The following is a 142,135-nucleotide window of genomic DNA, read 5'->3' on the forward strand; positions in this document are numbered from 1 at the left end:
CTAGTCCTTCTATAGACTTGCCTACATCTCACACCACTCTTTTACCTTCTGTTTTACAGCCTCCTAAATTGGAATTAAACCCTCTTCCCAACCATTTGAAGTATGCATTTTTAGGTGAAGGGGATACCCTCCCGTGATCATCTCAAATAAACTTAGCAAATGGGAAAAGAAAGAGTTGATTGAAGTGTTAAAAGAATATAAAGGGGCTGTAGGATGGACAATTGCAGATATCAAAGGAATAAGCCCATCTACATGCATGGGGAAAAGTACACTAGAAGTGCCATAACTTGTGTACGGCGTTCACTTGAGTGCCATAACTTTCAAAACGTACACTTAAGTGTCATAACTTTCAAAAATCGTTCACTTGAGTGCTATGTCGGAGCAAAATCGTTCACTTAAGTGCTACAATAACTTTTCCGGCGTGCCATGTCGCCTTTCCGGCGTGCCACGTCAACTTTCCGGCGTCTACAGTAACTTTTCCGGCGTGCTACGGTAACTTTTTCGGCATCTACAGTAACTTTCCCGGCTGCTACGTCAACATGGCACTCAAGTGAACGATTTTTAAAAGTTATGGTACTTAAGTGAACGTTTTGAAAGTTATGACACTCAAGTGAACGCCGTACAAAAGTCATGGCACTTCTAGTGTACTTTTCCCACATGCATGCATAGAATCCTATTGGAAGAAAACAACAAGCCTATTAGGACGCTCAAAGGCGTTTGAATCCGCCTATGATGGAAGTTGTAAAGAAAGAAATTTTGAAATTGTTAGATGCTGGTACGATTTATCCGATTTCGAATAGCAAATGGGTAAGCCCGGTTCGGGTAGTACCCAAGAAAACAAGTATAACGGTGATTAAGAATACAGTTGGTGAGTTGGTGCCCACCCGAGTTCAAAACGAGTGGCGGGTATGTATAGATTATAGAAAATTAAATGCATCAACTAAAAAAGATCATTTTCCTCTTCCATTTATTGATCAAATGCTCAAACGGTTGGCTGGTAGAACTCATTATTGTTGTCTTGATGGATATTCGGGTTTCTACCAAATACCGGTTGCACCCGAAGATTAAGAAAAGACAACGTTCACCTGCTCGTTTGGAACTTTTGCTTGCTGGAGGATGCCATTTGAGCTTTGCAATGCCCTCACCACTTTCCAAAGGTGTATGGTTAGCATATTTTCTAATTATATTGAAAATTGCATAGTAGTATTTATGGATGATTTCATTGTTTATGGCAATTCTTTTGATGATTGCCCGGCTGATCTTACAAAAGTCTTGAAAAGGTGTTTGGAGTCTAATCTTGTGTTGAATTATGAAAAATGTCACTTTATGATTGATCAAGGGTTAATTTTGGGACATATTGTGTCTGCTAAAGGAATTGAAGTAGATAAAGCTAAAATAGATGTTATTAAATCCATGCCTTACCCCGCGCGTGTGCGGGAGATGCGTTCTTTTCTTGGACATGCAGGTTTTTATAGGTGCTTCATCAAGGATTTTTTCAAGATCACTTAACCCTTGTGTCAATTGTTGCAAAAAGATGTCCCATTTGAGTTCAATGAAGAGCGCAAGGTAGCTTTTGATACTCTTAAAGAGATGTTGGTTTTCGCACCAATTATCCAGCCGCCAAACTGGAATTGCCCTTTTGAGATCATGTGTGACGCAAGCAAACGAGCCGTGGGCGCTATTTTGGGACAGCGAATTGAGAAGAATCCACATGTCATGTACTATGCCTCAAGGACGCTGGATAGTGCTTAGTGCAATTACTCCACGACGGAAAAAGAACTTTTAGCTATTGTATTTGCTTTAGAAAAATTCCGTTCTTATTTATTGGGCACTAAAGTGATTGTTTATTCTGATCATGCAGCGTTGAAATTCTTACTCAAGAAGAAGGCAAAATCGAGGCTAACCGGATAGATTCTCTTGTTACAAGAATTTGATTTGGAGATAAGAGACAAAAAGGGGTCTGAAAATCTGGTTGTTGATCATCTTAGTCGATTACCTATCGCCGAAGAAGCACAGCCTTTACAAGATGACTTTCCCGATGAGTATTTATTTTCTGTGCAAAGTACAACTCCCTGGTGTGTTGATATTGTAAATTACCTAGTAGCTGGTACCTTCCCTAATGAATTAACCAGGTTTGAAAAGGATAAGATAACGAGGGATGCTAAGTATTATGTATGGGATGATCCTTATTTGTGGAAACATTGTTCTAACCAAGTTATTAGGCAATGTGTTTCCGAGGTAGAGGTTGAGTCAATTCTGAAATTTTGTCATTCTTATGCTTGTGGAGGTCATTTTGGACCCAAGAGAACAGCACACAAAGTATTAGAGTGTGGGCTGTATTGGCCTTCTTTATTTCGTGATGCTTATATGTTCCGTAAGTCCTGTGCTAATTGTCAAAGAATTGGTAGTTTAGGACATAAAGATCAAATGCCACTCACTCCTATACTTGTTTTTGAAATATTTGATGTATGGGGTATTGATTTTATGGGTCCTTTTCCACCTTCATTTGGTCATACTTATATTCCGCTTGCTGTAGATTATGTTTCTAAATGTGTGGAAGCCAAGGCTACACGAACCGACAATGCTAAGACTGTTGTCGATTTTGTCAAAACTCACATCTTTGCTAGGTTCGGAACGCCAAGAGCAATTAGCGGTGATAGAGGGACTCATTTATGCAATCGCATCATGGAAGCGCTCTTCGCCAAATATGTCGTAAGTCATCGCACCTCCACTGCCTACCATCCACCAACGAGTGGACAAGCCGAAGTGTCGAATAGAGAAATTAAATCCATACTTGAAAAGACAGTCAATCCAAATAGAAAACACTGAAGTTTACGGTTGGATAACGCACTATGGGCTTATCATATAGCATACAAGACCCCTATAGGCATGTCTCCATATCGTCTTGTTTTTGGTAAGCCTTCTCACCTCCCTGTGGAGTTAGAGCACCGCGCTTATTGGGCTATCAAGCATCGTAACATGAAGATGGATCGGGCTGGTGAACATAGGAAATTACAATTGCGGGAGTTGGAGGAGATTAGAATTGATGCATATGAGAGCTCCAGAATTTACAAGGAAAATACAAAGAAATTTCATGACCAAATAATTTCTAGAAAACAATTTTCAATTGGACAAAAAGTTCTACTTTATCATTCCTGTTTAAAATTATTTCCTGGAAAACTACGGTCTAAGTGGATTGGTCCTTTTATTGTTACTAATGTCTTTTCTCATGGTGCGGTGGAGATACATAGCCTAGAGACAAACAAAGTTTTTAAAGTGAATGGACATCGTCTCAAGCCATTTTATGAAGGGTTTCGGGCTCATAGGAAAGAGGAAATAACCCTAGACAGGGTTAATGAGGGAAAATGAAAATGCAAGTCGTCTAGCCTAGGACGTTAAACGAGGGCGCTTTAGGGAGGCAGCCCAAGTTTAAGGCGTACCCATGCCTTATTTCTAGTTCATTTTCAGTTCATTTTATTTTATTTATTGTCATCTTCTCCAATAATTTACCCTAATTTTTTGTTCTTTTATTTACCCTCATACATGTCTACTCGTGCTTCTCCATTGACACCACCACCTACCGCCCCCCAACGTAAAATCAGAGCCCGACTCAACAAGCAGAAGCGCTTCAAAGTACCCTACGATTTGAAGATACAACCCACCAGGCCAGGTATAATGCTCTTTAAAGATAGCCTATCGTGCCTTGTCCGATTTTCCCATAGGAACGGAGCACTACTCGAGCTCCCGACGAGGGCATGGTTTCCCCGTCCACTCCATGTTAGACTACCGTGATTCTATATCCTCCACCATTCACAGAAGTTAGACTCCTCTTTCTTTTCTATTTGTGCTTTTCTTTTTCCTACACATTGAGGACAACGTGTCTATTAAGTGTGGGGGAGATTTGATGAAGAAGATGCTTTATCTTGATTGGTTTTGTGTAAATATTTGGGTTTGATGTTGAATTTGGTATGATTGCTACTTGAGGAGAATTCTTTCTAATGTTGTGATGTTTTGGGAGAACCTTTTTGATTTTGATTGATTCTTTTTTGTGGAAAATTTGCTTATCACTTTGTTTGTCCTTGACCACAGCCTTTATCTAGTTAAATCATTAACTTCTAGTTTGAATTTGTGCAACTCTTCTTGTCTTGAATTGATAAAATATGCTAGATTATGTAATAAACTTAATATAACCAGATTTATTCTTAATTTTTCATGGAATAAATGGTTGATTTTGGTTGTTCTTCTTATCATAAAATATGAGGCTTGAATTAATGAAGTGAAATATGCTTAACTTGCTTGATTTGAAATATGCTTAACTTGCTTGATTTAAATCTACGTCATATGCATATGGAATTTTCATTAAACTTGTTTAGTCACATAATTATTCATATGTGAATGTGTGATGGAAATGAGGTTGCTGCAAAAGTTCGAAAAAAAAATGGAGAAAAGTATTATGTTTGATTATGTTTGCTCCGCTGTTCTGCTCTAGTTAAGTAACCGGGGGTCTTCATGCGTCCCATGTTGACACTCGGGCCAAAAAACTAGCAAAATATGAGCAGTGCTAGTAGCCACTTAGGGTTGTGATGGGTTGAGTGACCGGAGGTAACCACCAAAACCGGTCTACTTTCGCATCAAAAGGTCTATGACACCCTGGGTAAGCCTAAAAGTGTTGCAATAATTTAAAAGCACCTCAATGTCTTGTTTATTTGAATTTGTGTGAGGTTTGTGACTTGGCAGGTTAAGGAATGATTCTTTATGCATTGACTTAACTTATATGGAACTCATTTGTCTGAATATTCTAAAAATGTTCGAGCCTTGTGTTTTATGGTGACAAGAATTATTAAAATCAGTTTTTTATTGCTTGAGAAATTGGGACTTGTTGGTTATGTCGAGTTTATTATGTCTTTTAGTATGTTGAATCATGGATTAATGAGGGATTTGTGTGAATGATGGCTGGATGTTGTTGGTTGACAGATTTGGGTTATGCTCGAGGACAAGTATTGGATAAGTGTGGGGGAGTTTGATGATGTGTATATTTGACTTATATTTTGATTATATTTGATGGTATTTTGGACAAATATTCAAATAAAAAGAGTGGAATTTATTTGTTTTTATGCATTGTGGTTAGGTGATGGTGAATGATGCAATCGTGAAGATTTTGGACACTTTTGATATGTTTTCGAGTTGTTGGTTGGGATTTTGCATGTAAAAGATCCATTTTCTAGATTTTGTGCAAAGAGCCATGCCCACGGCTTAAGGTCGTGCGGATGCAAAGCTGGTGCAGAATTTGGGGACGTGATTTGGCTATTTATTTACATATTTTCCAGATCTAATGGTAGAGGATTTTTGTACTTAAATAGAACTCTTAATTAGGGATATTAGGGAGAAGTTTTTGCCTACTTTTTCTCTCTTTCCATGTTGGATAGAATTTCTTTTTTATTATTTAAGAGGTTGAACGCAAGAGGGGAGACAGACTTTACTCTAGAAAATTCAGAAGCGTATTATTTTTCTCTTTTGCCATGCGTAGCTAACTCCTCTTTAATCTAGCAAAGTTTATCAAGGTTCAAGTTCATTCAAGTTGTGAGATCTAAACTTAATTCTCCTTCTTAATTTTTGTAGTATTTATATATTCTCTATTTTATTGTTTACCATTGCTTTGTTAGTTGTTACAAAAAGAGCTCGTTATGCAATTGACAAGGTGATAGTTGCCAATTGAAATACCCAAATCCGTAATTGTTTAGGTGTTTTAATGATAGTGGCAGATAATATAACTTGATTAAAACCAGATTTTTAGGTTGTATTATGAGAATATATGGTCTAGCTTGAATATGTTACGCGTATGATTTATTGGCTAGGGTTGGGTTTTTCTCGTTTTTCATGCTATTAGCGAATTGAATCCTTGGCGCGTGTCGGGATTATTCATTAATAAGGGATTAATCATAGGCGAGTGTCCGGTTAATCTAATATTAAGCAAAGATTAGGTTGTTAGAAGCGTTTCAACAACCATAACCAGTCTATTGCAGTGTTTGAAATTATTCATTTGACTCAATGATCAACTTCCGAACTTGAATGAGATTACCTTTGCTAGATGTTGCATAATCTGATTTTTATTTATTTATTTCTGTTTGCTTATTTTATTTAAGTATATTATGCATAAACCCCCCTTTTTAATTTCACTTTTATTGTCTACTTAGTCTTCAAAGAATTAACAATTTGTCGGTCTCTGTGAATTCGACTCTGCTCACCCTAAGTACAATTTATTTGCAATTTGGAGAGTAGGAATTATATTTGGTGGATTCGACAAGCACCAAGCAGCCGGATATGAAGGCTAGAATTGCTTCCATAACCTTAGAACCCGTAGACTCCAAGTCCGGCCCACACTCGGACCGGGCCCAAAGGCCCAGCCCAACCCCCCTAGCTTCGAAAAATTTAAAATAAAAAAAAAAAAAAAAAAAGCAAAGTCCAAATTAAAAAAAGTAGAAAATTGGTTAGGAAAATGCCATTTCTTATTTTCTTAGTGTGATGCAGGCCCTTGCTTGGTTGATCGTTGGTTGAATTGTGTGCTCAAATCGAAGCGTTTAGTTGTCCTTATTCGTAGATATTTTTGATGATGGATTATATTTAATCTTGTTTAGCGATGCATGTCCTTCGGCGGTTAGCTTTAGATGGGGGATTAGAATTTAATTAGGGGTTAATGATGTTAAGCTACCGCTTTGTGAACACATGTGGGGGTTAATAATCGTTAACCTTAATCAATGAACCCCTAGTTTTGACTAGGAGGTGGTTGGGTTAATCGAAATGCATGGGCGATCCAATTCCACAAGGCAAACCCCGAGGCGATTGATTAGTGCTTCGTGAACTTTACTAATTGTGCGCTTTAACCGAATGCATGTTGTGAATGAGTTGAATGTTAGAGGCAAATTTGAGAGAGTTGGGTCGTATGGAATCACGACTCTTTATCGAAGAGAACATACGTTGGTCCGACTTGGTTCAAAAAGAGTGTTGACAGTTTACCGGTTCTATTAGACCGCCTAGAAACCGGACCGAGCTGGTCAGATCTGTCTCGAGTTTTGAAAATTGGGAACCGGGACCATCGTACCGGATCGGGATCCAAACACCCCTAGTTAGTATAGTGTTGCTAGGTGACCCCGACCTTGTTTCCATGACTGATGTAATGTATAATGTTTCTATTTGAACGGTTGTATCAATATAATGAAGACTAATATTACTGTAAAAGTGTGCGCAACAACAGTAGAGGCATATTTCTGTACTTAGAGTCTTGATTATGTATGGTAAAAAATAATTGTGTACATCAACTAAGGCTTAATTATTTATTCTTTGAAGGTGCAAGGTTCGTGTTATGACAAGTTAATCACAGTCGCTTGTCGGCATATGATTTTCGCCCTTGTGATAAATCCAGCCCTCATTTCCAACGATAAGACATAAAGGTGTTGGCCGTATAATTTCCTAAGAAGTATTAATTGACTCGCGCTAATGAGATCGCAATTACTCGAATAGCAAAATTAATGATTTAAAATGTGTGACATTACTAATCACCAACAAATTTCGTCATTTAATGAATAAGGTTTTGTAGGCATACTAGACTAAATCAATGGTAATCATCACTTCATATAAAGGGAATAATTTTTCCTTTTAAATTAGAACTCAAATGTGCGGATGAATAGATTTAGAAATCGATCAAGCCTTTCAGGGCGCGCATGACAACACTTATGCTCTAAAAAATCAATTTATATTTCTGAGCAGAAGTTAGATATTTTTTACTTCTTGAGAGAATTAAATTTTCTTTATTTTTTCGAGTGACTCCAAAACTACTTTCGAAGCAAAGAAATGCTCAAATAGAAAAAATGAAGTTACGTAATCAAATGGATTTCTGTTCCAAAAATTGCATTACCAAATAAATTTTTATTCAATAAGCACTTTTAAGGTAAAAACTCTACTCTCGAAGTATGGTTATGCGCTTTCTTAGTCTTAGTTTCACACTTTGAGTTAGACAATAGTAATTGACCAAAAAAAAAGTTAGACGACAGTTAGTACAAGGTCGTACAACTGTGCTGTAGACCTGGCCCGAAAGGGACAGCTTGAGACATTGTGCGAGCCAAAATTGACTTCCACCATGAACAATTTCTTGCACGACTAAGAACCAGAGGAAGTTGCATGGAAGGTGCATTGACGACTATAAAATTTGACTCATTCGTGCATTGATTAGTATAAAATTGACTTATTTCCTAGGTTTCCCACCGGTCAATGTCGATTTTCCATGGAAGAAGGATGCATTTATTTTATCAAAAAATGAATAATTTAGAAAATATTTTTCTATAAATATTCACTCATATCTTTTATAGAAATGAACGAGCGAAAAGTAAATTTAGATATAAATTGTTGTCTATAATGAAAATGATTTTTATTGGCTAATTATTTCAAGTGATACGATTGATATTTTTTTAAAATTCTTATCAAACCATTCATTTTCCGTGAAACAGATGGACTTGAAGTTAGGGTGGCAACTCCTCGTCAACATAGAAGAAAAACTAAAAATTCTTCGTATGTTAGCGAAGCATTGGTTGGTGATAAAATGGTCCCTATCAAGTCGCAAATTCGAGCCATGTCGTGAGCGAACCTTTGATCATCTTGTATCTTGGGCACTTGTTATATTGATATGGCTTTGGTGACAGACCTGTACACTTACATATATATTGAGCAATCATGACTCAAAAAGGAATATTTCATAGAGGGTGTAAGAGCCTCATGATAAAGCCCCAACGGAGATAGCTACGCTTATATATATAACCGAGGATGCGCACGGCCGCAACGGCTTACACCTGCGTCCTGCGACTATACCTCGAGGGGGACTAGCCCAAAGAACCCACCGTCGGGGCCCCCACTTAAATCACGAAACAGAGTTGAGAGTTTCGAACCTAGAATTTGACAAGGGAAAAGCTCGCTCTTACCATCCGAGCCATGCGTGGGTGGGTTAGCTACGCCAGTTGTTTATTTATATAAACAGTAAAGAATGAAATTTCCAGCTTATGAAATGGAGGCCCCTCTATTCAAATCTTACTAATAGAATGCAAATGGCTCTGGTTTAATGCCATACGTATGTGCCAAAGGCCGATACTTAACATGTTCATAGATCTTGCAAGGCATTTCACGAACCTGTAAGTAGCCAAATCTTTGTACTCGTGTCTCACGGTATTGAGATGATCGTTTTGATTTATTTGGTCCACATATGATCGTTTGGTGTTCAAATCGTGTGAGCAAGCGCTCTATGCCCCCACAACACGCTGTGTTTTAAAAACTGCGGTGGAGGCCAAATGCAATTGAACCAGTTCAACTGGTTGGACGGTGAAATGGGCAATCTGATAATTTTACGTACTTTTCGAAACTATATAGTAGAAATTGTGAAGATGTCTCGCACAGCTAAGTTGGCAAAGTCGTTTCGGCACATTTCAAACGGTGTGGGATTGAGAACGTTCGAACCTTTTTCAAAGTGCAAAAGAAGCCAAGGACAGCCTATTTAAACCGAAACACTTGGATCAATTAGCTCCATCTGACCGGTCTGATAATTTTTCATGCTTTACGATGCTAAAGTGAGTATCGGACGTTACTTTTTTTTCATTTCTGACGGATTTTTCCCTGGCGACCAAGTCACCAAATGCATGCATATGACTGCTGAACTATAGTTTTCCAAAGCATACAAAAGTGACGTGATTGCAGATCCGACAAAATCTGTCGAAGGCAAATTAAGGCGGAAAAGTAAGAGTCTTTGTCAAATTTTTTCCTTCTTGGATACCATTTGGGGATTGCAAAGTTGGACATTCGATTGCAGTCGACGTCAGGAATGTACAACAAAGAGCTGTCGGACACTTTCTTCACGGTGCGTGCCGTGGGAGCTCGGGCAGCAGAGGGATGTAGTTTCGAGGAAATTGATGAAACGATGTTTTATCTGGGGAAGTTCGAGAGAACTGCTATAGAAAAAAACAAAAAAAGTGCAAACTTTTGATTTTTTTTATGGAAGACTTTGTGAGGGTATTTGCAACCCCCCTTGACTTTTATACATTTTACAATTAAATCGTCAAATTCTTTTTTTTTTTTTTGGGTTCGGAATCGTTAAATTCTTCCAATAAAGTCCTTTACGACTGAATTTGAGTTTCATTGAAATTTATGCGTTCTAACTATTTTCTGGTGTGGCTCTCACGTGGTTTCGGTCGAGATTTGTTCGAACAGATCGAAAGTATGAACTTACTGGTTCATAAGACTTGCGAGCAATTTCATAGGCCTCCAAGCAGTCGGTACTTCTTAGCCGTGCTATTGGGTTACCAAAAGAAGAACCACGAACGCCAATTTCATTTCGTTAAAAAATCAATTTCATTTCCATCCTCTTCTATCCCGGTATTATTTTCGGAAAAGCCTTCCCGATAAGGGTTTGAAGTGGGATCACTTTTTTAAACAAAAGGGCGCAAAGTAGAAATTGTCTCTCAAAGAAGGGCCTAAAGCTGACTAACTTAACTTCAAAGAAGGATCTGAAATGGGTTTCGTCCGATACCGCTCGTGATGTTGATGCTTCAAATCAGACCGAGTCCTTTCCAGACGTAAAACGTAGCTCGGTGATATTGGCGCTCATATCATAATCCATCTTCGATGGTTACACATGCTCGTCGAGTTTTCAAAGGCTTCAATCCTTAGGTTACACATGTTTCAGACTAAGCCGGCCGCTTCGGACTTCTCATTTGAGATAAATTTCAATCTGAACACGATCCCATTTCAGACCTTTGTCTGAAATTTTCCCGAAAATCTAACTGCCAATTTGTCCTGCCGGACGAGCCGTTGGACTTTTCACGCAAAGTAATCTGGAAGAGTCTCCAATTACGGACCCGCCGTTCAGACGATGACCTCACAACTCACAAGCCTCGGCCAAATGTCCCGGATTTTGTTTTGCACTCTTTTTTTTTTTTTTGGTGGGGGGGGGTCATATTTTGTTTTCCACTTTTTTTTTTTTGGTCTAATTATTTTCCAACGAGTAGCAAAAAGGAGACTTTTGGTTTTTTTTTTAAGAAAAATTTCAAATAAGGGCTCGGAGTTCTCTTATTTTCTCAAATAAGGCCCCTAAATAAATCTTGTTTTAAATAAAGGCCTGAAATGCCTCCATTTTTCTCAAACATGGATATAAAATGAACGTTGTTTCAAATAAGGGCCTGAAGTGGCCACGAAATCTTAAAAAAAAGCTTGATTTCAAGGGCATTTTCGCCTTTTTCCTTATTTGATTTTTTTTCCCGTTTTTATTAGACTTTTCCTTTTTCTGTTTTCTTAAAAATTAACAAAACATTTTAAAATTTTTTAAAAAAAATACAACACACAGAGGCGGGAGGGACAACAAAGGCTAGCGGGGTCTTGGCGACCCCATTGACCTGAAGCGAGGGCCGGTAAACCCTCTTTTGCATCCGGGCAAGGGTCGCCCGGCCTTGGCCAGATCCGAGAGAGGACCTCTGGCCCTCGCTTCTAGTTGGCGAGGTCGCCGGCCGTCGTCGAGGTGTCGGCGACCCCGCCAGCCTTTGCCGACCCCGTCGGCCCCTCCGGCGATGGGCCGGCAGCCACTATGTGGTTGGTTTTTAATTTTTTTTATTTTTAAAAAATAGAAAAAGGAAAAAATAGAGAAAAAAATAAACAAAAAATCAAAATGGGAAATGATGGAAATGCCCTTTAGGTCATGTTTTTTTTTTTATAACTCTATGGCCATTTCAGGCCCTTTTTTGAAACATATTATGCCACTTCATGCTCTTATTTAAAAAAAAAAAAAGTTCATTTGAAGTCCTTATTTAAGAAAATGAGAGAATTTCGGATCCTCATTAGAAATTTTCTCTTATTTTTACCAACGAGCCCCTTCCTTTTATAGATTTAGGAGTTTCTTGGAAGTGATGTGACCCATGGGACATTTACTCCTTGGGATTGGAAAGGAAACTGCAGTTGTAAACGCAGTTGGTTGAATTCTGATTACGAATTTAATGGTTGGACTTTTGTCTCCAACTTTAACTCGTGTCCCACCTGATCTTCGAGGCGCGTGGAATACGTTGTACGTTCGAGATATTATTGTCCCAGGTGAACTTTCTCATCGTGGAGAAAAGTCATCTTATTAGACGGTGTACTGCGTGGCGCTTATACTGCTGAATAATGTGAATACGATAGAAACTTAATTTTTTTCTGTAAGAGATTCCTCTCGAAAAGTAATGCACAATAAAAGAAGATAAATATTTTCCTAATAGTACCGTCGGTGACGCTGCATTCTCAACCGTAGATCCACATATCATCACTTTGTGTTTTGGATAAATCACTTATTGATTGGGAAATCATGCAGCCATAAATAACCGACGATAATGTCAAACTATCAGGCTAGTAGCTTTCATAAAAAAAAATATGCTCGAAAAAGTTGCCCAAGCAATGAGATATGATATCGGAAAGTTTTGCGTTCTCAAACTTCTTGCAAGAGGAAGAAAAACATGAGACAAGCTCTAATAGTTTGATTCCTCCTATTTTCAAGAAACTAGTTTTTTACCGTAAGATTCCTTTCGAGAAGTTTGAGGAATAGGTGAAAAATAGGATAATCTTGGGTCAGGGAGTTTTGTTGTTTGATATATTTCAATGTAGGGCCCAAAGGCCGGTTGCCAAAGGCTTTTGGGATACCCGGTCGGTCTTATGAACTGTGCGGTCTTACATGAATCGACATGCTGCTTGGGAGACTTCAGCCTTCTTTCGTTTCGTGGAAAATGAATAAGTTTAGAAAATATTTTCCTAAAAGTGATTGCTTGTATTGCTTACCGAAATGAACGACCGAAGATAAATTTCATCATCCACGAAAATATTTAGACATGAATTATTGTCAATAATCGGGACATTTTATTTTGACTGGTTATTTCAAGCGAACCGATCGATCGATCGTGTTAAAAAAGATATCTCCCGCACAATTTATTCTCCGCAAAATAAACGGAGGTCTAGGGTCGAGTTCTCAATGGGTTTGACTATTCCCTATGAGTTCCAATCTGGAATCCCCCCTCGAGAGGACAGACCCAAATTGCACGAATCCTCTTGCAAGTACGGAAGCCTGAACTATAAAAGATTTCTAGTTTCCCACGTTGTTGGACCACCGGAAACTTTCCAGGAAACTGTCCAAATCTGATCCAAACACACGTTTCCCACATCCGCAAGTCACTACAGAAGTTCGTCGACCGGTTGGTTTCTTCTTCCGGATTCCATTTAGTTGTTAATGGTTGACCATTGACCCTTTTTTAAAAAACTTCTGGTGTGCAAAATGCTGCTTTTTGTTCGGTGAGGGAGCCAAAGACCTCCTAGGAAATTGCTTATAAAACCGTCGTAGTGGACGTCATTCTAGGAATGAAGTTCTTTCCTAGAGCATTTTCCTACTGATTTCCCACCTGCTCTGCCATTTGTCTGTGAAGAAAGAACCCGGAAACAATGACAGGAAGCTCCTATTCTCCTCTCGATTACCACTCCTTCCTCCTAGCCATCACCACCACCTCCTTCACCGCAGCCAAGAAGCGATGGCGCTTTGCCTGCTTTGTGATATACGCCCGCCGGGTCATGGTCTCCCTGGCCGAGGAGATCGTGGCCCGTAGGAACTGCACTGATTCCGACATCTCGTTCGGTCATCCCTACACTGCCCTCGACATTGGGTTGGTTGACCTGGATCACCCGGCGACGGGGATTGATACTGTTCCATTGGTCCCGAGTACTAATCACGCGAAGCTCGTTAAGTTGGTCAAGGACAAGGACCTCGCAACTCTTTGTCTGCTCAGCGGAGTCGAAGGCATCGCGGCCAGTCTTGACACGGAGATGCATAGGGGGATTAGTGGAGATGAGCACGGGGTGGCCACGCGGCGGGATATGTTCGGTTCAAACACTTATCGAAAGCCGCCTCCGAAAGGGCTATTGCATTTCGTGATAGATGCATTTAAAGACACCACGATCCTGATACTACTAGTTTGTGCGGGCCTTTCTCTTGGCTTCGGCATGAAAGAACAGGGGATACAAGAAGGGTGGTATGAAGGTGGAAGCATATTCGTTGCCGTCTTCCTGGTCATAGCCGTCTCCGCTCTCAGTAACTTCAGACAGGAGACGCAGTTTGACAAGCTATCCAAGATAAGCAACAACATAAAAGTCAATGTCGTGAGAGACGCCCGACCTCAAAAGATCTCCATTTTTGACGTGGTGGTCGGGGACGTTGTCTCACTAACTACTGGCGACCAGATCCCCGCAGACGGTTTATTCTTGGACGGCCATTCCTTGCAAGTCGATGAGTCGAGCATGACAGGAGAGAGCGACCACGTTGAAATCGATCCGGATCGGAATCCATTCTTATTTTCCGGCGCCAAGGTGGTCGATGGATACGCTCGGATGCTCGTGGTGTCCGTCGGCATGGACACTGCGTGGGGCGAGATGATGAGCTCCATCTCTGGAGATTCGAATGAAAGAACGCCATTGCAAGCTCGGTTAGATAAACTAACCTCTTCCATCGGAAAGGTAGGCCTCGCTGTAGCCTTTCTAGTCCTTGTTGTGCTGTTAGTCCGATATTTTACTGGGAACACTGAAGATAAGAACGGAGATAAGGAGTACAATGGTAGCAAAACTAGTACGGACGACATACTGAATGCGGTTGTCCGAATTGTTGCTGCTGCTGTCACGATAGTCGTGGTGGCAATTCCCGAAGGCTTGCCCCTGGCCGTAACGCTCACATTGGCATATTCCATGAAGAGGATGATGGCGGACCAGGCAATGGTCAGGAAGCTTTCTGCTTGCGAGACCATGGGGTCGGCCACCATAATTTGTACAGACAAGACCGGCACGCTAACGTTGAATCAGATGAAGGTAACCCAATTTTGGTTGGGGGAAGAATCCATTGGAGAAGATTACTACAACACAATTGCCCCTAATGTTGTTAAGCTATTCCATCAAGCTGTTGGACTAAACACCACAGGTAGCGTGTTTATTCCTTCATCAGGAGCTGAACCCGAAATTTCTGGTAGTCCTACTGAAAAAGCTATTCTTTCTTGGGCTTTCTATGCAATGAATATGCAAATGGAAGAAATCAAGAACAAATACACCATTCTTTATGTCGATACTTTCAACTCGGAAAAGAAACGCAGTGGTGTCCTCATAAATGAGAAGGGCGACGACACCGTGTATGTGCATTGGAAAGGAGCTGCCGAGATGATTTTAGCAATGTGCTCGGCTTACTGTCATATTGATGGTACCGTACAATGCATGGACGATGCCGCAAGAATTAATTTCGAGAAAATAATCCAAGGTATGGCCGCTAGTAGCCTCCGATGCATCGCTCTTGCTTACAAGCAAGGCGTAGACGGTGGATTCCAATACGATGAGAAGGACAAGAGAATGCTGCAGGAAGATGGCTTGACACTGCTAGGAATAGTTGGCATCAAGGATCCGTGCCGACCGGGGGTCAAGAAAGCTGTAGAAACTTGTGCATTAGCTGGAGTGGCCATCAAAATGATCACTGGAGATAATGCCTTCACAGCGAAAGCTATTGCGACGGAGTGCGGGATTCTTGGTCTGGATACTGGAAATGAAGGCATAGAGGTGGTGGAAGGTTCAGAGTTTCGAAACTACACCCACGAAGAGAGAATGCAAAGAGTCGATCAAATCCGTGTTATGGCTAGGTCCTCCCCTTTCGACAAGTTGCTGATGGTGCAGTGCTTGAAACAGAAGGGCCATGTGGTTGCGGTCACCGGCGACGGCACAAACGATGCACCGGCACTAAAAGAAGCGGATATTGGACTTTCCATGGGCATCCAAGGGACCGAGGTTGCCAAAGAGAGCTCCGACATCGTCATATTGGATGACAATTTCGCTTCTGTTGTGACGGTATTGAGATGGGGGCGATGCGTCTACAACAATATCCAGAAATTCATACAGTTCCAACTGACGGTAAACGTTGCTGCTTTGGTAATCAATTTCATTGCAGCAGTTTCAGCAGGTGAGGTTCCTTTAACCGCAGTACAATTACTGTGGGTGAATCTCATCATGGACACACTAGGTGCTCTTGCCCTTGCCACAGAGCAACCAAGCGATGAATTGATGGAGAAATCGCCAGTGGGTCGGACGGAACCACTCATAACCAATGTTATGTGGAGGAACCTACTAGCCCAAGCACTTTACCAGATAGCCGTCCTCCTGACCCTGCAATTCAGGGGTGAGTCCATATTCAATGTGAGTGCAGCGGTGAATGACACATTAATCTTCAACACTTTCGTGCTTTGCCAAGTTTTTAATGAGTTCAACTCAAGGAGCTTGGAGAAGCAGAATGTATTCAAAGGCATCCACAGGAATCACCTGTTTCTTGCGATTATCGGGATCACGATCGTGCTTCAAGTGATCATGGTGGAGTTCCTGAAGAAGTTTGCCGATACCGAGAGGCTAAACTGGGGGCAATGGGTGGCTTGCATACTGCTGGCGGCAGTGTCTTGGCCGATCGGTTGGGTGGTGAAGTTAGTACCCGTTTCGAGTAAGCCGTTCTTTAGTTACCTTAAAAAGTTGAAGCTGGGATTCGTCAGGCCTATCCAAAACATCTTCCGAAGAAAGCCGTCTCCCTCCATGCTCGGCATCCGCTGCGAGACTGCATAAGAACAGCTCTGCAGAAAACTTAGTTCAAGGTTGGTCTTCAAGTAGGTTCTTGACATAGCACCTTGGCTGCGCATGTCCGGGCGGAGGTCTCTTGAGTTTCTGTGACGTTCTAAGCATGGAGAAACGGGACTCTATCCAGTAAATAGCTTGCACAACCCTCGAGACTGCGTCTCGTGGCCTCTTGAGTCTAACTTAGGTAAGTGCCAAGGCTCGTTGTCATGAAGGTTATGCGGGCTATTCCGGACACAGTCCTCTTTCTCCATGCCTAGAACGGAGGATGATGCGGGTGTTGATGTTGTCTTGAATTTCAAACGAAGTGAAGGAAGGCTTGGAGATTGTCGCGACCTCGCCTTCGGCCTCCCGCGGAGGGTCCGGCGGGGTTTAGAGGTATTGCCATAGGTCAATGGCATGGACTCTCCCAAGTCCTACCTCGCGTGAGATTGGATTTCTTTTTACCGATTAGCAAATTAAAATGCTATTAAGAGTCGCCACTAGCCTATTGGGGTCGGTTAGAAACCAATCGAGACACGGGAGGGTTATCTCGATTCCTACGCAACCAGAGCTTTTAAGTTCGGGGACTTGTTTACGCTAATTAGAAAATTAACGCCCTTTCGGTACCTAACCGGTTGATATTTCCTAAGGTGACCACACATTCTGCATATCATTTTAAGCTCATCAAGTATCTAACCAGTACTAAATGATCATGCATAATGTTTTTTCGTCATTTCATGCAATTACCTATTTATCCTTAACCTAACATATAGGGAAAGCGATTAACGGACAATTTTTCAAAAGACAGTGTACATAAACACTCAATAAGATAAATATGTCAAATAAAGATCGGGATAAGCACATGCAGACCAAATCTATAATGGCGATATTTAAACAAACAATTTCGACGCGAAAGTCGAATTACAACAGTAATCCGACCGGATTGGACATCGGTCTTCAATCAACGCCAATTTCAGGCTTAAAAGTTCACATTAAGGGTAAAAAGGTCATGAAAATCATTTTTTTAATTTTCTGGAATTTTTCTGATTTTTTGAATTTTTTTTATTTATTTTTCAAATTTTTTATTATTATTAATTTTTTAATTAAAGGGAACCGGGCCCGGGTCGGGTTCTCGGACCCGGGCCTAGATCAGGCCGTCGGACCTGATCAGGCCCGAGTGAGAACCAAACCCGGGCCGGATGGACATAAAAGGGCTCAAGCCCGCTTTTCTTTTTTTTTTTCTTTTTCCCACGCCGGCCCGCTCGAATCAGCCCACACGAGCCCATTCTCCTCTCTTTGGAGCAGCCCACCAGCATCAACTTCCCTCTTATTTTCACGCCGGCCCACTTGAGAAACAACACAAACCAAGCCCAACTGATTTTCTTTGCTCTTTTTTCTTCACCAGCAGCCCACACAAAACAGCCCAATGTTCTTCATTTCACCAGCCCAGTCCTCTTGACAACTAAACCTACATGGGCCCAGCGTCCTTTATTCTCCACGCCAGCCCAACTCCTCTTCTTCTTTTATCTTTTTCATGCCAGGCCACTCCTCCTTCTTCTTTTATTTTTTTACGCTTGACCCACTCCTCCTATTCTTTATTCTCCAGCCCACACGAGCAAACTTTAGCCCCGCTCTTCTTCTTCTTCTTTTCATCAGCCCATGTGAGCAGTCCACAAGCCCAGAAACAACCAACAAAAAAAACGTGATTCGGTCCCCCCATTCTCACTGTTCATTGTCTTCTCACTTGCGCCTGCAACATGCACCGCGACACCGGCTTCGCCTACGGCCGTGACCAAGCCTGACGCCGCGGGTCCGGGTGTGAGCACCAACGTCGACTTCGTCGGCCGCGAAGCTTCCGCCTCGGTCCGGCCTGACCTCCTTCGTTCTCCTAAAAAAAACGTCGTTGCGCTCTTCGTCGGGCCATCTCCGTCACCACGTCGGACAGCCCCGAGCTTTGCATCACCTCGGTTCGGGCTCGTCGTCCCCCTGGTTGCCGTTGCACCAACTAAACCCGAGCTCGTCGATTCTTTTCACGGGACGGGGATGCTCATCGGTGGTCTCCCGATCGTCGCCCCAACGCCTAGCTCTTGAAACTCTCGCCCAACACGGGCCGCCGAACCGACACCGCCCTAGCTTCCGTCACCTGCGCTTATGGTTTGAACCTCCTCATGCGCCGGAATCTCGCCTGACCTTGAACCACTTAACCGGTCCCCTCCCCAAGCAACTCCTAAGTCTCACCATGAAACCCCGGAGAATCGACGACCACCAACAACGGGTTCAGTAGAGGTTCAAAACTACCATCGCTACTCCATTTCACACGGCTAAACCCCTCCGAATGGTCATCCACTCAAAAGACCGTCCATAGTTTGAAACCAAACAAAGACATTAAACTACCAACCAAAGCAAACAAGTGCAGCCAAGTGACGGACCGAGAAAAGGAGTCGAAAACTTGCGATCGGACATGGGTATTATAGTTAAAACAGACCAAGAACTCAATAGCAAGACCCGTAACGGCCGAAACAACACGGTGGCCTAAGGCTCGCCGGTCCTAGAAATGGAAACTCTCGGCCCGGCGAGCTGCGAGGATGAAATGGGGACCACCAAGATCGAGAGAGGGGGCCAACCTTTACAAACGAGGTCACGGGTTCGCGGGTGACTTCTCGGAGATCGGCAGCTGCGCTCTTGTTCTCCTTAAGCTTCCTTCGCACCCCTTCTTCCTCCCTATTTTTTTTTTCGACCGAACCCCTTTCTTCCGGGAGCCGAACCAACCAGCCGCCCGCCCTCTCTCCTTCCTTTTTTCTTATTGTTGACTCCTTCCCCAAGCTTGCTTGCGTGGACGAGCGCAAAATCCGGTTGATGGAGACGTAGGTTGGTGAAAAACCACATGAGATGTGCGGTGAAAATGAAAGTGACGTGAGTGTGTGCGGGTGAGTGATGTGAAGAGTGGGCTGGAGCAAGAAACACACGTGAGAAGGGCAAATAGCACAAGAAGAAATAAAAAGGAGAGGAAAGAAAAAGACTTGGGCCGAATGAATCAAGTGTGGGCCAGTAGACAAAGAGAAGAAAATGGAGTGACAAGAAGAATTGCCCAACCGGGCCGCACTATTCGGGTTTCGCCTTCGGGAGCCCGGATCCAACCGGCCCGATCTGATTTTTTTTTTTTTTAAAAAAACGAAATAAAATAATAAAATAAAATTTTATTTTTGATTTTTTTTTACTCTATAGTACAACAAGAAAATATGCATATTCAATAGCTTATCATTTCTTTTTTTTTTTTTAACAATAGTTATATATATTTTTTTATTTTTCTATTACGCAATAAGACGAAAATAAATTAGACGTGTTATTATTTAATAAATATATATAACACGGGGAACGCCAAAATTAGGTGTCAACAGAGATATGTCAAGATATTTCAAAAGATTTGGGGGATAATCACTAAAGATTTATTAGTTAGGTTTTAAAGCGATAAGATCTTTAGGGATACCAATATGATGATCTTTATTATTCAACACTTGTACCTTGTATCTTTTTATGCTCAGAAATAAGAAATCGTCTCTCTCCCGTGGACGTAGGCGGATTTTCGCCGAACCACGTAAATCTCTGCGTTCTTGATTATTCTTATTTTTCATCTTATCTAGTTAGAGAGCTCTTCCACACAACAATTGGTATCAGAGCAATCTAGGTTCTTCGTTCTTGTATTGCGACTTTTGACTAGATGGCTGGAAAAGGTTTGACTGTTCAATTCGATATCAAACAATTCACCGGGAAGAATCATTTTACACTATGGCGGAGAAGGATGAAGGATCTGTTGATTCAACATGGTTTATCAAAGGTTCTTACGGGAAGTTTGAACAAGCCGACCACCATAACCGATGATGACCGGGCCGGCATGGAGGAGAGGGCATGCAGCACGATCCAATTGAACCTATTGGACGAGGCCCTTTAATACGCAGCGAAAATCGATTCCTCTCCGGAGGTATGGCTCAAACTCGAAGCATCTACATGACAAAATCTCTTATGAACAAGTTATTCGTGAAGAATAGATTGTATTCGTTGCAGATGAGTAAAGAAGGAGATCTGTTGGAACACCTCAACGTGTTCAATCGGATGATCGGTGAACTTACAAGCTTGGAGGTAAAGTTTGAGGATAAAGATATAGCGCTTCTACTATTGGCGTCGTTGCCAGATTCGTTTGACCACTTGGTGACTACGCTCCTTTATGGCAAGGAAACCCCGGAGATTAGAGAGGTGACTGCTGCCCTAATTTCTAACGACACCCGAAAAAGGGCAAGTAGTTCAAAATCTTCGGGAGAGGGACTCTTTGGGAAGGAGAAAAGCAGTCAAGGAAGAGGAAGATCAACGGATCGAGGATCAAGCCGTAGGGGTCGATCAAAATCCAAGGGAAGGTTTAAAGAAAGATGCTACAGATGTAATGAGGAAGGGCATACCAAGAGATTCTGTCCAAATAAGAATGAGAAAAAGAAGAAGAGCTCGGATGAAGCAAGTATAGTCGACAGCACTAAGACTAATGATGGGGACGTCTTGTCCATATCGTCGGGGAAGGACACCTTCGAAGATTCGTGGATCTTGGACTCCGGATGCACTTATCATATGTGTCCTTATCGAGAAACCTTCGATGAGTACAAGGCATATGATGGTGGTTTAGTTCTCATGGGGAATGACACTTCGTGTAAGACTGTAGGAGTTGGAACCATGAAAATCGGGATGTTTGATGGCATGATCGGAACCCTAGCGGATGTGCATCACGTGCCAGGTCTAAGGAAGAATCTGATTTCGGTGGGAGCACTTGAATCCAATGGGTGTAAGTACTTGGCTCAAGATGGAGTATTGAAGGTGATAAAGGGAGCTCGGGTTGTTCTAAAGGGACAGATGCACAGTAACCTATATCGACTTATAGGAACCACGGTGCAAGGTGGAGCATCTATGTCCACGAATGCTAGCACGGAGACAGATAACACCTATCTATGGCATATGCGTCATGGGCATATGGGGGAAAGAGGATTGATGGAGCTTCACAAGAGGAATACACTCCAAGGTATGAAAACATGCAAATTAGATTTCTACAAATTTTGTGTTCTAGGAAAACAATGTAGAGTACGGTTTAAGGTTGCAACTCATATGAGCAAGGGCGTGCTCGAGTATGTACATACAAATGTATGGGGTCCTTCATGAGATACAAAAGTGAGGTCTGTGATAAGTTCAAAGAATGGAAAGCCAAAGTTGAGACTTCAACGGGGAAGAAGCTGAAGTGCTTGAGATCGGACAATGGTGGAGAGTACAAATTGATACCGTTCATAGAGTTTTGCAAGAATGAAAGGATTATACGTCACTTTACAGTTCCAGATACGTCCCAACAGAATGGCGTAGCGGAAAGGATAAACCGGACCTTACTAGAGAGAGCTTGGAGCATGAGGCTACATGCGAAATTGAGCAAGGAATTTTGGGCAGAAGCCGTTTGCATGGCGTGTTATCTTGTGAATCGGTCTCCATCAACTGCAATTGAATGCAAAATTCCGGAAGAGGTATGGACCGATAAAATTGTCGATTATTCTAATTTAAGAATATTCGGTTGTCCCGCTTTTGTACATGTGCAGAGTTCGAAGCGCTCGAAGTTGGACCCAAAGTCAAAATAGTGCATATTTCTCTGTTATGAGAAAGGAGTGAAAGGCTACAAATTATGGGATCCAAGTGAGAAGAAAGTTCTGACGAGCGGGGATGTTGTGTTCGATGAATCCGCAATGTTGAAGTCAAGCTACGTACCACACGTGGCTATTGAAGAGGAGAGTGATAAATCTATCGTTAAGGTGGAGTTTGAAGCCGGAGAATCTACAGAGAATGGCGAGTCATCCGATGAAGCTCCGGAAGTTAAAGAAACAGTAGAAATTCCTCATATTATTGTGACGGGTTGAGGAAGACGCACTCTCAAAGCACCGAAGAGGTACGGTTTTGAGGACATGGTTGCTTATGCTCTTATTGTAGGTCCGGCGATCCAAGCTCCTATTATGAAGCTTTGAAAAGTGATCACAAAGAAAAATGGATGACTGTTATGATGGAGGAGATGGAATCGTTACAAAAGAATGAAACGTAGCGACTTGTGAAGAAACCCTAGGATCGGAAAGTCATTGGCTGCAAATGGGTTCTTCAAAAAAAGGAAGTAGCGATAGATAAAGAGCAAGAGAGATACAAGGTTTGACTTATTGCTAAAGGCTATGCACGTAAAGAGGGGATCGATTATGATGAAATATTTTCCCTAGTTGTGAAACACATGTCAATTCGTGTTTTACTAGCTATTGTGGCCATATATGACTTGGAGCTTGAGCAGCTAGATGTGAAGACAGCATTCCTTCATGGAAACTTGGAGGAGAAAATTTACATGGAGCAGCCCAAAGGCTTCAAGGTGAAAGGGAAAGAGAATCATGTTTGTTTGCTGAAGAGATCACTTTACGATTTAGAGCAATCTCCGAGGCAATGGAATAAAAAGTTTGATTCTTTTATGCTTCGTATTGGCTACATGAGGAGTGTGCATGATCCTTGTGTCTATTACATAGTTTTGGATGATAAGTCACTTATTCTGTTGATGCTCTATGTTGATGATATGTTGATTGCTATAAGAAAAATGGGAGATATTATTTCACTAAAGTCTCGGTTAAGCAACGAGTTTGAAATGAAGGATTTTTGTGCTGCAAAAAAGATCCTTGGCATAGAAATCTTTCAAGATAGACATGCAAGTAAACTTTGGGTAAATCGGAAGAAGTACGTTGAGAAGGTCTTGGAGAGGTTCAACATGGGAAAAGCTAAATCGGTTTGTACACCTTTAGCAAATCACTTCAGATTATCCGAGAAACAATGGCCTAGTTCACATGAGGATGTGGCAAAGATGTCTCGAGTACCCTATGCCGGTGCAATAGGGAGCCTCATGTATGCTATGGTTTGTAACAGATCGGATTTGGCCATGCGGTGAGCCTTGTTAGCCGATACATAAGCAATCCGGGTAAGGAGCATTGGGAAGCTGTTAAGTAGATTTTTCGTTATTTGGATGGAACTACCGGAATGGGTTTGATGTTCGGTTCAAAGGAAGAATCGATCGATTTAGCAGGTTATGTCGATTCAGACTTCGTTGGTGATTTGGACAAGCGAAGGTCCATCACAGGATACATCTTTACTCTTGGAGGTGGAGCTATTTCGTGGAGAGCAATGCTTCGGTCTACTATAGCATTGTCTATAACCAAAGGCGAGTATATGGTAGCAAGCGAGGCTGCGAAGGAGGGAATATGGCTGATCGGCTTGGTCACAGAGTTGGGTTTAAAGCAGAAAAGTGTTACTCTATATTGTGATAGCCAAAGTACAATATGTCTCGCTAAGAATCAAGTGTTTCATTCCAGAACGAAACACATTGAAGTTTTTTTTTTTTTTTTGGTAAGTTAAGTATGTATAACTTTTCAAAGCACTAGGTAACAAGAGTAGCCGAACACAAAAACCTTGACCCAATTAGGACACAAGAATTTGTCCTAGAGGGGTCAAATGTTATGCGGCGCAAAAGACATGTGAGAGCAAGAAGGGGAAGATCCCCGGAGGCCATACAAGCGGCCTAACCATGTGGTGCTAACAAGAAGACCGCTAACCGGCGAAAGCACCGTCGAAGAGTCTACAAACTATACGGCGAAAACAGCAGCCAAAAAGGAGTAAATACTGCTAAACGACCTAAGGACGAGCCTCAAAGATGGCGGGGGAGAGACCCCAACTACTTTGTAACCGACGATTCCAAGGGGTATCGTTGACTGTTCCAAGAGAAATGGCTTTGTCCTTGACCACCTTAATGAGGTGTTTAATCATTTCCGGTACAAAAAGGGCCTTGCTCCGAAATAAGATGTCATTCCGCTTGGTCCATATAAGGTGACAAAGCGCACCATGGGAGAATCCGGCAAGTCGGTGAGAGAAAGACCGGCCACCTATGTACGTCATGGCCCAACGGATGTGTTCTTGCCAAGGACGGTTCCTCCATGTTAACCGACATTTGGCTGCCCAAAACAAGGCCAAGCTACCCGTAACCGAGCACCCAAAGAATAGATGATCCACGGAATCCGGTCTCCTTCGGCAGAAGGCACAAGTCCCATCGGTGATCCTGCGGTTTTGGATTAGTAAAGTGCGGGTAGGTATGCGGTTGAGAGTGACTAACCACATGAGAAAGGCGTGACGCGGAGTAATGTCCCGGTCCCACACAAAAGAGTGCCAAGGAGCAGCCCGACCTTTGGACTCGATGAAGTCCCAGGCCGACGCCACCGAGAAAGTACCCGACGGGTGGGCTTGCCAGGTGAGTATGTCATCTCCATTGTCGTTGAAAGAAGGTGCCGGCTCCGCCCACCCCAAAATGGTATTCCGTGAGTCCGACGGTGGCCAATCCGAGTCATAAAAGGAGCGCACTGTGGCTTCATGCGGTATCCTGGAACGGTAGATATCCCTACTAGAAAAGAGCCCGAAGAGGGGGCCTTTGTCGTGCCACCAATCGTACCAGAAAGCCGTCGTACGTCCATTTCTTAACTTCCATCGGAATTGTGAAGAGAAATCCACGCGGAGGTCGAGTATCTTCTTCCATGTCCATGAGCAGAATGTGGGTTTGGTAGCCACCCAAAAATTAGTGTTCTTCGGGAAAGTCGAGTGAATCCACTTGCACCACAAGGACTCTTTATCGGTGAATAGGGTCCATATATGTTTGAGGGTCATGGCCTTGTTGTAATCCACAAGCCTGCGAATCCCCAAGCCTCCCTCGTCTTTGGGAAGACATATGTCCGCCCGGGACACCTTGGCACCCCCAACACCAAGGTTAGGACCTTTCCAAAGAAAGCGTCGTAGAATACGCTCAATATCATGCAAGATGGACCTTGGGAGGGTGAAAATGCTAGCCCAGTAAACATGGATCGAATGTAAGACAGACTTGATGAGCTGTAGACGACCGGCATAAGACAAGAACCTTTGGGCCCAAGACCTTACTCTAGCCGTGATAGAGTCCACCAATACCTTGCAATGAGTCTTGCTTAGTCTAGATGCAATAATAGGTACCCCTAAGTAGCGGAATGGAAGAGTACCTTGTTGGAAGCCCAAGCACTCCCGGATTTGGTCATGAAGACTCGAAGTGCCACCAGAGAAGAAGATGTTGCTTTTGTTCCGGTTTGGCTTCAAACCCGACCACCCCGAGAATATATCCAACCCCTCTTTAAGCAACCGTACCGACCCGATGTGGGCCTCGGTGAATAAGAGGACATCATCGACAAAGAATAAATGCGATAGTCGGGAAGATTTGCATCTCCGGAAATATTTGAAGTCCGGAAGATTGGTCTTGGCACGGAGAATACCGGAGAAAACTTCCATAACCAAGGTGAATAAGTAAGGGGATAGGGGGTCACCTTGTCTAATGCCTGCATTCTTGGAGAAGAAGCCATGGAGCTCACCGTTAATAGCGACGGAAAACCGTGGCGAGGAGATGCATTCCATGATCAACCTAACAAGAAAGGAGGGGAACCGAAATGCTTGTAACACCATTTCAAGGAAAGACCAATCCATCGTATCATAGGCCTTCTGGAAGTCAACCTTGATTGCACATTTTGGAAGATATGGCTGATGATGAAAGTTCGCAAACAACTCTTGAGCGAGCAATATGTTATCACTAATCCTTCTTCCTTTGACAAAAGCCGTTTGAGATGAATTAACAATGGAGGGCAAGACACTAGCAATTCGGTTGGCTATGATCTTGGTTATACATTTGTAGACGGTGTTGCAACAAGCAATAGGCCGAAACTCACCCATAGCCGAGGCATTGGGTGTCTTGGGAACCAAGGAGAGGATAGTTGTGTTGGTCTCTTTGAGAAGACAACCCGTGGAAAAGAAATCCTTGACTGCCAATATTACCGACGGACCAACAGTTTCCCATGAAGTTGTGAAGAATTCCACATTGAAACCATCGGGGCCAGGAGCTTTACCTCTAGCAAGGGAGGAGAAGGTGCATCTGATCTCCTCGTCCGTGACATGTCGAGATAGGGAGTTGATTTGGTCGTCATCTAGAGTACGACCAATGTAGCCGCGTATATCTGAAATCCCAGTACAAGTAGAGGTCGAATCCCCATTGAGCAGCTGTTGAAAGTGTCCTACAATGTGTTCCCGCACCAGATTCGGTTCGGTCAAGACGACACCAGTGGAGTCTAAAACCGAGAGGATGCGGTTGCGGTGGTGTCTTTTGTTAACAAAATGGTGGAAGTATCTTGTGTTGTGATCCCCCTCTTTAAGCCACCGAATTCTTGACTTACGCTTGTAGAACGATTCCTCCCGAAGTCTAAGTTCCGAGAACGCACGAAGGTGTTCTAGCTCCCGGTCAACCAAGCTACGGTTCGTGGGATCCCGTTCTAGGGCATCCTGTATTGAAAAGAGGGCTAATCTTGCTTGTTCTGTCCGGTTGGAGATGTCCGAGAACGAGCTTGTATTTAGTTGTTTGAGACGTGCTTTGAGGAGCCCGAGCTTGCAACATACCTTGTACATAGGAGAACCGCCGACAGGTGTGCTCCAAGCACGTGTGACAATATCCTTGTAGGACGGATGAGACGTCCAGTAGTTAAAAAACTTAAAAGGTCTTTTGGATACCGGAGGGGGGACGATCTTGACAACCATAGGCGTGTGGTCCGAGATGCCAGGTGCCAAGAAAGCCGCCTCGGAGAAGGAGAAGACACGGCTCCAGTGTTCATTGATGAGGACTCGATCAATCTTACGTTGCTTGCGAGAATCTCCGGAAGAGGTAGCCCATGTGAACCTATGCCCAACATATCTGAGATCGTCAAGTCCAGCATGAGTTAGGCAATCTCCAAATTCATCGAAGGCGGGGATCCAAGCGTTTGAGCTACCCATCCTGTCGGTGTGATCCCGAATGGCATTGAAGTCCCCTGCTACCATCCACGGATCTTCACCTCCGCCGAGACGAATAAGGTCCGCCCAAAGGGCTCTCCGCGCCACAAAAGTGTGCTCACCATAGGCAACCGAAAGATAACAAGACTTGTTCATGGTAATATAATTAAGATGAACATGGATCAACCGAGCATGAGTCAATAGAACAAGAATATCAACGTCCCGAGGATTCCAACCAATCCATATCCTACCTCGAGACGAATAATCATAGTTGGAAGTCCACCGCCAACCCGATAGTAAACCACTGGATATGGATTCAAAACGAGATTGCTTCACCTTAGTCTCCAGAATTCCTATACAAGAAAGCCGGTTGATCCTTACAAGGGACCGGATTTCAGCTTGTTTAAGGGGGTTAACTAGGCCCCTAATATTCCAAAATGCAAGAAACATATATACAAGGGGGAGAGGGGAGGTTACCAGTATTTCTTCTTAGCCTTCTTCTTCTTAGACTTCAGGCCTGTCTTAGAAGAGGTAGGGCTGTCTTCCCTCCGAGGAATATCCGGCTCCTTAGGGGCTGCATTCGGTTGGATGATCAGATCGTGGTCCTCCGCAAGAGCACCACCCGTGGCCCGAGCTCTAGTAAAAGGAGGGGAGGGAGTGGAAATATCGTCTTTAGCATCGATGCCCTTATTTGTTCCAGTGTCACCACCATTTTCTGATGTGGAAGAGTGGGTAGAGGAGGCTCGGGGTGATTCAGCCGGTGGAAGAGGCTGCGATTCACCTTGCAGGTTTGAAGGCCTGCAGAGTCCGGGGACCGGTGAAGGAGCCCGAAGAGGAGGGTCCATATTGGCGGTCTTCAAACCGGGAGAGGTATGCCCTGTTTTTTCCGGATTCACATCGTGGTCCGAATCCAACCGTAGCTGAGCAAGTTGAGGGACGGAGGAATCATCCGGTAGGGGTAGTTTAGGTCCCGCATTTCGTCTTCCTTTCCTACCTTGAACTTGCTGCCAAGTGCCTTCGAGCTGGGGGCGAGGATCGGGAGCCGAAGGCTTATCGTTGGGGGGTCCATGTTCACTCGCACACGGGTATCCGGTTGCCCCCAATTTGTGCCCAAAGATGCCACAAGCGTCGCATGAGAGGGGGTTCCATTCGTACTCAACTCCAATAGTGATCAACTCATCATCCCATCGAAGTTTGATCACCTGCACCCGAGGTCGAGAAGCTTTGATCTCGATACATACCCGGGCAAAAGAAAGTCTCTTCATTTGCTCCGTTTGGACATCCACATAGAGAGGATTTCCAATCGCACTAGCAATGCGGCTTATACCTTGCGGTGACCATAGAGAGAGTGGGATATCTCTCATCCTAATCCACACCGGGAGGGTGTCATTTGCGGGTTTCTTGAGCTTTAGCTTTGGATGCCACGGTTGCAACATCATTGTGCTCCTAAGGATGGTGATAGGTCCCATATCTAAGACCTTCCTCCTAAATGTTTCATCCGGGATATGGGTGAAGTAGAAGCCATTCTCATGCATACGAACATCCATGACATGAGCCCCCCACGCCTTTTTAATGGCTTCCTCGGTGATCTTGAAGAAGATCTTCTTCCCCAAGAAGTATCCTACAATACTCTCCCTCAACATCGGGTTTTGATTGGCCACAATCTCCGGAGTGATGTCCACAATCGGCTCCCCATCCTCAATCAAAGGTGCCACATATGATAGGTTATAGCCTTTGGCCATAACTTTGGCGACACTAGCCCATGTTTGTGGTTGCATTTGCTGTTTACCTTGCATTGTAGACCTACTCCTGTTTCGGCCGACTTGTCTATCCGTCACCGGCCGCGAAGGGCCAGCAGGTACCCGCCCATTTTCACCTTCGTGTTGGACCAAAGGAGGCTTAGACTTCCTTCGAAGTGATCTCCCCCTACTACGGCTTCGTCTAGTATCACCAATACCAGACTTGGCCATTGCAGCAGAAGGTACCATAAGGACTGCATTGGCAACAGATTTGCCTTTCAACTACGAGGCCTTGGTGGGTTCAAGCTGAGAGCAAGTACCAATCACCGGCTGTGACGTTGGTTCAGGAAAGGTGGACGGTATGACCTCGTCAAGGGAAGCCATTTACGACACAGCACCAACCACCGGTCAAAGCACCACCAACCGGTTCAGGGAACAAAACCCTTGTGCATTAACCCCCGCCCACCACACAGCAAACGAGAGCACCAGCAAGTAAATCTCCCTCGCAATGAAATAGGGACAGAGCTGCTTACCCGGGAATCAGCGAAGGAGACAGCCAAAGTCGAAGAAACAGGGGTCTGCAATCGAATCGCAGATCTAGTCCCCAAGTGCTATCGCTCGCCGGCGGGGAAATTGTTCAAGTAGGGATGTAAGTGGGGGATATGCGGACTCCAAGTGCAAAGGTGAGGCCCGGGTGCTGTCCAGATTGACTGGAAATCGCCTCGGACCACCGAATCGCCAAATAGGAACCACAGCAGAAGAGATTGTACCTTTGGGGCTGTATCGGGAAGATACTCGAAACTGCTCACCAAATTTGAAGGGGTGATAGAGAAGATGCAGATCTATCTTGTCCTCAATTATTAGCCAAAGGCGCCGGCTGTAACGTCCGGAAACCGCCGAAGACTAGAAGACCGACTGGTACAATCGCACCAGAGGAGACGAAGATTGCGAGGGCTCCCCAGCCCAAAATACTCCACGACTGCTCACCAAATTTGGAGGGGAGTTAGAGAAGTTGAAGAGCAGCTTGTCCTCCAAAAATCAGCCCCAACGGACGTCGGAGCTAGCCGGAATCAACGAAGGTCCGACGGGTGAACAGTAACCATGAGGAAAACCGCCTGGAGCATTTTGAAGGTGGCGCGTGAACAGCACGCGCGTGGGCCTAGCGGGAATGAAAATCTTTTCCTAACACATTGAAGTTCGGTACCATAAGATTCGAGAATTTGTGGAGAACGGTAGCATTGCTTTGGAGAAAATCCATACTAAAGATAATCCGTGGATATGCTCACAAAGACGGTTACTACGAAGAAGTTCAAGTCCTGCGGGGACTTGATTTCTCTCACTCATCATTGAAGTTGATGGAGGCCGCACCGATCTAGGTGCGGGTGTACCTTTGTGAAGGTACGGTGGAGATTGAGATATATTTGTTTTCTTGGTTCGAGTGGAGGCTTGTGGTTTATTCAAACCAAAGGTGGAGATTTGTCGATGTTGTCTTGAATTTCAAACGAAGTCAAGGAAGGCTTGGAGATATGTCAAGATATTTCAAAAGATTTGGAGGATAATCACTAAAAATTTATTAGTTAGTTTCTTAAACTGATAAAATCTTTAGGGATACAAATATGATGAACTTTATTATTCAGCACTTATACCTTGTATCTTTTTACGCTCAGAAATAAGAAATCGTCTCTCTCTCCTGTGGACGTAGGCAGATTTTCGCCGAACCACGTAAATCTCTGCGTTCTTGATTATTCTTATTTTTCATCTCATCTAGTTAGAGAGCTCTTGCGAACAACTGCGAGAGCATCATGCTCGATGGAACAATTGTCAAGCTCAACTCATGTTTCATCGATGACCCAGCTCTATCCTACTTCATGCAAGAGCGAAGGTCAATTTCAATTTCGGCCGCAGTGTGATTCAATGGGTCCAAGTTTGAATATGTCGATTCAACGTGGTAGTTGTCAATTCGCAAGACTAATTGTCGATCTCACAGTTGTCGATTGATTACGAAAATGTCCATTTATGAGTTTTTATTGACTTCGAGGCTGCTTATCGACTAACTAGCAACCGAAGGTTGTTCTGACTTTAGGTCGGGTTTCAATCCCACGGCGTTTATGTCGCTATGGATGCAATTCTTCTTCTCTTTCTTCTTTTGTGAAAATCGGGCTTCGAATCCACCTAGAACCTAGCAAACCGAGCTCACACAATCGCGGCCATGGCGGATTTCATCCTTCCACGAACGACCTTAAAACCTAAAACTAAGCAGTCAGACAGCATCCGTGGAGGTCAGAGGTACTTACCTCGCGGTCTAATGAGCTCGAGAATGTCTGGAACAAGCTAGGGAGCTCCCGATGGGTCCGGGGGTTCAAGGAGGTCGACTCGATGGTTTTATGCAACAACAACACAAAACAAATGCAGAAATCGTGCTTAGGACTAGCTCGGGGCAAGAAAGAACCAAGAATTTCAGAGAAATATGGACAGGACGAAGATCAGGTGTCAACAATATTGATCAAGTTTATGCGAAATAGCAAGCACGCTCGATTAAAAGAAATTAAATACTGAATACGTGCTCGAGTTGCTGTATCACTTTAAATCATATGACGTCATATATTTATGGAAAAATATTACATGAATTTGGACATTCAAATAGATTCTTTTTTTTTTTGTCTACATTTATTAGAATGAAGCAAACTCTCGTGCCAACATCAATTTAATCAAAGATGATCCTGTATGCTATTACTTACCCGCGTGATAACCCAAGTAAACAAAATACCCCGACCTAATTTTGGATGAAGGCAAAAGAGAATTTCTCTTGTTATTTGATATGCCAAAAAGAGAAAATTACACTAAAAATATCTCCTATTGACTCATTTTTTTTTAATGAAAAATAAGAGTTAATACTACGAAAAATCCCAAATTTGTATATTTGTGATAAACTTATCCCAAACTAATTTTTGAACCACTAAAAATCCCAAATTGGTACGTCCGTGGCAAATTTACCATCCATTAGTTTTCGTTAAATTGAAAAATATTATGAAAAGCCCCAAATTAGTAGACATGTGACAAACAGATAGTAAAAATTTTCAAACTGGTACACTCGTCAACCGCCACGTGTCATCGGACTTAGCAATTTGGGGTCTATTTGACAACGATTCTGATTCTCCGATTCTGTTCCTCGAAACAAAAAAGATAAGAAACCTGTTTGGCAACGTAAATGATTCTAATCCTCGAATTTTCTGATTCTGTTCCAAGGAATAGATTTGGAGCAGAAATAAAAATCAAAACAAAGTTGATTCTTTATTTCGGAATCACTTTTGAGAAAAGAAGACCATTTAAATGAGAATGATCACTTTGTTCCGGTTGTCCGCTATCTCAGAAAAAGGAAAAGAAAATAGAAAACAAAATTAAAATAAAAAATTAATTTTTATAAAATAAAAGACAATAATTATTTTTAAAAAATTTTAAAAAAATTCACTAGATTTTTATTGCATGAAAATTCTAACAATATCATTTTTCTTAACAAATTATAAGAAACAAATGTTTTGTGATGTGGTTAAATATAGAAGTGTTTAAGTAATTTTGTATTACATGAAAATGAGCCGAAATGAGTTAGATGGGTCAATATTCGACTCAATCCGACCCACTCATTTGAGACCTCTACTCGTCCTTCAATTCCATGACTTTGTGTTTCCAACTTTTGTAATCTTGTTTTTTAAATATGGTGTAACATTTATGTTTATTGTAGCTAGCAATTTAACCGCAAACTTCGTGAAGCAGTACCATTAATCTTATATTCAATCAATCTCTACATGATTAGCACCATCGTGGAGTAGTCTATGGGTTATTCAAACTTTCTTTCATAAGCTAATTTAAGTGCAAATTATCTAATTAAATTTATGTTCTTTCTTAAGAATCTTGCATATGTCTTCATGCTCCACAAAATAAATAGACTAATTGTGGATTATGAATGATCTATATTCATTTTATTAGTGATACTATATATGTTGATTTTATAGTGATAAGGCGTAATTATTTGACTTAAATAAAAAAAATAGGGAGAGAAATTGCTAAAGTATACTACAAGTATCAAAACTTGTGTACGGTGCTTGTTTTATTGCTAAATTTTTTGAAAAAAACTCATTTCAGTGCTAACTCCGGCGAGCCACGTCAACTCGAATACTAATAAAAAATAGGTTACACCTGATTTTCGACGAGCCACGTTAACTCAAATCGGATTTGACACTGAACCGAGCGTTTTTTTTTTTTTAAATCTGGCGCTTAATTGATGGTTTTAAAATTTTTGACATTAAAATGAGCGTCGTACACAAGTTTTGACATTTGTAGTACATTTTAGCCAAAGAGAAATTGTTCTCGGGAACATAAATTTTGTGTAGTTGCCAAACACATTTCTATTCTAGGAATAGAAATTTTGTACGATTCTGAAACGCGTTCTGATTCTTTAAAACTTATATAGGTAACAGAATTAGAAAAAATCAATTCTAAAATGAATTGATTTTTTTTATATCGTAATCATTGCCAAGCGCACCCTTGAAGAGCAAATTTTAACCGAAGTTAAAATATTGTAAATTTGTCACAAGTGTATTAGTTTACGATTTTTGGTCAAAAAAATAATTTGAGATAAATTTGTTATAGTGTAGCGGTTTAGGTATCAGGTGGTATTAATCCAAAAAATACTTAAATTGCTTATATTTAGATAAAATATGTTTTTTTTGTGTCACTCCACTCTCGCATTTCACTTCCTTCCGTCTTGCCAAGCATGCGAGTGTTTGGTCAAGCACTCTCGTTGGGCAATTTGGTCAATGAAGATGGCGAAATCGCAGGAGAATCCGGCGTGGGCAGCGAGAATGCAAGATCCGAGAGCGAGGAGATTCCCGCGCTAAATGGGTTTGGTTGGTGGAGATGGATCGAGGCGAATCGGAATGCAGAATCATTTACGGACAGGTGATCTCGTTTTCGGCTCTTCAGTTTCCGCATGATTCAATTATGGCCGTCGGTGAATTCTGAGGATACGTTGGTGCTTTATGCTGGAGACACCAGGCATTGTGAGCTTGATTGGGTGGATAATGCTGAATGTTCGAATCGAAACCCTTTGTATTGGACTGCCTGATGCGTGCTTCGTGTGTACCGGATGGGCCCTTACCGTGTCATTGATCAGTCATTTGTTCCGAAATGATGGAGTGAAAGAAACTAGACTTGGGAAATGCCAGAGGGATGGATAGACTTTGTTGAGGTTGGGAAGATTCCACTTCACGTGGACAAAGGGGCGGTGGAGTCTGAGGACAGATTTCTAGAGAGTGTTATAATTTATGTCAATTCTGGAAGTCATCTCTACCAACTCCATATATTTGCCAATGTTTGCCAGTATGCCAATACTAAACATCTTCAATATTGGTTATTGGGCATGACTTAATCAGGGATAGCCTTGCAGCAAGATAGGAAGTGGAAAATTGGAAATGATGGTCAAGCAAAAGCTGTGGTGTGGATAGCTGTCTGACTATTTCAACTTGACTACTCAACAGTGGCATTTCAATTGGTTTCAGACGCCAAGGAAATGTGTATTTCCTCTCTGAAAAATGAATAGCCAGAGGGGATCTTAAATATTGATTTACAGTGAACAAATAGAGGAGAACCTGTTTGCTTTCCGTAAAAGCTTTTTTATTTGATGGAATTTGGTATGATAACAGAATACAAGTTGCTCAATTCCCTACTTCTTGCTTTTGAGTCCAATCTTGCATTTGCTTAGTCGGGCTGCTTGAGCTGCATGGAGGTTATCAATTTTTATCTTACCAAGAGTACAAGAATATTAGTACTTAAGAGGGTCATAATTTTTAAAAGGTAAGGTTTCAGCAGTGGAAGAACATATGTTTTCACTAGCATGGCCTTTTGAATTTCTCTAGCCTCTTGTGTCTAACTCTAATGCCCAAAAGGCCTGCTAATCTTCCACTGCTGCCTACGCCACTCGAGCAAGAAATCCATCTGTAAAATGATGCTAACCACAATAGCTGAGTTGGATGGACCCTTACGCCTAAACCTGGTGTGGAGCAGGCAAATTTTATTCAGCTTATTCAAACCAGGAAACCAAGTATTCAGATTGACCTGCCTACCCAGGCTGGTTGATTAAGTGAGGTGTTTTTCTGATTCATCACTGATTCAATCTCATGTTAGAATCACAAGGAACGTCTGTTTCTTACGTATGTGTGATGTTTGATGTTTTAACTTGGAATGGGACTCTGCTTATGCAGTTTAGCGAGATACAATTTCAATCTCAATTTGCATGCTTATGTTTTCAGGAGGGAGTTGTCCTCGACTTAATGGTTACATGCCAAATGGTAGTGAACCTCTACTTCTGTTCTTAATTGGGGCAATGTTGGGTTTGGGGACCATTACTGTTGATTTGAATTCTAGTGGCACGCCCTGCAGTCTATAGCATCTAATTGTTGTTTCCTAATTCTGCCGGATATCCTGTGTTATAATGACTGTATGTGGTGCAAAATTGTGCTTCATGTGATGAAAGGGTTCCTTCTTCACTTCCCTTGACTATCTCTTGTTAAACTAGGATGATTATAGTGGTGGACGTTTAGCAGAAATCTCTTCGATATTGATATAGGATCGAATAATCTCTTTTGGGTGCTCATTTGTAGTTGATTGTAGCAGGTAATCACACTCTCAATATGCTGTATCATATGTTTTTTCATTTTGTCAGTTTCAGATTGAGCTTCCGAAAGATGTGATGTTGGGACCTCTGTCTTCAATCTGCAAATAGGAGATAATTTACTGTTGAAAGCCTGCTTCTACTGGCTTGACAGGATATTAACTGCACAAGAATGAGCTTGCTAATGATGAAAGTCTTAGTTACAGATATTGCTGATAAGGCCATTACTTGGTGATTTCTGTTAAATTCTCCTTCAAAGTGTTGAGGCATAAGACGATTCCTTTAGAAATCTTGTTTCTGTTTCTGTAATGTATTTGCCAGATCAGAGTTATACTCGGCCGTAACATACATGCTATGAACCAGGTGATTTGGGAGAAGACTTAAAAAGAGAAATGACTACATCCACGAAGAAAAGTTTGTGACTTGGTCCTGAACATCCAACTCTCCCTTCTACGCTTCAGCATGTTGTGCTGTTCGTTTTGCTGGGAATACATATATTACATGCGCAGATATTCTATCGCTATACGTTGGAGAATCTGCAGCCAAAAATTTGGGCTTACACCTAGATATCAGTTGGATTTTTCTCGCAGCCTTGTAACAAGCTGTATATGTATTCTCCAGCTGTTCATAGTGAACTAACTATTCATATTGATGTCTTAGTTGTTCTGTCGAATCTGTAAAAGTTTTCTCTTGAATCTTAATGAGTACTGCCTCACACGTTAGTCAATCATTGAGTACGACAAGACTCTTCTTTTTCTGTTTTTATCCAGTCACTTCATTGTCTTATGTAACAGCAAGAAGATGGTCAAATAGTTTGGAACAATGTTTCTTTTCATAATATGATTCCTTATAATTTGTTCTTTTTGTCTTGTCTCGTTTCTTATTTGGTGATCCTGCTTAAGGATTTATGATTCACTTTTACCTGATTCGGGCCATGGAGCTTCACATATGACATTCCCCATGTGACAAGATTCAGTTCTCTCATGAAGATTACTTTGTATATGTCCAAATTATTTTGGACGTACTTGATTTCTTGTTTCTTTCTTATTTGCTCTTTTGCCTTTGTTCCTTTGCTCTTCTACTGGATACTGGTTTTGTTGTTTTCTGTTCTTTTTTCTTCTGTTTTTTTTTGCTGGAGAACGAAAGGAAGGGATAGGGTGCTAGCCCCAGAAGCAGTGATATATTATCTTCTTCGGGTTACTCTTCAGCTGAAAACTGTTGGTATATCAGCCTTGAAGTCATTCAAATACTCTCTTAGCATGTGTGCTAAGTTAGTATTTTTATTCCTTCAGCAGCACTATTTGCTTTCATTGCTCAGATATCACTGAAGCATATTGGTAGATTCATCATGGGAGAAGTGTTGGTTCTCTATGTAATTTTCTTCATGGAAGATTTTTCTGGGGCTTTTTCGGCTGCTATCAGCGAACTTGTTCAGAAATGGGAGGCAATGAACAGGTAAAAGTCACCTGCACTGCAAGTATTTTGGAGCCATTTGAATTTATGACTCCGTTGTGAGTTTTATTGTTAATCATTGGCAAATCACCTGCTGTTCAAAGTACGTTGCTTAGATAACAGATTGTTCTTAGTTGAACAAAATGCGATACATCAGTGGATAACTTGAGTTATCAAGACCAAGGAAAATGGTATAGTTTTTCTAATCCTCCATCTTGGACCATGATCTTTATCTCCTAATGTTAAAATGAAACAAGTCCTTTGGATTGTTATCAGGCCCACTAAGGAGATCATCATATAGGCCCTCCAACCAAACTACTTAGTTCTAGAATGAAATGTTTGGTTTAAAACAATGTTTCCCGACATGTGATATCTCTAAAGATTTAATATTGTGCACTTTTGTTGGTATAGCACTAACTATTGTAGTGTTTCTTGGAAACAAAAGGAAGAACAGCCATCTTCTACATCGATTTGATAATAGCTGACTGTTAGGCAATTTGGACTGCCAAGATTATGCCGTGTCCAGCCCGTAGGAGCAAACAAGCAAAACCATTAAGAAATTGCATTTTGAGACAGAGCTTATATAGATTAGGAGAAGCATATAAGACTAGAAGAATCTGGTGTCCTCAGGCTCGTGGTTGCTTGATTTGGAAATTATTGCTAGAAGTGGTAATATATTGTGTGGATGTTTCTGAGGTGGGGATAAGTGACACTCATGAAGTTCATATACTATGATGCCTTTCTGTGCGTCATATTTTAGCTATGGCTTCTTGACATCAATGTATGCATTGTAGAGATTGGGTTTTTCTCGAACTAATTCATTCTCAGCCATGAGTTTATAAAAAAAATTTCATCTGCAATTTTCATTCTAATTTAATGCATAAGAAGCCCACCACCACCGCTACGGCAGTTAGAATGACAGATTTTAATCAGCCTGTAATTGCACCTTCCCCAAGAAAACAAAACTTTCTAATATTACAGGAGCACATTTGGTATATTTCCCACACAACAATTATAACTATGAAAAGAGATACTGCAGTTTTCTCAAGATGTTTAGCAAACATTTTACGATGCTTGCATTGCGTCCTCATTATCCCCACAACTTACAGCGCTGTTGCACTTAGTTTCAAGGTGCTGCAACATTAGAATATATAGTATCAAGTGCTTTAGCTACAACACTTCATAAGGATAAATATAGTTTGCTCTATCTGAACCAACTGTACCACTTGAATTATATGAATTTGATGAATGTTCTATTAGCAGGATAACCTTTTACTTTCAGGATCGCTCAATCATTAATTTGACAGTTTTATACTCTTCAGCACCCATTAAATCATTCTTTCCAGTTTTAAGCTTTGGTCAGTCCCATTTTGTGCCCTGTACTTGCACATTTAAAATATGTTTAATAAGTTTTCTAAAGGGTATTGTGCTGTTATACGAATCACAGCACATTAAGGAATGTGTTCTATTCCGATATCTCGGAGTGAACATTTGATGGACTGCAAGTGCCGGGTAAATTCTAATGAGAAAGGTTTGTTAAAGAATTTGGTCCCACAAGATACCATGTGCTGACAAAAGATGCATTGAGAAGCTTTTCGCCTGAATGGTACTTTCAAATTTCAGCTGTCCAAAATTTTGCAGGATAGTACTTGGAATTTGGAGCATTATCTCCACAGTTATTATATATACAGTTCATAGCTTCTCAAGAAAATTATATTTATGCTGTGCATGGAAGTTGAGACTTACTTGAAAAATACGTAAGTTACGAAAATGGAGCTGAACAATAAGAAAATTCCGAAGTGTTGGGTGTTGTAGATGTGCTATTTGGTTGAAAGAACTGGATTCCTCATTTACAATACTCTGTACTGGTTCTGAACATGCAATGAGTTGCAATGAGTTACTAGCGATGTCAATAGGTTTCTTTATCTAATTGAGGCTAATATATTCATATATCCTTTTACTGCCATATTTTATTCGTCTTTGTATGTTTTTCTTCTCTTCCATCACATTGGTCAAGATGCCTCAAAAATTGTGGGACGAAGATAAGCATGCATATCAATGGGATTAGTTATTATAAAGAACTGGCTGCTGGGAATTATATCTGGAGTCTTTCTCAAGTGTTGACAAAAAGGATTAGCCGTTTTCTTTTTGGAAGTTGCGCTGTTTTTTTCCAACGGAAATACTAGAGAGGGGTTGTGAAATATGGGTTCTATGTAGGGATAAAAAAAGGGGTTTTGGGGGGGGGTGCGCAGAGAGAAGGGAAGAGAGAGAGAAAGCAAAGGAAGGAAAGAAGGTTTGGCGATGATGAGGATTGGAAGGAAGAAAAAGGTGCCAAAGGAAGGTTTAGTGAGAGGAAGAGATGAGATGAGATTCCCTGATGGAAGCTGACACAACTGCTTGTATGTTAGAGAAAGGTGAGAGAGGGGAATTTTGCATTGAAGCTTTCGGTTTGTCTGGTTGTGCCTCATGAGAAGATTGTGAGGGAAAAAAGTTTGAGAAAGAAAGAGGACATCTTCTTTATGGGGCAAAATGGCATGTATTGTACCTAAACCCTGCAACTTATACATGGTACTTTTTGAAAGCTAGGATATACCCATAATTCTCATTCTGAAACTTACTTTCATTAATCCCTAGGTCCCCCCTCCAGGACCCCCACTCCCTCTGTCTCTCTCAGGCGGTGGTGAATATACATTGTTATTCTAAGAACTTTCCCTTTTTGTTATGCCAAAGCTGTAGACGCCCTATGGAATCATATGCTAGCACTTTTCCTTCGCATGCCAATTGGATAGCAGTTAAGGTAACTCACAATTTATTCACTTGTGTTTATATCTCACTGGCAGAAAAGCTTTCATGCAAATTTGTCATTTTGTATTCTCTATTGTTATTTTCTAAATTCAAGGAGACGAACCTTCTAAATGGGGCTGGAATTTGGAGGTAAGCTTGTAGAATTAGAATATGCATAGTCACACATACACAAAAAATTGTCAGCTTTTTCTGAAAGAGTTTAGCATCCAAATGGTTGGGGTCCAAGGCGTTAGGTTGATCCCTTCTCTGCCTACTTTTATTTTCTGAAACTTGGTTTCTGCTATGTTAAGTCTTCTTTTCATGATTTTGTTTGCAGGTTTAAGCTGCCAACAAAAAGCTGTAACACGTTATACAAGGACATGCACAGACATTGATAAAGTTCGAAGGAAGAAAGAGGACTTGAGAGGAATGTGGGTAATAATTCAAAACTTTCATACTTCTATCGGAGCATCTTTTTCGCATGGCCGTTGACATTTCTCTCTTTTGTGTGTGTTTGTGTTTTTTTTTTCCTCCCCATCACTTCTTCTATCCTTTTCTTTCTTTTCTTTGCCTCTCTTTCTTTTGGTTTTAGTAGTACCACTTTCTTGTCCCGGACCACCACCGGCACCACCACCAGGCACAAATTCACATACAACATCAACTTAGTTGCCTTTTCAACTCACGCTCACATTACAGCATTCTTTTTTAACAGCCTCTCTTTGCTCCTCTTTAGAAAAGGTTACATATCCTTAGATTTTCTTCTTCCGTTATCTCTCTGGCTCTATTTTCTAAATCTCATGAAAAGAAAGTGGGTGATGAGGAAAAGAATTTCTTGGAATTGGTAAATTCCTAGCATTCAACAAAAAAAGGCTTGGGAGATATAAAAGTGAGATGCGCGGGATTTCCAAAGCAGCAATTTCTTTTTTCCCTTTTGGGACAAAAGGGTGTTAATTTTTTTTTTCTTTTCTTGCATTATTGCTTCCACTGTGCTCGATTTGGGTTGAGAGAGTAGACGTTATGGACTGTCTTGTTGCTCATCCATTCAAGGATTGGGTCACTTGGAGCTAAATTAGCAGTACAACTAATATAACAAAAGTAAGATGCTTGTGCATATGTTTTTATGGGTCATTGGGTCTTGCTTATGCATATGATTAAGCCACTTAGAGCTAAATTAGCTGTACCACTAATATACCCGAAAGTCAGATTCTTGTGCATATGTTCTTATGGGTCACTAGGTCTTGATAATTTTTTTAGCAATGTGATATGCCATTTAGTTTTGTAATTCAGAGTTGATCCTTGCTATGGCAAATGAATGCCAAAAGCAGAAGCTCATTACTTCAGGGTATTCACTGACAATGATCTTGATCAGCTTATTAGAGGATTCATCCTTCGGAAAGTACATAATTTAGCGAAAGGTGTGAGCTGATGACCATCTTTTAATTTTCTGGGACCCCAATTTTTGTTTGCATTCATATGATATCGAAGCATATGAATGTACCTTGACAAACATAGGATACCACAACCATCATGGACCCAGTTCAACTCTTTAAAACTCCAACCCCGCCCCCCCCCCCTCTCTCTCCCCCCACTTCCTTTTTAGGCGCAAGTTGGGGGAAGTATTCGCGGTTCTGCTTTACTTTAGCGGGAAAACTTTCGATTAAACTCAAACTATTACCCCACGAAGATGAGCCGAACTAGTGGCTTCGGTATGCTATACATGACTGCGAAACACAACTTCGTACTCCATGTTAGCATGTGATCGGAGAACAGCGCAACCTAAATCTTGGAAATTCAGCACTTGGAATTTCCAAGATCAAACCAAAAACAAGCTCAAAATCTGGTTCTTTCTGTAGATGCTGAGTCATAAGATTTACATAGGACCAGTATACTGAAGCACTGAACAAGATGTCCAGAAACAAGACCGGTGAAATCCAACTGACCCTACAGAGCACAACGGGAAGCATTAGCTATCGATGTCTAAATAATAGAACACATGAAGAAGATGCCATCTGTTGTTGCTAATATCCCTCAAGATTCAAGAACGTTTCAACAACAATCCAAACTTGGGCTAGCCAGCCTCCAACTTGTTATCTTGAAAGAAGCTATTCTCTATCTTAATTATTTGGCCAATAGAATTCTTAGTAAATTAATTTTGTATTAGTAGCTGAGCCAGTTTGGATTTGAACAGCAAATCGAATTAAGTCGAACTGACCCGAGCTGAAGTGAACCGATCAACCTTTTCGAACTATCGTTCGGATTGGTTCTGATTGTCTGATGGAACACCTGTGGCCGGTTACGGAATTCCTTCTTTGCCAGTGATAGGTAGAGTAACTGGTGATTTTCCACACAAGTTACAGCATCGCCAGTGTTAAAATCAAACATCCTCAATTGCCCTCTTTTCAGCTTTGACTTCCCCCAAACCCTTGTGGTCCAGTAGAGAGACCACTATGCCACTTCCAGGATTCAACTCCGTTGGTGTCCTTGGAAAATGATGTTTCTATGGAACGAACAACTTTTGCACTGTTTAATATTGCTACGTGTGGTTATAGCTAAGTACACATGTCAGTGATCGCTAGCCAAAATTGATCGAAAAGATTAATTTTTTTTATTAAAATCAAATTGACCAAATTAAAAGATATAACATTGAATTGACATACATACAATAGGTTAAAGATTTATATTTTTTATAATTTCTCTCCCAAATTGTATAAGATTTTTAGCTAGAAAGCACCGACACTAGTTGTGCTAACATCCGCCGCCTCATTTCTTACATTCCCTGATTTTGGCAATTAGACATCCATCCCGAGGACTCTTCAACATGCGACCAACGCGTGGTCAACTTTTTAGACATGAGAGTCTACCATTTCGACATGCCATTTCAATATGCGTAAGATCAATTTTAAGCATTTTTAATAAATTGAGAGTCAAAATGTGAATTTATCAAAAATATATATATTTCAGTCATATATGTATTTAGCTAGCAAAAAAAAAAATAATTCTAATTGTGAATCAATAACGGAAGAAGAAGAAGATGAAAAAACACTCACCGTCGAATATAAAAATATTAAATAACGTGTTCCAACGTATCAAATTTTTCTATTTTTTGAGAAATGACGGATCGGATCGGGTCGTGTCGTGTCTCATGTTGCTTATCGATATCGGTACTACTTAGGTTTTTGGCAATTGACCTCAAACCTGTCTCTCTTCTTCAAACCCTCCTCCCGTTTACGTCCCATCAGGATTTGAGTAGCTCGATATCCTATTGTCAGGTGTGATGCATTGTAGACCCCCTATCTCTATTTTCAATCCACAGGTGACATTGCTGCGTTACTCCTCCCTTTTATCTTTTCAAGCTGTCGCAAGAACTTCCCATCAAAATCCGTCTCGTAACCCCGAGATGCCCCATGTTGCAACAGCTTGCACGTAGATTAGTGATCCTAACTTTTTGCACATTATCTTCTCAATAAACCTTGATTATCTCTTAAGAAGATGATCCTTCTCTAGACCTTGATTAGAACTCAACTAGCCAAAAAAAAAATAAAATTAAAATTAAAATTGAATTGACATAATTGCAAATATGTTTATAAATCTTTTTGATAATTTCCCCCTATCTTGTCGTGTTATTAATTTTTCTCAAAATATATAGTAACTTCATATTAATTTGATAGTTCAAAGCGAACTAAATAAGGACATATTCGACCAAAAAATAAATAAATAAGGACATAAACTATAGAATTTCCAATAAGGAAATACGATTTTCAAGAGTGCTGATAAATAGGCATTTTCTGCAAGCTTCATTGTCTCGAGGCACTTATTTAACGTATTCAATAAAATGGTTTGCTTTAAGCTAGACTTTATCATCACCGACTTAGATAGTCGTTGATCCTTATCACGATCCATCATGGTATCCTGACGAGAATCAAATAGTAATTCTCAAGCTCGAGTCTCCTTTCTGGATTTGTGCCATGTTAATAAATTTTTTTCGAAAATTTGATAAGATCACAACATTGTATTGAACTAATATTTGATATTACGAAAAAGCCATGAGGGCAGTCATGCTACGTTAAGTTACTGTAGTAATTGTTATTATCATCATCAATAATTTGACTTATGTTCTTGCATAGGAAAATCTTCCTTATTTTCGTCGAATTATTCAAGGAAACAAAGGGCGATCATTGTCACGGGGCGGTCATTGTCACGTTGGTTGGCTTGGACTGAGATGCAGGGGGGTAGATTCGTCAATTACTATGAGTTGTGCTAAGTCGCGTGGGCCCCGCTCCACCGACATGCTCACATCACCCCCACGTACTTAGCTTATCTTTGTCACTTTGCCATCCTCCATTTAATCCCAAGAATATACTCTCTTACTTTTCCAAAAAGATAGAAAAAAAATATGTTACTGTACCTATTTTTTTCCCCCAGGATTGTGATTCTTCTTAGAATGCTCTATGATTACGTATTTAGGATAATAAGGAGTTTTACGAAAATAATTAAGATATCGTTCTTAGCCGTGTTGGGAGTTGGCCGTTCTGATAACCGACAACTCTAGCTAACGGCTACCTTTAACTTAATAAAGTTTTGATGACACCTAAAGAAGTTGTCATGTTAACGGATACAGCCAGGTAGATGCAATATTCTCTCCAAAAAAAACACTTAGCACCATGGTTGTCAGCTCCGCATGGAGGGAATCCTTTCTTGAGATCGTCAGAGAATCCATTTTTCATTCCTTTATTGGGACGCTTAAGGGGGCCGCTCTAGGGATCCTAGAAGCGTTCAAAGCTTACTAATTTATAATATATGATTACCAAATGGGGAATTGGATGGTGCACTAGAGTAGATTGACATATCTTTGTTGTTCTTTTTTTTTTTCTTTTTCCTGTAGAGTGATATTGACATATCTTTGTTACAATTAGGAGAGTTGAACACATAATTACGCTTCAGTTGAACTTGAAACTTTTACTATTTCGACAACTTTGATGGTACTGAACTTGACAAACCCTCCAAATCACTATTTTCTCTCTTTTAATTCATGCTTCATTTATCATCTGTTTCATAAATTATTGTGTCATGCTTTGTTTTGTCAAGTTAGAGGCAATAAGGTTTTGTACCAGATTGATAATAGGGAGGACAATATCAACATGTGGTCACTTCAATCTTCTTTTCTTTGCTACGGAACAATATTTTTATGTCCGAAATTTCATCTCGACTAGTCTCCATGCACGTGCAGGGAGGGAGATAATAAAGACTATAACGTCTATACTCGTTCACTGATTTACTAGCATTGTGGAACTTATCCTTGTTTACACTAGAGGTGGAGGTGTCCATAAGCTAAATTTTACAATATTTACCCTAATCACCCTTTTTTTTTTCTTACTGCCGAGTGTCGATGGATGAGACACTATTAACAGACATGAATGAAGTCAAAAGCAATAATCTCTCTCTAACACATGTAATTACGTGCATGTTTAGTGGGGGAACAGTAGAGGATTTTGCTAGCATAATAATTTTTGAACGGCTGTAAGAGTAATAGCACGTTGTGAATCATGAACTCTTGATATACTGAGACCCACAACAACTTCTAATCGATATTGTTTTCTCTAGAATAGCATGTTAATCTCACAGTGGATTAAGAACTGTAGGATAATCATAAGGGGAAAAAGAAAACCACCCTAAGATCAAGGAAAATGCATCACTCTTTCAACAAGTAACGAAACCAAGCATCCAAAGAATATGAAAATTTCCCCAAGAAATAATTTAGCCACAACAAGAAAATGCCTACTTCACGAGGAAAAACAGGAAAATAAAAACCCTAATTTTCTTTTTCTTTCCTCTATTTCTTTTCATTTGGTATCTTCACTCAAACCCACTGAAGATTCAATACTGTTCTTGTCCATGCCATATTTCCACTTCCACACTCACTCCAAGTCTGAGAAGCAGCTTGCATTGTTCTGATCCGCAAAGCCAAAACCATCCCTAACCTTCAACGCGGATTGCTCGCGCTCGTACGCCTCTTGAAGCTCCATCCCCTTGGTGAACCCTAGCAAGCTCCCCACGCTGACCCTCCCGCTCCCGGCGTTGACCTCGCCGGCCAACCCCAGGAAGTCCCTGGTCAGCCCATCGCTCTTCCGCCACGGCCCGAGGCTCTCCAGAGGAGATGCCGCCAGCCCTTTGAAGAGCTCTGGGGGGATGCTCTGTGCGCCATAGTTGGCCCCCGTGCCGGGTGATGCGATGTGGGTGGCCGTGCGAGCTGAGTGATGATGATGATGATGGTGGCCAATGGCAGAAGTGGCTGCCGCGCCCATCGTGGTGGCCTTCTGGAGCAGCGCGGTGGCCGAGAGGTGCGCGGACGCGCCGGTGGCAGCACCATGGAGGGCTTGGAAGGGCGGGACGAGTTGTGGTTGGGCGGAGAGCGGCGGGACTTGGAAACGAAGGATTTCGGGTTTTACGTGGGCATGCAGAGGAGGGTAGCTAGGGTTTTGGGGCGGATCCCAGTTGGGGGTGAGGGAAGCGTGGGTTGCCAGCTGCGGCGGCGGGGGGTTGCAGAGGAGGGAAGGGAGAGGGAAGAGAGTGGGTGGTGGTTGAAGGTGGTGGTGGTGAAGAGGGATGTTCGGGTCGACGGTGGTGAGTTGACTCGCCGAGAGCCTTGCACTCTCTTCGGCTAGGGCATCACAAAATGCTCTGTGCGTCACAAAGCTGTCCTTCCTGTGTACAACAAAGAGAGAGATTTGGATGAGTTATAACATAGTTTCAATGGAGATAAAGAATGGAAGGTCAATGTTATGGATGAATATGAACTACAAAAGGTGGGTAACTTTATTTGTGATAGATAACTATTTGCTTATCTGAGATATGTCAAAAAAAAAAAAAAAGGGGGTCATGCGTGGTTTTTATATAACATTAAATCTGAATGTTATTAAAGTGAAGGAAAACTGAGATGGGTGTATTGGCAAGGCTTTGATGATCAAGTACAACAAGCATGAATGCGAGGTTCATGTCTTTTTCATCCGCGGATTCTACTCTAAGTCACGATAGTTTTTCTACACGGTGATATCGACTTAAATCTTTTATAGCAAATTCAAGGAAGAACTTCCCAGGATTCTACAGAGACGTAGCCTTACTTGGTGTTCATTAGTTTTGAGGAAGTGAGGCAACTATGGATTGCATCAGTGACACTGATCTCGAGAAGGTGTTAAACCGTGAAGTTCATTCGTGCGTCAGTCGAATGATACAAGTTCATGCAAATAGGGGGAGACGCAACGAGTGAAAAAAGTCTTTCAAGGGACAAAAAAGAAGCAATTGGAAAGGAACTAGACCTCCATTTTCAAACAGACTTTAGAGGAAAGAAATCATCACCGCACAGCGAGGGCCTACGGCTTGCGCATGAGGACTAGAAAGGCAGCCTAAGGACGTCATTAAAGCGTGCACAGAACACAAAGAAGGAATTTTCCTCCAATGGTCAACATAAAAGGAGAGAGAGAGAGAGAGAGAGAGAGAGAGAGAGAGAGAGAGAGAGAGAGAGAGAGAGAGAGAGGCTTGTTTTGTGCACGCAAAATGTGCATATCATTGTCTTGAAAGCCCAAGAAAAGAGAGGCTTGTTTTGTGCATGCAAAATGTGCATATCATTGTCATGAAAACCCAAGAAAAGATCAAGATGTAGGTGCAATTCTTTCGTTTTTTCTGAGAATATGGGTAAACTGAGAAAGCATTGGCAATGGCGGATTCGACAATTTTCAAGATGACGAGGGGTTTCCACAGTCGGAATTCAAGAGGGCTCTCTGCAAAAAGCATGAACTAATCAATGACAATTTTCAAAATGTGAAATTATCTTCTTCCTCTTCTTTTTTTTTCCCCTAGTGGGGGAAAACAGATAGTCCAGGACTTTTCATGGCTGCAAATAAAGCTGAACTTCTTTTGCTTTTTTCACCGAGCTAAGGAGAAAATCTCTATCATTGCCCTCGTGACTGCAGTTCCTAAGTACCGAAAAGTAGTAATATTACCACCCTTTTCCCTGTTTTCTCTTTTGTTTTTTGGCTGATGATACAGAAGACTTGTAGAGAGAGAGAGAGAGAGAGAGAGAGAGAGAGAGAGAGAGAGAGAGAGGATGCATGATGATTCTTTCTTCGTTTCTCAGGAACTGCAAAGATGTATCAGAAGCTTACACAAGAACAGCTCATTTTCACCCGTAAAGGGTCATTGGGGATATCATTCACTTTGAAAATGAATCATTTCATTAATTACCGAGTATTGATAATTTTATTTTATTTTTTTCTTTTTGCGACAAAACTGGTTTTCTCACTTTTCCTTGGAATATCCCCACATAAATCCCCATGCAAATTGAAGCTGGCCATGAGACATTTTAGCAAAGAGCAAGATAATGCCTAGCATTCCAAGTGTGTTAACAAAAACTTAATAACAAGAAGGCTGCTGCATGTTTGACCAGAACCGTCAGTATTTTCAATGTTGAATGTCGGTTGATGCTGAAAGGAATAGTATGCACTAAATGTGGCATTGTGGAAGGAACAATTAAAAACAAAATTAAGGGAAATAAGAGGATTAATTTGAGAGAGTTATCATGAGAATTGATTAATCAGAAATGACGATTAATTTACCTGGAGAAGAGAGTGCCACAATCACATCTATACTCTCTGGTTCCACAGGTCTTGGAGTGAGCCTTCCAATCAGACTGGACAGCATAGATCTTGGAGCATTTCTCACACTTCCACTTCTTCTCTCCATGCTTCCTGCAGTAGTGCTTCTTGATCCCGGTGAGGTCGCCGAGAGCCCTCGAAGGGTGGTGGTGGACGCAGGTGGGCTCGGGGCACACATAAGCTCTCTTCCTCACCACCTGGTCTTTGCCGCCCCTCTGCTTCAGCTTCCATGGGAGGTTGTGGCCTCTCCTGTGGAGCTGCAGGTTCTGGTCCCTCTGGAAACCCTTGTTGCAGATTTCGCACACGAACCTGTTGGTGGCCAGGAGGGTCTTTGGGGACAGTGCAATCACTTCTGCATCTGGGTCTGCCAAGAAAGGAAGAATCTTGATGAACCAACGTGTTAAATTTTTCCTTTTTTTTTTTTTTATGAATTATGAATGAAGATGCTATACAAGTTGATTAAATTAAGTTGGTAATCGTCTTTCTTTGACTAAATCAAGTGGGTATCAATAATGACTGACCTGGGTTTCCAGGGAGGTTTCTCTTCTTCCTCATCTTCTTCTGCTGCAGATGCTGTTGTGAGTTGTTGTGAATGGTGGTGATCAGTTGCTGTGGTTGTTGCAGTGAATTTTCTAGGTTGTTCTTGTCGCCAGTATCGGTGTTGTTGTAGTTGAAGCTGCAAAAATCCAACACTCTTGCACCAGAAGAGACACTTGCTTCATCAGACAAAGTAGTGGAATTGGACATGGTTGCAGGGAACATGTTCTTTTAAAGGCAAAGACTGATCCGAGAGAGAGAGAGAGAGAGAGAGAGAAGGAGGGAGGGAAGGGGAGAGGGAGAGGGGAAATATAAACAAAGAAAATGCTCCAAGTGATGAATAATTTTGGATCTTTGATCTTGATTCTCTCTTTCTTCTGCTTTCCTTTCTATCTCAACCTTGTGTAATGCAAACTTTGGATCATTACTATATACTTGCAAGGGTGTCCTATGCTTTGCATCGTTGAAAGGGAACGAGAGAAGTGGGGAGTGCCTGCTAATCTAGAGATGAGAGCAGTTTAGGCAATGGGAGGTGACAAATATTGCAGAAATACATAGGCCGCAGAGAAGAAACAGAAAGGCATCCATCACTCATCGGGTAGCTAAACAAAAAAAACACGAAATTTAGACCCAAGAACAAAGAAAAAGAAACAAAAAGAACGAAAACGAAAATGAAAAGTCGTCTCTCGTGAAGAGACGGTGATGATGGGCTACTCTCCAAGGTCACTGTCTTAACACACATGGACTGCAATTTGCGCTCCTCTCTCTGAGCAAAGCCTGAAGCTACAAAGGGAGCTCCTACGTATCTTTCTTAAGATCACCCACACCATGCATGAATCAAAACACGGAAAGGGCAGAGACAATATCAAGATGGTGATGTGGGTTGCCTCAGAAACATCTCTCTCTCTCTCTCTCTCTCTCTCCTGGATGCTGCTGCTACTTCCCAAAAACCCTCTCGTTTCTGTCGTTTTATACACCGCGATATTTGCAGAAAGAGGAAAGGAGGGAGGGAGAGAGAGAGGGGGAAGAATATTTAATTTGTATGTCAAAGTAAAAGAGAAGGGAGAAAAAGAAAATTCTGAAGCTTTTGTTGCAGATAATTATGTGTGCAGTGAAGCCCCAGAAAAAAAAGATGATGATTACAGTGGCAGACCCACGAGGGGAGGGCCGGGCCGGGGGTTGCTGAGGAATACTTATTAAGGTAAAAAAGGATGACATTGCAATAAGCCCTTAGAAAAATAAAAAGCTATGAAAAAACCCTTAAAACGAAGCTGTCAAGACAAACAGAATTCACAGCACTCAACTCATCATAGATCCAACGAGAGAAATCCGAATCCAAATCCGACACGACACGATATATGAAGCTAACTCATTTCAAAATTATCGAGAATTGTCGGAAATTTCGATTATTCTTTAATACAATCGTTTTACAATTACATTAAAAATACTTCGACGTTGACATCAGCCAACACGAATAAATTGGTGCCTATGCAGTTTCACACGGGAACTTCTATCCCGAGTCACAAGCGGCAAAATCCTAGGTTGCCATCTCTTGTTATTGACATCATTTGTGAAAATAATTCACCATCTCTTACGTGGGCAATGTTTTACCCTTTTCTTTAAAAAAGAAAAAATAGTTTATTTTGCATTTTTTTTTCTAAAATATTTGTTCGGATTAGTAATATATAGGATGACGTTGGTACTTTCCTGTCTCTTCCTTTGTTCCTGTTATAAAATGCCCAAATGCTAAATATGATATTTTAAAAAAAAAAAGGGCATTGATTTGAATGGAATGATTGATTAAAAGGAAGGGTTGCTTACGCGAGCATTTTGAGACATCATGCATTGGAGAATGAGCAAAGATTACAAAAAGCTTAAGAGGAAGCAAAGGCATTTTGCTAAAGATTGTGTGACGCCCTCTAACCTTTCTGAAACCCCACAAAACCATGATTGAATCATCAATTCACTCAATCTTGTTTTCACTTTATAATTTTTCTCGAAAGCACATTGCGTGTCCGATAATCAAAACAATAGAATACCGAATTCTAATAATCAATCGATTATATCATACACTATGTTACCTTTTACAATGCTTTCTCAATGCGTGATGCCAAACAATTTCGCGAGACCGATGCGTGAAATGATAGGAGGGACTTATGTTGCACATGAAATCTCTTAACCTAACTCCCAGCTTGTCACATCACAATCACTCTGTGAACTAGCTTCTATGTCTAGACATTACCTTACAATATTCTGACGACAAGATATTTCTTTCTTGGCCTGGTTTTGAAGGTTAATTTTCCTAGTTTAGGAGATACAAGTTTACATATTGATGATCACGTCTTGGGGCACTTATCCGGTGGCATTGTCATATCCCCATTACTTCGAGGAATAGTCCATTGCATGTGAAAAATCTCGGTTATAAAAAAAAAAACTTATATATTGATATGTTTCTGCATGAATCATTAGCATCTTCTTATAGTGTTGCTATTGCTAAACTACTAGTCACCTCATTTCACAGACGCTGACTTTATTTTCCAGCCACTCTCTCTCTCTCTCTCTGAAAGTGCTCAAGCAAACCCCACCAAGGTGAATTCGGAAGGTCTCTTCCCTCTTTTCTTTCCCCTTCTTCTTTCACTTTTATTATTCCAAACCTCAAACTAAAGCCATGTAGAGAGAGAGTGTGTGTGTAAGACCCTTTTATTCTCCCTGTTCATTTTCGTCAACAACCTTTTGCATGGCAATCTATATGGCCATGAGATTTCATCCTCACATATAGATGACTATGCACAATCAAGGTTGCAACCAAAAAAAAAAAAAAAGTGCAAGAGAGAGAGATAATAATATTCCCTTTCTCCAGAGGGCATGCGTGGCCTCAAGCTAACCATCACTTTTTAGCCCTTAAAGGTTAAAGAGAGGCACACAAGGGTATATTCAAGCTACCCCCATAAATGATTGCATATCAAGCTATGCATTCCGGATTATGATGTAGGGTTTTTGGAGAGAAAATTATCAACAACAAAAAAAAAAAAAAAACCCCTAAACCTATGGTAATTGTACCAATTCAATCTATCTGGTTGGCCGATGCTAACACGAACTTGTTTAAATAGTATTTTAACATTTTTTTGAATTTTTGAATTTTGTCTTTACAACCAAGGAATCCCTTAGATAAGATGCAAAATGGATCTTGTTCTATCGTTGATCGGAGATTTCTCTATGAAAAATACGAATCGGTGTTTGAAGTTTTCTCAGCTTAGGGCTAGCAAGAAGTCTAGAGGAAAAAGAAAAATTAAAGAAAAAAAAATATAAAACATAAAAATAAATAATATTATTTAAAAAAGTCCATGTCAGCGTTGGCCAGTTAGATAGATTGAATCGACACAAATGCAAAAGATTTAAAACTAAATTGCAAAAAAAAAAAAATTAAAATCGAATTGGCACAATTGCAATACGTTTAGGACTTTTTTTGGTATTTCTCCCGATTTTTGGATGATTTTGATAGGAGTTTGCATTGAAAATTTTTGGCTCAATCTTGTGAACAATGGAATCCAATGTCGGTTCTTTTGATCTAAATCTTTTTCGATATCAAATTGGCTTTCGGGAGTGAGTGAGATTCATGTTGCTTTTCTTTTGGGATAAGATGAGATTTCTCCCTCGTGATTCGCCTTTAAGGCGAAAAAAGAAAGAAAAGTTCAGGTGGATGCGAGGAACAATCTTACTCGAGTTAGCAAAAGATTGAGAGTGTCAAAGCTTTAAGGTGCTTCATAAGTAGCATTAAATTACACAAGTTATCACGTAAGCCAACTTTCCATCTGTCCTTTCTTTAAGGTGCCTAATCAAAACTGGTATGTGCTTTTGGTTTCACTAATTATCGAGCAACTAAAGAGAGACTACCAGTGATTTTCTAAGGCTACATTTGGTGCTCATTATAGGACAAAATTTATCTTATCATGTGTTTGGGGGGAGGTGGGATAAAAGTGGATAAGATTTCTTCTATTCACAGTATAAAAATTATTTTTCTGAATAACAAACTTCTTCATAATAAAAAATAAAAGATAATTAAATTTAAACAATATTTCACTAACCAAAATAATAATTTTGTTTTTCCTTATTCTAATTTTCTTTATGTATTTAGTTTCTTTCTACTTTATAATATATAGTTTGTGTATATATATGTATATATATAGTATCTATATCATTACATATTTTAAGTATAATAGTATAGTTTGTAATTTTTAGTGAGAAATGATGGAAGGGAATAAAAGAATGATAAAAAAGAGAATTAAAATTAAGAAATAAATATTAAAAAAAGAAGAAGTAGAAGAACCCAAATTTTAAGTGAACATATTCAAACTTGAAAATGATTTTTCTAATTCTCGAAAAATGAGGGGGGCAATGAAATTTCTAAAAAAAATATATATCATTTTCATCTCCTTCTCCCGTATATCTCTAATTTCATGTTGAAATTTCACAACTCCTTTGTAGCTTTTTAGTTCATGACAAAACTCTACGAAAATGGCAAGAGAGTTGAAACTTATTATCCTTCTTAGCTTTCTATTCACGTCAAAAGTCTATGAAAGCATAAAGAGAGTAAAAAATCTACCTATGTAACTTTGTGATTCATGTTGAAGTTTAACGAAAGTAGTGAGAAAGACAAAATTCTTCATAGTCGCAAAAGTGAATGATTATATTTTCTCTCTTAGTTGATTTTGCAATGAATTATGAAAGATTCTTATAGTCTCTATTTATGCATTTTCAAATTCATTTACATTGATATGTCGTAAATACCAAACAACAAACAGAATATGATATGAACATATCCGGCTTTATTACTGCGACTCACCAAATAGTTGATAAAATATGACAAAATCCCTGAATGTATATCCTATTCTATTCAATTCTATACGGACAACTAAATGCAGCCTAAGGGTTACAAGATCGTCTAACCCCAATCGTGCGGCCATTTGTTGTCTCGCTAATTAACCACTAACTTAACTAATTGAATGAGGGTAGCTATAGAAGTACGACAACGGGTGAGATTTGTTGGGACACCAAATCTTTTCCCGAATAGAAACGCTTGTACATTGATCAATCTTTGACTTTGTAGCTTCCAAAGGAAAGATTGTATTTCCCTTGATACTCGGACTATTTTCCAATTCCAACGTATATACTTTTTAGTACACCTAATATCACTCGTGTGGCCAATAAAATGTATTTTTTAGCGCGATTGCTCGTCTTATTCTTAAGAAAACTAATATCACTCACTAGGGATGGTCGGTTCCCGGGTGATCCAATGGAACCAATTATATGTGCTTGCAATACATATTCACATTTTAAATATGTAGAAGTACCACTAATAATTAGGAGTTTAGATTATTTCTTTAAAGAGTTTATTAAAAACTAAAAGAAAAATAGTCCGTCCAATCCGGGTGGGTGGTTCCACCCCGGAAACCAGGAACTGGACCGGCACCTCCGAGAACCGATCCAGTCGATTCTTTTTGCACACTTCTATCGCTCACCTAACCCGAGTACTTAAGTTTCTCAAGGTCATTAGACCCAATCTTGGTCAGATGTAAGTTCCTTAGGAGATCGAGATCGAGATCGAGATTAGGGCTTGGGACAAAACAATGGTGACAAAAAAGCTGTTAACCTTTGGCAAGTTCATTACAGCTAATCTGGCAACCACATCCACTTTCAGCTGTTCACTTGTTCTTTATGCACTTCTTTTATATGGTTTATTTTTGCTCCAATGCATCCGAAACATGGTGAACTTTGCTCTTATTCTTATCATTATTTTTGGATTCGTTCGTTCACGAAAGACCCACGATGGGGCCACACATACCTTGTTCACGGGTTATTCTTCTGTTGCCAGATTCTTGCTTGCTGCTTCTTCACCTCTCTCTCTCTCTCTCTCTCCACAGTTGGGTTGCCTTCATGGAAATCATTGACGTTATTGCAAGTCCCTCGTACCCGTCTAACTTATTCTCCCTCTTGTCCTTCCTCTTTTCATGTGTCCTGCCAGGTTACACATGATTCATCTTTCTTGGTATCGAATATTGATCTCCAGGGTTCGCTCGAGGCACTCAGCTATGCTCGAGGGCTCACACGCACGCCCGAGGGAATTGCATGGTCGAGCTGCGTAGCGATCCAGAGTAACACAATAACCACGGAGCCCGATGCCGAAACTAGGATATATCTCGAAAATTCGGAGTCGTCCTAATGCCGAGAGAACGATCTACCATGGGGAGAAGAAATAGATGTACCTGGAGATAACAAACTCAAAAACCCTAACTTATGCACACTGTATACATTTACCTTGAACTCTTTTTCGTGACACCAAAAATTTCACACTTGTACCCGTGTGGCCGATTTGCCCTGAATTTATACTTGTGTGACATATCTACCATTATTATTATTTTTTTGTAACACCAAAACCCTAAACTTGAATCTATGTGACACATTTACCTTAGAATTTAGGATAAATGTGTCATGCGCCTACAAATTTGAGATTTTGGATATCATAAAGAAATAATTTGTGGTAAATATATCACACGGGTAAAAGCTTAGTTTTTTTGGTTTCACAAAAAAAAAAAATTCAACTAAATGCGTCACATGAAGACAAATTTGGGGATTTTAGTGTCATCACAGAAAAAATTTGAAGTAAATATGCCACAATGACTTCGATCTTGGCCCTTTTGTTTCTTGCTAATTCTGGGTAACTTTTTTCATACTAATTTCGAATAAAGCTTGTCGTGTCGAGATTGTCCCACTATTGACATGATGTTCTTTGTCTGATTTTGATGCTCTCTCCCTTTATTTATTTATTTATTTATTGTTTTTTTTTTCGTAGCATATCTTTGGGATGAAAAAGAATCGGATGCAGGTCAAACTCTTTATTTTTTTGCCGCGAATATGATAATGATGGGGGGACATTCATAAAGAAAATGATTGTGCATGAAAGTAATATGGACAAAAGACAAAAGGTACGACGTCCGATGAGGACATTTCTAAGGTGCAATATGATAATTTCGTCTCATTTATAGACAAAACGTGGGGTTTCTGATGTCATTATGCATAGGCTTAATTAGGGTTGTCAAATTAGATCTATGCACAAGATGTCTCTACAATGTGCGTACCTATATTTCGTGTACGAAATATAGCTCTGCAGATAACACCTTTCGGGGACTTAGCAAAATGATAGTTTAATACTTCTCCGGTACCGAATGAATAAATCCCGTCTATCGTGAACCGTCGGACCGGTCTCGGTCTTAAAAAGAATAGCATTTCTTCTACGTACTCAATTGTTAATCGTGCGACATGTCCTTTGGATCGATTAACTTCTTTTCTCGTGAAGTATGATCTCAAATTGCGCTTCTATTTTTTCGAGATGCCGCGTCGCCATCTTTAGAGAGTAAAGATTTTCTTACTACGGACACAACTAAATATGGTTGGACCTTCGAAGCATTCTCGTATTGGGTGTCAGCCCATGTGATGATACAGGATGGAGACTGACGAGAAACCCAACAAAAAAGAGCCCAAAAACAGGACAATGTGGGCCCATGCTCCAAGATACGCGTTACGCTCGAAATGATGGCCTCACGGGAAAGGCACAGCCAGCCACTCTCTCTCTCTCTCTCAAAATCACGAGAACTTGATTCTGCCACGTGCCTCTCTAATGCACGTGATTCGTCGTATCACGTGGAGTCGACTCGGGTCAATGGGTCGTATCCCCTAGGCCTAGATGGAAATAAGAACGTTACGAGTGGCATGACTTTTGTATGCGGCGTTAGCCTGATGCGCGACTTCTTAAAAAAACATCTATTTGAGTGTCATAACTTTCAAATGATCACTTAAATGCCATAAATTATATATATATAAAAATTCACAATAAGTGTTGAAATCGATCACTTGAGTGTTATGACGTCTAAAAAAAATTCACTGCAAGTACCATGCCACGTCGGATTTTCGACACTTGTGGCGAATGTTTTTCTTAAAGGGTTAATACCTCCCAAAATCTCCAAACCGATACACCTATGATAAATTTATCCCAAATAATTTTTTTTCACCACCGAAAATCTCATACTAGTATATCTATGATAAATTTACCTCGATTATTTTTCGTTAAATTTTACTACCAAATTATTGAGTTGAGTGGCACGTGACGGTTGATGTGCGTATCGGTTTGAGGGTTTTACACTCCATTTGTCATATATGTACCGATTAGAGATTTTTCGTGGCATTAATCCAATTTAATGAAAGCTAACGACCAGTAAATTTGTCACGGATGTATCGGTTTGAGGTTTTTCATTGGCAAAAATTTATTTTGGGGTAAATTTATCATATGTATATTAGTTGGATGTTTTTATGGTAAAAAAATTAGTTTGAATTAAATTTGTCACATGTGTATTAGTTGGATTTTTTTTATGGTCAAAAAATTATTTTGGGGTAAATTTGTCACATGAGATTTTTTTATGGACAAAAACAAGCAAGATATTCTTTGAGCGGGGTTACGCAAGGATCGGATAAAAACTATTCCCTGGTCGAAAAGATGTGCCTATGTCTGTACTTTGCTTAGGTCAAATTAACTCTAATTTGCCAAGGTATACCTTCATCATCGCTCGCACAACACAAGTCAAGCTCAGCCGCCTTCCCTTTCATTCTTCGGGTGGTTTGTGATCTTCCATGCACGGATTCAAAGCATAGAATCGAAATAGGTTATCATCCCGTACTGGTCTTCGATCTCTGACTCTATTCCTAGAGCTTTGGATGGACAAGTTGCCAAATGCAACTAAAATAGATCCCTCGGTTGGGGTGCATCACAATCAAGAAGTCGGACTCCATTATCACGACAGTAACTTTAAAAAGGTTCATACTCCTGCCAGTACTAATTTGGAGTTTTTCATGATATTAACCCCTTTTATTGAAAATTATGTCGTTTTAGTATTTTTTTTTTTTTTTTTTTAGAAGTCAAGGCATCTTAGCAATGGGAAAAAAAAAAATGCCTCAGCACTCAAATGGACGTTTGTTAGAAGCCGTTGTGCTCAAGTGAATGAGGAGAAAAAAAATATGATACTTTAGTGAACGTTGCACAAAAATTATGACATTTGCAATGTCTTTTTTTTTTTTTTGGCCTATATTAATTGACTTGCAATTGTGCTCATTGTTGGCTTTTTTATTTTGAATTTTTGAGATTTTAGATACTCTCAGAGTAAAAACTGACCGCACTCCCAAGTCAAACTGGAAGCTGGTCCTCCATGCTCGACTGTTACTTGTAGAAAAGCATGCCGAAATCAAGATTAGAGTCTAAAACATTGGTTAATAACGAAGATTCCGTTTGTTTTGTAGAAAATAAATAATTTCAATAACATTATCTTAAAATGATCCTTGTACCACTTGAAATAGTTTTAATAAAAAAATATATTTTCATTATTGATAACAATTTAAGCATAAATATTTTCATGAACAATGAAAATATTTTTCGCTCATTCGTTTTTTATAATCTATATAAGCGATCTTTTTTATGAAAATATTTTTCAAATTAATCGTTTTCTACAAAATAAACGAAGCCCTAATTTATTTTAGAGAATAGTACACTGAAAACACCAAAATTTTCATGCGGTGTTCCGTTTGGTGCTGACAGCTTTTCAAATGCTCATTTAATTCCATAACTTCCAAATTTTGTCACATAAGTAACTCCGGCGACTTTTCGTGTTGTAACTCCGCCATTAAGTTCCAAATTTACGACGCTCATTTAATTCATTAACTTTTCAAATGCTCATCCTATACTAGTACATCTATGAAATGTCAAAATTTTCATACGTAGCTTTCTTAATATTTTGACAGTTTGACATGACAAATTGAGTGTCACCAGAACCATAGAGGACAAAGCGTTTGTCTATAAGAGATGGGCAAGCAGTGGGATCATGCGATGCCTGAAGTCGAAGAGGACCATGAGAACCTGATGAACAAGGCAGCACCAAGACCACAGAGGCTTGTATGTGCATAGATCGAAACGGTCGCGCAATGCTGCGAAATCAGAAGAAGTTTCCTGCCCGATTTTTTTTTTCTCCTTTCCTTCGTTTCGTTTCGTTTCAAATTCCTGCATTGCGCAGAGGAGAAGTGCGAAGCCGGGGAGATCGAGAAGCTGTGAGAGCTGAAGTCGTCGGCGATTCATTGTCCATCAATTTCAATTGTCCCTGTGGCAAAAAGGCTACCGTATTCTGCTCACCCGGTACAAGTCCTAGGACAAGCGACATGCTCCATTTCCAGTAAGTCATTCATTTTAAAGCTCATCGTTTTACATACCTTCTTTCTGAAACAATCATTTCGTTTTTCTTTGAAAATCAGAGAAGAAGCCATCTCTCATTCATCTTGTATGCCAATACAGCAGAATAAGACAATCATCATAATAATCATCCAGACTAAACAGGAGACCATTTTGACGCAAAAAAAAAAAAAAAAACGGGTGACCATCAGTAAAACTGACTAAAGAGCATTGCCCACTATTTGTACTCTCTGCTGTGAAGAAGTTGGCGATGAAGTTACTGAATGTGCATGACAAAGGCATAAGGTTAGTCTGTGAGGGATAACAGTAATATACGGAGCACACTAGACGATCAATTATGCACAATGGGGGCGAGACAAGAAATAAAGTACTTTCAGTTGAAGCTTCTATATTTACCTTTGAATACTGTCCTTGACCCAATAAGGAAAGTTGCCAGACAGGTTACTGTAAGAGAGATCTCTGTTGCAGAAACCTGTTCAGTCAAATAGATTCCACAATGTCGTGCAGTTTAGTAGATGCTCATTGGTTTGATTCACTCACACATAAGCAAGAGAGCGGCATTGCTTTGAGGGGAGGGCTCCACTCAACTTATTACTTTCGGGAGACGTAAGCATGAAATAGGCATTATTTCATATTGGATAGAGCATCTCAAATGAGTTGGATAACTAATCAAAATAGAAAGTGAAATTGGTCTTCTGGTGGGACCTTTGCTTTCAACATTTCACTTTTTCTCTAACCTTTAGAAAGTGAAATTGGACTAATTTATGTGTTAAGCCTTCTATATTAATATACAAATACCAGTATCTTAGCATTTGAAGTCACCCCAAATACTTTCATCTTTTACGTGTGTTAGGAAATATTCAAGTGAGGGCAAAATAGTCTTTCATGTCTATAGGGTTTGCTTATAACTTTGTTATCTCTCTTTGGTTAATGATAACAATTATCTTCTCCTTAAACATGGTATCAGAGCCGGAGAAACCACCGTCGCTCTTGCCGTCGGTGTAATCACGACACCCACCGCCATCGCCATCCTCCTCCACCACAGATTCATTCATCGGCCTTCTCTCATCATCGGCAGAGAGACTCGCGACCCTCCCACACCACCGCAAAGAGCCACGCCACCCCCCACACCACTGTAGATCCCATCGTAATCCCCTCTTCTTCGTCGCAGATCCGGTTGCGACTTCCCCATCTCTCGCCAATAGAGCGCCAATCCATTCACGCCTCTCCTCTACTTGCGGATTTCTTTTTCGGTCGAGTTGCAGCATTGGAGTTTCCTACGATCATGATCTTGGACTTCAAGCACTTGCTCCTCCTTTGTTCTTGAGTTGTTCGGGTTCTGTTTTATGGACTGGAGTTCATGGAAGCTTCTAATTAGTCTGGTCCTTGTTGTTTCTTTCTCAACGGTTTGCAAACAATTAGTTGGTCCGATTGGTGTTGCTGTTTGTGATTATTCTCACGTGTCACTTGAATATGGTTATTCGAAGGGCTGGTGATTGTTTTATTTGAGGATTGGTTTTTTGCTTTGTTTTGAAGGAGACAAATGGAATCGAGTGGCTTGTGGTAATTATTTGTGGCTGATTCTGATATTGGAGTTAAACGTTTGATTAGCTTGACATCCTTTGTTTGCTAATGGCTGCTTCGGGGTCCTCTCCTGGTTGGCCACAATTGCAAGTGACTTCCGTCAAGTTAGATGGAACTAATTATGCATCTTGGTCTACAACCGTTGAAGTTTACCTCACCGCCACTAAACAAAGTGTTTATCTTAAATCTATGGTCCCTTCGGATGAGAGTAAAGTGCCTGGTTGGCTTGCCGGAGATGCAATGATCCGTACTCTATTGTGAAATAGTATGGATCCTAAAATTAGTCCTCACTTCATTCAATGCAAATCTGCTAAGGAAGTCCGGGAAAAATGTGCTTTACTTTACTCTGGCGAGAACGACATGACACGGGTGTGTGACACGTGGGAAGCCCCGTTTGATCTTCAACGTGGAAGCCAATCCTTATCTGAGCATTATGCTCGTTTCACGACACTTTGCAGGCAATTAGACACTTATCTTCCAGCTTCGAACGATCCAGTTGTTCTCGTCAAACGACAAGAGGATCTTCGAGTTATACTATATCTCAAGACCCTCGGATTTGAATATTTCTCCTTTCGCCAGCAGATTACCTCTCAGAGCTCCCTTCCTACCGTAGATGAGACTTTCTCCCAAGCTCTTTGTTCCACCCCTGCTGAAAAGATCACCTCAGTTGTAGAGACAAGTGCTATGATTTCTCATGGCACTAATGTACGTGGAGCTCACGGTCGTGGTTTTCGTGGTCGTGGTCGTAGTTTTACTCCGAGTGGAGGTCGTGGAGGCCGTGATGGAGGTGCTGGTGCTCGTGGTGCCACTATCTTTGGGGGTGGTCGTGGCTCCCGTTTTTGTACTCATTGTCAAAGGGCTGGACATATATAAGCTTATTGTTATGCACTTCATCCCGAGCTCCGGCCTAACTTTACTACCTATGCAAAGGCAGATGATTATCTCTTACAGACTCCACCAGACTCTACTAATATGCGGAATACGGGTGATTCTATTACATTGACACGTACCGAGTATGTTGCCTTGGTTCGGTCCCAACGGGTGACAAGTCCTTTAGCACCTGCTGCTACTCCGGCACAAACCTCAAAAGGTCATAGACTCTAGAGCTACTCACCATATGACTGGTAATTCTAAGTTGTTGTCTTCTCTTCGTTCCAAACCTCCTGGAATGTCGAATTTTGTTACATTAGCTGATGGTTCACAATCTCGGGTTAATGGCACTAGAATTGCATGTTTGAGTCCATCTCTTTCTTTGTCATCTGTCCTCCATCTCAAATCCTCATATAATTTAATTTTTGTTAGCTCTTTGACTAAAGAACTAAACTGTTCCATAACTTTTTTCTCTGCTCATTGTGTCTTTCAAGATCTGAGGACTAGACAGATGATTGGTGGGGGACACGAATCCAATGGTCTGTACTACTTTGACAAGAAGGTGCTAGCTGCTGTAGCCGTAAGAGACACATCCTCCGATGTGTTCCGGATGCATTGCCGTGTTGGTCATCCGCCTCCAACCACTCTTAGGCGTTTATTTCCCGAGTCTCGCCTCGAGTCTATGAGTTCTTTTCAATGTGAAGCTTGTCGGTTTGGAAAACACCATAGGATTTCCTTTCCTTCTCGCATCCGTAATCGTGTGTCAAGTCCATTTGAGCTGGTTCACTCCGATGTTTGGGGCCCGTGTCGTGTTCCCGATATTTCTGGTTTCAAGTACTTTGTTACATTCGTAGATGATTTTTTCTCGAATGACTTGGTTATTTTTAATAAAGGATTGTATTGAGATGTTTCACTGCTTTCGCCTATTCTATTTTGAAGTGCTGAATCGGTATCATACTTACGTTAAAATTTTGCGCTCAGATAATGCCAAAGAGTATCTTGCCATCACTTCTGGTTTTCAACATTTTCTTGATTCTCATGGTATTATTCATCGGCTTCTTGTTCATACACTCCCCAACAGAATGGTGTCGCTGAGCGTAAAAATCGCCATCTTCTTGATGTTGCACGCTGCCTCATGTTCCACATGCATCTAGCTAAAACCTTATGCGGTCATGCAGTTCTTACAGACTGTTTCTTAATTAATCAACTTCCAACTTTTGTTCTTCAAGGGGAGACACCATTTTCCATATTACATCCAGATCGTCCTCCCTTTCCATTACCTCTACGTGTCTTTGGTTGTGTTTGTTTTATGCATAAACTTACTCCAGGTATTGATAAGTTAGATCCTCGTGCGGAGAAATGTATCTTTCTCGGATATTCTCGAACTCGGAAGGGCTACAAATGCTACGGTCCTAATCGTCATCGTGTACTCGTATCGGCGGATGTAACATTCTTTGAGGATCAACCATATTACAATCCTCAGATGGAATCTACAGTGACTCCTGAAGGGGGCGGATGCGCCTTGCTGACACTCCCTCCATTCTCACTTCCTTCAGAACTGTCCACAGGATTTCATTTTGCTGACCGCACCTATCATCGACGTGGTACAGCTCCCACTCCAGTGGTACAGACTTCTCCAACACATGATTCATCTGTTCCCTCATCAGTTGCTGCACCATTCTCCGATCCTGATTTACCCATCGCTTCTCGGAAAGGTACACGTTCTTGTGTTGGCCGTCCTGTGGATCGTTATGCTCCTTCTTCCGGTCTTTCTTATTGTCTTCGTACTCGTCATCCGGTTTCAAATTTATTATCATATGATCGTTTATCTCCTAGTTTCTCTATCTTTGTCTCGTCCTTGTCCTCTATTTCTATGCCTAGTAGTGTTGCTGAAGCCCTTGCTCATCCTGGATGGCGGCAAGCCATGGAGGACGAAATGAAAGTGCTCATTGACAACCATACCTGGCAACACGTTCACCTACCTGCGGGTAAGCAAACCGTTGGTTGTCGTTGGGTTTTCACCATTAAGGTACATCCCGATGGCACTCTTGATCGTTTGAAGGCTAGATTAGTTGCAAAGGGATATACTCAAACATACGGTGTTGACTATGACGACACTTTTTCACCTGTTGCCAAAATTCCATCTGTTCGTGTCTTTATTTCCCGGGCTGCTCATTTTGGTTGGCTTCTTCATCAGTTAGATGTGAAAAACGCCTTTCTCCATGGTGATTTGACCGAGGAAGTGTACATGGAGCAACCACCTGGATTTGTTGCTCAGGGGGAGAATTTGGTATGTCGCCTACATAAAGCCTTGTATGGACTCAAACAATCTCCACGTGCTTGGTTTGGTAGATTCGGTGATCTTGTTATCAAGTTTGAATTGAAACGATGTCAAGTAGATCATTCGGTGTTTAGTTCCATCTCCTCGGCTGGTTGTATTCTTTTGGTGGTATACGTGGATGATATTATCATTACTGGTAGCAATTCAGATGGTATTCAACGGCTTAAGCAGCTTCTGCATACAAAATTCAACACTAAGGATTTGGGACGCCTACGATATTTTCTAGGTATTGAAGTTGCCTATTCACATGTAGGAATCAATTTATCACAACGAAAATACGTACTTGACATTCTTGATGAAGTTGGATTTCTTGGAGCAAAGCCGGTAGATAGTCCTATGGAACCAAATGCGAAACTTGACGCGGAACATGGAGAACTATTACATGATCCGGGAAAGTATCGGAGATTAGTGGGAAAGTTGAACTATCTTCTTGTCACAAGACCTAATATATCATTTGATGTTAGTGCAGTTAGTCGGTTCTTGAGTTCTCCTCGTACTACTCACTGGGATGCCGTGCTTCGGATTATCAAGTACTTGAAGGGAGTGCTAGGTAAAGGACTACTTTTCAAGAACTGCGGACATCCGAACACTATAGGTTTTTCCGATGCAAATTGGGCTGGATGTCCTACTGATAGAAGATCTACATCGGGTTCTTGTGTGTTCCTTGGAGGTAATTTAGTTGCCTGGAAAAGCAAGAAACAACATGTAGTTTCATGATCAAGTGCTGAAGCGGAATATGGAGCTATGGCAAATGTGACATGTGAATTGCTCTGGTTGAGGATGTTGCTATCAGAAATTGGTTTGTTAACATCGGATCCATCCGTATTACATTGTGATAATCAATCAGCTATTCACATTGCAAATAATCCTGTCTTCCATGAGCGAACCAAACACATTGAGGTTGATTGTCACTTTGTACGGGAAAAAGTTTAGAAAGGGGAGATCATTCTTCAACATACAAGGACGGAGGATCAATTAGCGGATATCTTTACTAAATCACTACGGGGGAGTCGAGTGAGTTTTCTTTGTAACAAGTTGGGACTATTTGATATTTACATCCCAACTTGAGGGGGAGTGTTAGGAAATATTCAAGTGAGGGCAAAATAGTCTTTTATGTCTATAGGGTTTGCTTATAACTTTGTAATCTCACTTTGGTTAATGATAACAATTATCTTCTCCTTAAACAACATGCTAAAATATTTCAGTAGAAAATTTGACGTGGCTTATTTTGTTGGCCTAAAGCCAAAATAAGCATTCCCTTTCCTAGGAGCAACAGCAAAATAAGCTATTGGGCTTCAAAATGAGCTGATTCTTGTAGGGAACGATAAGATATACGTCTTAGCATCTTTTATTTGTCTCAAAGAATTAGTTGCAGATGCTTTCATTAATTGGTAGATGTGCTCAAATTTTTCGTTACTACTGACAGATGGTGTAATAGTACCGTGAATATCATTATTCCTCAGAATTCTGCAAGCAGTCAAACTTATACACGTTAGATACCTCCGATGAAGTATAACTGAACGGAGAAAAAAAACTGGAAAGTGTCAAATTTGACTGAGGCTGCCTTACAAAGTTCTAAGATTCCTCATGTCATCCAGAAATTCTAGCGTAGAGATGCCATTAGAAATGTCCGATACTCTCCTAGATTCAAGTTACATATAAGGTTATCCAGAAATTAGCCATGTAGAAACAACAATAAGAAGAATAAAAAGAGAGCACTGGGTTAACCATGAACATGCTTACACTTCTTCTAAAGCGGTTTTTTTGGAAAAGGTTGATGGTATTGGACCAGCAAAAGAATTCCCTTGCAGCCTCCGGCTCCTACATATACAATTAGGACAAGATGATTATTGACTTGACTTCAGCAATAAGATCCAGCATATAGAGAACTTAAGTTCCATATCCATAAGGGTAAGAACAGGAAAAACGATAATAAATCAAACCATAACACCGTAAAAGGTCAGTAAGTTTGAACCAGTTCCCTACGAAGTAAGGGATGGAGCCCGTGAGATTATTGTCGGATGCCCACCTGAGGTTCAGAGAATATCAGTATGCCTGATTTCTATAATGACTTATGACTGACTGAAATATCCCAAGAGTGCACACAATTGGGAACAAAAGGTTTTATAGGCTTACAAGGTTTTTAACTCTGTAAGATATGCATAAGATGAAGGAATTCTGCGGCTGATTCCTGAGCTAGATAAGTGTCTGTCCACATTAAAAATTTCATGAAAAGCTGAATAGAGAATGTTTGTGTTTTCTCTTGATAAAATAAGATAAAGCAAAAATGGTGATGAAAGTAGAAGCAGGTGATTATATAACTGAAAAAGGAACCTTTTCCTCACTATAATTTGACAAGAAAACAGCAGATACCAACTTCATAACATCAGTGTACAACATCCACCCTTTATAATAGTGTTGGCAAGCAAGAGGAGAACACAGAGGTCATAGGGGAGAAATGGAGTTTAAGAAAGTATACACATATTTGAATTAGAGTGTTTCTAGTTCAAATCTATGGAAAAGTAGCAGCTGACTCTTCAACTTACTCCAGAGAACATCACTGATATTTCCATCATCATAGCATGTGTTTTAATTTAAGCTAAGTGAAGATCACAATTTAAGAGAACCAAGATAAAAAGCAACAAAAGTTGGAAGACAATATGCAACTTCGTCGGATAACAAATTTTGAGAAGGAACTACACATCATGAATTCCAAGAAGACTTGGAATTCTTGGTAGATTGTCGCGACCTAAAAATCAGATTAATGGATTATCAGGTTAATTAAATCAACTAACCTAATTCGGACCCTCCCAAGTCCTACTGAATCGCAACTTAGGTTTATTCATAAGAAAATATTTAATTGGAGCCACCACTAATCATTTACGAAAGGTTGATTAGAAACCTTCATAAAATAGAGGGAGAACTATTTTATTTTTGCGCACAAGAGAAAAATGGGTTCGGGGACTTGGTTACGCTAATTGGAAAAATTAGCGCTCTTTCGGTACCAATTTCATGAAAAATCATTTTCGATTGATCAATGTGATTTGAATGATTTTGATTTTTATGGAAAAATGCAATATGAGACCATATATTATGTGCCCAGAGGATGATTTTTGGTATTTTCGTTAATAAAAGAAAACATTCAAAAGCAATAAAAAATCTAAACAAAATTAAACAAAAATGCCCATAATATACCTTTAATTTTCTATTTTTTTGAAAATCCTCTCATTCCTAAAGATCTCGGCTAGAGCGAGATTTTATCCGCTAGATCCTCGAGGATTCGAACCAGTATGCGGATATATGTATAGAAAAACATCCCTTTCGACAAAGGGCAGAACACAAATTTCTATAATAAATTACCATCCCACTTCACGAGATCGTGGCTAAGGTATGTGATTTATTTTTCCGATGGGTCTAGGCACATAGAGGAGCATTTATTATGGGCATGTTTGTTTAATGATGTGCAAATTTTATAACAAATCAAAACAAGCAAGCACGACAAAAATAAGATAAAATGAGTCCATTGAGCTTGAATTTTCGAAAATTCAAAGAGGGGTGGCCGAATATGTGAAGTGAGGGCCCACCTTTCTTCATAAAAAAAAATCCAATTCATTTTTTGAGAAAATTATCTTTAAGGTTGGAAGATTGTTTTACATAATTCTCAAAATTTTCAATTTTTATCCACTCAAGTTCAAACTTTATCCCCAAACAAAATATATTCAGATAATCTACAAGAGATAAGATTAGATAATGCACCCAACTAACACAAATATCACAGATAATTATTGAGGTTAGCAAAGCTTTATCCACAACATGAAGATAAGATAGAATCAAACCATGGATAAAGCCTTCCACCTAATCAAAGCAAAGATCAAAGTGACGCTCGTCCACTACAATGCATTATTTGGCCAAGAGATGATTGTGAAATAGTAAAAAGATTTTTGCATCATCAATTCAATTTTCAGTGCTACCATGAATTTGATTAAAAAAAGTTCAACCTTTCTTTACTTTCAATTGCTAATCAAGTATGTTCAAGACATTGTAAGAACATCAATGTAAATTTCCAAGCAAATATGCATAGATTAACAACCATAAATTTAGAATAATTACCTTTTCAACGTCAAATTTCCAGCACATATCCAAGCTACGAATCACGCCCAAAACAGTCCGCCTTTAGGCCCGTTTCGCCGCCAAAATATTCCGAAAGATCTAACGCAAGTGATAGAAAGGTTAGAGCTTCAAACAACCACAAAAGGTGATCGATCAACCTCAAAACGTTGCTGGACAGCAGTAAATTGTATCACAAAACAGCCGCTAGACTTGGACCTGAACGCGATGGAGAATTGCACTCGAACAGAGGAGAAACCAGCCACCTTTTAACCTCAAGTGCTGACCAACAGACCTTTTAAGATGCATGTGAGATTCGCAAAGCACTGGAGAAGAGAAAACAATAAAAAAGGAGACGGATTCACCGTTTTTGTCCAGTTTCCTTCACACCATGGACGAATATTAAGTACCTCTGTGGATTTGCACAAGGAATTCAGCCGCTGACCTCTCTTGCTCTTTGGATTGCCGAATTCTCATACCTCCTCTCCAATGCCTTGTGTGACGAGCTCCTTATATGGACTTTAGCGCACCAATCCTAATCGAGATAGGAAATAATTGGGACCATAGGATTAGTATTCCTAATGCGAGTATGATTGCTTTTTGACCATTGAATTTCGAGTTTCCGCATCTACTAAAACTCTACCCAAAGCAAAAGTCCTAATTTAATCAATTTTTTTTTCAAAATTTGAAGAGCTCAACCTATCTAAACTTCATCAGATTTTTGGGTAAGGCATGTGATGATGGAAGTGGCCGAGCATATCCTCATTCGTGGGCTTGAGATGCGGTCTTAAGCCTGATTGGCCTTTAATTAGTTAAATGATCATCTAAAGGCCTTATAAAATAAACCAAATTGAACTTGAATCAAGGTCCAAACCTACATGTGAATTTCGGCAGCTATGTATCTATGTCCCATTCGAATTTTCCATTCAAATTATGGGCTCATCTTGAATTCTCAAGCTAAAACTAAGGCTTTTTCTAAATAACAAACATTTAATCGAAAGCCTTAATGATTAAAACAAGCTTGAACGAATAGAATTACGCTCAAGAAATAGGTCCATTCAACACACCCTGAAAGTTCAATTAAAAATCTTAGATCGAGTCCGATCCAGCCGCCTATCAAGTCAAACTCAATTGATTCATCATGACCCTAAATACAGAAGATGCGACTGACAAAAACAAAAATAAAAATAAAATGCAATGCATGAGGGTTATTTTTTGTGAGAATTTTGATTAATTCTCATTTTATGCTTAAATAAATGATTTTGCTAAAAATCAAAATTTAGGTATCAACATAGATAACCAGAGAAGTTATTTTCTGCAAATGACCTGCAACAAGTGCAAATCTCAAAAGTCGTTTTGTTCAGATGGATCTAATGGAGCAAAAGAGAACGACGAATGAACTTGTAGTCCTTCTAACTGGGGGGCATCTAATTGAACACAGTAGTAACTAATGGGGAAATAAGCAAAGCTTCCATTGCATATCTACAGAAGCATAGACAAACTAACGCATATGCAATCATCATAATATAAAAAGGTCAATTACCATTTGCCAAAACTTGCATACCCCTCTGGCATTATCTTCTGTCTGTTTACAATAACTTTCTGGCAGAATGCACACTTTGCTCATGATGATGCAAGAGAAGTCACTATAAAAATAAACCTAGCTTAGAATAAACCAATCTTTTAGCAGTATATCACTTATAGATCTCTTATAACAGGGATGGTCGCCCAAACACGACACTGGATGTCTCCTCCGCAGCAACAGACTATATCATTTCACATTCCTCTTGAGTTTACAAAAATTGAGCTCTACAGTATGCAACTAAAAGAATGTACCGACGTAGATTATTTTCAAGGAAATCCTAAATTCTCAAGATTGACAACTAACACATGCATTAAGAAACGGAGTATAAGCAACTCCTTGACTACATCTATTGTTTCTTCGTGGTCAAGGTACACTCGAGTCACATCAAAACATTGACAGACGAACATCAAGTCAAGCTACAAGCATGACTTACAGTACTAGCAGCTCAGTAAGATATCCGATCTCGTGCGGAAGCTCCCCGGATAACTCATTGGCATTAAGGCTCCTAATAACAGTAGAATGTGGCAATAATTAAGGAGAGACCAAAAATAACCTAACATCATAGAACCATGAAGAACAACCCTTCAATCAAATTATATTGTTCATGTCAGTGATGGATGTCACAGTGAGGGAATTACAAGTATTGCATGCGACTCAGATTGCCGACCTGCGCCGATATTGATCCCGTCAAGAGATTCAGACCCAAGTTCCTGATGAAAATCAGTGAAGATTGAGATCTTTCGGACATTTATTTGTGCGACAAAACGAGGAAAAAAAAATTATATGAACAAAAGCTCGTGGATCTTCACTTTAATCAAAACATTTATCCCTCTACCGCTTCACTGTGTACGATATCAAGCTCACAGGAATCCGTGCTCGCCGACACAAGCTGACAGCAGGTGTTTCCCTGCCGCTGGTTTCGACTAGAAATCAGGCTGTCACAATGCGGTCCGATGAGCCGGCGCCATTCCGTCGAGCTTTTCCCATCCGCAAAACTCGCGCACCGGAGACCACTCTCCGTGGCGCCTCCATCGTGATCTTGATGATGCCGGCGAACCGGCCCATATCGTTATGGGGATGATTCGAACCGGATTATTTCGGTCATCGGACTGGTCTAGACTTTTGACTTTGGTTGGAGGGGAAGTGGAAAAGTTAGGAATGTCCTATTAGGCAATCTTAGGCAATGAGAATAGCACTTTTCAAGCCATGACGTCATAACTTTAAGAAAAATGGGAGAATTGATTTATCGAGAGCAGGCATCAAAAGTGTCATAACTTCTCATTGATCAGCAATTTCGTTTTTTTATTTGCGATTGAAAGTGGCGCCTAATCCAAGGATCTTTACTGGAACTTAATTTTGACCTAAATCGTCAATCGGGTGCAAGGAAATGGCTCAAACCATGTCAGTCTATAAGATTTTTAAAAAAATATATCATTATCCATACAAGTCACATTGGACGATTCTATATTAAAACAGTGTCACTTAGGATTTTCAGACAAAGAAAATTGGCGACATCACTTAAGGGAGCTTTTTTCAAGAGTTATGCCATTCAAATGATTACTTGAACAAATATGGCACTAAAATGGGTGTAGTATGAAAATTATAATAAGTTAGTTTCCTTTTTGCCATAATCTTTCATCTCGCAAAATGTGATCGCACAATCAGCTCAATAATATCATTTCTATGTTCACGTATGGGAACCAGTCTCTTGTCATTGCTCATCGTAATTAAGGTTCATGTTTAAGGCGACGTACGGCGGGTGAATCAGCTCCGTGTGTTTCGCGAAAAATGAATAATTTAAAAATATATTTTTCAAAAAATAATCGTTTGAAATAATTAATCATTAAAAAATATTTTTATTATCAATTATCAATTTATGTTTGAATATTTTCATGGAAGACATAAATATTTTTTGTTCATTTATTATAAACTATATAAGTAGTCATTTTCAAAAAAAAATATTTTTAAAATTATTTATTCTCGCGAAATAGACGAAGGCCCAAGAACTTCCCTTATGTAGCTCGTCTAATAAGTCATGAGTAGGCCCAAGAACTTTCCTCGCCCCGTATTCCATGCTAGAGAGCGAAATACTAAATTTACTTCTTTATCTTTTGTTTCATTTTTCTTCATTGTCGTTCAATTTTTCCTTTCTTTATGAACTTAAATTGCTAAAATGTGAGCAAGATGCTAAGTTGATAATACCGTGAGACTAAGGACATGCATGACAACGATTCTGAATTCTATTCCTCGAAACAAAAAAGGATGAAAACCTATTTGGTAATGTACATGATTATGATTCTAAAATTTTCTTATTCTACTCCCGGAAACTTTTTTGGAGGAAAAATAAGAATTAAAAAAAAAAAAGTTGATTCTTTGTTCCGGAGTCACTTTTAAGAAACAAGACGAATAAAGTGAGAAGGCTCCAACTTTGTTCCGCCTACCGCCGATCACCGCCGATCGCTAGATAAAAAGAAAAATAAAAAATAAAATAAAAATAATTTTTTTAAAAAATAAATTTTAGTAATAAAAATAATAATTTTTATTGAAACAGAATAATTTAATAAAAATATATATTTTTAAAAATAATAAAAATAATTTTAACAAAATTAAAATAAGTTTTGAAATAAAATTTAAAAAAATTTCTCTAGATTTGTATTGCATTCTTAACAAATTATAATAAATAAATATGCCATAATTTGGTTAAATATAAAAGTGTTTAAGTAATACGAGTCGGATCTTATATGGGTTTGGTTAAATATTAAAATATTTAAGTGCAAATTGCATATTGCGCTTATGTTCTTTTTTATGGATTTTGCATATGTCTTTATGTTTCACGAAACAAACAAACTGATTATGTATTATGCATGATCCGTATTCATTTTACATAGGTTGATTTTGTAGTGAAAAGACGTAATTATTTGACTTCAACAAAAAACATGGGAAGAGAAATTGTTCGTAAGAATAGAAATTCAATGCAGTTCCTAAATGCATTTTTGCTTCATGAATATAAATTTTGTGCGGTTACCAAATGCGTTCTGATTCTATAAAACTTGTCCAGGGAATAGAATAAAAAAATCAATTCTAATCGGAATCACTTTTTCGGATCATAATAGTCGCCATACAGGCCCTAAGTAACAAAAAAAATTAGTAAAAAGGAAGCAAAACAGGCAAGAATCATACAAATATGTTACGATCGCGGGCCTCTCACGAGATCTTGGAAAGGGCTCGACCCTCGCCTGTCTTAGAGGACAAAATAAATAGAAACAAATAAATATTTTCTTTTAAAATTTGTTAAAATTGTCCACAATGTTTTAAGAATATAATTTTTTAAATAAAAATTATAAGAAACAAGTTTTCCTAAATTGGTGACAATACCCAACCCACTTATCTTACAAGTTTAAATGTTATATTGCATTCAAACCATCGAATTAAGTCTACGTAACACACATTTCCATGCATACCATATAAGTGTGCTTAATAACTAAATTGGTACAAGAGTCATTGGTACTCACAGTTTAGTTATATAATAGGTGGAACCATTGTCACAGTAACATTCGCATTTGATGTAGCGCTAGTAGCCGGCATTGTCAATGCTGGTCACAGTGAGGCAACGCCGCTGCATGGTTCTTGCTAATGTTCCACTCGTTAGGTGCAGCCAGGTCCCATTGTTGGAATGCACGGTTCAAAGCTTTCACTGTGTGATTGATTAACAAGCACGAAGCAGAATAACTGTTTGGACTTCCACATGAAGTTCATGATGGTAAATGGAGTTCAATACTAGGCCAAACCAATCGTGTTTAGTGTCGCCCCCAAGTAAGTCTATCTCATACGTAGCGGAAACAAGCCCGATCCTGAAGCAGATATGATATCCCCAACATCAAGCTCTCTTGGCTAATTTCAGGGGATTGCCTTTTAGCTTCCAGACTCAATCTTGAAGCTCAACCCTCAAGATGCAAAACATTCTAATCCACAGATTCTACAAAGTGGCAAGTGAAGAGCATACTGAACCATACCGTACTACCAAGTTAACGGAATGATTCTAGAAGCCTAGGAACCATGCTTGAATGAGAAGAAAAGAGGAGAATTTAGGGACTCATCGTAGAGGAAACTTCATACTGATATTAGAGGGAGGCTAAATCTACCTCAATACATGATACAAGAGGCCTTATATGAACAAGGGAAACACATCTGGATACAAACTTTGAATTCGCAGATCCACCAACACTACTAGATAACGGCAGTACATGAATGAACATGATCAAACAACTTTTGACTACCAAAGGGCCAATTATGGAAGAAAAGATACATACATTTAGTTGACACACATATGGCCGACATGCCTTATAACTTATAATTGAACCCTTCTTCGGTGTTGTCTTCTGAGCTGTCCGACCTGTCCGGGCCATCCTTTTGCCTTCGATAGGTACGCCAAAAGCGTTATTATTCTTCCTTTTCTCCGGATAGGATGTCCTCTTGTAAAATTGGGTCATGGGGAATTGGCTGATATAACCTGTGGCGATAATTTGGTGGAGCGATTAAGTTGGAAGGAATAACCGCACATGGGATGTAATTATTGTCCTCAGAGCTCTATGCATAAGGATCTTGAGAAAGTGGTCCTATACACGGATCCCGGGAATCCGTATCCATCAAAGATTAGCTTTACTGGCTCTGATGAAAAATTTCTAGAGCTTCTTGGGTGGCCACGCTTGTGTGGCTCTGGTCCCATGAGATGTCATCTGTATCTGATGGCCATACTTTTGGAGGAATAGTATGATTTTCTTGGCATAGGATTCTCTGGAATTCTCTGTATCGATGAGGAATAGATAAAATACAACTTGGGAAGGTCATGTAAACACGAGCAATTTTCCAATTGTGTTGAGGCTTGTGCGTGGTCGTTCCAAGCAAGCTTGGTTCGGATCTCACATCTCCGGAAGGATCGATGAATGTCCATGGTCCGTGAAAGAGCATGGCAATGTGTCTCTCAAATTATGGTCTTCCCACACGCCTTTGAATCTTGAATAATTCTCTCCAAGTGCTAAGTTATTGAAACCATAGTAATATATCAATCATGTTCTTTTGGTTGGAGTAATCACTTGCAAGTGCTCTGGACAAGACTCCGATAGTCTTCTCGCTTGGGAACTCAATAGATACAATGGACAGATTGAACATGTACCAAAACATCCATTTTAATTCTTCCAAGAAATCCTTGTCAAGTAACTATTGTAAAGGATGAATGAATGGATATTCGGGATGAAGACCACTAGGTTTCAACATCAAACCTCCATAATCTCTAAAGACTTAGTAATGGTATTGCCAAAGGCAATGTTTGAGATTGGGGGTGAGTCGATTGATCCGAATCAGGTTTGGAATATCCGGAGGATATTTGTGGCTATTCCACTGGGTTTCTCTCATATCAACCATATAGAATGTGTCAAGCATAGATTCCTTTTGTACAAACATGTTGATAGAATGGTCTAGATAGAAAATCTGTAAGAATATTTTTATTTCATGCAAGTTGCTTAGTGTCAAAGTAATATTTTGAAAACCATTTTGCCCACCTTAGCAACCGAGGATGAGGGATTTGCTTCTGTTTAAATTTAAGCATCCGAGGAAAAGAGGATATGTCCATTTCTACCAAAAAATTATGTCTAATGAGATGGAACTCAAAATTCTTGATTCCATATTTCAATGCTAGGATTTCCTTGAAAGTGGAATTGTAATGGATTTCTGCAGAAGTGAATTGTCCACTTTTGTAAGCACAAATGTGGCGCTTACCATTAATTTATTCAAGGAGAAGGGTTGCCTAATACTTGTCACTTGCATTTATCTGCAGTATTCTTTTGCCAGTAGATGGGATTTGCAATGGAGGAAGGTGTTGCAACATCTCTTTTAAATATGCAATTGCTTGAGTCTGCTTTGGTCCCCGTAGAGGTGCATTCTTTTTCTACATCCTTTGAGGCGGATGGAGTGCCTTGGAAATCTTTGGGATAAAATTTCAGAGATAATTAACTATCCCAAGAAATGTTTGCACCCGCTTAACTGTTAGATCTTTTGGGGAGAATTTATGTAATTCCTCTGCAATATGGGGGCTTAGACAATAAGTTCCTTCTTTCAAGCGCATTTCAAGAAACTCTATCTCTTTTTTGAGCAATGATCATTTTCTTTTGGAAAAGCATGATGCCATGCTTTTAGACAATCTCAGCAAACTAAGAAAGGAGCTTACAGTGAGATTCTTCAACAGCAATGTAGAGGAGGATGTCACCAATGTAAATTTGATCGTTTACCAAAATTGACTGAAAGATTCTGCAAATGACTTTCTAAAAAAGGGAGGGAATAGTTTTAAGTCTAAAAGAGACAAGCGTCCACTGAAAATGCTGGTTGGGAATATAATCTTGTTTTCGAACGATCTTCAAGATGGATACCCAATTACCAAAATGCCGCTTTAAGAACAAATTTAGAATAGATCTTACCCCGGGCAAGGATGAGGAAAAGAGAATTTTTATGAGGCAAAGGGAATTTATCATTTTGGAGAAATTGCTTCAAGGGCTGGTAGTTAATCACCAACCGGAGTTTGCCATGGTTTTTCCCCGCTCGTTTGTTGACATAAAAGACTTCACAAGCCCATTGAAAATCGGAGGGTTTTATGAGATCCTGGGCGAGCAATTCAACACATTCTTGTTAAGTAAAGGCAACGCGTTCTAGATTCATGCCAGAATGATTGGTTTTTGTAGGATTGATATCTTCATTTTGTTTGAATGGAAGTCTCATAAAAAAGTCTGAAACTTTCCGGAGAGGGTGAGGACAAGTTTGGGATAATTGTGAGTGAGACTCAAAACAACAAGATAAAAGACTTTGTGTGATGGGATCAAGGATTTCTTGCTGGATGATAAAAAGTTTTTGGATGTCCACAAACTCTAGAACCGATCTTTGAATTGTAAGCCGGTAGGCACAATTTTGAGATGTGGAAGTTGGGCAAGAATATCCCAGCCAATGATAAGATCTTTGTCAGGGGAATTACATCCAACAATTTTTGTAGTGATAGAGCACTAGGGGAAGATTTAAAGTGCAATTGATTTATTGCAAAATTTGGTTGTGAAAGTATTATCGAAAGCAAAATTGAAACACCTTGTGTAATGTGTCCAAAATTCTTCCGGGAGTATTTTGACATCAATAAGAGATGCCGCTGCTCAAGTGTCAATAAGAGTTGTCACCTAAATGGGCTTATCATACTTGGAAGTGAATATTTGAATAGGAACATAGGGAGAATGGAAGACAGAGTGTCGGAAATGGAAAGAATCGGAGAGAGAATTAGGAAAGAAGGCAAAGATATCGCTTGGAAATTGTCATATGAACAAGAAGAATAGGCTTTTATGGCACAAAGGGTTTCAAGTGAGGGTTTATCATCAATGGCAAATATTGACTCATATCATCATCATCAAGAGAAATCCTTGTGCTTTGTGCTATTTTCTGGATCATGTAACTACCTTGCTGCTTTGCTTGAGGACATGCTTTACCAAAATGTCTTTTTTTTATTGCAGATATAACATCTATATGATTTGGCTTTCTTTCGAGATGAATGGAAAGAATGCTTTCTTTTTCGAAGGAATTTCCATTTGCCTTTGCCATGCCTTTTTTTGTCAAAAGAGAATTTCTTGAAGTGCCGCTTCTTCTTATGATACGAGCAGGAAGGGTCATTGCAATCTTCTGCTGCTTCTAGATTTTAGCAAGTCAAGTCAACTCAATAAAGTTCACAGACCGATGAAAAAAAAATTCAATAAAGTTCTCATTAGCCAAACAAATGGAAAATTCGATGAATGCGACCCAAATCCATTGTAGGGTACAAGGCCTTGTTTGGGACACAGTCAAGGCCCGTGTTGCTTCACGTTAGGAGCATAGGCCAACTAGGGCAACCATTGCCAAACATGCTTGGCCCATTGAGAAGAAGTATACGCCTTCCATGACACAATGCGATGTGATGTCATGTGATATGTCAGGAAATTACCACAAAAATATTAATTGTGACAATTCATTCCTAAACCTTACAATGATTTGCCAATGCAGTCCGTGCAATCAATTTTGATCAGAAATAGTTAACATGAACGTCGACGTCCTATTTGGCATAGCCGTCGTATAATTATTTTAATTTTAATTTTAATTTTTAAGCTTTTCTCTTTTTTTTCTTCTAATGTGGGTTGTTACGTGAGGTCCGTACGAGGGTCCCGGGCCATTGTCAAACACATACGAGTGCGTCGGGCCCTCGCCTAGATCCAGCAGAGGGCCGCGACCCTCAATTATTAGCCAACAAGGGCCGTGACACCCTCGCCTGGATCTTGGTAAGGACATGGAGGTCCTCTGAGCTGACGAGGTCTACACTCTAATTCCATCAAACGTACACTACAGGAAAATATAACATCCACAAGGTGTTAGGAACGTGAATCGCCGAAGAAAAAAGTTAAATAAAGAAGAAAACACACGAAAATAAAATAACCCTGAGCCGTCCCTTATGGATGTTATATTTACCTGTAGTGTACATTTGATGGAATCAGCCATGGCTTAGAGTGGGGTTGCTACTATGAGGTTCATGGCTGAATCTCTAGAGCACTTACAAACAACCAAGCGTGCGCACGGCTATTAGCGCAAACTCGCATTTAACAACAGAAGTTGTAGGGTTGCAAAGTGACTGACGAGAACTCTAGCTTGTAATAAGAATCCTTGGTTCATATCCATAAGTTTCACAATTGGTTCACCATTGGTTCTGTAAGTGATGTCTCATTTTTCTAGACCTGGTCTTTAGTTTTCTACTTTGATAACCATTTGGAATATGTGAAGGATTATTGTAGAAAAGCATTCAAAAAAGCATGCTTCTTTAGTTGTCCAACATTGCCTGAGAAGCTCTTGTCGTTCACTTTATCAATGTGTTTAATTTACTAATTTGACAAAGAGATATAGGGATGTCCTCCCCTCATGTGCATGCATTTGAGCGATACAAGTATTCTTGACAGATTTTCTCTCTAGAATTCCCTTCCTTAATTGCAAGGGAATACTAGAATAGCCGTCGATGACATTAGAATGAACAGAGGCAAAGAGATCACAAATTAGTTAAGCATTTTCGGTAAATGGAGCAAGCACGAGCTAGGGCTTAATAGCATTTTATATACATGTGATCTCTCCCCCTACTAGCAGCTTAAATTTTTGGATTGGACTGTTTAATATGGTACCAAAGTCAAACTCTATCCTGGTTAATGTCATGTATATGGAATAAATTGTACAAGTTGTAGGATACCTACCCTTTTCCAATCACTTTTACTTAATTACAGGTCAATTATACGTAAAAATTATTAAAGTATCATACATTTCTTGTTTATGAAGTTTATATGCTCTTTATATATGTGTGTGTGTGTGTAATCTCTCCATTAGCAGTTTAAATTTTTGGATTGGAGTACATGGTACCGGAGTCAAATTTTGTCCTAACTAAATTTTTCTCTTTCATTTTTTTTCCATTTCAAGTGGTTCATCCAAGGACAATTGTCAAAAAAGTCCTAAATGTATTTTACGACGACAAATTCAGTCATAAACCTTTTAATTTATGTCAATTTAATCATAAACCTTTTGATAATTTGTCGGTTTAGTCATAAACATTTCATTTGTGCCAATTTAGTATTAAACTTTTTAGAAATTTGCCAATTTAGTCATTCCAACCAATTGGACGAAATTCGCTAATATGAATGTCGACCATTCGATTTGGCATAGCCGGTGTTAACGTGCATAATTATTCGCATTTTTTTAGAAAATTATTTTCCCCTTTTTCTCCTTTTTTTTTTTAATCTTGTCTTTTCCTTTGGCCTGTGGCTCGGCCATGGCTGATGAGGGCATCGTGGTCCCTCATTTGTGGCCAATCGTCGCCCATGGCCGAGTAGCATCCACATGCTGAAGGGAAAAAAGGAAAAAAAAAAAGCTAGAAGGAATTTTTTTAAAACAAAAAAAATGCAAAAAGTGGTCTATGTCAGCATTGGTCAAGCCATTTAGGACGACCAACGGTCAGCCGGTGTCCATGTAAGCGATTTTTGGCTAAAATTAGCTGAAATGACTAAATTGACACAAATAAAAGGTTTATGACTAAATCGACAAGTTGTCAAAAAATTTAAAACTAAATTGACACTATTGAAAGGTTTAAGACTGAATTTGCCGCGACACAATACGTTAATGGCTTTTGGACAATTTTTCTAGTTCATAATTCATTGTATTGCCAATAGCGATTTCTAAAAAAATCAGAAGTAGGGTGAACTAGGGGTTAACGATTTTAAGTTTCGTACGCGTTTCATATGGAATTTGAAATCTACCCGTCGAAATAGGTTCCTCATTTTTTAGAACTTAAAATCTATCATGCATATTCGGAAACCTACCATGTCACGGGTTCCAAGGTCACTTCCAAAGTTACCCGGGTTTCACATGCATTCTTAATTGAATCACCGTCTTTAAGGACCACCACTTGCTACTAGCTCATATTTAGAGAATATGAATGAATACGAAACATTAACAAAGCAAAAATCTCAGTCATAAAAATCGCCAAAAAAGGAAACTTAGAATAGTGATTCCATATTACAAACTCATCATCGGATACCATGGAATACTATATGATCGCGCGAATACGTGCACAAAAAAAAAAAAAAATACAAAAACTTGTTTTTAGAGCTTGCTCATCGAAACTTATTTCTCAATTTTTGGAACCTGAAACTTACTTTACAAATCCTAAAACCATGCTCACCCCTCAAATGAACTAATGTGGTAGGAAGAATTGCAGTGCATGGATTTCTTTGAAGTTTACTCTACTCGATTATAGGCAAAAAGACATCCGAAGTGCCAATATTTGTATGTGGCACTCACTTTAGTACCAATATATTTTTTTGGATCATTTAGGTGCTATTTTTTTTTTTTTGAAAAATAATTATTTCAGTACCAACTTTAATGAGCTTCAGCAGAAAGCACACATGGCATCTACAGGGCTCGTCAGAAGACCCTAGTTAGATTTTTTTTTTATAAATCACTTAAAAAAATCAATGTATTATTAAAAAATTAAAAATGAGCTAAAAAAAAAAACAGAAAGAAAGTTGCAGACGAGCACGAGCCGCAATTCCTTGGATTTCTCGGCGTCTACATGGAGGAGGACCTTCGCCCAGACCACGCTCGCACTTATTCTTCCTCTCCGCGTTATCTTCCACGCCCACTACGGGTCTCGCGGGTTCTCTCCTTCAAGTTCCTCAACCGTGTGATCGACCAGGACGACACCTGGGAGGACAGTCCAAGGTCCCGCATGCTCAAGGAGTGGGTTGCCTTCTGGCTCTTCAAACTCAGCTACTTCATATTCGTCTTCATCTTCTCTCCGTCCACCCATGGAGAGGCTCGACCTCGCCCCCACAACCCTTGCCTGCCATTGCTGTCGATGGTGTGACGGCAGTGGCGAGGACAGCCCTCGCCGCTGCAGCTTCTTCTTCCCTTCTTTTTTTTTTTGGATTTTTTTAAGGTTATTTAATTTTAAGCTTTAAGTTTAATCAGAGGGCCCCGGAGAATACTATAATGCCAAATGCTTGTTCGAGAATCTAACCTGAAAACCCGAAACCACTACGTAAAGTAACACGAGACATTTCAATCACTAGGGCTCGAACAACATCATCTTATTCTCTAAAGAGTACACCATCAAATTTCCTCAAGCAGGAAGAACAAAACACAAAACAAGGATCATTCAACCATGTTCATCACAGAATCCCCAATAGCGCAGTTAAAAAATGAACCAGAGTCTTAATTTCTCTCAACAAATAGCTCGGTGGTACCACTCGAGGAACCCTGAAAACAGAGAAGTCAAGTCGCAGCCCATCATGTTCATTATGTGCATGCTGCATATGCAAAAGATTTCCTCTGTGATATCAGTCTACCCATGCTAGAGTTATCAAAATGAGAAACACCACTTCAATGCAACCAAAAACTCATTCTGGATACACTTCAAAATAGTGTCAGCCTGTAACAGCCAGCTACCGCCAAACTCCAAAGTAGCCACAGTAGTTTGGTACAAAAATAGAAAGACAACCATTGGAGGGAAGTACGCTAAGAAAAGAAAAAAAATTTAAAATGTGCCAATGTGCCACTTATGAGAACTCAATGACAACGCCGATCTTTCAACAGAAAAGGAAAGAACATGGGCTTTCGATGCTTCTCCTATTTCGCCTGCGGATGAGAAGCAATGAAATCGACAGCAAGATCTATAGAGCTTATCTTGTCTGCTTCATTATCCGGAATCTCGAATCCAAACTCCTCCTCAAGAGCCATAACTATCTCCACGGTGTCCAAACTGTCTAATCCAAGATCATTCTGGAAATGTGCATTTGGTGTAACCTAGGACAAGAGAATCAGCTCAGAACTTGACGATTGATGCAGTAGTTACATTAATCAAATATTCCAGCCTTGCGGTTGCACCAGAAAAGCACAAACATAAAGTTCGTAAAAAATTGGACTCATTCCAGCAAGTGCTGATTGCAGCACGTGATCTAGGTAGGACTACTGCACGATATTTGCACAAAGGAGCCAATAGCAAGCACATGGCGCCCATAATGTTATTACACAATACCAACTCTCTACAAGAAGAGCTATTACAAACCACAAGCCGCTTTAGAGGCTCACTAAAAGCTCTGCTGCACTACATCAACAAGCCTTGCTGGTGTCAAGGCAAGTCGATATAGAACATGATAATTTATTCAAGTCCTTGCCCTTCGAAAAAAATGGAAGGGAACACATGGAGCAATGCAACCCTACACTAGCTGTACACACATGAGCATGACAACTGAAATGCACATAATGTCAAAAGGAGAAGTGAGAACAACTCAAAATCCATTATCAAGTAAATTAGCTGAATCTAAATAACACAAATCAATTGATAGACTTGAGACCAAAATAATAGCCTGATGGAGAGACGAAAATAACAATGCACGTGACTAAATTTCTGGATACAGTATAACACCCACCGGCACTATGTAACACTATTGTCTCTACGGTACTGTGTTACACTTATTAAGGTACCCATTAGTATGGAGTCAGGAAGGAAAAGGGCAATCAACCACCTCTCATATGTGGCTTTAAATTAGGCATACACAAAAGCCAAGTGAAAAGCAGGCCCATCCCCACAGATGCAGTGCAGGAAGACAATGAAGCCGATAGTTGTTCAAACAGCGAGGGTGTTACCAATCCTTCAATATTATTTTCTTCAAAATTAGTTCAGATTTTCTTCACAGAAAAACCAGAAAACAGGTGGGCAATTCTGCTACAAGCTCATCACAACTGCGATACTAAATGAACAGGTCCCAATTACAACACAAAATCCTTCATGAAGATTGAGCGTCACATTGCTCCATAGCCCATACACAGGTCCTAATATGGATGAGGATTCTTTTCTCCACCGGAAGACAAAAGCCAAGTGAAAAGCAGGCCCATCCCCACAGATGCAGTGCAGGAAGACAATGAAGCCGATAGTTGTTCAAACAGCGAGGGTGTTACCAATCCTTCAATATTATTTTCTTCAAAATTAGTTCAGATTTTCTTCACAGAAAAACCAGAAAACAGGTGGGCAATTCTGCTACAAGCTCATCACAACTGCGATACTAAATGAACAGGTCCCAATTACAACACAAAATCCTTCATGAAGATTGAGCGTCACATTGCTCCATAGCCCATACACAGGTCCTAATATGGATGAGGATTCTTTTCTCCGCCGGATTAATAATCTCATGTTCGTTCGGATGTGCTACTTCAACTTGGAGTAGGATTTCCGTAGAGTTCAGAAACAAGATTTCGATAGTCCATCAAGTTAAACAAAGTTCGATTCTTTAGCAATTGTTTGGCATGGAATAGTGTGACACTTGAGAAACCCAAAACCCTAGCCGTAATGGGATCTTTATCTCTCAACTGCAGATTCCAAATATACAAGTGTGCGCTATCAAATTGCCCTAAGAATGCGATCGGCAGAACCAGTACCTCCACACATTTCCAAGGCTAATGGTACGAAACAATCCACAGCACAAATGGGTATTCATTCAAGAGAAGGGAGCAAAACCCTCCACAAGCAACCTCAGCAACTAATAATCGCTAGTCAGGTCGCGTTTCATCTCCCAGTAACACAATGAGAAGAAGAGAGAGGAAGCAGAAGAAAAAAAAAAAACCTTGGAGGGTTCGACTTTCTGGAAGTTCTTGACGACGGAGACGACGCGATCGGTGACCTCGGACTTGTCGAGGAAGGAGCCCCGGACCTCCTCGGAGAACCGGCGGAGGAGGAGAGTGAAAGGGAGGGGGTTGGAGGGGAGAGAAGGCTTGACTGGGACTCGCAGGTACTTGAGCAGAGCGGACCTCGCAGTCGCCGCCATTGGTGCTTGGGTTACTCCTCAGCTCTCTCCCTCTCTCGACCTCGCAAAAACGAAACGCAGCGAAAGTGCGGAAGATGAAATGAAACCGCTCAGCGCTCAAAACAGCGTCACCGGGTTGGGAATTTGGGCCTTCCGGTTCACCGCGGCCCAAGTTTTCGGCCCACTTCCGGTCCACCCACCCCCTCCAAAATACTTGGAGATCGCGAGTTAGGCATGGCCACGGACCGTGAACCACCGGTTCCGGTTCGTGGCCACTATGGAACCGGAACCAGCCCTTGAAGGGGCAGTTCCAGTTTCGGGGTGGGGCCCAGGGGGGAGGGAAAGAGCCGTTGCTCTTTCCCTAATTTTTTAAAATCGAAATCGGCCCGTGAGGGGTCGAGCCGGTTGAGAACCGTTGGTCCCGGTCAACGGGCCGGTTTCGGTTCTTCTACAGGTCGGTTCCAGGCTCAAATCGTTCTATCACGAGGAGCGGACAACGATTTGGTTGAGGAGTCGCGGGGGGGAAGAAAACTGAAATATTGAAGGAACAACCTAATCTTGTTCAATTTGGGGATTTTCCTTATATTTATATCCAACTTTAAATTTCGGACAAAATTAAAATTAGTTTTAGTGGCCAGAAATGTCGGCCAAAACGAATATTTGGCCATTCGAAGAATTCATACTCTTATTTGAGATTGGTTTGGCCACTTCAGCTCTTATTTAAAACAACGCCTAATTTTACTCTCTTTTGAGAAAAGTCGTGCTTGGTAGGACTTTTGAGGAAATTTTTTGGGGAATTTGCAAAAGAATTCAGACGAAAGCGGTTTTTCTAAATGCAAACAATGTCCAATAAAATGGAATATAAAAGTATATTGGGAATCAACTTGGATTTAAAAGCTATTTGAAAAAAAAAATTATAACTGTAAAAGATTTTTGTTATATTTTTACAAAAAAGCTCAAACCTCTGTTCGCCGGGCTCAAGCCGCGCGAGAGAGCCAGATTTGGCGCCCGCTCTCTTACTCACGCATCCCCACTCTTGGCTCTTAAGAAGGTGGGGGAATCGAGCTGTCCACCTCACCTTTCCCAAGTGAGAAAGATGAACACCGGGGCAACCCCTAATGATTTGAGTTTCGAAAGTTTAGGAGGGCCAAAGTTAGGAAAAAGAGGAAAATTACCTTGACATTTTGAGAATGCCAAGGCTCAAAATTTCCTAAAAACCTGCCTCGGACCTTAGACTATAAAAAGAAAAAAAAATGCAATGGATTTCACCGGACTCTCCAAAAGAAATTTGGCCGAAGTGGTCGCCGAAGTTAACCCCGCTTCGTTCGTTGTTTATGTTGGGATCTTCCCACGATTCAATTTAAGCCGCTAATCGTTGCCATGAACTGCAGAAACTAAACGAAGGGCGGTCGGTCGGTCGGTCGGAGGTTCTAACTGCTGGCAGCTGCGAGTGTGCGTGGGTTGCCCAAGACCGGTACGTGAAGACGATGATGATACTCCTGTTCCTGCTCTTCCTCGGCATCTCCGCTTTGCTCTTCAAGTTCATCACCGCCGATGGTGGTCCTCATCATCCTGTCTTCTCTCCTGCTCAGCGCCTCATGAGCTTCTTCGCTAACGCCATCTTATTTTCTTCCTTTCTTTCTCTGTCCTTGGTCAGGGGACTTCACGTTAATGTCGAAGAAGCACGTCAAGCGCGACGAGATCGAAGATAAGGTGAATAGCCCACGATCCGTCTTTATCTTGTCGCTGCTTTTTTTGCGCCCCCGCCCCCGGTTGAGGTTGGTCTTTGTTCGTACGCGCAGGTTGTCTGGATCACTGGAGCTAGTCGTGGAATTGGTATGGTTTCGTCTCTGCTGCGTCGTGTCTTCCTATTGCTTCGTTTAGCTCGCCTATCGCGATTCTGGGTCATGCCATCCATTTCTACCTTACCGAGTATTCTTCTCTTCGTGCTGGATTTTCGAAGGGGAGATTCTCGCGAAGCAACTAGCGAATTTGGGGGCGAAGCTCATACTCTCTGCTCGGAACGAAGCTGAATTGGAGCGCGTCAAGGCTCAACTCACAGGTAATGTCATTTTTCGGTTATATCCCGCGACTGAATTGCCCACGATTGGGATTGCCCACGACAACGCTACTTGCGCATGGGATGCTCGCAGGCAAACATGCGCCCAATGAAGTGCAAATCTTGCCGCTCGATTTGGCGTCCGGAGAGGATTCTCTTCGGCAGGCTGTGGAGAAGGCTGAATCTTTCTTCGCTCGCTCTGGTGTTGACATCATGATCCACAATGCGGCCTTCGAGCGCCCAGTAAGTTGAGAGCCCTTCTTGAGCGGATTACTTATGAAGAATGCACATCACACTTGCATAGTGAGGATGCTGGAATTAGCAGAATTAAGAAGTCGGTCCTTCGCTTTTGGTGGATGTTTACGCAAACCGGCATGGTTAAAATAATATGCTTTTAGAAGATTGAGTGTGATGCCTGGAGGTACAGTAAAGTTATTTATCTAGAAAACAAAAATCTGGAAGATGAGGTCGAGTGACAGAATATAATCACTGCAACGATTTTCACAATGCATGGCAGTTCAAATTAATGTCATAAGACAAAGAAGCTCATTGAAAAGAATAGAAAAGAACCCAAAAGGAAAGGTAAGGAAAAGTATACCAACAAAATTAGCTCTTGCTTTAGCTGTTTGAATATACAGGGAATAGTTAATACCACTCTTCCTTCAATTATTGGATACTAGAGTAGCTATAAACTATCTTTTCTCACTAGCGTGAGACGGTAAACTTCCTACATCTTTAGTTCAATGCACTGGGTTCTTTGGTGGTCTCCGTTTTGAACTAGAAAGGGATACACAAAGATGCTAGCCTGGTCTGCACCCATCATATCATCCGGTTTTGATATTCTTATATCCCTGAAACTGCTTGTGTCATAAGAGAGGGTGCATGTGTACTGTGAGTAGCTAGGCCTTCATAATCAATCTTTTTGACTGTGGCAGAAATCAACAGCTTTGGATGTGACGGAAGAAAGCCTTCAGGTATAGAAAAATCTTGCTCTGAAACCAACAGTTTGACCAAATTTCTAAGACAGTCACATATTTCAATCTTATAGACAGCTGTTTTTCTCTCCTCTTATGCACTGATGGTGTTTCTGTTACAATTAGATCAGCAGGTTAACTCTTAACTTACCAACTATGCTCATCTTTTGTGCAACTAGGCAACGTTCGATGTTAATGTCTTTGGGACTCTATCTTTGACTCGGCTTTTGGCACCTTTCATGCTCAGACGTGGTAGGGGTCAGTTTGTTGTGGTACGTGCAAATAATTGGTTGGTGTTTACTATCCTTGGCAAGGAAAGATTCTTAAGGAAATTGGAAACTTTATGTCAAAATATGGGTGATTCTTGATATGTAGTCTCTCAAAATTTTCTAAAGCCTAGATCAGATATGTGAAAGAGGCACTTTTTTTGTTGAGATACAATGGGTAGCACGGAGGTTTGGAACTGGAGATCCCTTTGAACAACCTGTTCTAATTCTCTTATTGGTCTTGGATTTCTATGTTTAAGTAAATGTTAGCTTTACTGTATTTTCCCTGCTATAACGGCTCTAGTTGAATACTGAATCATTTTTCTTGCCTTTGCCAATAACCATTTCGTTAGTCATGTTTTCATCAAAAAGCTTCTGTTTTTGCCCTTTCGCAGATGAGTAGTGCAGCTGGGAAAGCACCTGCACCTGGTCAAGCTGTGTATTCTGCATCCAAGTTTGCATTGAATGGTTACTTCCATACTTTGCGTTCTGAGGTATAGAGGTTGTTCTGTTCTCAAGGGTATATTTGTGACTGTCTGTTTGGTAGTGTCTTCACTTTCTGGCTTACATATTTGGAGGAAGAGCTATCACTGAGATAGCCTGCGAGCAGAAGTTATGCGTCGCCTTGGTGCATTAAAGTATGGCTCTATCAGGAGTTCCAGAGTACAGAAATTGTATTATGTGAAATGATTGGATATGAGACTCACATGGTTGCATTCTTAAGCTGTAGATAGAGACAATTGTGCAAGAGTTACCTTGATAAATTTTTTATGCTAAATTGATGACGAAGTGGAGCATTACAAAGGAAGGAATCTACCATGTGAACTTGGAACAAAGAGATTTGCTCTTGTGGTACCTCTCAAGCATCCTGCTGGAGAAAGGGTGCCTTGCACAGTTGTTAATTCCGATCAACAGCTGCCCTTACCAGTTACCATGATCATGAATCCTCTTGAAATTGAAACTCGAAGAGTTCACTCAATAATTGCTATTAGTCAACTGGGACTACTTCAGAATTGTCTGTATGACCACTTCCTCTTAGATGTTCAAATCTTCACATCTTTTCTTGTCCCATTACAAGGATATCCGTAATCTCCTTTTTAACGGACAGTTGGATTTGGATCATTTAAACTTTTCTTTGGTACTTGGTATTGGGACAGCTGAGATAATCTTATGATGTAGCCCGAAGAGTCTATCTAGAATAACACAAGAAAAGATCCTTACAAGGAAAGTTGTGGTTGGGTCTGACAAGGTTCAGTGAAGACGAACTTTCTCGTTACAGAAAGCTTGTGATGAAGTAGATTGCGACTGTCAAAAACTAGAGAAGGGCTGGGATGTCTTCACGACAAACAGTCCAACTTGTACAAGTGTCCTACTCTTATGCATGTCTAATAAGTGGTTAAAAGGTCCCCGCTGGCAATTATGTGAACACAACGGACTGTGACATTCTTATTGTTTCTTTACAAACATGACAACAATGCTTTGATGTTTTACTCCTCTGTTAGTTCACGATTCTCATGCATGATTTTCTATAAGTGCATCTTCTGGAGATAATGCTCATCTCTTCCTTAAGTTGTATTTCTTTCAAAGGATGCCTATTTTTTCCTCATGCTTGCAGCTCTGCCAGAAAGGAATCAAGGTGACTGTTGTTTGTCCTGGACCGATAGAGACATCCAATGGATCTGGAGCAACAACATCAACGAAAAGAAGCTCCTCAGAGGTGATTTTGCACTATTCCTAGATTTTGCGGACAGAATAGGAGCACTTGTTATTGATACAGCTCTCAAATTCTTCGGCCAAGGACGATTCCAAATGTTTACTTGCTTTCATTAGTCAACTGCAACTTTCTAATGAGCAAATCACTCATGATTTATGCCTTCTTTCCTATTTCAAGGGTGTGATGAACTTATAAGTTGCCAACTAGAGGCTGATATACATGCAGCGGGTGTTACTCTTATTGCCAAGTTATCAAAAGCAGGGCAGCTGCTTCGCTTGTGTCCAGTTGAAAGCTCTGTAGCATCCATTGAAGAAGAACTTTTCCATGGACTGGCCATATTTTTGCAAAGAAGTAGAAAAATCTAGAGCAAAGAACATATTTAGCACTTATCATGTAACCCACCAAAACATGATTGCGTTGCTGGCAGAACTGAGAGTTGTCTTGTGATACCGTGAACAGCTCTTAAGAGATATTTATAGCCAGGAGAACAGAGAAAAGAAATTAATGACTCCAAAAACAGAACCTTAATATGGGAAACTTTTCTTAATAGATTACTTCCAGTTTTGGTGGTGGATGTTCTCAATATTACTACGAAAATGCCTCCTTGCCATCAGCAAAACAGTAGTTTCTGCACTTTTTGAGCTGGGCAGAAGAGAATCTGCCACTCAGCAATGTTACTATTCTCTTCATTCGTCAATGCCTAAAAATTGTTAAATCAACCTACTATGACATAGTTTCTCTTTCTTTGGTCATGTTCATGGCTTCTGTTGTATCATTTGTTTTCTGCCTTACCTCTACCTCTTCGTACTTACAGAAGCGTGTGTCATCTGAAAGATGTGCTGAATTGACGATAATTGCAGCCTCTCATGGCTTAAAGGAAGCTTGGATCTCATACCAGGTTGGTCTTGCCTATGCTTTTTTTTTTTTTTTTTTTTTTCGGACTTAGAACTTCCCAGCTTCATCATCTCATTTTTTGGATTATCCTCCATTTTTGTAATACATCTTGTTTGTTTTGTATGTTCTCTTTATTTTCAACGTCATGCTCTAACCTCTCTCAAGAGTTGAGAAGTTTCCTGCAGAACGCTTGTCAAATTAATAATGTGCAAGATCTGTCTTGGAAATGGAAAATGACCCAATTGTGATGTTACTTCAAAAACTTTATGCTTGAGGAATGAAGTCCTATAAAATGTCAGCATTCAGCGGTGCTTCTCTCTTATTTTCGTGTTAAGACACTTTTGCAACTTAGCATTTGATAAATCCAAGATATCAACAATTTCCTGGATATTATTGAAAAGAATATTTGACTGCTGAATGACCACACTTTAAAGAGTTGGAAGGCAATGGGATTCAATTTGACAGTTTCATTGGGCAGGTCCTCTTCAATAGTAGGAGTGCTTCTAAAAGAGTCTCTATCATAAATAGTATATCTTCCATAGCAGATAATTGCTTCTTGTGGCCAACTTTGTGGACTCCATTTGTAACTATGGCCAAGTTGGATCATTGGAGGAAATGCTCTTGAAGAACACTCCTAAGTCCTAATGAACTGGATCAGTATTTCTAGTTTGATGATGTGACGTACTCTCAAAATAGGTAGGAGCTCAGTAGTGAGCCGTGAGTAGCGTATAGTTTGACGAACTATGGTTGCAAATCTATTGTTGCTCTTTTGATGGGCACATACATGCATGCAGATAGTTCCATGCTGAATCTGTCATCCGGTAGAATTGTATGATGCAATGCCTCTCTGTTCTCATTCTCAACTTAACTGCATATATATCTCATGGAGTAAGTGGCTTTCTTGCAGCCTGTACTTGCTGTGATGTATTTGGTGCAGTACATGCCAACAATGGGCTATTTTCTCATGGACAAGGTACTTCCCATGCATTCCCTGATACAGGAATTGTCACATTTAGTTCTAGAAACGAAGGTTTGGTCTTACTTGGTGCTCTTGAAATGCTATGTCTCTCCTGGATACTCTTTTACTAGCCAAAAAGACAATATTCTGGTCTGCCCTTGTGTTTTTGGTCACTCCAATTCATTCTGTCTGAATTCACTGGGGGTTTTTTTGGGTGACAATGATTTCTAGATTGGCGGGAATCGACTAGAAGCAGCTGCTAAAAAAGGCAACACCTATTCTTTGGGGTTGATTTTTGGGAAAAGAAAGGCAACATGAATCCATCAACTGGCACAGTTCATTTGTCGCGGTACTGTACACATTTCGAGTACTCCTCCCTACGGGCCAAGAGTTGCATTCTGACAGATTAATAATGCTCGCATGAGCTGACTATGAAAGCAGGCACCTGAAATTATAATCACTTTGACCAATTTGTAATATGTCAATTTTTTCTATGCAAATTCGGTGACCGTGATTTTTCAGGTGTCCACCTCAATCCCATGAGGCAGCCGTTTCTGGGATTGATCTCACGCATCCCACAGCAAATTTCCACCACTGTTTCAGTATAGTCCTGTGTAGGGGTAAGCACCTGTCAAAGTAGGCCCCAGAACCGGAACGGATCAATTTTATCCGGTCGTTTCTAGTCCAATTCTAGGGTTTACAGGGTAGATTTCAGGTTCTAAAGATTGAGAACCGATCCCGACAAAGTAGGTTTCAAGTTCCACTTTTGGAATCTATCCACCCAAGCACCGCTAACCCCAACTTGCGCACCTTTCAAACTCATCGGGCAAAAGTTTTTGCACTTTCGAGATTATGCCTATTTGTCATACAATACCAAAAGTAACAATCACTTCCCCGAGGCTTCCCCGGCTGAATGGTGTGCTTTGTAGCTTCTAGCAGTGTTTAATCTATCTCCAACTTTGATGAACGCACACACATTTGGCAGACTCTTCAAGAAACGCATTGTTTGATCTCCACCTCCTTCAAAAGAATTCAATTATTTCATGCTGCCCATAGCTCTCAACATTCCATGATAACGTAGCTGAAGATGATATATTGTTTCCAGCTTTTATGGATTAACAGCTTTTAGCGAATAGAAATTTCTGTTGTTGCTTTACTTTCATTTTGCTTGATTAATAGATGAGTTGAACACTTCCCAATTGCCTTAATTTTTGTTTGCCTTTTCGCCGTTATGATGCTCTACGATTTTTGCAATAATTGCTATTTGTCTCGATTGTAAATTATGGGGTGTTTTACCAAAGTTCGTCCTTTCAAAGAACAAAATGATAAAATTGAAAAAAAAAAAAAAAGAACAAGGAATTGGCCAGTCTTAGATAGACCCTAGGACTAGGCCAGACAATCAGGGTCGTGGCGGTAGGTTTCAGGTTCTAAATATTGAAACCGGTCCCAACAAAAAAGTTTACAAGTTCTAGATTCGGAACCTACCCACTACGAAATTGCTCACCCTGAGGAGCATATAGTCTGGTTTTTTAACAGGCAAGGTGACTTAAGTAACATTGCTGTCAATGAATGTTTTCTCTACCCCTTCCGATCCCAGATACCTGAACTTTGAGAGAGAGAGAGAGAGAGAGAGAGAGAGAGAGAGAGAGCTCTCAAGGCCATCCAACAAAAGCGTAGTTGGCGCTGCTAATGCATGCTAAGAGCCAAAATGTGATGCAACAATTCTTGAAATTGTGACTTGAGGCAGGTAATGTGGACTCAAGTCACTTGTGCTTGTGCTTGTGTAGAATTATCCAAGAAGAAAGCCCAAGGATCCTCTTAAGGCATCGTTCAACTAACGACCAACCTACGTCATGTACATTCTTAGCGGGGAAAGTTCCATGACACAGATGCCCCTTCCCCAAAAAACATGGATCGCGTATTAAAAACAACCCGTGGACCGACTTCATTTGCCATAGAGCATTTTCAACAATGATAACGGTTGAACGCCCGACCGGCCAACTCGAGTGCCATAATAAAAACAACCTACTGACCAACTTCATTCGCTGACATTGACATGCTGTACTTGTATTTGAGGTACGTTTTAATGAACGGATCCAACTCACCGTCCATTACAGATGTGATATCCGATGTCTCGTATCCCGTCCTCACATCCTTGACGAGTTTGTAGGGATGGAATACGTAGTTTCGAATTTGCTGGCCCCACTCAGCCTTGACGGCATCTCCCCGTATTTGCTTGATTTCGGATGCTCTCTGTTCTTCTGCTATAACAAGTAGCTTTGCTTTCAATCGGCTGAGCGCTTTAATCTTGTTTGCTAGCTGGGATCTTTCCTCTGCGTTTGCAGTTACTGAAATATCAGTTCGCTATCAACAGGGAACGAGCTGAGACTTCATGTGGCCACAAATAGAAGTTTGAAGTCCAAAGAGCTCGCCTGACCACTCTCTTAAGAACCGTTGAGACAGTATTTAAAGAAATGAATTACCAAGAGCTTTTTTGCACCTTAGGTGAGGTGAATTAGTTCAAATTTTACTCGAAGATATTTCAGTTGAGAACTATGGAAGAAGAGGACAAATGGACCATAACCAATGTTTTGAAGTTCTAGGGAGCATCAATTCATTGTCCTAGGAAAAAGTGAATATATCCTCCAAAGTACTGTTGAAATAACCTATGCCAAGAAAATCGGCGTTAACAATGGAAAGCAGAACTTAGATATGAACTAGACCTTTGCACTTGACAGTTTCAGATGTGGCGATAGATACCTGTACAGCGAACAGTGACCCCACTGGGTATGTGAGTGATCCGCACTGCCGTTTCTACCTTGTTCACATTCTGGCCACCTTTCCCTCCTGCTCTGGAAAAACTAATTTCCAAATCTTCCTCAGGAATTTCAACATTTAAAGATTCTTCAGGAAGAAGAGGCATAACTTCAACTCCAGAAAAGCTAGTCTGCATGGTTTTCAAGATAGAAAATAGGTAGTAAATCTGCTCTTGTTCTTGAAGGAAAAATGACTAACCGAGAGCACTTTCATAGGTTCCCCAAAAACACGATCTTCACAAACAGTGGGCCATCATAATAATCGATATTACCTGACGAAGACCTTTTGCATTGAATGGAGATTGTCGGACGATCCTGTGAGTCCCCTTTTCACCGGATAGATATCCATATGCATAGCGCCCTTCCACTTCAAGAGTTGCTGACTTGATCCCAGCTTCCTCTCCCATGGATTTCTCAACAACTCTTGTTTTATATCTCTGTTTCTCGCCCCATCTCACATACATCCTGAGAAGCATGTCAGCCCAATCCTGCACTGAAGTCGATCATAATAATTTACAGAAAGAAGAATAGAGGATACCGCAGCTCACATACTAGACAGATTCATGCATTGCTTACGTAAAAGGCAGATTAGCATTCTCAATTCTATTAATTAAATGCTATTTAACATTATTAAACATAGATTTTTAGACATAATGAAAGACACTTTGAGGGTCGATCGATATAGTGCAGACGCGCATGACATGAGACGTGTGGCCACTACGGACCCAATGGACCCACTTCAAAAAGAAAACTGCGTTTGACAAACCATCATATCTAATCATTTAGTTTAGGCTCCAGAAGTATTTTCTACATATTGCACTATTAACGTATTCAATATCCATAACTAAATCAAATCAAGAATTTACCCTATGGCATGTGGGTGATGGTAGAGAATCATGTAAACACTAAGCCAACAGAAGAAAAGGCTTCACACCGTTTCTTCAAAGGACGGCTAATCCTCAGCAATAGGAAGCCTTCAGAAATATTCGCATATAGACTAAAATTAACTGCATCACCAAGGAATAGTTTTCTAAACCTTAATGTTACTTAGCATGTGCTTATTTTATGAAAATGATTTTCATGAAACGATTTTCTGAACTTTCATATGTTTGGTTCGCTTAAAGTGGACAATCAAAGAAAACAAATTTACGGTCGAGGAAAGGAATAATATATAAAATTGAGGAAAACAGTTTCTCCATCCTAAAAAGAAGAAATTGTCCTAAGCTCCTTTTCCACACATATGCTCACACAGAGCCTCAATCTACTCTCTCTCACGCAAAGTTTTATGTGCACTAAGAGATTAAGTTTGTTAATTATCTGCATTATCTAATTTTTTAGGGCATCCTTTTTTAGGTGCCTTATTCTAAAAATGAAAAAAAATAAAAAAAATAAAATTTGTACTTCATAAATTAAAAAATATCTCATATAAACATCTCAATATCATCTTAGTATCGTATATTAGGAACAAAATATGATTATAATAGACAACAATTTTGAAATAAAGATCTAAAAATCGTAAAACTTTTCCAGTCTCACTTTCAAATACACCACCAAACAACTGAAGACCAACTATTTTCCTTTTAATTATTTTCATGAAAAACATTTTCCTCCATCAAGACGTTATTCACAAAACAAGCACAACCTTTGTCTCCCAAGGAACTGCCTGTCCCTTATTTACCTGTAGCCACCAATTCTTCATTATCTTATTGAAAGTTCGGAGATTCACATAGGCATTGACTTCACCAGTTAAGTTAACAGGATCTTATTATTACAATTTCAAGAGTTGGGCTAGAATTTCCAAGTGCAAGCCTTTGCTAGATCACATTGCCAGGTCGTTGAGTGTCTCAACAGGAAACCATGTACATCTTCCAACAACTATTGATGCTACCTCAAAGGTCTATGCCCAACAAAAGCAGAACGCCAGAGATGGCATATGAGTTTAGTTACCTGTGCGTCAGTACCACCTGCACCAGCTGTTATATTAACAACAGCACCTTCTTTGTCGTATGGACCAGAGAGGAGTTCAGTTAACTCAAAGCGATCCAATGCCTTGTTTAGCTCTTTGATAATACTGGCAGCCTCTTCAAGAAGTCCCCTATCTTTAGAGTCCATTTCCTCAGTTAACATGACTATAGTTTCTGCCTCTTCAACCTGATTAGGAGTTACGCATTTTAGAGAGCACGTCTTCCAAATGAAAATATCTCCATTTATAGAACATATTTAATTGAAGCTTTTAAGAACGATCTGCATCAAAAGGGTCTCATTTTCAAATTTCACTTTGATGCTAATGATTAATCAGTATAAGCATAATAGATCATAAGAGGTCAACTCTAGACCTTTTGCGACAATTACACTATATCTACTAAACTGAGAGACAACTTAAGAAGGTCCATATCGCTGCTTAAATTCTCCAAAGGACATCAAAATATGTTGAATCTCCATTATATACTGAAAATAGCTTGACGTACAACCAATTCAATCAATCTGCAAGGTCAAACTACAAAATGCCAATTTTCACAAGCTGCTTATCAACAATTGAAGATTTAACCTAACGCGGCTATCAATGATGATGAGGATAATCATCAACAGGGATTGCAAAAATGTTGATTTCTCTCCCAGTTTATCATACTGGGCTACTGATATGTATTACACACGAATATGTACCACAAAAAACCAAAGAGTGGCAACAATACAAATTCCGAAAATGCATGTAGTTCTGCTACGATCGACTCCTGACCCTAAGCTATTTCAAACTTCCGAATTCCACAAACTCATCGGCGAGAATGTGGTCTGCAAAACCAGAGGGAATGTATAACCATAAGTCAAAGAGAAGCTTTCCCTTTAATGGACGCTTGACAGCATGACTACAAAAGACAGCAGAAACACGAAAAGCTTGAATTTGCAGTGGCAGATGGCAAAAGGGTTGATTTTTCAACAATCTAGGTGCTGCGAAATAGATGGTACTCAACACAACAATTCAGTGCTTTACCCCCAAAAGAAAAAAAAACACACGCACAACAATTCAGTGGAGAAGACAGATATGGGTAGGAGTCCAAACCTGTGTTTTGAAGTCAGAAAGCAGTCTGATCTTGTCTTTGACATCAGTCAATGCCAAGAGGGTTTGGTGAGCTTTAGCACGGTCATCCCAGAAGGAGGCATCAGATGCTTTCACCTCCCAATGTGCCAATTCTTTCTCCAACTGTTGGAGACCCGCAGATGCCCTGATATCCTCGACACGGGCAGATGCAGTTTCCACCTCTCTTCTCAAGGAGTAGAAATCTGAAGGCAAATCATGTAGAGGAAGCCAAAGGAAAGAATGTCACCTCCATTAACTATCCAAACCCAGAAAAAAAAAAAAAATTGTCCCTCAAAGCAAGAAAAGGACCTTGCATCGCCCAGTCTCTTGAATCGGCTTCAACGCTCTGACTGAGCTGGTCATTAGAGGTCGAGCATACGACCGACCCGACCGAACGGACGCGAGAAGAAGGCGGAAGGAGACAAGCCATTGGGAGTTGGTGAAGACGAAGAGGATGAAGAAAGGGTCGTGCTCGCGGAGGAGAAACAGCTGATGCATTTGAGCAGCAAAAGGGTCGGACCAGAGTCAGACCCTCCATTCTTTCCAACTCCACGAACCAACTGAAACCGAAACTCGGAACTCGAAAATGTCTCTGCTTCTGGATTTATCTATCTACCTATCTGGATTCTGGGTGTGGGAAGCATGACGACGGTGATGATGTTCCATCGTTTATTGGCCAGAAAAGGCTCCACCTTTGTGCACGCTATCTTTTGCCGGTGCATTTCTTTGAAGGCAGAGAACGGGCTGGCGGGACCGGGACTCTGTTTTCTTGGCCCAACTTTATCGTACACGCTTCGAAGCCCGCATATTGAAGCTTTGGCGCGAACAATTCGACAATATTTAGGTACGAGGAAAAATGTCACAATGTGCATTAAATCCTAAACTTTTAATTTGTCCGACGTAATTTTGAATTTTAGCTCAATTTTTAATGCCATCCCTAAACTTTTAATTCATTCAATGTGATCCCTAAACTTTTAATGCATACTCAATTTTATCTCTAAACTTGAATTAATAAACAAACAACATGAATTATAAACATATATCAAAAGTCCAAGTACCACATTAAACAATTTAAAAATTCATGGATCGCATTTCATGTTTAGATAAAATTTAAAGACCATTTGTGTCATTATCCCTCAAATACTAGACGCGGGCGTAGAGCAAGTTGGCATAGTCTAGCGCATTTGCGCAAAACTTTTCCGCATTAGATCAACTTTCTGTTATTTACAGTTCAATATGCGTTCGACCACGGCCTTTACAAGCGCAATGTGCCACAAAATTGACAAAATTTAGTGCCTAAGATAACGAATAATTTGCCCACATGGGGAAAAAAAAAACAGCAGCCATGGCCACAACGTGGCAATTAACTTCAAAACGTAGTCAAGAATGCCAATCCACAATAATTGGGGGTTGCATGGCGAAGATTATTTGATTTGTCGACACAAGATGTCGTCAATCGATCTTCATAATCCAGAGATGTTTTCTTTCAAGGACCTGAGGACCTCCTTCGAAGCTAACCGCTTAGCCGTCTTCCTGTCAGCTGCACTCACCGTGTGCTGGTATACCGTCCCTTCAGCGTTGACCTCTATTGTGACAGAAGACGCACCATTGTCACGGGACACGACGGGTTTTTTCAATATGAAATTCTTCTTTTGGCAAAGCTCGCTCAGCTCTCTCACGGGATGCGGCCTCACCGTCAACGGCGTAACCAACGGCTCTAAAAGAGGCATAATACTGTGGAACACTCTTTCCTTGTCGTAGTCTGAATCCACAAGGATTGCCCCCGCCAGGGATTCTATTATATCTCCAAGAACCTGTGGCATCCCAGAAAATCATGTCAATGCCCCATCATGAAGAGTAGGAAATCATACAAACCAATCTCAGAGAAAGCACACGGCTCCGGAATAGACGCAAAACTGAACACGAGTATAGCAGTGCAAGTTACGAGACTAACCTTAGGGAAGGATGTTCCAGATTCCCATCCAAAGGTAGACTCTGCTGACAATTTGTCAAAGTTGTTGACCGTGTTGAAAATGTGCTTGTGCAGCGCGTGCGATGCATGGAGAATGTGCTGATGCAATCCAAACTTTATTGCAGACTGAGCATAACAGTCATTGTTGACAGAAGCAGACCTCAAGTCCGTCAACATTCCTGGGGACAAGCCAGGATACTTTCTGTATTGATAAATCGTGACCAGATAATCTAAAACCGAGTCTCCTAGGAATTCCAATCGCTGCACATAAAGATTCATCAGTCAAGATCTGCACAACATGAAGCTCAGACCAGAAGATAAACTGGATGATTTGTTTTGCCCAGGGCATTCAAAGCAATCTTTCTTTCCACAGGCAAAATCTTTGAATATGACAGTTAGCAATATCAAGGAATATTTACATGTGCAATGGGGACAGAGAGAACCTCTCAACAGCAATGGTATTCAAGTGATAAGATGAGGCCATAAATCACAGGGCACATTCGTTGAGGCAATTCACAGCTAAAGGAGCATCATGAATGCGGGCATTTATCCAGAAGTCTCAATGGAAGGGACAAAATTCCCAGAACACACACCAATATCTCACAATAATGATTTTTTCAAGATTATTCACGTTGACATGAATTAAAAGAAAAATTGAACAAGCAGCTGCATCATCTGCCATTTGCTTAAAAGTGCCGATGCCAACTTAGAGCACCAATATGAATCCAAGAAGAGTAAACATGGTAGTATTATTGCCAGACTACCTGAGCATGCTAGAGACTTTTCAAAAATACACACTGATTATAAATCGTGAATTCCACAAGAAGTGACTAGTCCGCTGCCTTAACGAATGATAGACGCAAGGTACCAAATATCTGGATAAAGAAGATTCACATTCAAAGTACCTGGTAACATGTTGGGATCTCTGGAAGCATATAGGATCCATGAGTCAGAGCCTCCACCAGCAAAGAAGGGTCACGAAATGAGTACCTCAAAAGGGATTCTATATGCCTGATATTAATGAGCTTCTCTGGATTTACATGAAAATTTCTCTTGTACGGCTTGATGCCAAAGTCCACTTCGATACCAAGCCAACGCATAAATAACATGCCAGCAATTTCACCACCAGCACTGACGTAAGCACCGATAAGTGCCTCAACAACGTCGGCAACCTTCTTTCTTTTTATATTTCTTCTCTCCAGAGTGTACATTTTTCTTGCTTTCGGGAGCAACTCCACACATAGTGTCAGTCCTCTAGATTTATCACCCGGAATGACCCATTTGTTAGGATCAAAGGGTTCGTTACGTATAAAACCCTGTAGTCAAAAATATTAAACAGAGCAGAATTAGCATGGGAAATAGCTAGATGAATTGTTGCCCAAAGAATGACGTGAAAAGTATCTTTAGAAAAATCATTAGAAGAGCACTATGTTTCTAGGGCTTTCAACTAGCTCACTGGGAATTGAAGCAAAACAAAGTTTGGGGAACGAAAAAAGAAAGTTTGGGCAAAGGAAAATCATCATTTTATCTTCCCCTATTTCCAAATCAAGCATTTCTTGTAATTTTTAACACTCCACTCTCAGTATCTTGAGAAATACTATTGTTTGTTAGCTAAAATCACCATAATAAAATCGTAGAACCGCTGAACTTTCTTTGGACAAGCAGAATGACTACCAGGCCAGAATCTAATTTGTAGTTTTCCAGAATCCTATCAGTCAGTTTCCCCTAGAATATTTCTCCCAGTCAACGGAAAAGCAAGCAACCCATACAACCCAAATAAATTGGTTCAAATGTGCTTCTTTCTTTATAGGGAAATGAGAAATATGTTGCAGAAAAGTGATGAAAGAGAGACAAATTAATTTAGCACATAGAGAAATAAGATGCATCAAATTCTTGAAGCCATAACCGCAAGAACCTGACAAAATGATACAGAAGACAGTACCGGCAGTTTGCAGTCGCACCCTAACTTGCAAAGTGTCTCATTAGAAATCAGTTTATCTTTCTTGGCACTTAACAAGCCTTCATGATGACTCTGGTATGTCTTGAATAATTGTTGACAAACAGCATACTTGAGGAAAGAGTCTCCTAGAGTTTCCAAAGATTCCAAATGGTATCTCTCTTGGCACCTCTTTGTAGTAAGTGCTTCGAGGACCTACAACACAGAGAATGACAGTCGACCTACATTCTCTTGACATACAAAACAACCAGAGCAAGGAGAGATCTACATGGCACACAGCTGCTTTATGTTATCAGATTGAACTGCTATAGACGACTAATCATGATATTACCTTCTTGTTCTCGTACAAAATGGACATGCCAAATAGAAAGAAGCCAGTGTGATGCAAAAACTACTAGAAATTTAGGACTACATGGCTGATATAGATGCATTGTCTATCTGAAAAAACAAAAACCCATAAGACATCAACTAAAAGACTCATAGATAAACTATCGTTATATTTACTCTGAAAACACAGTCCTTTTCAGTCAAGTAAAGTACAACACTATTTCAGGCTTCTCTTTCCCTAATCAGATCAGCCCGTTTGTTATTTGATTAAGAATAAGCCTACAAGCTCTGTATTTTAGAAGTCAAGGAATAACATGGTTAAATCAATAGAAAATAAGGCCAGGAAAAATTGAAGAAATGGTGTAAATTGCCACATGAAACCTATTTAAGCCCCAACCATATCCATTATTATCTGAATGTGGCTGGCGCACTGTTCCAAATTTGAAAAAGCAAGGAGTAACGCTGCAGTTTAGAGAAGACAGAAGGCCTTATGGCTTCCGTCCTTCGTAGCAGAGGAACTACAGCCAGCAAATACTCAAATTATAAGCATAAACTATCAATGAAGATACTTTACTGCCTATCATTATGCATTGTCTTTTATCTCAAGTCAATTTGACATTATCGGAAGTCATTCGGCACAGCCATAGCAGAAGTCAAAATGTCAACATCAAATGCCTCATCTAACCTACAAAAGCAGATTGATAGGAATTCCATCACCCACAGGACGGGCCTTCCCTATTTTCATACCAAGATTTGTAATTGAGACCTTTGGAATCTTAAACTTAAGAACCAAACTTACCCAATGCATACGAAGGACTGCACTCAGATGCATTATTGTCACCTCATATAAAAAGCAGATAATTTGTCCAAGATTAACAAAGGATAAAATATATTTGTCATGCAAATTCAGGAGCATCAAGTGTCAATATACAAAGGAACTAAGGAATAGTAAGACCTTCATAGTAGGAATAAGGGCAATTTCAGGGCAACTGTCTGAAAGCACCCTCTTCAGATTAGCAGCAACAAGCAAAGACTCAAGCTGGTGCATAACTGATGGAGCAAATGAGAAGGAATACAATGTATTTACAGATACTGGGGATAGAATCAAGTAACATAGCTCGGGAGGCAATTCCACAGAAGCATTACTGGGTTCTGCATAAACAAAATGTAACATTAAACAGACAGTTAATGATACATTGAGATACGAAACAGGTTGGTCTATCTTAACATCTTTTTGCATTTGTGCTTTTGCATTTACAAATGAAAATGTGTCGCGGGATGATCAGAAAGGCTATCATCTAGTCTGGCATTTAAGCATAAAGTTCCTTCATAGCATCTTTAAATAAGGCATAGAGGAATCATTATGGCAGACATTCACTAAGAGCTGTATGGTTCAACTCATTCTTGGCATGTATTACTATGTGAAATAAGATTTTGGGTGGAGAAACCACCACATTATAATTTGTCCTCCAGATGAAAAAAAATATGAATATTTTCATCCCAAAAAAATAATACATTAAGAGAGCAGATAAAAACCTCTCTGCTTCCGTTGCCGCTGATGACTACTTGGCACATGAAATATGTACCTCCCCTTCAGAAGGAACTCGTCTTCAACACATAACTTGATGCCATGCCTGCAATAATATTATACTGAGAACTTGACCATGGATACTCCGTGCAAAGGTACAAAACTGCTCAAGTATATTGTCAAATCAAAATTTCAGTTAGAATTATTTACCTTTCTTTGTAGTGCTTTTTATATGTTGTAACTGTCCCATCTCTCTTCGTTAAAAGTGAATTTGCATTCTTATCATAAAAAAAACCAGTAACGCAGAAAATCTGACCGTTATGAGGTGTAAAGACCAGGGAACGCTCCAGTAAACAGCGAGATACAAGGCCATTTTGTATTCTTACACGATGAGTGCAACACTTTGAGTAATCCGCACAGATGTGATCGTCCATTGAAAATAACACAGAGAGGACAGATCTCCAATCTATAATGCCTTGTGTTGGATAAACACTAGCATGTGGTAGGAGAAGATAATCAACATCAGGAGCTCTCACCAAATTTAAACCATCTAATGTTTCCATCAGTTTAGTCTCACTGTGATATAAAAGCACACTGAGAAGAGTTATCTGGAATTTCTTGCAGAGTAGCACCTGCAACATGATTTAAGAAAGAGGTAAATTAAGAGCCACCTCAAAATTTTTAGTGAACCTGCACAGAGCTTCCCTAGGTAGCAAAAAATTTCACTGAAAACTACCATTCTAGAACAAATGTAGACATGACGTTCAAAATATCATTCTTGTCCAATAAAAGACTAATAAAACAGCTCACCTGCTGCTCATCAAGATGAATCTCTCCCACATACCTCACTTTCACTGACAACAATCCCCTGGAAACTTCTAATGCAAAAGGCATATCACAAATATCAGCTTCCAATTCACTCATCGTAGCAAGAACAATATCCTGAACTGTTGCATCATATTCGAAGTCCTGCCTCAACTCAATCACGTAGCAATGATACAGTGTCTTGGACTTATCGGACAGATGATTGACCAGCTCAGGAGGGAAGTAAGTAGGTTGGTCTTCATTATGGGATTCATTACCTTTCATCAAGAAAGAGACACAAGCCATAGAAAGTAGAGTAAGTGTATAAAGGAATCGGGAAGAAAAAATTTCTAGGTTTAAGGCCATATCATCTTGACAAATTCGAATTATGAAGAAGAGAATGCTGAACTTTAGAAGCTAGATAACAGAATACCAACTACAGGGGCACTAGCTTCCTCCACAACAATCGCAGGGATAAGATTGTCTGTCAAAGCACCAATCATGTGAAGTTGTTTGCATGCTTCAAAACATGCCATTTGCTTCAGCGTCTTAAGATTGCCTTGGACACAAACAGTTTGTAGGGGGCAACTCTTTGGAAGATAAAGAACGCACTTGTTAATCTCCTCATCTATGACACACCTCGGAGCAGGCTTGAAGTAACTGCATATTTAAATCACCATGAAGCACATAGAAGAACATGAGAGATGTGCATTTCGCTGCGGAAATCGAAGGTTGAAAAAAAAAAAAGTAACTTCAGAAAAAAACAAAATGAGACGTAACTAACCTATCAGAAGGAAGCCTAGAGCAATAAAAGTATAGCAAGCCAACACTGGAAGAAAGAGTAACAATTGCTCCAGTGTCTGCCACCTGATAACTTTCTTCATCATACAAGTTGCCATTAAGAGGTTCACATGGAAGGGAAGCGTGGAGTAGAGATTCCTTTCTCATTGTCTCCCCACTAGAGAGGTACTTTTCAAGACGAGATTGCGTTGAAGAATCCCCACTAAATCATAGCAAAGAAGGTATTACAAGAAGAATTGACTAACAAATGTCAATGAAAACAGAAAAGATAAATTATCTATTGGCATCCACTATAATTTTCAGCAGTGACAGATAAAGAGGGACACCAAACTATATAAGCTCAGTAAAAATGTCACCTCTTCACCATCAACAAATAGTCCGAATTCTGCATTCTTGCACGGCCTCGGGATTGGATAAAACTGCTAACTGTGGTACATGGGTCAAACCTAATGACTGAGTTACAGCTCTGCACATCTAGACCCTCTTCAAGAATTGACGTTGCAACAATGACATTCACCTGACAAAAGGAAAAAACTTAAGCAGTTTGTTAGAGTAATTAAAGATTAAACCCATGCCTTCATAACAGCTTAAGCTTTTAAAACAGTCGGTTGTGGTCCCACAAAATCTCACATGATATCAGAAGAGGAGGTTCTGAGTTTAAATCTTTTCAAGCCCCCATTTACCTCCCCAATCAAATATGTCCAAGCTTAGTACTAGTCAAAAACACCAGCCTAAGCATGAGGAGGAGTGTTAAAGAGTAATTAAAGATTAAACCACGCCTTTATTTAATAACTTAAGCTTGTAGAACAGTTGGCTGTGGTCCAAAAAAATCTCACACAGTACACAATGAAGAAGTTAACAAAAGTTATGACATGGGGAAACAAAGAAAACGAACCTTCCCATTACGGAAATCCTCCACAATTTCATTTTGTCGCTTCCTTGTCTGTGATAGCAAACCAGAGTTATTTCCTGCTATGTATTTGGTCTTCCAGTTACAGTACTTCGGAAGCACCTCACTTAGCAAAGACTGCAGTACAATAGCTGTAATAACCCTCTCTACAAAGATTATACATCTGATATCATGAATATCCCTGAAAAGAAGGGAAGTTTCTTTATGCAGGTTCACATGTAATTTGAAACAATAAGGATTCTATGGGAGATCTTGCATTCATATACCTACCTGTACTCAAGTAAGGATTCAATGAGACAAACAACTTTACAAGTTATGAGCCCAGCATCCACATCTGCTTGGACATTATCACCAGCTGACCAGTTTGGATCTTTAGAAGGCGAGAGAGAGAAATATATCAAACAGAGCATCACACTTTGGATAGTTACAAGCAGTATTCATCAAATTACCTGAAGGTATGCAAGCCGAGAACGCATTGAGGACATCTTGGCTGAAGTCCTTCACAATTGTCTCACCAAACAAGTCTAAGTTCCCCCAAGATAAATCATTAACTTCACGACATGATATTGACTGTGCAGCCTATTACTGGAATAAGCAGTTAATTATACTGTCTAATGGAAAGATGGCAGAAGTAAACAGAAAAAGAAGAATAGCACCTTAAGCGCAAGCCAAAGCCCGAGATCACCCAAACAGAAAACGAACGTCGAGAATATCTTCTGAATTTTTTTCCCTGTAGATTGAGCTGACGATTTCTCAATATCTGACCTTTTTAGTTTCACTTCACACTGAAAAGCAACAAACAAAAAGTCATAAAGCTCTCAGACAAGGATAGGCACTCAAAGCAAACAGGGAACCATAAACTCAAAGGAGGGGAGACTATCTTCATGACATGTAGTGAACATCAATATAATGAGCATGTATAGTATCAGAACAAGGTGTGGATAAAAGATTCAGGTGCTGTATAGACCCAAATAAGTGTTTTTTTAACAACCCAGGGATAGTAAAAAGGATAACGCTTTTATGACAATTTAATAAATAAAGCTTGGTGTTTTACTGATTATGGCTTTAAACAACAATGCTTATAGTTATACAGGATCAGAGGTGTTCGACATAAGCAATTTTTTTGTTCTGAACACCAAAATCTTAAACCTAAAGAAGAAAGCTAAAAGACAGAGCCACACCACGCAATCCATCAGTTTCAGTAACATTAATGAAGAAAGCGAAGAAAGTACACAATACTTAAATCCTTTCATTCTTGACTATTTCTGTTTTCTCTCCATCTGAATAAAAACTGTTAGAGAAACGAAACTATCAATTTATCCAAAGCATAAACACTATCTGCTGACCACGTTGATCCGTTAAATGATGTTTAATATTTAATAGAAAAGACACTATTATCTGTGACATGTTAACTCAGTTCAGGTGGTTATAATCCTTGGTTCTCACATATTGCGCAGAAGTTCACACACAAGGTACCAACCTTTTCCACGAAACCCTTCAGTTGATCTAGCAAATGGAGACGGAGAGCCGAAGGTATCTCCCTATCTTCGTAAATCTTGAACTTTGGTGTGGAAAATGGAATATACCGGGCAAGGACAGATTCACTGGCACAGGTGTAGACCTTTGATGACAAGTGAAGGAAAAAATGACCGAGAGAAGAAAATAGGAAAACTGTCAAGACAGAGCTGCACCATTTCCACAATAAAACAGAATCCATATGGCTTGTTGTATAACAAACAAGGATAACAGAGAAAATCACAAAGCACTAAACATACAAAAGCCTAAAGGGATTAACAGCGCAACATCTCATACTTCGAGAAGGAAACAGACTTGGGTGACTAGTACAAACCAGCACAAGGCCCGGAGAAACAATGACATCCATGGATGTATTAATCACAGTTCTTGGGTCATGCTGGAGGCAGCTTTTAAATTATTGACTCCCCACCAAAATGAAAAACGAAAATATTTTCATTTTGTCCTACGTAGGTTTGACCAATAATATCAATATGGAGTTGGTCTCAGAGATTTGAGGTACTCGATATAAAACCAAAATCGGATCTCAAATACAAAAGACATAGGTAAAAGTTGCACTTAATTTCAGGAAAACAAATCTGTGCATAAGGTAAATTATTTTGAGACATGCAGCAATCTTGTGTATATAACATTGCATAAACATGGACATGTCCAATGCAAAGAAGAACACCATACAAAGCCTTTAAAGATGCAATTAAAGCAAAAATCCAAAAACCAAATAGCAGCAAGCTAAAGTGACTTCATATTAGATAAAGAAAGCGCCACCATCTGATTATTCAGTGTCGGGAATGAAGAAACATGAAGGCAACAACACAAGGAGGTACCTTGGAGTTCATGAGCGTCTCAAGCTCTTTAATCTTTTGCCAATATTGAACTTCAGAGTTCCCACCTAGGTTTTAACAAAGTTAGTCAAGTATCATTTGCATTGATTGATTTACAAAGCTACGAAACTAATTTTAGGAAGCTTACATACCTTTGGACTTAATTGGGGAAGCAGTCATACCAAATATCCTCGGGACTTGCATATTGTCACGTAACTGAGGGTGATAGAATTCCTGCAGATGCATCCATATCCTTCCATTATTATAGAAATCATGTGTTGCATGCTAGGTAACAGAAAAGGCAGGTGCAATGCAGCAGAAATGAAAGAGTAAATCTCATTCAACAAGCAAATGCCCAACCATAGATCAGCAATCGCTCCTATACATTGGCAACCGGTTTACGAAATGTGAGATTGCATAAGTGAATCGATGATGAAAGTTGAAATAAAATCCGTCTTGGAATCATTTCTTGAAAACAGATTGTGGATATATACGAGATAGAATCCTTTTTGAACTGAAGAAGATAAATTCACGACTCACCTTCATAATGCAGGCATATGGATGTTCACCCCTTGCATGATGGCATTCATCCATTATGAGAACCTTTATCAGGTCAAGCTTGAAAAAGCTATGCCTCAGACAGTTGAGCAAGATAGCCGGTGTCATGACAAGCACCTGGGAGCATAAACACGAAATAAGATCACCATTCGATATGATGACTTCAGCCCCCGACCAACAGACGACGAAACTACAATGATCACCCTTGATACTTACAAAATAAAAGTGCTCCCCTTGGAAGAGATGAAGTGCGCACACATACATACACACACACATGCATGCATGCATGCATATAAATAAAGGACATTATCGGGATAGCTATAGATAATAACAAATTAATTAGGAACTCACAGAAGAAAACTACCAAGAAAACGTATGGCATTCACAATGACTCAAAGACAGAGCTTGACAAGATGCAATAATGTAAGGGAAGCAACCAGAGAAGAACAGTTGGACAATGCAGCAAACATGAACAAAAAAAATCGAACCTCGTATCGATCAAGTTGTTTCTGCCACATGGCGGCATCCCAGAAATCAACTCCCATATCTCCCCAGTACATTTCCACCTTCAAGTCTGTGTGCATCTTTATGGCCTCCGCTTGCTTATATAACCGATAATACAAGGAGAGCAGGAGTTACAGAAAGAGAAAACCAAAAACCAAAAACCAAAAAAGGGAAAATTCTCAGTTGGCAGCTTCTTCAAAAGGGAGAGGGGGAGACAGAGGAAAACCTGGGAGACGAGGACAACTTGAGGGACCAAGAAAACGGCGATGGAACGGGAGGGCTTACGGAGGAGGTAGGCGTAGCAGCGGAGGAGCATGATGGCGATCAGAGTCTTGCCTGACCCTGTCTCCAAATATGCTATCGTGTTCTCTTTCATGGCCTTCTCTAACGCCTCCAGCTGATAACTGGTTTTTTTTTTTTTTTTTTTGGGCAATCATAAACACCCAAACCATCATCAGCCCATATTACCAAAAATCGACAATGGGGAACACGAAAGGTACAGTCTTGGTAGAACTGGACGATCATGCGAGACTGGGATTGCCAAACAAGAGAAGGAAAAGGCAAAAACGAACTGACCATCTGGCAAAGGGAAGAGGATCGGCGGAGAGCTGCGTATCGGCCTGCACGTCCATCAATACCAAATTTTGAAGTCGTTCCCGACTGACCTCGGCAAAGGAACAAACAATGGGGAGGCGGAGAAGGCAGGATCAAAGCAACGCGCCGATGGAACACGAAGGGACTCTCAGAATCAGAATGCGCGAGAGCAGCGTTGCTCTTCCATCTTCATATATAGAGAAGCGCGAGAGAATGAGTGTTGTGGGTGGTCGCATCAGCTGGCAGCTTTGCAAGGAGGGAACTTGCCAATGAAGGACCGTGAAGCGACCCCTGAAGTCACGTGACCTGGCCCCGTCTCGTCTTCTTCTTTGACTTCTCTCCTCGCCTCAAGAATCTGATAAATTGATATTTCCCCGACGGCAATCCCGGCGATCTTGGAATGAAATCACACGTAATCTACAAATATACGATGACCATCTTGGTTAATTCCCATCAGACCCAGATACCCGATTCACATGACATTCATTCCGCCATTTACAGCAAAATCTTCCAATTGATTACAGTAGAGAGAGAAAGAGAGAGAGTAATAAAGTTCAATCCTTTCTTTATTCTTCGTACTTTAACAAAGACGGGTTCCTTCTCTATGCATGGAAGGCTATCATTTGGTTACGATTTAGGATATAGTAACTTCGCGATTGGGTTTCGGTGATCTGATTACTTCTGGTTATACTAGGAACACAAGTGGGGAGACACCCGTCTTTTGTTGGGGTCGGCGATTCCTTCTTTAGGAATGCCACGTCAGTCGTCAGCGTGCGTCCGCGTCGACATCTTTTTCAGCAGCGACGAGCGAGACGACCACGCGCCGCTGAGATGCTGCAGGCCTACGACTACGTACGAGCCTGTCGTCACGCATCAGCAGGCCCTTCAGATTGGGCTTTGGGCCCACCATGCACCACACAGTTATGCCCATACAGCTCTGACGAGGATGCTTGTGATGAAACGAGGTTCGTCAAGGAACTTAAGAACTATATATTTTTTTTTTTCACAAAGTAAGAACTGTTTGACAACAAGGAGAACTCGGCGAGGTGTTGAAAGCCCTTAGTAGGCAAATTCAGTCGGTCGATTAAGGGCGCGTATTGCGACACTTTTGCTTTGAAAATTAACTTCTCGTTAGAAATTAATTTTTTTACTTATGCTTCAAAAATTAATTTCTGATCGGGAAAATGCGTTTGATAACAGGAAAAAAATTTTATTTCTGAAACAGAAATTTGTTTGATAACGATTGAAAATTTCTATTTTTGAAACATCATTAACACAAAATCTTTTACGAAAAATTGTTAATCTTAACCTAAAATGCATGTTATTCGAGAAAAGTGAAATGCAAATACCGACGGATTTACGTGTAATTTGTCATTTAATTATTTAATGCAAAAGGGGCCAATTTTAAGGGGAAAATTCTATTAATGAATACGATGCCCAAGCAGATATATCTACGGCAAAAGTAGAGATAGTTCCGGTACTTCCTTGCATGGGCTTCTAGTGTGATTTATGTTGCAATGGGCATAGTATATAAACCTTCTTTGTGTCTAAACCATCTCTAGTTCAGAGATGCTTCTTGATACGCTTAGTACTTCTTGATACGTTTAGTAAACCATATCATTGGACAAGTTGGTTTATGAAAAGCAACAATTATGCCGTCACACCTTGAAACGATCACAATTTGCCTAGACCACTATGCTTCACCTTTAAGAACCATCTATACATATATTGCATATAAATTTCCTTATTAAATCCATCAATCTGACAAATTGACAAAAAAAAGCATCTTTAAGTTCTAAGTCAAATGCAGAAAATATTGCCATTTGACCTTAGAAATGTTGGGATCTTTCCGGGGGCCCTTGTCGGACTTTAGGCAACCCCCTCTCCCCCCAGCCAAAGCGCAAGTGCAACTACCACCGAGAAATTCTGGTAGTTCACTAAATAAATTCACAAAGTTATGAAAACTCCAAGATCTGGATGAATAATGTTACACAAGTAGTAATAGGTGGCATTCTATCAAAAAATTGAATGGGCGCACCAAAAGAAAAAAATAAGAAGAAAATTGAAAGAAGCAAGAGAGTTTCAATTACCTAGCATCATTTATTTCCAACAATTTGATTTGGTACTTGTTGAGAACCTAAGTAGAAATTTCAAGTCAGTGCATCAGAAAATGACATTCATAAACCCCGCATAGTGCTGTGAAGAGTGTAAAGAATATCAACAAATGAAAACATACATGCATTTTGTCTTCTCAAAATCAAATTTCCTTGTTTTGAAGAATTTGATAAACAAGACAAATGACTTGAGAAGTTCAAAGACAGTAACAACAATAGTATAATTGTCTCTTTGTGAGATTGTTTGATCCACTTTAAAATAAGCAAAAGAACACCTATAGTGCCAATATTTATGTACGGCGCTGACTTTGATACCAAGATTTTTTTTTTAATTACTTAAGTGCCAAATCGAAGAAAAAACGTCATCTAAGTGCCAATTCAAGCCAAAAACGATAACTTAAGTGCCAATTCCGGCCAAATAGTACATATGGCATTTTTTTTAATTAATTTTTTAATATTACGTGCCAATTTTTTTTTTAAAAAATCAACCCACGTGGCATTCACGTGGCATATTCAACTTAAAAATAGTCAATTTTTTAAAAAATCAATATTAAACAGAAAAAATTACTTAAAAAGTAAAATAAAATAAAATGAAGGGAAGCAGAAGTTCCAGCGGTGAGGGCCGTGAGCCCTCGTAGCCACCGCCGCCGCCCTACCATTTCCAAGGAGGGTGGAGGATGGTCGAGGGGGGTCGCTGAGCGACAGCCGCTGCTAGCCCACCATCGCCGGCGATGGTGGGCCAACACAGCAGAGGATGTGAGCCCTCGCCGTTACAATTGCTTCCTATCTTTTTTTATAATTATTTTTTAGTTTATTTTTAAATTTTTTAATATTACGAGGATTTTTTTTATTTTTATTTTTATTTTTTTTGCTGATTAGGATCCTCCGGCGAGTTACATAGATGCCACATGTGATTTCGAATTAAGGTTACCAGAGTTGGTCATGAAATAACCGTTTTAAAAAAAAAATTGTCATTTAAATGATCTAAAAAAAATATTGGCACCAAAGTGAGTGCCGTGTATGACACTCTAGGTGTCCTTTTACCCTTTAAAATATTTTTGGGATGCCATTTAACCAACTTGGGTTAATTGCTCGGTCCAATTTACCATGATTGTGTCTTTGTGGGATGCCATTTAACCAAATCATGGAACATATATTTATTATAATTCGTTAAAAAAATTATATTGCTAAAACACTTTCATGCAATACAAATTTAGTGAAAAATTTAATTTAATTTTTAATATTAGAATTCAAATATAATTCATATGTAATTATTATTTTATTTTTATTTTTTAAGAAGTTTGTTATTCGAGAAAAAAATAGCTTTTAGAGTATGAACATAAAAAATCATATCCATCTTTATCCCACATCACCCATGAAATAATTTTATCCAGGTTCTATCCATCTTATAGCCCACTTTATCCAGTCTTAGGTAGTAGCCAAACATAGGATCGGATAATGTTTATGCAATCCTGATTTTTATCTTAACCACCAAACGCAGCCATATAAGTTTAAATACTTGAAGGCTGACTCACAAGAATAGGAATTATTTTAAGTGGTTCAATTCATTGATTTATCTATCTATCGAATTAGTAGCCCAAGCCCTTTCCTATGTATGAATTCATGCTTTCGCTATATGCTTATAATTCCAACTTTAGTAGAGTCTGAGGCAACCGAGTGAGGACAAACCTACGTTCCTTAGGGCAAGGCTAGATCCTACACCTTAAGAGGTCTGATGAGATAGAAATAAAGAACACTAGTTGCTCGTCCTTTAGTATTTCATTGCAAAGGAATCTTTTCTACCCTTCAATATTTCTCATTCTTTGAATAAGCTCTTTAACAACAATAAACGTTGTGGTGTGATCCGTCTCCCATGGATAAGGTTTGTTCATTGATATCTTCTTTTTACAAAGCAAAGCGACTTCGATTCTTGAATAATCCACATCACTTCTACTTCTATTGTAACAAAAGATTCCCCCTTTATGAGGAAAGTGCCCATATCAATAATTATGATTTTACATATGGACAATTCCTTAATATCTTGTTCATTCCCAACCAAATATTTTCTTTATGTGGCAGTAAAAATGTTACACTTTTGTAGAAGAAATACTATTTCACCAATCGAATCACATTTGAAAGAACTTATTACCAATTGGCATGGGGACTGAAAAGCATGAAGTCCATTAGGACCAAGAGCTTTAACTAGGTTTGAGATCTTATAAAGCTCTTTAATTTCCTCATTAGTGATAGGTGCGTTCGGAACAGTCTCGGCATGATCGGACAGCCTATTATTCCAAGTAGTAGGAATCAAAGGATTTAGCACATGTTTCTCAATATCCTTATCCCTCACAATGCAATTTGCCGCACTTTCTTTCAAGTAAGAACTTTAAAAGCTATTGTATCTTTTGCAAAATAGTTCCAAATCTACTCTTGTTCCCGTTCTTAACCTCCTCTTTTAAAATAACTCAATCAAGGAAAAGAGATCATTGTGAATTAAAGTTTCCAATATTGTGTATCAAGAGAGTGAACAGCAAGTGTTTTCCCGATGTGGGGTTACATTAATTGAGATTACAATTTACCATTTTATGGGGCTAATGAGGTAAGATATAATGATTCTTAATCAATCCAATATGGATTTGGCTGGTGTGCGCTAAGTTGAGCCTAACCCGTGATGAGAGGGCCTTGCTAAAACTATATAAATAGCACTCAAGTCTCAACTCTAATCATATGGATTCATAAACAGCCTCACATATGGAGTGCATACAAATTCGCATCGTGAGGGGCTGTCTTATTGAGCCAGGGATACAGAGGGTATAGAGGATAAGTACTTGAGTTTTAGATTCGTCGTTATTCCATATCAAGAACGATAGATTCCAAATCAAGCATACAAATCTCTATAAATCATTATTGTGTTTCAGATTCTAGCTATTGTGATCCTAGAGTGCCGTTTCCGAGCGCTTTCATGAACTTCTCATGATTAGTCTATATCGGTTCGAATCAAAAAGGCATCTTATGTAAGCCACAAAAATGGCATCCCAAGATCACCATAGCCATAATCTAAAACACAATAATGGAGAAAAAATATATTTGTACACCTGATTTGGAAGCCATTGTTTTTAATGTGAAGTAACGGTAATTTAAGAGTCAAATGGTTCTCCTCTATTTCCCTCTATGTCACCGGCTCAATGAGACTACCCTTCGCAAATTGCGCTCTATAAGTGCTTCTTATGTGAGGTTATTTGTGTTAAGATATGAAATCTTTTTGAATTTCAAATTAGCTTACCAACCGTAGATGAGTTGGCATTCCTTGATTTTTGCAATTATAGATAAGTTGGCATTGCTTGATTTTTGCTTTGCCAAAGATTCTATTTCTCTTCTCTTTATAAGTGTGTACAATCTGTAAATGAAAGTAATGAAAATCATTCACAAACGTTTGAGCCTTTTTATGTGGTATCGGAGCATTCATGTGATGGTTTTCATTTGATATTATTTATTCCGATATTTGGGGTCTCGTGTCAACTGCTTCAATTGATTGTTTTCGTTATTATGTTATATTTGCTGACCACTATACGAAATACACTTGGCTTTATCCTATAAGAAAAAAATCGGATGTTACCCAATTTTTGAACAATTCAAAAACTTGGTTGAAAATTAATTTTCTATCTCCATTCGAAACTTATACTCGGATGGTGGTGGAGAATTTCAAAACCTAAAACATTTTTTTTTTCAAAACACGGAATTTCCCATCTAACCACACTACCACACACACCGAAACACAATGGAACCACATAAAGGAAACACCGACACATAGTTGAAACCGGACTCACCCTATTACACAAAGCAAACCTACCACCCTCCTTTTAGTCATATTCTTTTCGAACTGCTGCATATTTAATTAATCGTTTGCCAACACCCGTTCTATACATGCACTTACCATTTCAAAAACTATTCCAAATTGCTCCCAATTATAAAAAACTTCGCACATTTGGTTGTCTATGTTAGCTGTGGTTATGCCCATACAACACAAATAAACTTGTGTCCTGTTCTCGACAATGTATATCTTAGGCTATTCGTTGTCACAAAGTGCATGCAAATGTTTTGATCTACAAAATAATCATCTATATATCTTGCGTCATGTTATGTTAAAAAAAACACATTCCCGTACCATACACTTATCAATTCTAAGAGTGTTGTGTCATCCTCTCAAAGTTCACCTCTTCCACCCATTATTTCTCTCCTAATCTTACCGCCAACCACTAGACCACTTACACAAACGCCCCCTCAAAGTAGTATTCCAGCCTGTGCTACATCCTCATTGGCTTCCCAAACTTCATATCAATCCCAACAAATGCCATCTCTTGGAAACCTACCAATGCATCCGCATCTATTGTCCCAAATCAATATGCAACAAACATCTAAAATTTTTCTCTTTCCAACTCACCTAAAACCCAACTTGCCTCTATCAACAATGACCAACCATCATAACCCATAAATCTACCTACACGAACTCACAAAATGACCACTAGATCCTAAAACAATATTTTCAAGCCCAAACAAATCAACCACATCACTACTAAACATCCACTTCTACCGATTATAGAACCAGTAGGAATTACGTAAGCTATGTGTGATCCTCAATGGCGTGAAGCAACGTTGACTGAGATTAATGCCCTTATTCATAATAGGACTTGGGAACTAATACCTTTTGATCCATCTTTGAATGTTGTAGGTTGCAAATGAGTTTATTGGATAAAAAGATGTGCGAAAGGTAGTATTGAGAGGTACAAGGCACGTCTTGTGACCAAAGGTTTTCACCAACGACCGGGCCTTGATTACACCAATACGTTTAGCCCGATCATCAAACCAAATACCATTCGGGTGGTCCTATCTTTGGCTCTAATGGATGGATGGACATTGAGACAAATGGACGTCAAAAATGCCTTCCTCTAAGGAACTCTCTAGGATGAGGTTGACATGTCGCAATTGCCCCATTTTAAAAACCCAAAAAAATCACAACACAGTTGCAAACTTTGCAAAGCCATATACTGGTTAAGGCAAGCTCCGCGAGCTTGGTACAATGAGCGAAGTTCATTTCTTCTTACACATTCATTTGTCAATTCAAAGAATGATAGTTCATTGTTCATTTACTCTCATGGTGGCATTCAAGCCTATTTTTTTGTGTACGTACATGACCTCATTATCACAAGAAGTGACTATAATTTTGTTTCGGACTTCATCACAACTCTCTCTAATTGGTTCTCAATTAAAGCCTTGGGGCCACTAAATTTCTTTTTGGGAATTGAAGTCATCCCCCACAAAGACCAGCTTTCTTCTTTCTCAACATAAATACATAAGAGAGCTACTTGAACGATTCAAGATGGGAGATGCAAAAGAGGAAGGGACACTTTTAGCCACGGGTCGGTCTCTTTCGGTCCATGACCAAGAGCCACCAGCTGATGCTACAGAATTTCGAAGCCTCATTGGCGCATTTCAATACCTCAACATTACTCGCCCGGACCTTAGTTTTGCAGTAAACAAGCTATCTCAATTCATACATAAGCCGACTACAACCCATTGGACAGCCGCAAAACGGCTCTCACGCTATCTTAAGGGAACATTATTCCATGGGTTGCACTTGAAATGTGACACAAAACCTGTGCTTCATGCCTACACCAACGCAGATTGGGCAGGAAACGTTAATGATCGCATGTCTAATTCAGGTTTTATCATTTATATTGGGGCTACTCCTATCTCCTGGAGTTCTTGGAGGCAACGATCGATTTCACGGTCATCTACTCAAGCAGAATATCAAGCCATTACCACGGCCTCAATAGAATTCAATTGGGTAAAATCTTTGCTTCAAGAACTTGGCATTCACATGGACACGTCACTAAGCTTGTATTGCGATAGCATAGGTGCCACTTATGTTTGTGCAAATCCCGTCTTCCATTCCCGAATGAAACACATTGAGATAGATTACCATTTCGTTCGGGAACTTGTTAAAGCTAGTGTTGACACCTAAATTTTGATTTTCGGAGATTCATTTATTATTATTATCGCATAAAATGAGAATTAGATATAGTTCTCACAAAAATAAATCTCTCATGCATTACATATTTACTTTTCGTCGGTCGTGCGTATCATTGTATTCAGGCCGGAGAAAGTAATTGAGCTTAAATTGACAAGCAGACGGACTAGGCTTCACATGGAAAATTCAGCTAAGCATAGGGAGATTGCCGAAAATTCTAAGAGGGCTTAAACATATTTTCATATTTAATTGAGCCCATTTATGTTCATTTAAATGTTAAAGACTCTTAATTAATTATTCATTTAATTAATTAAAATCCAATTTGAGCCCGGGATTGTGCGGTTAAGCCCGCAAGAGCAGGAAATTGAGCTAACCCATGACAATTCCTCTCGCGGAAATTATTGAGGAGTTTTAATGAGATCGGACTCTTGAACATCAGAATTTTTTAATCTGATGGCCATTAAGGAATCCTACTTCAACTAGGATTAGGTGACCATAGTCTATAAATACCACGTTAAGCTTAGGGTTTGGGAGGGGCCACTCACAATTGTAATACACGGCATTATTCATAGAGCTTCGTGTTTAGAGATACACGAAAAGTTAGAGAAAATCGAGGGTTCTTCTCGTATGATCAGAAGAGAAGGCGTAGAGATTGAAGAGGGGAATGCATGTTCTCAAGTAGAAGAAGACAAAAAGGGGAAGCTTTTTCTTTATTAGAATCACACGTTTGCCCTCTTCATCTTTTCTTTGGTTTTATTTCTCTCTCAAGCTTTGCTCACGGATTACACTTGCAGAAAAAGCAAAATTGAGAGAGAAGTCATATAGAGGGAGGAATCTTGGAGAAGGTAGAAGATTCAAGGTAATAGGGAATAGACAAAGGGAGAGAACGTCCAGAGAAGCAAAGCACCCTTCGCGGCGGCCGTTTATGTTCATCCACAGCATCTTGTACCCCTCGCTTTCTCACCAAAGTTGCTACCTTGGTCTCTCCAACGTAATGACGGCTGCGATTCAGTCTGACGGGGCATCACTACCCTGTTATTCAACTCCACATGTTCCTTCCCTCCTGTCCAAGTGGTGGAGTGGTTCGCTTTTAGATTTCTATCTAGAATCGTTTGTCAACGTAGAGGCTTCACAAAGTTGATTCTTGTAGTTGTTGCAAGGCTGTGATCCAGAGTGAGGTATCACCAAAGGAGACGATTTCCAATCTGGCACGATCGGAAGGGCCCTCATGGATGCATGGAAGATTTTGAAACGGAGAAGACTTTGACTGGGAATTCTCTCATCGGACTCAACGAAGGAGGACACAAAGAACCTAAAAGAAATCTGAGGAAGCCCTCCACACGAACTAGCCAACGAACCGTCCGTCGGCCCTCACTGTCTAGCCGCTGTCCAGCCCCAGTTTAAGATACAGACCAGCTTAGTTCGATGGCTGATCAGTCTTATTTTTGCTATTATTTTGATCTCTAAAATACTTTCTATTTGGAGTTAGAGTCTTGTGTCAATTCGAGCTCAAAATTCAGCTCAAAGGGGACTGTTTTTTCTGCGAATTTCCAGCAAAATGCGCGAGTGTAGAATTTTTCTTAGAAAAGGTAAAAACTCTCAACTTTTGATTGCTAAATCGTGCCAGTTAGCTTGGTAACTTGTATTGTTGATCTTAGGCTACTTTGAACACATGGATTTTTGCAATTAATGGTGAAAACCTCAAGCTTTTCCTGTCAATCTTTGCCAAAACCAAAAATTGGACATTGCGGGTTAAAAATCTGATTTTTTTTAATCAAGTTTAATTTGTTCTTGAAATTGATCAAATTTGGTCTTACTCTTGAGAAATTGATGTTTAATTGGGACGATATCTTTTCTCAAAAGTAAATTTGGTTAATTTTCTCGAGTTCAAGTTGAATTGATTAAGAAGAATGAGAATTCTGGGTGGATAAAAGACTGAAATGTTGGCACACATGTAACATTGCTTTGATCTTTGTCTTGGTTGGTTGACTGATATCATCTTTTGGTTATTTGGCATTATCTCACGTTATGGATGATAATTGATAGAATTGAACCTTATCTAATTTTTGAGAATATTTGATTTGGATGATGTCTAACTCATCTTGGATAATCTTTCGCTTTGATTGCTCATTTCTAGCATGCAAGTTGGTTGAGTTGCTTATCCGATGTCTATCTTGTCTTTCTCTCTTGTGGATTGTCTAAGTTTATTTGACTTAGAGATAAGATTTGATTTGGATTGGATATTATCCAAATTTTGAGAATTATCTAAAACAAAATTGTCAAACCTCAAAGATAATTCTTTCAAATTAAAATTGGATTGAACTTTTGGATGAGGAAAGTTGGATCCCCAATCTCATTTTTTGGTCACTCCTCTCACATTTTCGAAAATCCAAAATAAATTGACTTATTTTATTTTATTTTTGTCGTGCTTGTTTGTTTTGACTGTTATAAAGTTTGCACAATTTTAAACAAACATGCCCATAATATATGTTCCCCTATGTGCCTAGACCCATCGGAAAAATAAATCACACGTCTTGTTCATGATCTTGTGGAATGGGATGGTGATTTAGTATAGAAATTCATGTTACGCCCTTTGGCAAAAGGGATGTTGTTTTTCTATACACATATCAACATACTGGCTCGAATCCTCGAGGATGTAGCGGATAAAATCTCGCTATAGCCCAGATCTTTGGGAATGAGAGGATTTTTGAAAAAAAATCGGGAACTAAAAGGTATATTATGGGCATTTTTTTTTATTTTTGTTCAAATTTTTTATTGCTTTTCCTTTTATTTTCTTTCATTATTGGCGAAAAATCCATAGAAAAAACACACACACAAAAATCATTCTTTTTGGCACATCATATATGGTTCTCAATGACACATTTTCCCTAAATAAAAAAATTCAAATCACATCAATCAATCATAAGGGATTTTTCATGAAATTGGTACCGAAAGGGCATTAATTTTTCTAATTAGCGTAACCAAGTTCCCGGACTCATTTTATCTGGTTCATAGAGATAACATAGTTCTCCCGCTATTCTATATAGGTTCCTAATCAACCTACTGTAAATGATTAGTGGCGGCTCCGATTGAATATTTTCTCATGAATAAACTTAAGTTACGATTTGATAGGACTTAGGAAGGTCCGAATTAGGTTAGTTATTTTAACTAACCTAATAATTCGTTAGCCAAATTTTAGATCGCGACATCCGCAAGATGCGAGTCTTCCATATTTCCACTCATGATCAACTTGTTGACATTCTCACAAAACCGCTATCAAGGTTACCGATAATACAATTACGAGACAAGATGGGTGTTTCCGATGGAACATCCATCTTGCGTGGGCGTGTTAAGATATGAAATCTTTTTTAATTTCAAATTAGCTTATCAATTGTAGATGAGTTGGCATTCATTGATTTTTGGCATTCCTTGATTTTTGCATTTATAAATGAGTTGGCATTGCTTGATTTTTGCTTTGCCAAAGATTGTATTTCTCTTCTCTTTATAATCGTGTACAATTTGTAAATGAAAGTAATGAAAATCATTCACAAACATTTGAGCTTTTTTATAATTTGTGTATCATGGTTAAAGGAAATACTTGAGCACTATTTATAGAGTTTTCAGTCAGACTCTCTCACCACATGTCGGACTCTACTCCGCCCACACTAGCTAGCTTCACATTAGACTAATTAAGAAATATTTATGTCTTCCCTTGTAAAATTAGTCCCGTAAAAAAAATCAGTCTCATAAAATGATAAATTACAATTTCGGAAAATTTAATTCACATAAGAAAACTGACATCTTACGGGTCATCCCTCATGAAGGCGTTAACCCCTAGAAGGAGAGGGCTATGATGAGGACGAAGCCTTGTCAAATGAGTCATACTAGCTTTGTCCAAACTTTCCTGAACGTGGGAGTTATGATCAAAGGAGCTAATCCAGGTGAATCGAGGTCCCAAGAAACTGTAAACTTAACCCACGGGCGGGGAGAGAGCAACTTAATCGAGACGGCCGGGACATGTTTGTTCTTGTATGCTTTGATCACAAGAGAAGTGAAAAAGAATGAAGGGATAGTAATATAATTCTCAGGTCGAGAATGGGAGAGATGGATGGGGGCGTTGCCATGTTCGTGTCCATGAGGTTGGTCCCCATTCAAAAAAACCTTCAAAGCGGGTCAAACGGGAGGTGGGCATGAATCCCGAAAACAGTTTCTTGTCCACCATTAACGAGGTCTACAACTCCAAACCCCAATGAAAAAGAGAGCCGAGGAGACGGTGACGAGCATTCCCAGGGCTACGGTTTCTCTCTCTGCTTGGAGACTTTAAAGACACTAGCCGACACGCATGCTCTCTCTCTCTCTCTCTCTCTATCACACACAAATATAAAAGGGGGAGACAAAAAACACTGGATTCGGACTCGATTTGGTTCGAGCAAGGCACCGTGTCAATTGTACATAAAGAGCATCCATGGATTTGGAAATTGAATTGGAATGAAAACCGGCTTTGATAAATTTTTAGAATGTTCAACACAAAAAATTAAGTCGATAGATAGACGGAGATTATTCGTACCTAAAGAGCATATAAACGGTAGGTAAAAGGTATGAAATATTGTATCACATCTATGAATTTATTACGAGAGAAAAGGAGAGAAATACTACGGTCAAAATCCAAACCCTTTTGATATCTCGATCTACTCATAGTTATCTATTTCGTTCGGCCAAATTTTTAGCCTGATTGTGTACCCTAGATTGTCGGTAAATCTACCCGATGACAAGTATCTAATTCTACTAGGACCCGCCATCAAGCATATAAGCCAGGTCATTTACGTGAATTAAGAGGGTGCATTTTTACTAATTTCTGGATCTTGTCTAAAGTGTACTCTCGTTAAGTGCCCAAATAATTATTATATGAATTGCAGTTTTGAACGCACTGACTATTCTTATGCTATGAACTATTTATTTTTTGAAAATGAAATATTTTCTCTTTAACTACGTCGAGTACTCCTAAAGCCCTTGGTCGATAATCTTCATAGCAATATATATTCCAATGCATTACTTGCTTAATAAAGGGTGGACTCAGTGTTTCAAAATTGAAACTTTTCTTGTGCACTATATTTTGCAGAGGGATTTCATTACACGGTTCACATACTAAATCAAAGTGAAAATTGACAATTTGGTTCACTTTGATCCTTTCTCCAAACCAAACAAACCAAATTGGTGCGAACCAAATTATTTTTTGTCATATGATTCTTAATGGAAACTGTTAGCCTAACAGTCTCACAGTATATCAGTTATTTCTGATCACATAATCTCTTAATCAATAAATATTTTATGCAAAATACACAGTGACGGTGTTTAAATCTATAGTTGAGATTGTATCGTTATTGTCGGGGAAGCATTTTCCATTCTTAATAGTAAGAGAGAGGTAAAGAATTAAAAAAAAAGGTAATAAATAAAAACTCAAGTAAAGAGACTCGAGTAGGTGAGCAAAAAAGGGGAAAAGACAAAAAGAAAGGTTAATTCTATTTTTTAAATATTTCGTCCTCGTAGTTAATCCGATTCAACCGAACTAAATTGAAATGTTTGATTAATTAGTTCAACCCGTTTTCGAATTCTTATTTAGTTTAATTCAATTTCGTCATTCATAAACTGTATTATTTCAAATTAGATCGATCTTTTCATTCAAAATGAATCACGCTTTCCCCTATTTTAAAACGGTGAAGTACAGAAATTTAAGTTCATTATATCCAATGTACCGATTCTTTTGGGTACATCATATGCAATCAATGTAGAACATGAGAATATTTTCTTATTTAAGCTCGTTTGTCTTGAGTAAAATTAATTATATGGTAAAATATTTAAAAATGATCATTTGTATCGCTTACGAAGTTAAATGAACGAAAAATATTTTCATCTTCTATGAAAATATTTAGATATATATTGTTATCGATAATGAAGATAATTTTTCATTAGCTAATTATTTCAAAAGATACATATATTTTTTAAACTATTTATTTTTCGTGAAATTAACGGAGCCTAAGTATTTACTTAGGAGTACATTAGGCACTTTCGTTAACAAGACCTTTGTAAGTTGGGAAAAGAAGAGTGCTCTCGTTCTTAGGAAATATCTTACATTAGCTAGGGTTTATTATCATTTTTTGTCATTATTTTTATCTCCATTATTATTAAGTATAATTAATGTTGTTTTTTTTTTTTAATGAAATGTTGTTATTGTTGGGGGCGTGGAAAAGAGCGAAAGAACGAGGATAACGAGGAGGCACGGGTGCTCCGCCGATTTCTCCGATGCAATCCCCACTTCCCACCGCCCTCACCCCACCTATTTCCCTTTTGGTTTTCGAGCCTCTTCCTTCCTCTAATTTACTCTTTTGACCCACCTTGTAATTACATAATTTTTTTATTATCTTTTTATTTTTCCATCTCGTATCTCATATTATATATCATTTAATATCTTATGTAGCGTTTGTCCTTTCATATTCTGTCTCATTTACAAGAATAAGATGTCATCTTACTTCTACAAGTCCAATAAAAATAGAGAATGCTTTCATAGGATAAGTGCCACTAGGGCTCCATAGTCCATCCAATCAAATGGAGTTCAAAGTTCAAATTGATACGACAACAGGCTAGGAAGTATCGACACTCTTCGGAAGCCTCCATGTCATATCCGATACTCTCCAACAATCCGATACTCTTTGACATGCGACCAACACTTACTCGGCTCTCCGGACACACTAGCAACACACAAATCCAACATCTCGATACGCATGGATTAATTTTAAGAATTTTCAATATATTTAGGGTCATGATATAAATTTATCAAAAATATATATACTTAAGTCATATATTCGGCCATCTCAAAATTAATCTACCCAGCCAGCCAAAAAAAAAAACTTAATCCTGAATCCCTAAAAGAAGAAGAAGAAGAAAAAACCCACTGCTGATATTTTTATATATAGGTGATAATTTATCATATATATATATATATATATACAAAAATATACATTTATAATATAATGTGTCTCAACATGTTGAAATTCTTTATTTTTTTTTTATAGAAATGACGTGTCGGCATGTCGTGTCGTGTCGGGTCGTGTTGGTATTGGTGCTACTTCTAGAGCTGCATACCGAAGATTGAAAGTGGGTCACCCATTACGAGATTTTGTAAAGCCATTGTGTTCATTTTAAAATTTCAAGTAATTAGTATTTAAATGACCTAAAATTTCAAGCCATTGGCCTAAAGCTACGCATGAAAATATGTAATGTACGCGGCAAATAAGATGCCATGTAAGATTTTATAGGAGCATTACTAGCTATTATAGAAGTTTAAAATTGTTAGGTCAATGGGCGATCTAGGCTCTGTTTTTTCGTGAAAAATGAACGATTTGAAAAACAATTTCTTAAAATTGATTTTCTTGTATCAAATTTGAAATATTTGGTAAATAGAAAATATTTTCATTATGGACGATAATTTATGTCGAAATATTTCGTAAATCATGAAAATACTTTTCATTCATTCGCTTTTATAAGCGATTGTTTTTAAGAATTTATTTTTAAATCATTATTCGAAAAAAAAAAAAAACGGAACCTTAAATATATTGGCCTCTCTATTCTTTCTTTTTTTGGACATAAGTGGCCTTTCTATTCTGTCTCTGTATCTGGATTTAGGGTAGGAATAATATATACGTGGTGGGTCGTTGGGCAACATGTAGCTTGATTGAGTACGTGTACAGCATGCACCAGCTTAATGACATGATGTACATCCATGCATGATGTCACACACAATGTCAGAGCATTCAGAGATTCGACATGCTGGACCACAGGGCCTCCATATCGTGACATCCCATCAATTAGAAGAATTGATTATGTGACCGTTCTTAATTCATTGCAATATTACTGACTTATTTTAAGTCATAAATAATAAATAATTAAAAATTATTATGGGATTTACTTTTTTCATAATCATTCAAAAATTATTATACTAATAAAGTTCAATAATTAATAATCACATCTTAGCAGGTTCGCATGCATGTTACGTTCCACAAATAATAGATGGGTGTCATCAATGATGAAGAAGGCTTTTTATCAATGAATGGTGGAAGGTGAATGCATAAATACGGTTGGATATATAGGCCATGTTTGGTTCGGCATTGCAAATGAGTATTGGGGCTCTAAAGTCCCTTAGCCAAATGCAAATGGTGTTTGGTTCATTTTTTGGCTTACTTTGGGGAGATACAATTGCATCTCAAATGCTCTCCAAAATTCATTTGCCCACAAAAGTCCTTTAGGCCAAAGTACCTCTAGAGGTACTTTGGCCTAAAGGACTTTTGTGAAATACAACTAATTTTTTAATTATTTTAATTTTGTCACCTTCACTTGCCGCCTTTGTCCATCGGCCGTTGGTCGCCGCGGCTGGTCATTGCCGGTCGCCGATCGCTGGTCGCCACCACCGGCCACCGGTTGCCGCCGCCTTTTTTTCAAAAATAAAAAATATTTTACAAAGTTCATTTTTCACCAAACAACATTTACGTCAAAGTTGCTTTTCAAATGTGGTTTTAAAATACACTTTACCAAACACTACTTGCATTTAAAAAAAGACCTTTAGCGCAAAGGTATTTGCATTTCTCAAAGTCCCTTGGCCAAATACTGAACCAAACAGAGTCATAGAGTGAGTAGTCATCAATTAAGGCTCCATTTGTTTCGTGAAAAAATAACGATTTGAAAAATATTTTTAAAAAATGTTCATTTGTACCACTTACAAAAACGAATTAAGCCGAAATATTTTTATTGTCTACGCAAATGTTAACAAATAAGTTGTCGTCAATAATGAAACATTTTTTATTGACTAATTATTTCAAGCAATACAACCGATCATTTTTTGGAAAATATTTTTCGAATTATTCATTTTTCGCGAAACAAACAGAGCCCAAGTGAAGAATAATAGAATTTGGAACACCTTGTCCGATGTTAATATGATTCGTGTCTCGTGATGTTCTTATAGCAATAATTTCATAAAAAAAAAATTGAGAATCGGTGAGGTTCCATTTCTTTTGCAGAAAACAAATGACTTAACAAATATTTTTCTAAAAAAATAATCGCTTGTATCGCTTCAAATAATTAGTAAATAAAAAATATCTTATTTTTTATAAAAATTCATGTCTAAACATTTCTTGTGGATGATGAAAATATTTATTTAATTTTTTTTTCAAATGACACAAATAATTAATTTTAAAAAATATTTTTAAAATAATTCATTTTTCATGAAATAAACATAGTTTAAATTAAAAAAGAAGACCTTTTGGACAATGAAATTAAAAAAGAAGAAGAAGGAGGTAATCTAGGAAGACCCGGAAGACCAGGGCGGATATCCTCTCATGGGGATACAACTTTTGCAATTAGTTAATAAAATTAATTCTCTTTCTCTTTTTTCTTTTGGCTTCAAAATGAATATGAATATGAATGTGATAAGGTGGCATTAAATACTATATTGATCTGCTTTTCTTGGATTACCCTGCTAAAGCCTGCATGCATGAGCAGCCCACCGGTCTGCAGAATATCTCAGAGAGAAACCCAACTTCCCCCACCCCCCGCTTCAACTGCATGCTGAAGCTCAAAAGTGGGTCACCCGTTGCAAGATTTTGTAAAACCAGTGTCGCTCGTTTTAAAATTTCAAGTCATTAGTATTTAAATGTTTTGACACTCTTTTTCACATGCAGGCTGGACTTTGGCCGAAAGTTAGGCGTGGAAATATATAATGTACACAGCAAATAAGATGCCATGTAAGATTTTATAGGAGCATTACTAGACGTTTTAGAAGTTTAAAATTGTTAGGTCAAGAGGTGATTTAGGCTATGTTTTTTTGCGGCAAATGAAAGATTTGAAAAATGCTCTCCTAAAAATGATTTTCTTGTATCATATTTGAAATATTTTTTTAAATAAAAAATGTTTTCATTATGGACGATAATTTATATTGAAATATTTCGTGGGTCATGAAAATACTTTTCGTTCATTCGCTTTTACAATCGATTGTTTTTAGAAACATATTTTTAAATTATTTTTTGAAGAAAAAAACGGAACCTCAAATATATTGGCCTCTCTATTCTTTCCGTTTTTGGACATAAATGGCCTTTATATTCTATCTCTGTATAATGATTTAGGGTAGGAATAATATGTACTTGGTGCAGTGGTGGTAGCTCGCGTTGAGTACGTGCACAGCATGCACCAGCTCAATGACATGATGTACACCCATGTATGATGTCACACACGATGTCAGAGCACGCAGAGACTCGACATGCTGGACCACGGGGCCTCCATCCTCTGACATCCGATCGATTACGAGAATTGATTATGTGACTTGATTGTGTGATCATTTTTAATTTATGGCGATATTAACGATCTGTTTTAAGTTATAAAAAATAAATGATAAATAATTAAAAATTAATATAGTGTTTACTTTTTTTATAATTATTTAAAAATTATTATGCTAAGAAATTTCATTGATTAATAATCACATCTCAGTAGGTGCGCGCATGCATGTTACGTTCCACAAATGCTAGATGGGTCTCATTAGTGATTAAGAAGGCTTTTAACCAACGAATGTTGTATTAGTTTTGCGAAAAATGAATGATATGTAAAATATTTTTCGAAAAAATAATCGCTCATACCGCTTACGAAAACGAATTAACGCAAAATATTTTTATTGTTTACGCGAATGTTAACAAATAAGTTGTCGTCGATAATGAAACATTTTTCAATGATTAATTATTTCAAACAATACAAACGATCATTTTTTGAAAAATATTTTTTAAATTATTTATTTTTCGGGAAGCAAACGAAGCCTAAAGGGAAGAATAATCAAATTTGGAACGCTTTGTCCGGTGTTAATATGATTCACATCTCGTGTTTTTCCTGTCAAAATTTTAGTTTTGATAAGATTAATTGATTAAGAAATAAGAATCGGTAAGGTTCCGTTTCTTTTGCAAAAAACAAATGGCTTAGAAAATATTTTTTAAATGATCGCTTTTATCGCTTTAAATAATTAGTAAATGAAAAATATCTTCATTACCGATAATAATTCATGTCTACACATCTTTTGTGGATGATGAAAATATTTTTCATTTATTCATTTTTTTCAAGCGATACGAATAATTAATTTTTAAAAAATATTTTCAAGATAATTCATTTTTCGTAAAATAAACATAGTTTAAATTAAAAAAGAAGACCTTTTGGACAATGAAATTAAAGAAGAAGAAGGAGGTAATCTAGTAAGACCCGGAAGACCAGGGCTGATGTCCTCTCGTGGGGATACAACTTTTGCAATTAATTAATAAAATTAATTCTCTCTTTTTGTTTTTTGGCTTCAGAATGAATATGAATGTGATAAGGTGGCATTAAATACTATATTTATCTGCTCTTCTTAGATTACACTGCTAAAGCCTGCATGCATGAACAGCCCACCGGTCTGCAGAGTATCTCAGAGAGAGAAATGCCCTCCGGGGACGGGGGCTTGGTGGGATGTATCAACAGTTTGTTGGCGGTGACAACGATTTGGGGAATTAATGCCATTTTGCAATTCGATGGTGTTGAAAACGAAAGGTGTTTTTAGCATTTTCAGTATGTTAGTGTGGCAATTAAATCTCTAAAATATTAGGTTCCGATTGCTTCGCAAAAAATAAATGATTTGAAAAATATTTTTTTAAAAATAATTATTTATATCGCTTGCAAAAGCGAATGAACAAAAAATATTTCCATTACTATGAAAATATTTATATATAAATCGTTATTGTTAATGAAAATATTTTTCATTGACTAATTATTTCAAGCGATATGAACAACAATTGCAAAAAATATTTTCATTGTCTATGAAAACATTCGGATATGAATCGTTGTTGTTAATGATAATATATTTCATTTACTAATTATTTCAAGTAATACGAGCAATCATTTTTAGGGAAATATTTTTCAAATCATTCGTTTTTCGCGAAACAAAAGTTAGCCTTAATTACACTCTTTTTCCTATAATTAAAAGTTGCGTGATATTTCTATATTTGACTACTAAATAGGAGCCCGACAATCAAAATGGGTCTAATTACGTTGACGGCGCATGCTATAATTACTCTTAAGGCCTGTTTGTTTAAAGGAAAACTATTTCCAAGAACTTTATGGTGCTCCGATGATGAAAAATTAATCGACTCATGAAAAAGATTTTCCATGGGCTTAAAATAATAAACTCGGATTGGGGAGACGACTTCCCGATCTAGTAATAAGGAAGCCACTTCCATTAAACTACCAAATAAATAAAAAACTAATCATATTTTCATGAAGAATAGTTTCCTTTATCATTAAGTTTTCAGTGAAACAAACGCACACTTAGCTTTTTTTACTAAAAGAAATGATTATGTGATTTTCTTTAATCCACTGAGAGATTAACAATATGTTTTGAGCCATAAAAAAGAATTGAAAAACAATTATAAATTGTTAAGTAGTCCACTCATTTAAGAATTTGTAGCTCACAACACAGTGTTGCGCTCTCAATGACCCAAAAATTGTTACTCTAACAAAATTTTCTACTAAATGGAGAAGGAAAGCGAAACACCCGACGTGTCGATTCGGATGGCGCGTGAAATCGATCACAAAATGACAGAACCGTTAGATACAATCATCTGAATGAGGATAATGTACATGCATGCTGTCCAACAGTTTCCTTGAATTGAAGTGCTGATAGATTCAATGGCCCCATCCCCCCAAGACCACGGCGGTGGTGGCAGCCGCAGGTTGTGGTGGGCATGGTTGGTGACCAGTGGGGTGGAGTGGTCTCTCTGATCCCCCTGCAAATCAAACATTGTCAGAACAAATTTGTGGGTCTTTCTCCCTTTTCCTCTTTCCCTTGGAGAGAAGTCTACTTTGTGCCATTTGTGGATTGTTAGGTTTTATTAAGGAAGCACACGCATGCTCATCGCCATATCATAATGCAAAATGTATTTGTTAATGGGTCTTCTTGCACATGTTCTTTTTTCTATACCTAGTCAAAGACAAAAAAAGGGCAGGAATATAATCTCAGCTTTCCCTACTTGGTCTTAGTTCCAACATATTTCGAATTAGCTTTGTCAAACTATTCCGCTTAGGGAGCTCATGCCTCGTTCAAACTTTGGTTCTGTGCTTTTGTTATTTAATGAACTACTGATGAGTCTTTGCATTGTAAGTATAGTCTCGATAATCTCGGACTAGGTAGAAGGAAGGAGTCTGTTTAGAGCTCTCAGGGCGATAGCTCTTGATCCGGGAAAGCTGTGTGCACAATTTAGGTAGAAGATCTATTAGGATACATCTATATGTCTATGTGTAGGTTCATTAGGTATTTTCAATTTCTATACCAATGGACAGATATCCAATAGATAAACAAATGATGAACACTTAAGGGTGGCATTGAATATAAAGCAGTCAAAGGAGATCAATTAGGTACCTTGGATCTTTTTCCTTAAAAATCAATTTTGTGGGTTATGGGGAAAATAAGGAAATGAATTGTTTATGTTTTTCAAAAAATAAAAATCAAATGAAAAAGATGACATATATATAAATAAAATGAAGATGAGGGGTATGGCCTTTTCCCCTCCCTCTCCCTTCTTCCACCTGCAGTCTCCGAGGCTTAAAAGCACAGGACTGATATCAAGGGGAATGCTTCTCTCTCTCTCTCTCTCTCTCTCTCTCTCTCTCTGCAAAGTGGAGTATGGCTCCTCCTACATCTGTTTGCTCAAAGAAGGTTGATCAAGCTGGTGCATGAGAAGTAGTATATGTTTTGGAAACAGAGAAGGTGAATAGATCCAAAGGGCAAATGGGTTCGATGAACAAGTGGTTGGGTTTCTCTCTCTCTTCACAGTCACAGCCGCCCCTTGCTCTCCCGCTTCCTTTCCTCTCCCACTCCCAGGGCATTTCTGATCCCACCATCGTTGATGATGGCGATGTTTCAGGTAATATTGCTGAGTGCACACACCTTCTGCTTGTTCTTCTTCTTCTTCTTCTTCTTCTTCCTCCTGAACATGATACATGTATATGAAGATGATGATGGATGGAGGGATGTGGGTGCAGATTGGAGGGTGAAGCGGGTGGGAGGAGATGGAAGCTTCAAGCCAGTGAGCTCGGTGGTGGACCTATCAGCATCGGCTATGCTCTTGGCCCAAACCCCAGTTGCTTATGATGAACAATCCCACAATAAGGTCGACAACTTCCTTGGGTGCAACCCCCTCACCTCTTCTTCTGATCGCGACCACCTCCACCTCAACCACAACCACAACAATGGCGGCTCCGGCTCGTCCTCCTCCATGCTCGGCTTGTCCATGATCAAGTCCTGGCTGAGGACCCACCCTCCCAATAGCCATACTGGTACTAGTCTGGCTGGGACGGAGATTGGTGAGCCAGCACAAGTGCTGTCACTTTCCACTGCTTCCGCTAGTGGCGGCGGTTGTGGTATCGATCACAGTGATCCACAAATGCAAACGGCCCCTCGTCCTCGTCCTCCTCATCCTCCTCTTGACGTCTCTTCTACCGATGATACAGCAACCACTTTGTCCGCCGACTCCCTCCCTCGCAGATCTGTCGACACTTTCGGACAGCGCACTTCCATCTATCGTGGCGTTACCAGGTTCCCCCTTCTTCCATCTATGCATAGATGTGTTCACTATGAAATTGCATATGTTATACTTGTATGATCTCAATACAAATGTTGGGGATCTTTCTCTTGGCTTTTGGTGCAGGCATAGATGGACGGGGAGATATGAGGCTCATCTTTGGGACAATACCTGCCGTCGGGAAGGCCAAACTCGCAAGGGAAGGCAAGGTAACATTAACTTTGTTGCAATTTTCAGACACTATGAGTCATTATTAATCATCTGTCTCCTGGTTAAGTGCTTACCACAATGTATGTCCTCTCTACTTTCATGTGTGTGCACCTTCTTCTCTACCGAAACGCCTTCGTCGTGGCCGGGCTTCCTCCATCCTTACCGACTTCACTTTGTCGCAGTTTATCTGGGTAAGTTTCCATTTTATATGCCGATATCAGCCCTCCATATCTTTCTTTGCAATCAAACCGAGCTCATTATACATCATCAGAATCTGTATTACAATAACTAACTTGCTGTGCGACAATTGATTTGTTCATGTAGGAGGTTATGACAAGGAAGACAAGGCCGCCCGAGCTTACGATTTAGCCGCTCTCAAATACTGGGGCGCCACCACCACGACCAATTTCCCAGTAACTACCTGTACCCTTTATTGCACTGCCTCTAATTTAATTAGTTCATATGGTGATTAGAGTTCGGGCCAATGTGTTGATCTTTTCCTTGTCTAACCTTTACTCCCGGGCAGTGACATGTTTTAGACGAGATCCTAAATGGTCTCCCAAATACGAGGAATGTGTCCTCAGTTCACTGATGAGCCACCCGACAAGTTTGCCTTTCTTTGTTTCTCACTTCAATGGCTGCTCCTATCTAATGCAATGAATTGGGTACGAACGTTTCAGATCAGCAACTACGATAAAGAGTTGGAAGAGATGAAGCACATGACCAGGCAGGAGTTCATAGCGTCGTTGCGAAGGTACAGCGATACAGTACAACATATATCTTCATCACTCATTAACACAACAGATGTATAGAAGTATACAACGACTTGAACTATGTCTCTTCGACGCGTTGCTGCAGGAAGAGTAGCGGGTTTTCTCGCGGGGCATCCATTTATAGAGGAGTGACCAGGTAATGCACATGACTCTCGCATGGATTTGATGGTTTGTGTACGTTGTATTAGGACAAAATATGGGTTTACAGCTTAATTAATTAGAGCTTTTGTTGGAATGGAGTGGCAGACACCACCAGCATGGAAGGTGGCAAGCAAGAATAGGAAGGGTTGCGGGGAACAAGGACCTTTACCTGGGCACTTTCAGTGAGTCCTCTACCTAGTTATCCTGTGCTCATATGCTAGCAAAAACTTAAACTGTACATAATTGATTTGAAATGTATTTGATTCTTGACTCTGTTAACTATTATAGGTGCCGCATTGTGAATCTATATCTACATGTATCTGATGAATTGCCCACTGAATGCAAAAATTGCTGGCAGGTACCCAGGAGGAAGCAGCAGAGGCATACGACATAGCCGCCATAAAGTTCAGGGGGCTGAACGCGGTGACCAATTTCGACATGAGCCGTTATGACGTGAAGACCATCCTGGAGAGCACCAACTTGCCCATCGGAGCGGCCGCCAAGCGCTTGAAGGAAGCTGAACAGTCTACGGCCGCCATTGCAGGGCACATCACTCTCGGGGGATCCCACGACCACCATAACGGATCACTCGGGGCTTTCTGGCCCCATGCGGTGTTTAAAGGTGGTACTGCTGATTATGGGGATTTCCTTCATGCACAAGTGCAGGCGCAGGCGTGGATGATGAACAGCAATATGCAGAATGCTATGCATCGGCATCATCAGTTGCCCTCACCATATGGATATGGCCATGTGCAGAGGGCGTGGTCGTGCAAGCAAGAGCAGGAGGATGATTATTGCTATTCCAACTCCAGCATCATTAACACCACCCACAATTTCTTCAACCACCAGCCTTCCTCTTCCAATTCCCTACTGTTGAGTACCACCGACTCTTCCAACAACAACATCGACTCCCCGATATCCCTGGAACACAGTTCATCCTCCAACTCTCTTTTGTATGGTGGTGGCGGATTCAACAATACAGCCGCATACGGGAATAGTAATCATTCTGGGCTTGGGATCCCGGTGGGAACCCTCTTGGCTAGCAGCGGCAGCAGCCATCATCATCAAAATCAGCATGCCGAGCAATTCAGAGTGAACGGGGTTAAAGATAATGATGGGGTAGTTAAAGTAACTGCGTATGGTCAACAGAACCACATTCAAGATGATGGCGGCCATGAACATTATCAACAAAGCGGTGGATACGAGCTGGGTTGGCTACCTAATGCAGTGCCACCAACAACAACAGCAACACTCTTCTCCAGTAACAATTGCGTGACGCATCAGATGGCGACATCCCCTTTCACCGTGTGGAACGACACTTGATATGAGGCCATCATCATGCTGCATTTCACTTACCCTTTTCAGTTTGCGTTCGCTGTCTTTCGATTATTCTTAACTAAACCCTCCTCACCCTCATCCGTCATTCGCTAACAGAGATGGATCGATGATAGGACCCTTCCTTTCACTAGTCTTTCTTTCTTTCTTTCTTTCTCAATTTTTTCGCGTTTAGTCGATCAGGCTAACATTCAGCTTTTAAATGTGCACTTACAAGGGTCGCTCACTGAAGTTCATGCAATAGCATCCGAGAGCTTAATCGCCTTCCTCTCGCTCGAGCTCTCTCGTGCTATAATTTTGGGAAACTTCAGTTGGGCTGCATGCATTGGATGCTTTCGGAAATGCTTTTTTCACCCTTTATCATTCTAACCATGCTGTGTAACTCTTAACGATATATATACATTGATCTGGTCACACAAAGAATGCCAGTTGCTTTGTCTTCTCTTCCTCTTTGGCATCGGGGATCCCAGAAACTCCATGGCCAAGTGTATGTGATAATGTTAGTTTTTGGTTTATATGCTAGTATGTGGGAGAAGGCTTGAGCAAAGAAACAACTAGGATGAATGCGTGAGAGGTTATTGTTGGCCAGGGAGTACAAGGAAGACAAGAAGAGTTTTATTTTATGAAGCAATGTACAAGGGACTTAATTTTCTTCTTTCACCGCCTTTACAAACAAAAATCTAGAGCCACTGATATTTTTCTACATGTCACATCGCTTTTCTAGAAATATCTTAGATATTCTCTTGAAACTCTTCTAGAAGTATCCTAAATATTTCTCTCAATTAGGAATTGCACACCGATTTCAGAAAAATAATCATAGCAAACAATCCACATCGGCAGAATAAAATAATAAAAAGAACAGAATCAAAAGAACACACTAGATAATTTGTTTTTGAAGTTTGCCCAAACCTGGACTACGTCTCTCGTGCAAAGACACTCGTGAATCTACTAGTTTTCAAGAAAAGTAAGAATACAACCGATGATCTTCTCGCAAGATTGGAGCAAAAAGAAAATGAAAATACTCAAGAATGTCGTCACGGCCTTTCCTTTTCTTTTTCTTTTTGTTCGCTACTTTGTGCTTCTCGCTCTCTCTCTCTCTCTCTCTCTTTGTGTGCTGCTTTTATGACGGCTACTACCTTTACATTGCTAATATAAGAGGTATAGCTTTTAACCTAGGAGTAAAAAAAGACAAAAGACAAAAAAGCCCTTAATGAAATATTTTGGCTTTACACGACAACAATCTCCCACTTGAAACAAATATATATGATGCACCAAGCAACTTTACATCTATCCTCTTCAAAAACTAGTAACTAGAACTTGTGCCTCTGCGATACTCCTCATCAATTAACATGGAGTAATGCCAATAGTAATAGTACAAAAAGTATGCTTCTCTCTGTCTACTACATTGGTAAACATGTCGACTAGATTTTTTGAGCCATCAATCTTCTATAACTTTAACTCGTTATCTTTCAATGCCGACCTGGTAAAGTGATAACTCTTCTTGATATGTCTAGTTCTTGAGTGATAAGCTGCATTCTTTGCTAAGTGTACCGCACTTTGACTATCATTGCATAGTATGCTCACCGGTTGCTTTTGATGTAGCTCCTTCGGGTAATCTTGTAACCACATGATTTCCTTAGAGACTTCTGTGATCGCCATATACTCTGCTTCTGTCGTTGATAGAGCCACTATTTTCTATAGTTGAGATACCCAATTCATTGCTGTACTCGCAATTATAAAGACATATCTAGTGGTACTCTTACCACTATCTCGATCGCCTGAGTGATCTGCATCTACATAACCTTGCAATTTTAGAGATGTACATCCATAATAAAGAGAGTAATTTGATGTATCCGCTAGATATCTCAATATCCATTTTCTTGCATGTCAATGCTCTTTACCCGGGTTACGCAAATATCGACTCACAACTCCCATTGCCCGTGCAATGTCTAGTCTCGTGCTCACCATGGCATACATCAAACTTTCCACCGCTGATGTGTATGGAACTACCGTCATCCGATCTTTCAAAACTTGAGTACTTGGACACATATCCTTGGAAAGTTTGAAGTGACTTGCTAGAGGAGTCGCAATCAGCTTTGCTTTATTCATGTTGAATCTCTTCAACACCTTGTTCACACGGTCTTCCTGCGATAACCATAATTTCTTATTTTTCCTGTCCCTAATGATTTTCATGCCTAAAATCTTCTTGGCCTCTCCCAAGTCTTTCATAGCAAACCGCAATGCTAACATCTTCTTTACTTCTGCGATTCTCTACATATTAGAACTAGTAACTGGCATGTCATCAACATATAAAGAGAGATATATAATATCACAATCGCTATACTTTTGAAAATAAACACAATGATCAGCCTCACAGGTGTGCAAATCTTTTTCTTCCATAAAACCATCAAATTTTAAGTACCATTGTCGCGAAGCTTGCTTCAAGCCTTACAAGTTTTTCTTCAAGCAACACACCACGTGCTCTTTACCTTTGACCACAAAACCTTTAGGTTGCACTATGTATAACTCTTTGTCTAAATCACCATGCAAAAAGGCCTAACTACTCAAGATGAAGATCCTCCACTACAACTATACTTAGCAAAACTCTTATTGATGTTATCTTCACTGCTGGTGAAAATATCTTGGAGTAGTCGATTCGCTTTTTTTGAGAAAAACCCTTTACTACAAGTCTCGCCTTATATCCGATACTACCATCAGCTTCATTTTTCATCCTGTAGACCCATTTGTTTAACAAAGCTTTTTTACCAGTGGGCAACTTGGTCAACTCCCAAGTTTTGTTTTGAAGTAACGGGCTCATCTCATCTTTCATAGGACGCTCCTCTTGCATGTGAGATGTGTCTTTCTTTGCCTCATCATAAGTCTCCGGTTCTCCCAAATCTGTATATAAGACATGGCTCAGAACAGTATTAGCCGATGGATCAAAAATTACCTTTAGCTTTATCACACGTGTAGATCTCCTCAAAATAGATACTTTAGTGTCGTTAGTCTATTCTAGATCATTGCATTCCTTTTGAACTGCTTGCTCATTGATAATATGTTCATCTTGAACCTCTCCGTTAGGTGCACTCTCATCTGTTGGAATCATTTTCACGGGAATTGTATCCATCTCAACATATTCTGGTTCTACTATCGTCTCATGCTCTGTTTGACGATCTTCGTACATCATTTCTTCATGGAACACCACATTTTGACTACGAATGACTTTGTTATTCTCATAATCCCAGAGCCTATATCCATATTCATTGTTGTCATATCCAATAAAAACGCACTTTTGGGACTTAGCATCGACCTTCTTCCCGCCCTCTTTGTCAATCAAAGCATATGCAATACAACAAAAAACTTTTAGATATGAATAGTTGACCTTTTTACCTAACTACTACTCTTGTGGTATTCCTCCATCCAGCGCACTAGATGGACTCCTATTAATCAAATATATAGCTGCATCAACTGTAGCAGCCCATAAGTGTAATGGGAGACTTGCATGTAGTCTCATGTATCTTACACGCTCTAAAATAGTCCTGTTCTGTTCATCCTTTCCGCTACACCATTCTCTTGAGGAGTTTTAGGAATAGTCTTTAATCCATATATGCCTTTTCGGCTCAAATATTCTGCAATTCATTGCTCGTGTATTCACCACCATTATCAGATTTCAGAGGTTTAATCTGATAACTTGTTTCTTTTTCTACCACGGCCTTCCATATTTTGAAAACCCCGAATACTTCTGATTTTTCTCTAAGAGCATAGACCCAAGTCTTTCTTGTTGCATTATCAATGAAAGTGACAAAATACCTCTTACCACCATAAGAGAGTTCTTGAGCTGATCCCCACACATCAATATGGATCAACTCTAGCTTTTGCCCTTTATTCTGTCACCAATTTAATTGAAAACTTACCGCTTTTTATTTTCCATAAATGCAACTCTCACGTAAATCAAACTCAACTTTTTATAAACCTGGAAGCAATTTTCTTGAGTGTAACTGCGTTACACCCTTTTCACCAAGATGTCCCAAATGATAATGCCAAAGAATAGACAAATTATTTGTAGCCACTGTAGTTGCAAGCATATCACCGATATTGTCTCCTTGGATAAGGCAAAGTGTACCTATACACTTTCCCTTTGCTATTGTTCTTGCCCCCGATGTTATCTTCCACTCTCTGCATCCAAAAGTTGTTACCATGCCTTCTTGGTCAAATTTACTAGTTGAAATCAAATTTTTCTTCAACTCGGGGAATATGTGTGGTTTTACGCAATATTAGAAGTCTTTCACCCGATGTGTTCACAATCACGGTTCATTTTCCTACAATCGAACATATGTGGCCATTTCCCACAACCACTTGTCCAAAATCTCCATACGCATAATCAACAAATATATCTTTTTGCGAGGTGCAATGAAAAGAAGCACCATAGTCAAGAAACCCCTTATATATTTTCAAGTCAAACCCCTGAGATAAACATAAATTCTCTACCAAAGGTTCATCGCTTCCCACATTGGCTCCTTGATTCTCTTCTTGTTACTTCTTTTTATAGGATTCACACTGAAATCTACGGTGTCCCGTCCGATGACGTAAACAACACTCATCTTTTGTAACCTCTCTTTTCCCCCTTGTCGCGACCCTCCTCCAGCGCTCCTCGAAGACGCAAGGGTTAATGGGTCACTCTCCGATCCAGTTGTCTATGGATTTTGGATGCGGGCCTCTCCCAAGGCCTATTACCCAAATCACAACGGAGGATAAAATCGGGTCGATCTTTCAGTATGGTCTAGTGACATGTGCTACATGTGCATGCCTCGAAGTCACCACCAATCATTTGTTGGAGGGTATGATTGGAAAAATCTATCGAATAGTCGGGAGTCTCTATTCGATTCTACAAAACCAGAGCAGTGGGATCGGGGACTTAGTTATGCCAATTATCGTAATTGACGCCCTTTCAGCACTTAAGTTGAATGAATTTTCTAACCTCGGGATTTCATTCAAATGATTTGGGGTATGAATCCTAAATCTAGGAGTTCATATAAATATGAGTGACTACCTTAGCAAACACAATCATTGAAATAAATGCGCAAATCAAGAAATCATAACATGCGGATAAATCGCATCAAATCAAAGCATGGCATTCCTAGTAAAGCCCTATTGACTTAGAGAAAAGTCAAACATAGCATAAGAGAGGAAACATAAGTGATTTGGAAGCAATTTGCCCATAAGGGGGTAAAATTGTAATTTTGGAAGGAAAAAAAAAGGGGACAATTTGCCGAAAAGGAAAAAATTGTCATTTCTGAAAGAATCGATAGTCCAAAACGTTGAAAATAGGATTGGCCGGTTGATTGTGGTCATTTCCTATTTTTTCGACATTTTTCTGAATTTTTCGAAATTTTTGGAAGCAATTTACCCTAAAGGGGTAAAATCGTCATTTTCAGACAGACTCGGGATGCGAAAACCCAAAAATAGGATTGGTCAGGTGAAATGGTCCATTTCCTAACTTTTGGAATTTTTTGGAATTTTTCTTTTTTTTCGGATTTTCTAATTTTTTGAGTTTTTATAAAAAAAAATTTCAAACTTTATTAGAAAAAGAATTATCCGAGCCGGGTCGGGTGACCCGGTTTACGACTCAAGGGCGGCTGGGACCAAATGGTCCAAACCCAACTAGGCAAAATGGCGCCGTTCCTACATTTAGTGATTTTTTTGAATTTTTTTGAATTTTTTATTCATTTTTCCCACGCAAAAATTGAAAACAACCCCTTAGATCATGACACGTGGCAATCTATGGGTGCTCCGATCAGACAGTGAGATCTACAGCTCGGGACGCGCCACGTGGCGCAATCTCGATGCTCTGATTAGAGAGCGAATCTAAGGTAATGAATGGGCCACGTGGCCGGTCCACCACTCTTTGATCTAAAGATCGGATCTACGGTCATGATCGGACAACGTGGCCAATCCACAACCGTCCGATCGAAAGCATATTTTTTTATTCCGAAAATGATTTTTCTTTTATTTGAATTTTTATGATCCAATGATCGGAATGGTGACACATGGCCGAACCCGGGCTACGCGTTCACAAACTACTTTTTTTATTTTCAAATTTGAAAAATCCTTTTTTTATTTTCGCAAAAGCCGGGATCTCGACATATAGCATTATTTCAGCCGTCGGATCGAGTTTTGGTTTTCGATTTTCAATTGTAACAAACCGCGCCGACGTGGCCGCCACGTGGCTGCCATGTCGGCGTTGATTGGTCAACCTTCCTTGACCAGTCAACCCCCTCATTGGGGAAGATGATCGATCGCCGGCGCCTCACCGGAATTCCATTTCTGATGTCAAAATTATCCTAAAACTTCGCGATTTTCATTCCGATCTACTCCCGAGTGAATTCAGATCAACATACAACCACCGCACGCCCATTTCTAGCTTAAAACTAATCGGACTTACACCGGCCAAAACTAAATTTCCGGCAACCGTATGCGGTAACCATTTCTAGCGAGATTCAACCAATCTAAACTATCGGACATCAACATAGGTAGATTAGGACACTTATCCGATTGCCGATACGGCTTGAGGATGTTGCAAAATGGCTTTGTGAGTTTGGCTTGGGTTCGAAGTTTAGGGATCGACATAGGAGGGTTCATGCGATGAAAATGCAAACAAAAGCTAGGCGCATGCTCGGGATAGGTAGAGAAACGATCCGGACTCAAAAGCACGAAGGTAAAGTAAGTAACGAGAGGTCTGCCATTGACGGACCTTCGCTAGCTCGAGTACATATCTTACCTTTTTAAGGCGAATTGGCGCGTTCGGGACGATGCAGTAGCTTCGTCTAGACTTCTAGACGCAGGGAATGGTGATGGCGAGCTCTGATCATTGTCGGCTTGAGCTCTACGGAGTTCTCAAGCTCTCATTCTCGAGCGGCAATGGCGTTCTATTGCTCTCTGTCACCCCCCCTCTCTCTCTCTCTCTCTCTCTCTCTCATTCCTGTTCTCCCCGTAATGCCTCATGCTTCTCTTTTTTGTTCCTAGAACTTAGTCCCCCCTCTCCAACAGACTTCAACTCCACCCAATTTTCAGTTCAGCATTCGTTTACGTTACGGCACTTCCAGCCCGTTGTCATGTGCGTATCACGTGTGTTTACCACCTGGAGGTCATCGGGAAAGGATAGGTAGTCGACTAAAGTATGATCGAAGTTTGGGTGTCCCAAAATTTCGTTCAATTTTTGGCATGTTCTCCTGTGCTTGTGTCCCGCGTGCGCGAAGGAGGGGAACCAGACTTGGTTCTG

At 39.7% G+C, this 142,135-nt stretch overlaps 11 protein-coding genes and 1 long non-coding RNA gene across 18 annotated transcripts; 5 read left to right on the forward strand and 7 right to left on the reverse strand.

The window, feature by feature from the left end:
* The first annotated feature begins 13,218 nt into the window (after positions 1–13,218).
* LOC115748442 (calcium-transporting ATPase 12, plasma membrane-type) lies at positions 13,219–27,730 on the forward strand. Its single transcript, XM_030684925.2, has 2 exons — positions 13,219–16,704; positions 27,720–27,730. Exon 1 carries the CDS (start codon positions 13,486–13,488, stop codon positions 16,669–16,671), a length of 3,186 nt encoding a protein of 1,061 aa, XP_030540785.1. The 5' UTR covers positions 13,219–13,485; the 3' UTR covers positions 16,672–16,704; positions 27,720–27,730.
* LOC115748390 lies at positions 24,388–29,543 on the reverse strand. The gene is made up of 2 exons (XM_030684868.2): positions 28,051–29,543; positions 24,388–27,997 (listed from the first exon to the last, which is right to left on the reverse strand). Exons 1-2 carry the CDS (start codon positions 29,541–29,543, stop codon positions 24,388–24,390), a joined length of 5,103 nt encoding a protein of 1,700 aa, XP_030540728.2.
* Positions 29,544–35,210: 5,667 nt separating this feature from the next.
* On the forward strand, positions 35,211–42,229 carry LOC115748439. Its single transcript, XR_007198898.1, has 4 exons — positions 35,211–35,981; positions 36,343–39,623; positions 39,704–40,228; positions 40,553–42,229. It is a non-coding gene; the product is annotated as an uncharacterized LOC115748439 (long non-coding RNA).
* Positions 42,230–46,070: 3,841 nt separating this feature from the next.
* Positions 46,071–50,389, reverse strand: LOC115748438 (protein indeterminate-domain 12-like). Its single transcript, XM_030684922.2, has 4 exons — positions 49,699–50,389; positions 49,385–49,668; positions 48,825–49,227; positions 46,071–46,917 (listed from the first exon to the last, which is right to left on the reverse strand). Exons 2-4 carry the CDS (start codon positions 49,623–49,625, stop codon positions 46,131–46,133), a joined length of 1,431 nt encoding a protein of 476 aa, XP_030540782.1. The 5' UTR covers positions 49,626–49,668; positions 49,699–50,389; the 3' UTR covers positions 46,071–46,130.
* A 9,347-nt stretch (positions 50,390–59,736) lies between these two features.
* LOC115748453 (probable LRR receptor-like serine/threonine-protein kinase At1g56130) lies at positions 59,737–60,346 on the reverse strand. Its single transcript, XM_048281224.1, has 4 exons — positions 60,226–60,346; positions 60,082–60,144; positions 59,864–59,944; positions 59,737–59,821 (listed from the first exon to the last, which is right to left on the reverse strand). Exons 1-4 carry the CDS (start codon positions 60,297–60,299, stop codon positions 59,767–59,769), a joined length of 273 nt encoding a protein of 90 aa, XP_048137181.1. The 5' UTR covers positions 60,300–60,346; the 3' UTR covers positions 59,737–59,766.
* A 1,283-nt stretch (positions 60,347–61,629) lies between these two features.
* On the forward strand, positions 61,630–62,142 carry LOC125315497 (H/ACA ribonucleoprotein complex subunit GAR1-like). The gene has a single exon (XM_048280655.1). It carries the CDS (start codon positions 61,630–61,632, stop codon positions 62,140–62,142), a length of 513 nt encoding a protein of 170 aa, XP_048136612.1.
* Positions 62,143–65,672: 3,530 nt separating this feature from the next.
* Positions 65,673–73,731, reverse strand: LOC115748354 (probable LRR receptor-like serine/threonine-protein kinase At1g56140). Its single transcript, XM_048281222.1, has 8 exons — positions 73,685–73,731; positions 70,811–70,882; positions 70,606–70,677; positions 66,617–66,688; positions 66,438–66,509; positions 66,224–66,295; positions 66,050–66,121; positions 65,673–65,962 (listed from the first exon to the last, which is right to left on the reverse strand). Exons 2-8 carry the CDS (start codon positions 70,819–70,821, stop codon positions 65,776–65,778), a joined length of 558 nt encoding a protein of 185 aa, XP_048137179.1. The 5' UTR covers positions 70,822–70,882; positions 73,685–73,731; the 3' UTR covers positions 65,673–65,775.
* Positions 73,732–82,113: 8,382 nt separating this feature from the next.
* Positions 82,114–84,661, reverse strand: LOC115748452 (acyl carrier protein 2, mitochondrial). The gene is made up of 2 exons (XM_030684938.2): positions 84,377–84,661; positions 82,114–82,559 (listed from the first exon to the last, which is right to left on the reverse strand). Exons 1-2 carry the CDS (start codon positions 84,575–84,577, stop codon positions 82,383–82,385), a joined length of 378 nt encoding a protein of 125 aa, XP_030540798.1. The 5' UTR covers positions 84,578–84,661; the 3' UTR covers positions 82,114–82,382.
* Positions 84,662–85,950: 1,289 nt separating this feature from the next.
* Positions 85,951–91,947, forward strand: LOC115748370 (dehydrogenase/reductase SDR family member 7). 5 transcript variants are annotated; one of them, XR_007198897.1, is made up of 13 exons: positions 85,951–86,113; positions 86,214–86,269; positions 86,359–86,392; positions 86,520–86,618; positions 86,710–86,858; positions 87,551–87,589; positions 87,769–87,861; positions 88,251–88,349; positions 89,471–89,572; positions 90,384–90,467; positions 91,160–91,284; positions 91,371–91,436; positions 91,653–91,720. XR_007198897.1 is itself a non-coding variant. In XM_030684834.2 (12 exons), exons 1-12 carry the CDS (start codon positions 86,044–86,046, stop codon positions 91,737–91,739), a joined length of 978 nt encoding a protein of 325 aa, XP_030540694.1. In that variant the 5' UTR covers positions 85,951–86,043; the 3' UTR covers positions 91,740–91,947. The 5 variants fall into 5 exon arrangements, 4 of the variants coding, with proteins under 4 accessions (XP_030540694.1, XP_030540695.1, XP_048137175.1 ...); XM_030684834.2 differs by lacking the exon at positions 91,160–91,284 and having other exon boundaries at positions 91,653–91,947; XM_030684835.2 differs by lacking the exons at positions 88,251–88,349; positions 91,160–91,284 and having other exon boundaries at positions 91,653–91,947.
* Positions 91,948–93,194: 1,247 nt separating this feature from the next.
* On the reverse strand, positions 93,195–98,118 carry LOC115748368 (peptide chain release factor PrfB1, chloroplastic). The gene is made up of 6 exons (XM_030684833.2): positions 97,623–98,118; positions 97,296–97,516; positions 96,185–96,388; positions 94,510–94,725; positions 94,182–94,368; positions 93,195–93,754 (listed from the first exon to the last, which is right to left on the reverse strand). Exons 1-6 carry the CDS (start codon positions 97,849–97,851, stop codon positions 93,447–93,449), a joined length of 1,365 nt encoding a protein of 454 aa, XP_030540693.1. The 5' UTR covers positions 97,852–98,118; the 3' UTR covers positions 93,195–93,446.
* Positions 98,119–98,501: 383 nt separating this feature from the next.
* On the reverse strand, positions 98,502–109,981 carry LOC115748367 (endoribonuclease Dicer homolog 2). Of its 3 annotated transcripts, none has more exons than XM_048281207.1 (23): positions 109,605–109,981; positions 109,255–109,432; positions 109,013–109,126; positions 108,507–108,641; positions 108,119–108,200; positions 107,970–108,034; positions 107,093–107,233; positions 106,269–106,397; positions 106,062–106,191; positions 105,883–105,982; positions 105,598–105,793; positions 105,059–105,219; positions 104,686–104,904; positions 104,335–104,561; positions 103,908–104,179; positions 103,308–103,729; positions 103,106–103,203; positions 102,525–102,721; positions 101,228–101,437; positions 100,191–100,601; positions 99,268–99,546; positions 98,775–99,127; positions 98,502–98,729 (listed from the first exon to the last, which is right to left on the reverse strand). In XM_048281207.1, exons 1-22 carry the CDS (start codon positions 109,658–109,660, stop codon positions 98,777–98,779), a joined length of 4,173 nt encoding a protein of 1,390 aa, XP_048137164.1. In that variant the 5' UTR covers positions 109,661–109,981; the 3' UTR covers positions 98,502–98,729; positions 98,775–98,776. The 3 variants fall into 3 exon arrangements, with proteins under 3 accessions (XP_048137164.1, XP_030540691.1, XP_048137165.1); XM_030684831.2 differs by having other exon boundaries at positions 98,502–98,726; positions 98,772–99,127; XM_048281208.1 differs by lacking the exon at positions 109,255–109,432 and having other exon boundaries at positions 98,502–99,127; positions 109,605–109,980.
* Positions 109,982–131,604: 21,623 nt separating this feature from the next.
* LOC115748391 (AP2-like ethylene-responsive transcription factor AIL1) lies at positions 131,605–135,182 on the forward strand. Its single transcript, XM_030684869.2, has 9 exons — positions 131,605–131,740; positions 131,859–132,411; positions 132,524–132,606; positions 132,790–132,798; positions 132,932–133,020; positions 133,288–133,361; positions 133,466–133,516; positions 133,627–133,703; positions 133,880–135,182. Exons 1-9 carry the CDS (start codon positions 131,605–131,607, stop codon positions 134,842–134,844), a joined length of 2,037 nt encoding a protein of 678 aa, XP_030540729.2. The 3' UTR covers positions 134,845–135,182.
* Positions 135,183–142,135: the final 6,953 nt, after the last annotated feature.

This window comes from Rhodamnia argentea, chromosome 6, assembly GCF_020921035.1.
Source record: "Rhodamnia argentea isolate NSW1041297 chromosome 6, ASM2092103v1, whole genome shotgun sequence".
NCBI lineage: Eukaryota > Viridiplantae > Streptophyta > Magnoliopsida > Myrtales > Myrtaceae > Rhodamnia > Rhodamnia argentea.

What these genes read in the sequence shown, in the direction of transcription:
- LOC115748442 (XM_030684925.2), top strand. Translation starts at nt 13,486, where the DNA reads ATGACAGGAAGCTCCTATTCTCCTCTCGATTACCACTCCTTCCTCCTA.
- LOC115748390 (XM_030684868.2), bottom strand. Translation starts at nt 29,543, where the DNA reads ATGGCCAAGTCTGGTATTGGTGATACTAGACGAAGCCGTAGTAGGGGG. An exon ending in AAGGCTAAGAAGAAATACTG is followed by an intron (nt 27,998 to 28,050) that starts GTAACCTCCCCT and finishes TTGGAATATTAG; the next exon opens with GGGCCTAGTTAACCCCCTTA.
- LOC115748438 (XM_030684922.2), bottom strand. Translation starts at nt 49,625, where the DNA reads ATGTTCCCTGCAACCATGTCCAATTCCACTACTTTGTCTGATGAAGCA. An exon ending in AAACCTCCCTGGAAACCCAG is followed by an intron (nt 49,228 to 49,384) that starts GTCAGTCATTAT and finishes CTTTCTTGGCAG; the next exon opens with ACCCAGATGCAGAAGTGATT. An exon ending in TGTGGCACTCTCTTCTCCAG is followed by an intron (nt 46,918 to 48,824) that starts GTAAATTAATCG and finishes TGTTGTACACAG; the next exon opens with GAAGGACAGCTTTGTGACGC.
- LOC115748453 (XM_048281224.1), bottom strand. Translation starts at nt 60,299, where the DNA reads ATGCTTACGTCTCCCGAAAGTAATAAGTTGAGTGGAGCCCTCCCCTCA. An exon ending in TGCCGCTCTCTTGCTTATGT is followed by an intron (nt 60,145 to 60,225) that starts GTGAGTGAATCA and finishes TTTCTGCAACAG; the next exon opens with AGATCTCTCTTACAGTAACC. An exon ending in AGTTTTACTGATGGTCACCC is followed by an intron (nt 59,822 to 59,863) that starts GTTTTTTTTTTT and finishes TCTCCTGTTTAG; the next exon opens with TCTGGATGATTATTATGATG.
- LOC125315497 (XM_048280655.1), top strand. Translation starts at nt 61,630, where the DNA reads ATGACACGGGTGTGTGACACGTGGGAAGCCCCGTTTGATCTTCAACGT.
- LOC115748354 (XM_048281222.1), bottom strand. An exon ending in CTTACAGAGTTAAAAACCTT is followed by an intron (nt 66,510 to 66,616) that starts GTAAGCCTATAA and finishes TCTGAACCTCAG; the next exon opens with GTGGGCATCCGACAATAATC. An exon ending in TGGTTCAAACTTACTGACCT is followed by an intron (nt 66,296 to 66,437) that starts TTTACGGTGTTA and finishes ATGTAGGAGCCG; the next exon opens with GAGGCTGCAAGGGAATTCTT.
- LOC115748452 (XM_030684938.2), bottom strand. Translation starts at nt 84,577, where the DNA reads ATGGCGGCGACTGCGAGGTCCGCTCTGCTCAAGTACCTGCGAGTCCCA. An exon ending in AGAAAGTCGAACCCTCCAAG is followed by an intron (nt 82,560 to 84,376) that starts GTTTTTTTTTTT and finishes CTCTTGTCCTAG; the next exon opens with GTTACACCAAATGCACATTT.
- LOC115748370 (XM_030684834.2), top strand. Translation starts at nt 86,044, where the DNA reads ATGATGATACTCCTGTTCCTGCTCTTCCTCGGCATCTCCGCTTTGCTC. An exon ending in TCCATACTTTGCGTTCTGAG is followed by an intron (nt 88,350 to 89,470) that starts GTATAGAGGTTG and finishes TCATGCTTGCAG; the next exon opens with CTCTGCCAGAAAGGAATCAA. An exon ending in AAGCTTGGATCTCATACCAG is followed by an intron (nt 90,468 to 91,370) that starts GTTGGTCTTGCC and finishes GCTTTCTTGCAG; the next exon opens with CCTGTACTTGCTGTGATGTA.
- LOC115748368 (XM_030684833.2), bottom strand. Translation starts at nt 97,851, where the DNA reads ATGGAGGGTCTGACTCTGGTCCGACCCTTTTGCTGCTCAAATGCATCA. An exon ending in AAGAGACTGGGCGATGCAAG is followed by an intron (nt 97,517 to 97,622) that starts GTCCTTTTCTTG and finishes ATTTGCCTTCAG; the next exon opens with ATTTCTACTCCTTGAGAAGA. An exon ending in ATGCAAAAGGTCTTCGTCAG is followed by an intron (nt 94,369 to 94,509) that starts GTAATATCGATT and finishes AAAACCATGCAG; the next exon opens with ACTAGCTTTTCTGGAGTTGA.
- LOC115748367 (XM_048281207.1), bottom strand. Translation starts at nt 109,660, where the DNA reads ATGGACGTGCAGGCCGATACGCAGCTCTCCGCCGATCCTCTTCCCTTT. An exon ending in TGAAGGGTTTCGTGGAAAAG is followed by an intron (nt 106,398 to 107,092) that starts GTTGGTACCTTG and finishes GTTGCTTTTCAG; the next exon opens with TGTGAAGTGAAACTAAAAAG. An exon ending in AAAAAGCACTACAAAGAAAG is followed by an intron (nt 103,204 to 103,307) that starts GTAAATAATTCT and finishes ATATTATTGCAG; the next exon opens with GCATGGCATCAAGTTATGTG.
- LOC115748391 (XM_030684869.2), top strand. Translation starts at nt 131,605, where the DNA reads ATGGGTTCGATGAACAAGTGGTTGGGTTTCTCTCTCTCTTCACAGTCA. An exon ending in TGATGATGGCGATGTTTCAG is followed by an intron (nt 131,741 to 131,858) that starts GTAATATTGCTG and finishes ATGTGGGTGCAG; the next exon opens with ATTGGAGGGTGAAGCGGGTG. An exon ending in CCACCACGACCAATTTCCCA is followed by an intron (nt 133,021 to 133,287) that starts GTAACTACCTGT and finishes CGAACGTTTCAG; the next exon opens with ATCAGCAACTACGATAAAGA.